The following is a 144,179-nucleotide window of genomic DNA, read 5'->3' as shown; positions in this document are numbered from 1 at the left end:
TGAATCCTCATCCTAAACAAAAACTTCCATGTGTGAGGAAGCCGGTCAGGCACCTGCCGCAGAGAGAGAACACAAATATTTACATCACATATTTCCTCTATAGGCAGGAATTAAAATGGCCTTGGGTAAACACTCGGAGATCGACATACATCGTACATTAAGCGCCTCCAGTCAGTTTTTCATGCCAAGAAAGCCTCAGAATGTAGTCACATTTTTACACTAAATAGTTCCTCAGAAATCTCCGGAGGCCCTGAGGGCTGTTAGAGGTCTCTGTTGTAGCGTAGTCTTCTAGTCAGTAATTACATAACCATTCCTATTGAGCAGTATTACCATATCAGCATAATGCCGAGTTCAAAGTAAAATTCATATGGTGATGCATACTGGTGCGTTGTGCTGGGAGCAGCTGGCACTGAAATGAATATACTGGCCACAAAGAGAGGGAGAGCAAAAAATTCTTACCCTGACCCTTTGGGGCCTCCGTAGAAATACCCACAATAGAACAAAAAAAATAAGTATATAAAGTAAGTAATTTTGACGCTTAAGTTTACAAAATCTCTATATATAGTGTGTCTATTATTATCAGAGAGTAGTGACTGACTGAACAAGGGAGTAACACAGCACCAATGTGTCATAAAGCCCCTGAAAACATGGTTTCAAAATAAAAGTCTCTCTCTTCAAAATACAATATTCTATTGAAGATGAAATATAAAACAAAGTTACACTTAGGAAAGAAAAATATTATATAAAGTTTTTTTTGAATTTTTGAGTTTAAAACCTGATGATGCAGATTAGCTGAGAGTCAGAGTTAGAGCTGAAAGATATCCAATTGCTATTATTTTAATTACATTGGAATTTCAATAAAATTTGTGATATTAAAGGGAATGACATCATTATTCTCATTTTAATTGAAAAACATATTATAATGATTATGCAATTTTTGCGGGGATCTGTACCAAACAAAAATATCTGATACTTACGTCTGTGTATGATGTGTAGGCCAGAACATCTCTGCAGCACAATATTTAAATTAAAATAGTATCTTAACACATTTCACCTTTAACAAATATTGCGCCTCCTGCGCTTTGAAAATTGCAGTCGGCCATATTGCAATTTTTGATAAAATTTAGATTAATTGTTCAGCCCTGGTCAGAGTTTATTGACAGTAGTTGCAACAGGAGCAAACAACCCGGAAATTCTCAGTTTCATACAGTTTCATTAAAAGTTTACTGAACTCTGATTGGTGCACGGTGATACATGACATTTTTAAGATTGCCTCCCACACAATAGAAGATAGAAGAAAACAGGACTTTAACTAAAACCCTGTTAGAAAATATTTTCAATGTCTTTAGACATCACATCCTTTTTGCCCGCTTTTTTCTGGTGTCAAGTTTGACCTTACTACGACACTGCAATGACACTAAACCCTACAGCTTGTCTGTGGTACTCACCGAACTGGTATAAGGACCTGGGTGATGAGGGATGCGTACTGTGTGGGCCACTCGGAGCCTGAGAGCTTAAACTTTTCCCGTGACTCGGGATGCGGGACCTCTGCACCGCCAATGCAACCGCCTGTGCAAACCCGGACGGGGCTGAGCTCCTGTTATCCTGAAGGTCCTCATTGGAGGGTTTCATTTGCCCATTTGATGGTAAAGAGGAAGATGTTCTCTCCTCGAAGACTTCTATGTCTTCATTGTAGAAAACAGGCGGAGGAGGAGGAGGGAAACAGTCGTCCTCTTCCTCCTCATCTTCCGTCTGTTCAGCGTTGGTAGCACAATGGTCCGTATCTGTTCTTACACACTCTCTACTGGGGCTTTGAAGTAGTTCATTCTGATCCTCGGGGGAAATCTGACCCTCACCGTGAAGTCCTTCTGCTGCTTGTTCCACCTCAGATGTAGCTTCAGGTTCCTCTTCTTCTGCTCTTTCAGGCTCCTCTTCTTCTGCTCTTTCAGGTTCTTCTTCTGCTCTTTCAGGCTCCTCTTCTTCTGCTCTTTCAGGCTCCTCTTCTTCTGCTCTTTCAGGTTCTTCTTCTGCTCTTTCAGGCGCCTCTTCTTCTGCTCTTTCAGGTTCCTCTTCTTCTGCTCTTTCAGGCTCCTCTTCCTCCATTTTAGGTTCCTCTTCTTCTTTTTCAGGCTCCTCTTCTTCTCTTTTAGGTTCCTCTTCAGTTTCAGGTTCCTCTTCTTCTCTTTCAGGTTCCTCTTCTTCTTCTCTTTCAACAGTGTCCCCAACCTCAGACGGAGATGAGCTTTGACCATCTGTATTTTTATCTAAATCAAGTGGAGGTAGAGGAGGATTCGGCAGATTAGAAGCCTCTTGAGAAGAGCCTTCTGGACTCAACGAAGGACAACATGGATCCTCCTCAGTGTCAGTTTGATCCCTCAAAAGCTCAGAAGAAGGTTCACTGTTTGAGTAATCTTCTATTGTTATCGTCTCTGGAACATTCAGGCTGATTTCAGCATCCGTTGACGTCTGTTTCTTAGCTGGAACCACTTTAAACGTGGTCATTAACCTCCTCTGTACCGGATCCTCCCACTCAGGCTCAGTGGGGAGATCGGTTGCTAGAACAGGTTCGAGTTTGCCGCAGTAGACCCCGTTTTCTGAACCCCTGTGCGACTTTGAAATCAAAGAGGAGCTGTTGTTTAATTTCGGGATGTTTGCAGAATTCCTCAAACGCTTCACGAGCGCTCCCCTGGAAATGGACGACGTCAGGACTTTCGCGAGGGCGCAGCGGGCGTCCGAGAGGTCTTTCCCTCGAAGCGAAGGCAGGTACTGATCGGCTGCTTCGTGGAGGTGAGAGAGCGATGGGCGTGAGAAGGATGAGGATGAGTGTGATCGGGATGGATGCGGGGATGAGGATGAGGAGAATGATATGGAGTCGTACTCGTCACTTTCTCTCAGCTCTTCCAGCCTATACAGGGAGTCAATTGTCCCTGGAGAGACAGCAGAGAGTTAACTGAAAGATTTATCATGTATATTTTACAAACAAAGAAGCAATACTTGGGTCACTTGTTTAGAGAAATAAGCACTTATTCTTAAGTGTTTAAGTTCAATTAATTATTCACAGCTTTATTATAATAAGAAAATACGTCATAAAAATGAAAACAAATGAAAAACAACACATTTAGTAAAATGTTTATTCTTTTGGAGTCTAAATGAATCAGCAGAAGAATAAAGATCAAAGAATCATAATCAAATATGCAAAACATTTATATATAAAAAGGTAGAACTATAAAGTAGAGACAGAAATAAGCATAAAATAAACAAAGATATTTTATAGTTTGAATCAAAGGCACAAGAATTAGCTTACAAAATCTAATTAATTAAAACGAAAGCACACAAAAAAAGAATAAAAAACAGAAAGTTACAGAATTTACAGCAAAAACAACAAACAGAACAAGCAGAAAAACAAATAAATAAGTATTCAAGTGCAGCAGGCGACAGGGACACACATCCATAAAAAAAAAGCCACTAAGACGGGAAGGAGGAAGAAGAGGCCAACGCAGGAGGAGGACGGAGAGGTGAGGAAGAGGGGTGGTGGAAGGAGGAGAGGAAAAGGAGACAGCAGCAGCAGCAGCAGCAGCCCTCAATCACCCCCTTCAGGTAACACAGAGTCTGTAAGCAGGGAGGAGAGAAAGCTCGGCTTTAGGGCGGCCATCTTTGGTGTAAAAGGTCTCAAACACAAACACAAGATGTTTGGCGTTAGAGGGGGTATTATGCTGTTTCACCTTTTAAGACATAATGTTACAATGTTGGATGAAGTTTCAAATCTGTAGGTAAATGTATGTTGGAGTAATCCCCAGGCTTCTCAGCTCACTCTGCAGGCTGCTGCTAACGCCAGGTTTCACACAGTTTTTTCTACACGGTGCACATTGTGATGTCATAGAGTGTTGGCCAATCAGAAGAAAGTGGGCTTGTAGGGGCAGGGTTTCTTAAAGGGACAGAGCCAGAGACTGCATAAAAAGATGGACGACATGACAGCTCCCTAAAAGTGAAGCCAAAACATTTCGCCCCCTGCTGACTGGCTGCAGTATAGCTCATAAAGCCCGCCTCCTCCATGTTAACAGATGGGACATGAGTCAAACTATAAAATCAAAATACACGCCAAATACATTTTTCTCAAACATGGTTTCTGTCATTATAGTTAGTTCTTATCATGCTGATGCTTGATGCTGTCCAAGTGTTCATTTTTCTGACACTTTTATTTTTAATCAGTTATTTGATGCTGTAAAAAGGATGATTGACAGCTCTGTTGACAAATACAGCTCCTGCAGCCGATCTGTTCCGGATTAGCAGAGTAGAGGAGGAATGGCGAGAGGAGACATTTTGGCATCAATACCGTACAATGAAAGCAGATGGAGACGCAACGTCCATCTATATATATGTGTACAGAGCTGACTGAGTCATTTCAGGCAGAGGCTGTTTGAGGGCCTGCACAGAGCACCAGTGTGAGAAACGTGAGGAGTTTTTTAAACTGTAAATTATGCTAAGCTACTCCACAGGTATCACAGAGTGAAATATGAACAATTTTAATTTAGCATAATACCCCCCCTTTAAGGCTAAATTTGAACTCGTAATGATGGTTATGTAAGTGTAGGAGGACAGGATAAAGAGGCCTGGGGGTTGTTTTTCCAGCCTAGCATGGATACAGTGTCAGCAGATTGTTGTACTATCACAGCTAAAAGAAAACAAAGGAGTCAACCAAGGAGGCAGATAATTACACTCAAAACTTAAAAGCACAGATCCCTAATAATGTCTAATCCAAGAGCAGTCATTGTCCGTTCAAGTCTGTGAAAGCAGATCAGTAAAAAGGAGCCGTGCACCAGGTGGTGAAAGCATATCAGACAGACTAATACGAGGAATGAAAGCTTGGACAATAGAGGGATTTATCTCCGAGCAGACTGAAGCCAATATGTTCCATGAACGAGCCTCTCCGGGGTCACTTTAATTGCCCTGAACAGGGTTAAATTGTTCTGACTGATAAAAGCGGAGTTTTGCGGCGGATTTAACTGCTAAATCGACCATTTGATGGTATTCGCTGTGACATTTTAATCTTGATTTAACTTCAATCTCTCTTGACCTCGTGCGGCGCGGACTGAAGCTGTAAGGATTTGGCAGACACAAGAATTCACCTTGCTTTAAAGCCTTTTGATTTTCTACTGAAATACTGTAAAAGGGCCAATTGGGATCATTGCAGAAGCATATTTCATATCTATAGCGTCTGCTGTTTCAGTGATGCTGCCTCAACAATCAACACTAGACGGCAAAATAAATAGAAAGCTTAAATTAATACCTATTTTATTCTAAGGGGCCTAGACAGTCTCATCATAAAGGTCAAAGTTCATCTATCAATAATGAAGATTTTACCTTTAACCTCTGAGTGTCCCCCGTGGTTGTTTGCACAGGGAGGAGGAGGGGCCCTCCTCTTGGTGCTCCTTAATGTAGAATCTGCAGACCGCTACAGAGAGATAATGACATCATGGGAGGAGGTTTTAATCTCATTACATCTTGTTTCTACATTATTTGAAAGACACTGACAGACAGAGACTAATAACTGAAATTAAATCAGTGCTACATCGACATTACGTTTCCTTCAGACGGTATTTAATTGATATCTGTTGGGTTGGAAGAAAAAGTAGGATGAAGCAGGAAGGAGAAAGAAGAAGGAGATAGAAGGGGGAAGGAGAGAAGAAGAAAGAAGAAGAGGGAGAACATACCAGGAAGGAGAGAAGAAGAAGAAGATGGAAGAGGAAGGAAGAAAAAAAAAGAAAGAAGTCGAAGAAAGAAGGGGAAGACAGAAGGAAGGAGAGAAGAAGAAGATAGAAGAAGGAAGGGGAGAAGAAGAAGATGGAAAAAAGAAGAAGTAGAAGGAGGAAGTAGAGACTTTTGAGACTTTAAAATAACTTTATTTAAAAAGACATTCTAAAAACAATCCTCTATCTATTTCAATCTAGAAACAATACAACTAAATTTACGCTCACACCCACACCCACACCCACACACCGAAAAAACTTTGTCATTCTAGAAATTCAACACCAGACAGCCATTCTCCCCCAGCGAACACAGCACCCGCCCAACAGCCCACACAGCCCTGAACCCCTCCAAGTTATTTGTCAATCTGAAAAAAGCATATTCTACTCTCAAGCGGGCTGCCACCAAACCCCTCAGACAGCGGACCGGGTCAGTCCAGCCCTCTCCAACAATCCTGTTCCTTCTACTTCTCCAAATTGCCAACTTGGCACTTGCAAAAATAAAATTCAGAAGAACAAGAGATTCCCTTTTCCTGACAGAATATTTGGGTCCAAAGACAAAGAGAGAAATAGAGAACATTTCTCCTAAACCCCCCACCCACTCCTGCAGTACCTTAAAAACACCAGCTAGTCTGGGACATGACACCACTACATGCTCTAAAGTCTCTGGAGGAAGGAGAGACGAAGAAGATGGAAGAAAGCAGAAGAAGGAGGAAGGAGTGGAAGAAAGAACGGGACGATAGAAGAAGAGAAGAAGAAGATAGGAGGAAGGAGATAACAAGAACAAGATAGAAGAAGGAAGGGGAGAAGAAGGAGAAAGAAGAAAAAAAAAGAAAGAAGGAAGAATAAGAAAAAAAACAAAAGAAAGACGAACCAAGAAGAAATAGATGATGAAAAAGAAAGAAAAAGAAGAAAAGGAAAAAAGACAGAAGATGAAGAAGAGTAAAGACGAAAGAGGAAGACTCAAGAAGGCTGAGCAAACAAAAGAAGAGCAATTAAAGGGAAGAGGAAAGAAAGAAGGAAAGGGGGAGAAGAAGCAGGAAGAAGAGGAAAGAGGGTAAAGAAGAAAAGACTTATTGCCAAACCCACCTGTGCTCCTCTGAGATGACAGGTGCTGAGGTTGTTGGGGACGCTCTGCGACACACCCATGGGCGGCTGAGGGGCTGGTCTCTTCTTGCGCATGTCTGCTGTCAGGGTGTTGGAAGACGAGGAAACACTCTGCACGTTCGTACTGACTCCCACTTTGAGGCCTGGAGAACCTGGAGCACTCCCTGTCCCTTCCTACAGAGAGGGAAACCTACATTTAGGTAAAGCAGTAACTCACATTAAATCCATCATAAGCTGATAACAAAATGTACCATGTCTGTTTTTTTCTTCCGTCTCCTGAATAAGCTGAGAAACCCCGTGTTCTCCTTCTGTTTCTTCTCCTTCTTTGGCAGCTCTACACCATGAAAAACATCTTGATTATTAAATGATGATGAAGCACAACAAAGGATAAAACTGACACTTTGCAATGACGTGTTTATGTGTTACCTTCTAGTGGAGGTGGTGAGATGACCTCTGTTGGCGTGACAGCTGTTTCAGATAGAAAACAAAGCAATTATCAGGTCAGCACAGAATGAACACGCACACACATATATAGGAACAGTCAGACAGTCAGACAGTAGAAGCTCAGTGTGTTCTTGCATAATTAGCTTTGTTAAACGATGTTTTAATGCTGGCCTGCTGTGTTCAAGGTTTGCAAATCGTCTAAATCACAGACTGTATAAAAAGATGGACGACATGACAGCTCCCTAAAAGTGAAGCCAAAACATTTTGCCCCCTGCTAACGCCGGGTTTCACACGGTTTTTTCTACACGGTGCACATTGTGACGTCATGGAGTGTTGGCCAATCAGAAGAAAGTGGGCTTGTAGGGGCGGGGTTTCTTAAAAGGACAGAGCCATAGACTGCATAAAAAGATGGATGACATGACAGCTCCCTAAAAGTGAAGCCAAAACATTTCGGGTGCTCCCTGCTGACTGGCTGCAGTATAGGTCATAAAGCCCGCCTCCTCCATGTTAACAGATGGGACATGAGTCAAACTATAAAATCAAAATACACGTCAAAAACAGAGTTTCTGTCATTATAGTTAGTTCTTATCATGCTGATTTACGTCCAAGTGTTGATTTTTCTGACACGTTTATTTCTAATTAGTTATTTGATGCTGTAAAAAGGATGATTGACAGCCCTGTTGACAAATACGGCTCCTGCAGCTGATCTGTTCTGGATTAGCAGAAGAGAGGACGAATGGCGAGAGGAGACGTAACTGAAGTTTCCATATATGTGAACGTCTGCTTCAGACCAACACAAGAAGCTGTTAAATACGCCGACGTGCGGGATCTTGGCTACAACGGCTCCACCCGCCGATCTCTCTAAATGACGTCACCATCGAGCCAAGCTAAAACTGCTTCTTTAAAAACACTTTACACAGCTAATTCAAAAGAGCTAACGTTAGCATTCAAAATATTACTAGCTTTGCTAGCTAATATAACCATTAGCAGGAATTAACCCCTTTTTTTGGTATCCATTACTGTTAAACTGTCATGTTGGCTAGGAAGTGGTTATACGCTAATGCTAGCTGCCGTCAACTGAAGCTAATGGGTCATTAAAGATGTCGTTTAACCTAAAAATAATGCCTGATATACCTTTGGATTTAAACTGTTAATTGTCTTTTCTGAGCTTCTTCCCCTGAGTGTGATGTCAGAGGAAAATGGCTGTCGGAAGAATGTGGGGATTGTGATCGATGGTGGCTAAATTCGGAATACATATTGAGTTAATTTCTTATCAAATGAAAGGTTTGAATTTTGCTAGCCAAAAGAGCTCAACTGCATCTTTTTACAACATGCGCAAATAGACAAAACAACGGAAGGAACAAAGAAGAAGAGGATGTGTTTATATGGCAGTTTGTTGACCTCTCAAGGCCACCGTAGTAAAGCTACAACCTCAGCTTCAAAAGTCTGCAACGTGTCCTCTAACATACCTTTTTCAGCCGTCTTGGGTTGGTGTTGATGCTCCACAGCTGTGTCTTTGGCGAACACTTCCCTCAGCCCGTGGTCGTTCAAGCTCTTGCTCAGATCCAGCGGCTCTGTGGACTGAGAGTCTCTCAGTAAGACGGTCGTTTCCACTTGAAACTCGCACTTTTCACACATCGCTGGCAGCAGCATCTCGAGGGGCACTTTGGGATTCACGCGCACCACGGCCTTGTGGGATTTATTGTAGTTGATCAACAGGCGCACAGATGGCTGCAAAGAGAAAGAGAAATATCGATTGTTATTAGTTATGGCTTAAATCTTTCTTACTCTGTATAACTAGGTGATATTATAGTAAAGTATAAATTGCCGATCTTTTTACCTCAGGCATGTACGGCCTCCTGATCTTTTCCTCCATCCCTTTAGGCTTCAGCACAATCTTCTCCGCTTCTAGTGAGCCAATAGGAGAGTTGGGTTTGAAGCGGATGTTGTTCTTGTTGGCCGAGAGAAACTCGACAGTGTAGTCTGATGGATTCAGGTGGTAACTTGCACAAAGGGTCACCAGCAAGTCCATCACTGGTTTACTATGAAGGGAAGAAAACAAATGACCATAAATGACCTGTATCTTATTATCTTGCAATGTTTTTAAGTCCCAAGGGTTGTTATATTATTCAGGTGCAGGTATAATATAAAACTAGAACTTTTCATGGAGGAAACAGGTCCATAATTTGCAGAAAAATAATTAAAATATCTCTTTGCATGTACCAAAAAAAGATCAAGGTCCAAAACACTGGATCCTACATTTCCCATAATGCTGTCCTGACTGACAAGGCACAAAAAAAGTGCCATTTACATCCATTTCGGTCACCATACCGACTATAACTTGCACAAGGACTGTGGCTTACCTTCCATGCACTGTAGCCGTCTTCTCCAGCCCCCCTGGCAGAACCACAGACAGACAGTGCTCTGTGTCCAACGGATTCACCTGCTCATCCATTTTTACAGGACCTCACGGGAAATCGAAAGACTCTCCAGATCTAATGTTGCTCCTGACGTCAGGTAAACTTCCTAAAGGATTAGAAATATTTTAGTATAGAAAATATTTGCATAACCTCATGCCCCCAGATGATGTCAAAGAGAGTTCAGGTTGTTGAAGCAGGAACTCCATACAGTGAATTGCTTGGAGCACCTCTGTATAATTTCAAGAATAATCTTGGAAAGCTTGACTCTCATTTGTATGCCTTATTCACTCCACAAGGGCTACAAGTAACAAATATTTTCTAAATTTTACTACATTTGATCAGTCTGATGTTCGTTTGCTCGATTAATTGGTCTATTACATGACATAATTGAGCAGAATCCCTGCATGCTTTTCCTGAGAGATACTCAACACAGTAAAACTGATTGTTTTGTCCAACCAACAAAACCTGTTTACAGTAATTGAAGATGAATAAATCCTGACAACATCCACATTTCTGAATGTAAAAATCGCTAATGTTTTGCTTTGAAAGTTGCTTTTAATGTGAACAACTATTAACGGTTATCGACTAACCGTTGAATAGCAGTATAACACTGTTAATCTACTCGACACCAATACTCTGTTAAAAAAGAACTCTTTACTGAAAGCAATAAAAGTAAACCCGAACTTAGATTTTGCTAAATCAGCCCTTTCATTCATCTTCAATGTTGTAAGTGAGCTTATGCAGTCGTCAACGGTCAAAGCTTTTAAAATGCCGCAGAAATATTGAATCAAATGTAAAGGGTTACCTGACAGGCCTCTTTCTCACAGTCCAAAAGAAAAAAAACGATATTCCCACATAAAAACAACGAAAAAATAGGCAGAGTGTTGTTAAAACTTCAGTTACAAGCAGTAACGTCAACGAGTCCAGAAAACAACGACGCAACTTGCAACGGTTATCGACGCTGTTCAGGTTTAATTAAAGACATTCTCCGCCTCCGTCCAGGAATGTAACCTCTCTCTGCCCCGAACTTTGACCCTGTGTGCTTCTTTTCCATCACATGAACAAACCTCTTTAAACAGTTTGATTCAAGTCAACGCCCTCGGTGTATTTTAAGCGAGGAGTTCACCGGAGCGTGCCAGCAAAACAGCTGTGTGTATCTGTTCATCAACACGTGCGTGCCACAGTTCCCTTCCGTCAGCGCGTGGACAATGACACGCGCGTGCACAGAGGTGACTGAGTACAGTCGACTAACAGCTATACAAATAATACATTGTAGTTTTTTTTACTATTAGTTAACATAACTTAAAACATCATTCATTTATTTTTACTGTATCATATCAATATATTTTACGTGCATTATTGCAACAGTAAGATCATAAGTGTCTTGGTGGTAGGCTATGTGCCAAATAATGCTATTTTTCTAATGCTATTTTTATGCTAAGAGGCTGAGTCAGCTGTAGGTCAATAATTTATATATATATAATGATATAATTCCACAATAAATAGTCATCAGACCATGTGTAATGTAACTTAGAAACATAATAAAGGTCCAGTCAGCCCCTGTCTGTCTTCAGCCATGTTGTTTAAGCAGTAATACTGAGTTCCAAATAAGCTTACACTGCTCCTCCTGTAAGAGGGATTAGTGCCTTCAAAAGGCCTCGTCTCGGCGTGTTCCTATATTCAAAAACACTTAATCCATAATACATGCATTCGTAGCATTTTACACTTACCTGAGTCCACAGGTTATTCCCATTCTCTTTCAGCTCTGTATTATTAGGTAGTAGGAGGAGAGAAATTGAGGAAGAGAGAGGAGAGTTCCTTTCCCTGTAATCCCTGTTTAGCAGACTAGCCTACCACACCTACAGGTCCTGCCCAGTCATGTGACATCACTTTGCATGTCTGTGTGCTATGTGTGTTAACAGTGTGTATGCTTTGTGGGAGGTGGTGGTTGTTGTGGTCAGGAGGGGGTATCTGCACGGGCATGCACATGGTAACTTGGTGAACCAGCTCTTGCCTAACCACATCAATGTTGAAAGAGTAACACTCGTGTTACTTGTATAAAGGGCTTTATAAGCTACTGATCCTCTCTAGTTCAATTAAAGAACTACAATTACAGAATTAAATAGAGCCACCATATTAGGCTTTCAGTTATGAACGAGACTGTTTTTGCTCTGCTGGAAACTCTTTCACACCTGCTCAACTGTCTTAATCTGTGACTCTCTCCGCCTCCTTGTACAAACCTGCCGAATTACACAAGTTCATGCCAGTTCTCTCAGGGCTGCTAAGGTCTTCTTGGACGCATACTAAACTGCTGACTTAGTAGAGGTAATTCAGACAAGCTGAGTAGGGTGCGTACCAAATATAACTGATAAACTCAATTTAAGTAGTGGTTCCCAATCTGGGGGTCGGGAGCCCATAAGAGGTCACAATATACATTAAAGGGGTCGCAAGAGGATTAGGTATTTTAGGTAAGGATTTTGCTTTATTCTTGTGAACCCTGAGATATATAGTGAATACTACTGACAACCTGTAAACATATGTAACATGTGCAAAGGGATATAAGAAGACAGCTTTTTTTAAGGATGTCACTAGCTAAAATAACTAGTCCTGTGTAGTTATTTTGTGTACATTCGATACAAAAAAAGAAGATAATACAAAATGTTAATATTTCACTGTTTGTTGAAATTAATAAATTACAATTACAAATAGAAGTTACTACTTGTTTTACACTGAAAATGTATGTTTTTTATATTCCAATTGATCCTATTTTTAGCCACGCTAAATAGCCTAGCAGCTAGCTTGTAAAAAGTGTATTAGAGTTAAAATTGTAATTGATACCGTTATGACCAAATACCTGCTAACAACATCTTGCTAAGCTAAATGTTGTTTTTGGTGCTAATAAGTGTTAGCATGTGTAGCATGCTAGCCCGCGTAGCTAAAAGGTGGTACATATTAACCTGCAAACTATCAACATGCTAGCTTTGTCGCCTTGAGCATGTAACATGCTAACATTAGCATTTATCGCCTTACAGTGCTAGCTTGTAGCTTTGCTCTGAGTCCTGTTCGATTATTTGATTACATAACTTTGGTTGAACTCTGTCTTCTCCCAAAATACTTTAGACACACTTTGTAGTTGTATTTTAAGAGTACTTTTCTTGTACTGCAGGTAGTGTAGGGTAGAGTACTTAAAGGGACAGGTATTTACATTTGGCTTTGATTCAGAGAGGGATTTCCTGGCTTTTATATTTCCAGGTAATGTTCTTACAGAGGTAATGTTGTGTAGCACTTATGATTAGTAGGACATGTTAGCTATGAGACAGAATGCTACATATCATACAAAGCTCTTGATTAATCTGCATACAGAAGGTGAGCGTTAGCATGCAGTTAAGTGGGAGTTGTAATCAACTTAAGCACAGGGAACACATGTCCCCACGGACTGTAATCTTGTAATCTCATTGTGAGGACTGTCAGCGGACTCTGAATGGGCCTCTGCAGTAAACAGATCACTGTGTGACTGTCCAGGCTAATGAACTTCTTTTGATGACTAATGGATGAACAGAAAGCCTGTTAGTCACACCATCCAGTCTGTTTTTCCTTATCATCACTTATCATGTTGTGAAATGGAAGCAGGCCCGGACATCACACTCTAAATACATCCGTTTGTTTCCATCTTACTGACTCATAAGAACTCTTTGTTTTCAAGATTTACTGTCACAAAGCCCTCAAACAGGAACAGAGGGCTAATTTTAAGTGGTGTACAAAGCAACAAAGCTAAATGTTGACATGCTACAACCTCATTCTCACATCCCACTCTTTGAACGTGGGCCCTCCAAATTCATCACATTGCTTCTAATGAAACACGCAGCAAAGTCTCAACGAGCTGCCAAGAAGGACAACTGTGAACTCACACCAGGAAAACACTATGAAAGGAAGCTCCATGTGTTTTTTTATGTTGATTTAGATTTGGCCTACTGTTAAAAGAAGAGGAGATGTCCTCAGATGTCTTTATACGAGAGTTGAGAGCATTGTGTTTACCTACCTACTACTACATTTGTTATACGTTTACTTAAAGGGCCAGTTCGCCGATTTCAACCTCAGTCCTGTGATGCTATTATAGGGAGCTAATGCCATTATAGTAGGAAAAAAAGGCAATAAGTCTGTGCCTTTGGAGGATGCTATCCGCTTCTCCAATGGGCCCTGGAAAACCTCCACCAGACTACGTAAAGCGCGTCATCTGGCGGAGGCCAGGGAGCTCGCTAAACTACACTTCCTTAATCTAGGACGCCCGCCTCCGATGTCATGTCTCGTTCAAAATCGTCAGCTTTGAAATGTAGACTGCAGACCTGAAGATATTTTAGACAATCCACCGGTATATTCTCAACGTGTTTGGGATTCTGTACTGCTCTGAGCCATTGCGTGCTGCGAAAACACTTGTGTTTCACTCCAGCGACTCTCGCTGGGCCGTTCCTTTCAGAGGGAGGGGCGCAATGCACACTGGGTGTTGTAGGAATGTAGAATGGGCGAAACCACGAGCTGTTTGTACAACTTTCTCCACAGCTATGTCGCTAATTTCAAATATTATTGATTCTATGGATTACAGAGAACACCAGCTTTGACTGACAGTGGCTTTTTCCCGGGGGCGAACTGCTCCTTTAGCCCTGAGTACTGTCTACAGGTCATAATGCCAACCTGCCTTCAACTGTGTTCTTGCAGAATTATCAAAAAGGTTTTGCCTCTTGAGCCTCATGCTCCCCCTAATCAGAGTATCAAACATTCAGATTTCATGAGATGAACCAAATCCCATTAAGGCCTGTTTGTAAATGTGTGTTTAAAGGAGGTGTCAGTTATTTTAACCATGAAGAAGTGAAACAGCGTTCACCCATGTGAGAGATGCACATGCTAAAAAGAGCTGAAGGGTGTGGCAAAACCTCAGCTGTGTGCGACTCGGTGAGGAATGTCAGACATTCTTATTATGGCCTTAGGAGGCGAGGCTCGGGGCGAAAAAGCCCACCGCTCTTAATATTGCTGTGAAGAAGGCAAGTCAGATGAAAGTGTCAGGATTTTGGCCGATCGACAGCTGGAGGACTTTGTTTGTTTGGTGTTTTAATGAGGAAATCAACTTAATTCTGTAAAATGAATAAATGAATAAATGAAAAAGATTCTTATAACAGTGAAAGGAGTTGGCAGATATTGCCACAAGGTGAAGTGAAACTCTCACGCTCCATGGAGCTGAAAGGTGTGTCTCCATCTGCTGACACTGACCCCGGAGGGATGGACTTTCCCAAACAGAGCTCATCTTCCTATTCAAACTTCACAACAATGCGCTTTAATTGAAGGTCATTGTTTGTTCACCTGCGTCCCATTGTGATTTCATTACCCAACTGCAGCAGAGAGCAAACTTTATCCCTCATTGAGAGCATTATGTAACCAAGTTTGGGTGTAATGTAGCTGATTGTTCAGCAGGTGGCGTGATTCCACAGGATAAATGCAAGGGGAGCAGTGTATTAGTCATCTGTACCCCAATGTGGTCACCACTAGCACGCGCATGCCAGACACTTGCCTGTCACTTCAATCTCCACCTCCATTTCAGCCAAACCGTTGGTAGGCAATACATTTCACCTTTAATGTTAAAAATACAATATAACTGCAGCTTTATTGAAGACTTTAAAGCTCCTGTGAGGAATTTTTCACTGGTCATTAAAGTGACTGAAATTAATTTTGTTTACTCTATGTGACCCACAAAAGCAAACCAGAGAATCAGCGACAAGATTGATTATTTCTATATGTTTATTTTGAATGCCTGAAACTGCTGGTGGGGGGGTAGGTGTCAGATGAAGCGATTAACTGCACGCTGCCTTTGTTTACATTTTCCAGGGCAAAAACTTTAAGTGAGTGATACATATGACTGTTTAAGAAAGCAGATTTTTGGTTGGACATTTTTTGTCCACAGGGGGGCGCCAAAATCAACTCAAACCAAAAGTTCCTCACGGGAGCTTTAATGTGAAATATATAATGTAGCTGTGGCCTGTAACCCTCTGGGACCTTCAGTATAATGGTATAGAGCAAGTAGGCTATATGGTTTATTAATAAACTCTATTAATCATAGATACAAAAAGACAAATTTAACTTGTAAATTATACAGTAGCCATATTGCCAGTGCATTTTTTTAAAAGAAATTAAGTACATAAATAAATTATGGTGTTTAACTGTAGTTTATTTCTCCATTATTTCACATATAACCAGTGCTGAAAGCCTGAAAAAAAAAGCTTGTTTTATCTGTACCAAAACAATATATGGGTCTATTAGAAATAATGTGACTTTTTTGGGGATGATGTCTGTACGTCAGTTGTAATATAAATAGTCTGTTTTGTACGTAAAATAATACGATTTGTTGTCTCTTCCGTTGTCTTCTTAAATCGTATGACAACAGGTTGCTTTTGCTCTCCTGATATTTTCTAGAAGTCTACTTTCAGGCCATCTTGCGACAGTCACAGCTTTAAGGACTTTCATTCCCAGCCCGCGATGCCTAACCAACCGGAAGCGCGGATTGATTTCTCCACGACAAGCAAAGGCGGCAGAAACATCAAAGGAGCGCTTATTAAATGATAATCCATCAACCTCGACAAGGATTTTACAAAAGAAGACAAGCGTTTTTTAAATCTCAAACTGACATGCTATCCGCTTAAATACAGGATTATTCTTTCGGAGATGGGATCTACCTTCAGGGTCCCCACCTGCTGGGCACCGTAATGGTGGTGAGTGTCTATAGCTTTGGGGAAGGGTCTTAGCCTTTTTGACGTGACATGTTGCTTTTGTTGATGGATAGTTCGCTTAAAAATTGCGCCGGAACAATACAGTGAATGCACCTTAATGTCTTATGTGTGTGAACGCAACATAAATAACGTATGAGGATTTTGAATGTAGTTTTTATTGTTATTATTATTTATTTGATATTCATCCGCTAATTTCGCGCGTGACTCAGTCACTGTAACCTATATTTTAAAGGGTTTCCCTTCTTTAACAGTGTTTGAACCACACATAAATTTAGTATTGACTTGAGGCTACCATTTCCCTGATGATGTCTTTAATTGGCGTGTCATAGCCCAGTTACGCGCTGTCTGAGCACAGGGTGCAAATTTACCCTCATTTTCACGCATATAAAATGGACGAAAATAACCTCCACGTCGTGACAAAAAAAGGCTTCAAATATAAGCAACCCCCCGACTCTCTGGGAGGAAAAGCCCCTGTAGCAACAGGCCCCTTTGGTGTGAAAATGTCTTCTAAGAGATGCAAGAAGGGCAAACATTAAAAGAGGTTTAGGTCATAGCCTATAAAAGCCACCGACCGAAGTGAAAAAAACAAAGGTCTATTTATATTTTTGGTTGCTTTCTGTGTAGGTGGATTAATAACAAGCAATGGACACATCTGGCAAGGACACGCCCAGACTCATTCAGATCCATTCATGCTAGACTATTGTAAACCTGTAACTTAATGACTTTGAATCAGTAAACTTAAGTTGTTTGTTCTGTATGGAAGCCTTTTTCAGCCACTTAGATAAACAAAATATATGTGAGATATATGTTGTATGTATGTTGCAAGTATGTTGAGATACTTGTTGAATATTTCGAGATACTAAGTCAAAATATTGAGATGAAATGTTGAGATACTAAGTCAAAATAATGAGATACTAAGTCATTATTTTGAGATACTAAGTCAAAATATTGAGATAAAAGTCATTATTTTGAGATACTAAGTCAAAATATTGAGATACTAAGTAATTATTTTGAGATAATATGTCAAAATATTGAGATAATAAGTCATTATTTTGAGATAATAAGTCAAAATATTGAGATAATAAGTCATTATTTTGAGATAATAAGTCAAAATAATGAGATACTAAGTCATTATTTTGAGATAATACGGCATTATTTTGAGATACTAAGTCAAAATATTAAGAAAGTATCTCAACATAATGACTTAATTTTTTTCATCCAAGTGGCGGAAACAGGCTTCCATAGTTCTGTATTTAATCGTGAGGTAGTATAGAGAACGTGAAAGTTATGATAAAACAAGTATAATGAGGGTAGAACATTTTGAAATTGGTTGAATGAAAGCACTGCTTGGAGACGTTTCAACGATACAGTTCACGGACTCCAGGTGGCCCCCGGACCCCAGTTTGGGCAACACTGGTTTCCAGGGGATGTTGATGGGTGGCTGCTGCCGCTGAAGCGACTGAAAGCGTCAACCTCGGTCGCTCTCTCACCGGTGCCTTCGCCTTTCTTGTTGATTTTTTGTTTTACTTGTTTGGGTGTCGTCTAACTGCTGGTGGCGTATCTTTAGGGGAGTGGAGAAGACATGATGGCTGCGGCTAATTTGACAAGCTTTCGTCCGTGTCAAATACGAAAAGTGTCGTTTTTCGGAGTCCGGGAGATAACGAGCAGACATCATCAACATGGCGACAGCTGCTGCGGTCCCCTCGGCTCGTTTTAAAACCGCGACAATTAAGGTATCGTCTGGCACGCGCCCTCTCTTTATTTCTGATTTGTAATTAGTCTTACAAGCTACTTCCTTTCACATACTTTCATTCTATCTGTTGGTCTGTGTTGTGAGGGAAATCAATACAGTGGTCGTAAAATAGAACATAGGGTACTGTAGAAATGTCTGCTACCTTTTGCGTGTAACAGGTATCACAGGGGATGAAAAACGCCCTCAAAGTGCTTAAAGGTCACGACAAATTCTCTGTAGAGACGGCTATGTCTATGTTTATTACTGGCATTGCTTACATGTGTAGCTAAACACATTCAAAATGTCTTAAAGGTATGAAACTGTTCGCTTTTCTGCTTCTTCGTCTTTCAGTACCATGGACAGCAGCGCCCTTTTGACACCACGTCAGCTGACATTTTCGTCATTCAGATAAAATGTGACTGGATTTAGCGAGCAGAGAGCAAATGTTTAGCTAAAGAACGTTCTAGAGATACTGTATTATGTTGTTTAACTACTCATACAATGAAGCAGGTTTCCACTTGTTGTTTGCTCTGGGAGACAGCTGCTCTCCCTCTTTAGCACCATGGACAGTGAAACATCTGTGCGTGGAAAAATAGAGCAAGTGTTTAACTCAAGGGCACTTAAAGGAGGCATTATTGCTGTGGAGATGTTGACAGGATAGGGGACTAATGCCTATTTAAAGCAATATTCACATTCATATTCTTACATGTACATTAAGACACATTGTTTGCAGTATTAGTTATAGTCATTTTGCTACAAATTCTTTCTTTCTGCTATCCCAGACTGTTTTTTGCTGAGCTTTGGTGGAGGGGCAGTGATAAAATGAGGGAATTCTGCTTTTAAATGACCCACAAAAAGGCTTAGGTAACTTATATTCCGTTTTTCAAAGGCTTTTGATCTCTAAGCATGAATGTCATTGTACAGATACAAGAGCTTGACTGATATTTGATTTTATATGCCAATACTGATGCTGATATTAGAGGTGATTATACACAGATATTAAGCAATATTGCAGCAGAGATTTTGAGCTGGAAGTAAAAAGTATCTTTTCTATGTGGATTGTGCACCCATTGTGTACCATTACTTTTACTACTAAATTTACTATATTAAAAAGGTCCCTTAAAGGCTGCTTTCATAAACAAATAACCTTATTAAAGTATATATACCATTAATAGATATTATAAAACCATTTCTTAATCACCGCAAAAGCGTTGTTTTTTTGGATAATATGCTCTCAAACAAAATTATTAATACCTGCGTATATCAGAAAACATATGCCAATATCTTAGACAGGTCGATATCGGTGAATGATATCCGCTGAATTATATATCGGTCGGGCTCCAACAGATACCTCCTGAAATATAAGGAGTTTTTAAAATGCTGTATCCTCGTTCAACACTGAAAGCTGTCCATGTGTGAACAAGATCGCTTCTGATTTCTTAGACATCACAATTCCTTTAGTGCCAGGATGGGGCAGAAATGTCTGCTGTCCCTACGTGTTTTCAGTCTGTCATGCTATATTTGACTGCAGGGATGACCACGCTGATAGCTGGGCTCAGAGGTGGGTGTGGATGTTGGGCCTACAGGGTCGATCAGGCCTCACAACACCCCCCCACCACAAGGCAGCTCATGCCAGACCAGCTGTCAGGCCACATGTCACAACACTGGGTCCCGGGGCAGTCTTTTGGACACAAGCAGATGCGTTGTATGAGATGCCCCAATGGGAGAAGCTGCAATTAATTCCCACTTTATGCCTGATGAATTCTTGGAAACACATTTATTGGCTACTGTTTACTGGCTTTCTAATGAGCCTCCACTCAAGTATTAATGGTTGCTCCGCTCGGCTGACCGAGCTTTATTAGCCACTTAACTTATCTCTTGTGTTTCCCCCCAATTTTACAAACCTATTGAGAAGTGGTTAAGAAATTGTTTGTTTTGTGCAAGGGGATACAAATGTCAGGCGCAGGCAAGCGTGACTAAAGATTTGTTGATTCTCTCAAAGACAAATTTAGACAGAACAATCTTGACTCAAGGTCTCCTTGCTTGCTACTTCATCAGCAGATTGATTGTGCTTACCTGTCATGGAACTGTTCCTGTGTTTAGCCTGGGTGTACACGCTAAACCAGGTAAGCTAGCAGGGCACCCCTGAGCAGCACTTCTTGTTTGTGCTAAAGTAGCAAGAAAGAACATTTTTTTTATGCAAATGCTTATAGTTTGACAGTTGGTATCGTGCACTCTCGTATATGTCTGTTTGAAATGAAGCTACAGCTAGGAGACAGCTAGCTTAGCTTAGCATTTACAACTGAAACGGTTGAACAGACGGGAGTGTAACAGGCATATTAGGAATTGATCTTTAAAGGTGTAGGACTTTTTTACATTCAGACCCAACAAGCTGTTTCCCCCTTATTCCAGTCTTAATGCTAAGCTAGGCTAATGGCAGCTGGCTTTAACTCGATATTCATCCTACAAACATGAGTGTGGAATCGACATTTCATCTCAGAGATAAAATAAGAGTTTTTGTCTCAGTTCAGGTATTGGGTGTACACGCTATACCATGTAAGCTAGCAGGGCACCCCTGAGCAGCACTTCTCGTTTATGTTAATGTAGAATCAAGGAACATTTTTAATGCAAATGCTATAGTAGTTTGACAGTTGGTATCATGCACTCCATTTGAAATTAAGCTACATTTAGGAGAGAGCTAGCTTAGCTTAGCATTAACAAAAGAAACAGTTGAACAGGCGGGAGTGTAACAGGCATGTTAGGAATTTATCTCAAGAGGTGTAGGACGTTTTTACATTCAGACCCAACAACATGTTTCCCCCTTATTCCAGTCTTAATGCTAAGCTAGGCTAACGGCAGCTGGTTTTAACTCGATATTCATCCTACTAACATGAGTGTGGAATCGACATTTAATCTCAGAGATAAAATAAGAGTTATGGTAACACATGAAGTCTAAAACTGGCCATATTTAGATCGCTAAGCATTTGTATGTTGGGAAAAGATACTGTTGGCTAGACTTTCCCTTGAGCTGCATCCCACTCAGACACAGGTTAAATGTGAAAATAGCTTAAACGTCTCTTGCGCTTAAAAAATGGAAAGAAAAATGTGTTTTCGCTGGCTGCAACTGTCTCTGTTCCTCCATTTCCATTTGGAAATAGGTAGAAATCTGATGACTCAAAGAGACATCACATTTGAGATTCTGCCAGCGGGGGAGTTCTCTTGTTATCAGGGCAAGTACAGAGTCCCGCGAGGAACAAAATTCACCCGTGGGGCTGCAAGGATGCGCTGATAATGGCTCACTAGGGTTTTTTGGGGTGGACGGTCTTGTTTGTCTTCCCTGTTATTTCCTGCGGGACCATGATGGCCTTGTGGGTGCGAGGGGTGGCAGATGGTTTACAAGGGGAATCTGGTGTTGGTGCTGATTCGTGCAGAAAGGAGAAATCAATAATTACTGTCAAATATGAAGAGCTAACGGTTTAATTTTTACTAATTTGAGACTTCATACTAATTAATTATGCAATAAATGGACAGTACTTCCTCTAACTCTCTGGAAACCACTTTCTCCGTGAGACAGCAGTAAAAGCTTTAGATGGAGCAACAAATGGGGAAGTTTGGCGAGATTATGTAGAGAGTCGTGAGAGTCTTTTTCTCATGGTGCCCACCTAAGTCGATGCTGGCTATTTCTGTGTCTCTGTGAATCAGCTGAATGCGCGTCACCAACCCCAAACCCCATTATTTATTGCCTCTTTAGAGCCCCACTCCCTACCTGCGACCTCTCGCTGCTTGTGATTGAAGCATTTAAGCCAGAGGACGGCGTGACACATAGAACAATCTTTATTCGATGCAATAATGTGCCTTTTAGCAGCGGTTGGTCTGCTTCAAAGTAGCTCACAGCCCAGCATATTAAAACACTAGGATTGTGATTTACCCACATAATGACGGATGTATGTTCTTGTCATCAGTCAGCGGTTATAAAACAGGTGCAAATTGGTTCAAGCCACTCGGTAGCCTCCTTCCCTCCTTGATAATCGCCTCTGTGATAAGGAAGAAATTCTATCAATACATAATAATAGGCCATTCACACATCTGAGATGTCTCTTGAGCCACTTTATGTAAATGCAATGGCAAATTAACATGTCTGAATAAGAGCCTGAGTCACGCTTACATAAAAGTCACAACGGCATTCTTACTGGGTCGGACCTCGTAACACTTTGATGACGTCACAAGTCTGGATTGATTGTCTTCAGATGAAAGTAAAGGCTACAGCAGTGCATCATATTTGCCTGATGCAGATAAATATATCTCCAAAGTATCATCTCCAATAGTCAAAGAAAACATTTTAAAATCCATCAGTGATGCAGTCCTTTCTTCTTCTGAGCATTGCAGCTCGTTCCATCACACATCAGACAGGAAATACATTCACTCCTGGCCCTGCCCTCGTTGGTGCTTCTCTTGTTAGACCTTTACATTCCATTAAAAGGGCCTAACATCTGTGATTGTTCAGAAGTGGATATGGAGATTTCCAGAATCCTCAAATGACATTCAGAACAATCAATCCATGTAGGGATTTCAGCTTACTTCCAGGATTATTCAGGAAACCTCCACAGTGACTGACTCCTGACCCGTTTCCCCCTCTCACTGCAGCTCCCTGCCCCAGCTGAGCCCCTCGCTGCCCTCTGAAGGAGCAGGATGACAAGATGGCACAGCTGCTTGTACCGCCCGGACCTGACAGCTTCCGCCCCTTCGTCCCCGAGTCGCTGGCCGCCATCGAGAGGCGCATCGCCGAGGAGGAGGCCCGGAGACCACGGGCGGAGCGCCGCAGCGACAGCGATGATGAAAATGGGCCCAAGCCCAACAGCGACCTGGAGGCGGGGAAATCTCTCCCCTTCATCTACGGGGACATCCCTCCCCGCCTGGTGTCCACCCCTCTGGAGGACATGGACACCTTCTACAGCAATCAGAAGGTACGTCTCAGTCAGTCTTTGTCCTGACTAGCAATAATGCATTATTACTGAGCCTTAGGTGTCTATGGACAGAGCCTGGCTAGCCCCCACCCTTTGCTATCCTTTATGCTAAGCTAAGCTAACAGCCAAGCTTATTTTTTGCAACTAACATGAGAGTGGTATTGATCTTCTTGTTTTCCTAGAGAACAACAATTTTATAAGTAAATGTTTTTTGTTTTTTTACTACATGCTAACCTAGCAAAATGGCCACGTTAGCATTTATCATCAACATTCCAGCAATGATCTTTCTGCCAAGTCAGTGCCTTTAAAACACGAGCCAACAGAGGTGTTAAATGCTGATCTGAGCTGATTTGCCAGGTGAACTGTGGTGCCAACTTGTCCTGCCTCAATTGGAACCTTACAGCTTGATTCCCCCTCCCCAATCACTATCCTTTATGCTAAGCTAACAGCTAAGATTATTTTTTTGTAACAAACATAAGAGTGGTATTGATCTTCTTGTTTTCCTAGAAAACAACAATTTTATACGTAAATGTTTGTTTGTTTTTTTACTACATTCTATCCAAACAAAATGGCCACGTTAGCATTTGGCATCAACATTCCAGCAATGATCTTTCAGCCAAGTCAGTGCCTTTAAAACACGAGCCAACAGAGGTGTTGAATGCTGATCTGAGCTGATTTGCCAGGTGAACTGTGGTGCCAACTTATCCCGCCTCAAGTGGAACCTTTCAGCTTCACCCCCTCCCCAATCACTATCCTTTATGCTAAGCTAACAGCTAAGCTTATTTTTTTGTAACAAACATAAGAGTCATATTGATCTTCTCGTTTTCCATGAAAGCATCAATTTTATAGGTAAATGTTTGGTTGTTTTTTTTTCACTACATTCTAATCAAACAAAATGGCCACGTTAGCATGTAGCATCAACATTCCAACACTGATCTTTCAGCTAAGTCAGTGCCTTGAAAACATGAGCCAACAGAGGTGTTAAATGCTGATCAGAGCTGGTTCGCCAGGTGAACTGTGGTGCCAACTTGTCCTGCCTCGAGTGGACCCTTTAAGCTTCATTATTGTAACCACAGAGGCTGGACAGAGACGCCAGATTAGCCTCTCTGCTGCTACACATGCACAAAGGCATATTCTCTGATGCGTACAGGTCTCCTTTGGGTGCTATGTCTCTCACCTATAACAAAGAGGGACAATAAAAGGCTCTGTATAAATCAGATATCAACTAACTCTCTTTCTTCTCTTTCAGACCTTCATAGTATTGAATCGCGGGAAGGCAATCTTCCGTTTCAACGCCACTCCTGCCTTGTACATCTTAAACCCCTTCAACCCTCTGAGGAGGGTAGCCATTAGAGTTTTGGTACACTCATATCCTTTCACAGTCCGCTTGATTTGGATTAAAGGGTTTATCAGACAAAAGGAGGATTTAGATGTGCCGATAACGAAGACTAAATGTCATGATTGATTTAGACTTTCTTTGTGGACATACATCAGGCTTTACTGCTGCTTAGCTTTGACGCATAGTTACATGATTCCAAGCATACATTTTCTATTTTCTTCCTTGACTTTCTCCGTACGATGTTCAGCATGTTGATCATGTTCACCATCCTGACCAACTGTGCTTTCATGACCCTCAGTAATCCCCCGGAATGGGCCAAGAATGTAGAGTAAGTACCAGATACTCCTCTTTCTTTATGGAGATGTTATCTGCACATCCATGCTTGAAGTGAAAAAAAACCCAACTGTTACAAGATAATGTCATTTAATTTAACATTATGTAAATTTGGTGAAATATAAAGAAATACAGGCTTTAAAAGCAGTGCTAACAGTTTGTTAGTTTATAGTAGCCTTTGGGTACTCGTTACGTTCATTGGTGACTCTTAATGTCCGAAGGTGAAAGCATGAAAGGTTGTCTTTGTGTGTCAGCCCTGTGATTGACTGGCGATCAGGCGAGGGTGTACCCCGCCTCTCGTCCAATGACAGCTAGGATAGGTTCCAACCCCCCAGTGACCCTGAACAGGATATGCGGTATTGACTACTGTCAAACAGAATTGACATCATATCAAGTAAATTAGGGTTCATTGAATTGAATGGCAGACTTTGGCTGCTGTGCGCTCTCCACGTCTGTTTGATTAATAAGCCCCAAGTCGGATACATCAAAGCTTTTAGTCGTATTTACAACTTGAGTGATTATTTAAAAGCTATTAACTCATTTTACATTTTTATAAAAGTATTTCCAAAATGGCATGACAAGGGCACCAGCCAATAGCTGCGTCCCAATCCAGGGGCTGCGTCCTGTGAAGGCCGTATTTGAAGGCTGATTGCGCCACAGCAGCTCGTCTAAGGCTGTCCTATTTTGAAGGAACCTTTAGATGAGTCCTCTGTTTCTTGGACCGCGAAGGATCCGTCGGTTGCCCAAACGTATCCCGAGTTGCATTGCGCGCCAGTTCAAACGAGATGGCCGCCTCTTATGCTGCCGAAAGAATCAACTTTTAAATGTAAACCTTTTTGGTTTCAAGTTATGCTAGCTAGTTAGCCTGCTAGCTACCTGTTGCTAGGCGACAGGAGCGGCGTTTGGTGACGTGAGGGTAAGGGCGGGAACAGCTGGTGATGCAAACCAAACGTAGACCAGACCGTCTCATTTCAGTTCGGCCTTAGTGGCCTACGCAGGCTATGAATGGAGGTTGCAGCCCCTGGATTGGGACACAGAATAATGACTCCAGTGCAATATAATTCTTCCTGCCTAAACCCCCAAAGCACGATGGGAACTGTAGTTGCAAAACTCAGCACATTATCCCATCCAATCGGGGCGCTGCTTTAGCTTCATTAGTAGAACTGCAATCGTCTTGCACCTACATGTGTTCATTAACATTCCCTCTAAAATTATTATAAGACAGTATCTATAAAACTTTAATTCCACAGAGGCTTAAACTTCCTGAAAAAACAGCATCCAATATAAAAAATCCAATAACGTCTGTCTGTCACCTTGCCTCTGAGCCATAAGCCAACACTAATATCTCCCTCTGCGTGTCTCTCACCCCTCGCCTCCTCTCCTACTCATCACCTCTGTGTTTTTATCAGGTACACATTCACAGGGATTTACACCTTCGAGTCCCTTATAAAGATCCTGGCCAGGGGCTTCTGCGTGGGGAAGTTCACTTTCCTGCGCGACCCGTGGAACTGGCTGGATTTCAGTGTTATCCTCATGGCGTAAGTATTCTGACAAGCAGAGTTAGGGTCGGCTTAACGTGATCTGGCGTAGATGAAGACGCCCGAACGCTTTTAATGCTAATCAGGCTGGCAGCTTATTACTGAATGTGAGAAGAGGAGCAGAGAGAATGGAGAGCGGCATGATAATGTGCAGCTTATGGCCAAAAAATCTCAACTCTAGTCTGTTTTAATGGATGTCAGCCCTGAGAGCATGAAGTTTGTTGGCCCATATTTGTTGCACGCTTCAATTACTTTAGCTACATGTCTTGGCGCTACAAGATATAGCCTTTAGCTTTAGGTTAGACAGTGAAATTAAGTTACTGTAGCATTTGTTGCAAAATGTAATTTCATCCCGTAACAATTGATGGTTTTATCTCCCATATGTGTCTATTTCTGCCTGTGTGGTAACTGTGCATTTGATCCTGCAGGTATATAACAGAGTTTGTAAACCTAGGCAATGTTTCAGCTCTGCGCACGTTCAGAGTATTGCGAGCTTTGAAAACTATCTCAGTAATACCAGGTAAGGCCGCCCGCGCCTGCCGCCAGCACTCCTGCCATTTGTCCTCTGTGCGTGACCGTTTGCCATTCCCTCCTCTCCCCCCTTCCCCTTCCCATCACCCTCCTTTTGTCTTGTCCCGACTTCTCCTGTGTGCCTGAATTGTGTGCGTGCGTGTATGCTCCTTCCAAAACTCCCTCCCCTCCCCTCCTCCTTCCCCCCTTCCCTCCCTTCCCTTACAGATATGTCACAGAGTTTGTGGACCTGGGCAATGTCTCAGCACTGCGAACCTTCAGGGTTCTGCGAGCCCTGAAAACTATATCAGTCATCCCAGGTGAGAGAGCCTGTAGGGTTAATGAAATGCTAACGGCTAACTGGCGTTTCGCGAACATCCAAGCACACCCCCCACCGCCCCCCCCTTTCAGCTCATCTCACTGTAGCTAAGCCTGATGACGCCCGTCGCCGTCCCTCATGCTGCCTTCGTCCCAAGGCCAGTAAAAGCTGGAATCTGGCTCCAATCTGCACAGATTGACACGATTCAAAGCTTTTAGATGCTTCCTTTAAGGCGGAATTCCTTTTGGTTGGAATCTATTCTTGCCTTGGGAGACTTACGAGTAGAATTTTTGCACTATTTGTTTTTTCCTTTTTGCATGAGACATTGCAAAGCCTATTTTTCTGGTGGCAAGCACTTGTGTGTGTAGGGTTCCTCCTTACCTTGTTTTTCCTGTGCATGTCTTGTTCAATGTTGTGTGTTTTTTGGAGAAATTGTGATCTGGTGAGTGGTGGTGGGGTGATGGCATTCTAAACACTAACACTATTCACATCACAAACTAACGAAAAGCTCATATGTAAACCATCCAGGACAACACGTCATTGGCTCTTTGTATGTAGCCATCACATCTACATTTGAACAGTTTAAACATTTTGGGCTCTATTTTTGTTGCAGTTCAAAGCAGCTGCTGTAAAATGTCCTTTAAACTTTTATATTTATGTATTAACCATAGTACAAAAGGTCTATGAGTCAAAATTGGGATGTCGAAAGTACATAAATAAAAAGAAACCAGGTCCAGTTCATCATATAGGAAAACGGGCTCGCTTGCTTTATTGTTGAGAGTAAGATGAGTAGATTGATACCACACATGCCTGTGTGCTAAATATGAAGAGCAACTAGAGTGATTAGCTTAGCATAGAAGAAGATAAGAGATGCTAGCTTGGCTCTGTCCAAAGCTTAAAATTATACCTTCCAGCACCAAAAGCTCACTAATTATCACCCTCATTTCAGTAGTGTGACAAGTTGTGGTTTACCAAGGGAGCTGTGTGCTAGTTTTGTTTTGGCTAAGCTAATTTTGGCTCTCCGGAAGGAAAGATTGAGCTATTAAAGTTTGTTCAGATAAAACAAACAAAACACAATGTGTAGTCTCATGAGCTTTAGATATGCAATCAGACAGATTTTTTAATTTTTGTAAGGCTAGCTTACCCTTTGCTTCCACTCTTAATGCTAAGCTAAGCTAGGCTAAGCTAAGAACCTGCTGGCTTGTACAGACATACGTGGTGTCAATCTTCTCATCTAAATCTCAGCAATTAATCAAAGAAGCCATTTCCCCTAAATTAATCATACATGTTAGCTTGTTTGTTATTTAGCATGAACTAAATACTTGATGAAAACATGCAGAATTTTAGCGTTACAACTGAAAATTTAAGTCATTGACATTTGAACCTTACAAAGAAATAATAATAATAGTAATTAGTGACCTTCATCTTTGGTCACACATTTTCCTCCACAGGCAGCTGCCTGAGAAGTGTATGACAGTAATTTGACAGCTAATCACCACAATCGCCCTCCAATCTATAAGCTACTTCACTTAACCCTCTTGATCATAGCATTGTGCCAATATGGATAAAAACAGCGCTTGACTGCGCCCTTGTTGACCCTGTGCACATGACTTAGAAGTGTATCTTTGGACTGCACTAAAAGAGCTCAAATTTTAAGCTAAAATTTGGTTTAAAAAAATAGAAAACATGAACACACACAAAGACATTATTGACTGATGATCATTTGCTCCATAACAGGCATGAGAAACAAAGTTTCTCTTGTCGTTTATGCACGATTAGCAGTGATCTGTGTTAGCGTGGTTCCTGTATGAAAGCTAACATACAGAAACCTCCACTGCAGATCCCTCTGGCTGCTTGCTACTGTAAGCTCTTATTAGCTGCTTCTTTATACACGCTTGTGGCTGTAATTAGCATGCAGTAATCATTCTGCAATCTCCCCCTCCCCGCCCCCCTTGCCCTTTCTGCCGTTTAGGCTTGAAGACCATCGTCGGCGCTCTGATCCAGTCAGTTAAAAAGCTATCGGACGTCATGATCCTCACCGTGTTCTGCCTCAGCGTCTTCGCCCTCATCGGCCTGCAGCTCTTCATGGGCAACCTGAGGCAGAAGTGCGTGCGCGTGCCGATCATCAACAACGCCACCAACAGCAGCAACATCACCGCCGATGACTGGGCGTTTTACAACAACAGCATGATGGATATCAACACCACGTTTGTGCAGAACTCGACGGAGAACCCCTTAAACTGGACGGAGTACATCAGCGATGAGAGTAAGAAGAGCGTGAAAGCGATGGGTATAACCGGGGTCAAGTTAGCGTCCAAACCAGACGGCATGAGTCAGATACTTGCTGCTTTATATGCAGAGATGGGTCAGGTTGGTTGTGGTGGTGGTGGTAGTGTGGGGAAGGTCAGACATGCTGGCCTGCTGCCGTGATAAGGAGTGACAGCGATGGCTGCGAGCACGGGCCGCGTTCTCTAACAAGGGCTGGTGGGGGAATGCGGTAAATGTGGCAGATAATCGCCACAACAGTGATACCCTCCACTTTCACCCCCTCGCTACTCTCCATCATTCTCCTATAGCCCATCTGTGTGGCATGAGCAGCCTTGAGTGCTGTCGGAGGGTGAGTCACTGACCGTCTGCGGGATATGGAGGAGACGTGCAGCAGCTACATGACAAGCCAGAGCAAGAACAAGAAGAGAAAGGACAGAGACAGTTATAAGTGCAGGGATGTTTAAATGTCGAGCATCTTAATTGAATTAAAGACTGGTTGTCTGGCAGGCTGCATAAAGAAGTGTTGCAATGTTGAGTCATCTATTGGTTCTTCGGCTACCTTTATGAAGTTCGGCCATCTTGGTTTTTTAGAGGAAGAAGTGACCATATTTGGACAATAGGGCGGATTACGTCGAGATAGAGTCAATCTTGGTAAACCACACCCACTTCAGGGGAATAAATGGTGCCCACAAACAAAACGCCTGTAGCTAGCTAAAAACACAAGATATCAGTATCAGCAGAATGATGAATTTTTTTATATGCATTTTTTATTCATCCGATATGGATGGGATTAAATAACGCTCGGCCTCTGTTGACCGTATTCACACAACGACCATTTTCCTCTGACACCACACTCAACGTGTCGTATGGCCAAAAAGATAATAGACAGTAAAATTTGGTTTACTAATTAGCAACCAACAACTTGATAGGTTACCTTTAATTCTTAGCTAACAATTTTCAGTACTGACAGCTAGCTAACATTATCGTTAGCTACAAATTTACACGTTTCGTTTTGTACTGTCGTGTAGTATTTAACTTATTAGTGGTTAAATGCTCACGTGAGTTGTTGTGTAATGGTAGCTAATGACTTCCAATTTGTCAAACTCCCTTTCTTTTCATAGGACTTTCAAACATTAGCGTGATGTCAGAGGAAAATGGCCGACATGGTCCGACAAAATGGTCTATAGCTACGTCAACACCTTGGTTGAGATGTCGTTGGGGTAGCAACTTGTGAATCACAGGTGGCCATGCCCGAAAGCAAACCCTGCTTTTTTTGTCCATCCTAAATGAAACCATATTTTATAAAATGGACGTCTTGCTGTTTAGAAGACTTCAATGTCTGAGACCTTAAACTCATAGGATAAATGTTGACTGGGGTCATAAATCAACTCAGAAGTAGGCGAACCAAAAACCAGGATAGCTACATAAAAATGAGTGCCCACCCTGTCGTCCAAATATGGTCACTTCCTGCTCCAAACAAAGAAGATAGCTATGTCCAATATGCCAAACTTGAGGCTTCAAAAGACAGGAAATCACAAACCAATGGGTGATGTCACAATGGCAGCATACACTCTTTTAATAGTCTATGTTTGATTGTGATTCAGTGACGCTTTGGTTGTAAATGACGACAGAGTGGCCGGGCCTGCTTCTAAAGTCAAATGTGCTTACGTCTCTGTGTCCCCTCTCCTCTAGGTAATTACTATTACCTCCCCGGCCGCAGGGATGCTCTGCTCTGCGGGAACGGCAGCGGCGCCGGGTAAGGCTTGACATGTTTTATTTATATGGCCAATTAGACGCACCACAAAGCTGAGCATGGACAATTAGTGTGGGCACTCGCCACCACGCTGAGGCATCACAGGAATCTAAACTGCTGGTTAACTATGGGTGCACTTCATTTATTCCTTCATTTTTGCTTGTGTTGCCGATGTTTTCTTATTGATTTAAGTTTAAGCCATCTTCAAACATAAACACAGATCTGATGTGCTAATTCAAAGGCAACAGGACTTGCTTTCGCCTCTATGGTACGGCTATATCCCAAACCCGTACTGGGCCATACCCCATCTAATTTGGGAGTCCCTTTGTTATTGGGAATCATGGGTTAGTGGTCATCTAACCCTCCAAACAAACCTTTAAATGGACTGTTTTCAGATGCAGACTCCATCTGGATTCGTTGGGGAGAATTCCCATAATGCTTTGCAAACTAAGGCTCTGTTTTGGAGCATGGTTGCCATCGCTGGGAAAGACGTTATCCCCATATATAACCATGAGAAATTGTTAAAATCTGGTAGTATATCTTGATTTTTGGTAGATCCAAAGGAATGTGAACTTAGATCACTATAAGGAGCATTTCAGAAAAACAAAACATTATTTCAGATGTCTATTGAACCTTCTGTAACAAAGACTTGGGAGCGACAGTACAGAGATTTTCATGGAGCGCGTTCCATTTCCAAGTGAAAGAATTCAACCCCAATTCTCAAGGGCGACTACAAAGACGCTCCAAAACTAGGACCAAGGAAAAGGGGGTAGACTTGGGCCTTGGTACTCTCCCAGCACTTGGACACAACTAGCATGTACAGTCTGCATTAGGAAGAAACACATTGGATGGTAAGAAGTTTTCTCGGTGTGGTAGAAGCTTGGTAAAAACCACATCAGGTAGCTGTAAACTGAGAGAGATTGGTCTATTCATTACACAATGTAAATTAAAGATGGCGGAAGGCTCTTGTAGCGATATAGCAGTTAAACTTGAAACTAAAACAGCTACTCTTATTGAGATTCTTGAGGACTTTGTGCAGAGAGGATTCATAACGCCTCTGTGTCCTGACAGGCACTGTCCGGAGGGCTTCATATGTATTAAAGCCGGCCGTAACCCAGACTACGGCTACACCAGCTTCGACACCTTCAGCTGGGCCTTCCTGTCCCTGTTCCGACTCATGACGCAGGACTACTGGGAAAACCTCTATCAGCAGGTTAGTAGAACTCGTATGATATGTTTGTCGTAGTGAAACGTCAAATTTAAGCTGCGTATTTCAAAATAAAAGCTTTCCGTGAGCAAACATATCCAGTTAGCCAGTTGTAAAGTCAACAAACAATGGAATGACTACGACTGTTTTGTGGTCTTCTGTTTTCTACTCTTATAGACCTTACGCGCGGCGGGAAAACCCTACATGGTCTTCTTCGTCCTCGTCATCTTCCTGGGCTCCTTCTACCTGGTCAACCTGATCCTGGCCGTGGTGGCCATGGCGTACGACGAGCAGAACCAGGCGACCATCGAGGAGGCCCAGCAGAAGGAGGAGGAGTTCCAAGCCATGCTGGAGCAGCTGAAGAGGCAGCAGGAGGAGGCACAGGCAAGGCATTTCAGAATTCAAGTTAGAATCAAGACGTAGGTTTGTTTAATTATCCGTGTAATTTCTGTAAATGGCCGATCAATAAGGAGAAGCATGCGTTGTGTTCCTGCACGGCCAACCAGCTATTTATAAGCTTGTGACGACAAAAGTAGACATCCTATTTCTGTCCTCTACACATGCGACGCGTAGCTGCAATAGGTTAAAGGTCACAGACACGTAAACTTTGTTATCCAAGATAGGAAATGTGAAATATTAGACTTACCAAGTTGGAAGCTAATGAGGAAAGATAGGGTGTTAAATAAGTCCTAGATGCAGTATAAGTATATAAGTACATAGATAAATCTAGCTATAACTCTATTATGATTATACAAATCCACATCTCACAGTGAAAGGTTCCAGCCTCGCTTTATGTCTCCTTTCACCTCTGCTTGATCCCTTAATAGCTCCCAGGCTCAACAGCGTGTTATCAGGCCTGTGCACATTCAGATTGTTTTGTTTTTGCTGCCGTTGCCATGGCAGACTCTTAAATCCATGTTCTATTATAGCGCTCCATGTTTTGTGGGAGCCTTTCCCAGCTTCCTGAAAGCATCTCATGAAGATAACACAACATATTCCTGTGGACGAAAGCCAAATATGAAGGTTTTACACAACAAAAAGGCTGTTAGCTGACCCAGCATACACAATATTTTACTGTGTAATTGATAAGTATTAAACATTGCAGATTTCAGTATTGTTTTGGTTTGCATGAAAACATTCAGGCGTCCATTTTTAGAAGGTGTCTGAGGCTTATTTGGCTGCCGCTGCTGCTCTCAGCTGCCAGCCTCCGCTCCAGTCCGCCGGAGCCTTTGAGACAGGCACTGGGTCGCCATGACAACTGTGCTTGCGCTCCCATTGGCTGGCAGGTTGCCGCGGCAGCAGCCACCGAGAGCGGAGAGTACAGCGGGAGAGGGGGCCCCACCTCGGAGTCCTCCTCGGGGACGTCGAAGCTCAGCTCCAAGAGCGCCAAGGAGCGGCGCAACAGGCGGAAGAAGAGGAAGCAGAGGGAGGAGGAGGAGGAGAGGGGGGCGCGGGACAAGTTCCACAAGTCTGAGTCCGAGGACAGCATCAAGAGGTCGAGCTTCCGCTTCTCTATTGACGCCAACAGGCTGTCTTATGAGAAAAGATGCTCCTCTCCAAACCAGGTACATACTTCCTGACAAGTAAGACCAGTCAGGGATTGAAGCCTGGAGGTCAAACTAGACTAATATCCGACATGTCACAATCATGCCAGTGATATAATTAAAGCTACTTAACAGAAAATATCACTTTATTTGAACCTATAGAAATATTTTTTTGTAGCTTCAAATTTAGCATACAGGAATTAGGGAATCCTAAAATGTCCAATCCAACTACTGTCTTTTCCTCTTCTTCTCCCTCTGTGTCAGTCTCTCCTCAGCATCCGTGGCTCCCTCTTCTCACCTCGCAGGAACAGCCGCGCCAGCCTGTTCAGCTTCCGGGGCCGCGCGCGCGACATGGGCTCCGAGAACGACTTCGCCGACGACGAGCACAGCACCTTCGAGGAGAGCGACAGCCGCCGCGGCTCCCTGTTCCTGCCTCGACGGCTCGAGCGCCGCTGCAGCGCCGTCAGCCAGACGAGCCTCGGGGCGCCGCGCATCGTGCTGCCCGCCAACGGCAAGATGCACTGCGCCGTGGACTGCAACGGCGTGGTGTCGCTGGTCGGCGGAACGTCTGTAACAACCTCCCCTGTAGGTCTCCTGCTGCCTGAGGTGACCGTTTGTTTCATGCTTTATTTTCCCATTTTTCCCATTGATCTTATGTTGCTTATTAATACACTTTCATCAATTAACGCCACATTTTTCCCATGTGAAGCAAATCCATGCTTGGTTGCATGCTTACACAGTTAATGTTGGGTCCTTTAAAGGTGCTGCACACACTCACAGTTCATCTCCCTGTGTGCTTAATACTCTCTATCTGCTTTTTGGTTTGGTTCCAGGGAACAACTACAGACACTGAGCTTAAGAAAAGACGGCCAGGTTTTCACCAGCCATCTATGGATTATTTAGACGAACCAGGAAGCAGGCCGAGAGCCATGAGTGTGGCCAGTATCCTCACCAACACCATGGAAGGTCAGAATCAGACCACACATTTTACATCACACATTAAACTGTGTTTTTACATTACAATTGAATGTGGATATTTCTTCCCCTTCCAGAGCTTGAAGAGTCGAGACAGAAGTGCCCTCCTTGCTGGTATCGATTCGCCAACACCTGCTTGATCTGGGATTGTTGCCCCCAATGGCTGAAAATCAAGGACGTCGTCTGCAAGGTGGTCATGGACCCATTTGTGGACCTTGCCATCACAATCTGCATCGTCCTCAACACCCTCTTCATGGCCATGGAGCATTACCCGATGACGAAAGAATTCGATAACGTCCTCTCAGTTGGAAACCTGGCAAGTATCGTGTCATACAAACTTTGGCTTTGACAAAATAAGCGTTGTATCGTACTATTTTGATGCTCAGGTGTTAAACAAGCTAACTAGCTAACAGTTAGCGCCCATTCTTCTCATTGTAACTGTCTTAGAACAAAATCAAGCACATTGAAAATACACTGCGGCAAAGCCAGTGCTAACAGCGTGCAACATAAATATCAGAGGATAACTGACTTACATATTCATGGCCGCACACACAATAAACAAATCCCGTCTGCAATCACAGTTGTGTCTGCACAGTATGTGAGGTAAACAACTCCAGGCAGGTCTCCCTCACTGCTGTATATTGGGGGTGCGCGCTGAGTCATGCTGCATTCAGGTGCGCTCAGAAGTGCTCAGACATGTGGCCTGTTTTTTTTCATGGATAAAAATGTAATATATTTAGAATGTGTCTCTTTTTGTCATTAGGTGTTCACAGGCATCTTCACAGCAGAGATGTGCTTCAAAATCATCGCCCTGGATCCATACTACTACTTCCAGGAGGGCTGGAACATCTTTGACGGCATCATCGTTAGCCTGAGTCTGATGGAGCTCGGCTTGGCCAACGTTGAAGGCCTGTCTGTGCTCAGGTCCTTCAGATTGGTAAGAACACTGGCTGTGCAAAAGTTAAAATGTACCTGTATCTCTAGGGAAGGGCACAGTGGTGATCTCAATAACATTCATGCGAATAATAAGGTGATGATGTAATTAGAGCTTTTGTGCCATACAAAGGCCCCACTGAGAGTTGTTGTGGCCTTTGGGGCATGTGTTTTTTTCTGCTCACCTGGTTAGCTTTCTATTGTTGTTGTGGAGTTAGACTCTTTGTCTGCTTCTGACGCAATAGTTTGTGAAATGTTCTTCATGGATTTTTCGTTATGTTAAAACAATTAGAATGAACATCGTCTTAGCTTAGCTTAGCTTAAAAAAGCAACAATTCTACAGACCACTTTTGTTTGCTTTTAATGCAATAGTTAAACAATTTTGTGAAATGTTTGTCATGGATTTTAGCCTTTGAGTCAATATCACTCTAATAAATGTATGTTAAAAAGGTGGAACTAGCAACATGTTAGCTTAGCTTAGCTTAGCTTACACAGCAACAATTCTAATGACCACCTTTGTTTGCTTTTAATGCAATAGTTTAACAATTTTGTGAAATGTTCGTCATGGATTTTAGCCTTCGAGTCAATATCAATCTAATAAATGTATGTTAAAAAGGTGGAACTAGCATCACGTTAGCTTAGCTTAGCTTAAAACAGCAACAATTCTACAGACCACTTTTGTTTGACCCCTTTGTTTGCTTTTAATGAAATAGTTTTTTTAGACAATTTTGTGAAATGTTCTTATTGGATTTTTTGTGGATGAGAGACTCTCATTTAATGTTAAAAAAAATGTAGAACTAGCATAGTGTTAGCTTAGGCTAGCTTAAAATCTGAGAACAGAGGGAAAGCTAGCCATGTCTAAAACTCAAAAACGCCCTTATAAATACCTTTTAGGCATTTTATTAAGCTTGGTTAATGCGCACACAAACAGAAATTATGAAAAGTTGTGATTTCATGTGAGTTAAGTGCTACAGCTAATCAGCTATATAGCTAGCTAATATAGCTAGAAAGCAACCCAAAAAGAGATTTAAGATTGACATTTCTTTGGTGTTTTGTTAGCTATTGTTTGTAACTTTTGGATGGAGCTAAGCTAACGTAACTCTCCCTGCTTTCAGGCTTTGTGCTAAGCTAAGCTAACGTATCATGGCTCTAGCTAAATTTTTTGCGTTAAAATATGATGATGCTAGCAATATTCCCTTGTTATTTACAGCAAAATAACCAATAAGAGTGTTTCCTAATTTATAAATTGTATGTCTTTCAATAGTTAAATGTAGCAATGTAAACCAAACATTTTTACCATCACATCCTAAAATACAGATTTACATTTACAATATCTTAATAGAGTATAATATTTATTAACCTAATTAATATTAATTTTCCAGTAAAAATACACGCTTTTAATTTTCTCTTAAAACAGCTGAGGGTCTTCAAGCTAGCCAAGTCCTGGCCCACTCTGAACATGCTAATCAAGATCATCGGTAACTCAGTGGGTGCTCTGGGGAACTTGACTCTGGTGCTGGCCATCATCGTCTTCATCTTCGCCGTGGTGGGCATGCAGCTGTTTGGCAAGAGCTACAAGGAGTGTGTGTGCAAGATTTCTGACGAGTGCACGCTGCCACGCTGGCACATGCACGACTTCTTCCACTCCTTCCTCATCGTGTTCCGGGTGCTGTGCGGAGAGTGGATCGAGACCATGTGGGACTGCATGGAGGTGGCTGGGCAGAGCATGTGCCTGATCGTCTTCATGATGGTCATGGTCATTGGAAACCTGGTGGTATGGGGTTCTTTCTTTTTATTTCCTTTGTAGGATTTGTAGAGATGTTCCCATACTGATAGCAGTTTCGTAATCGGCCTCTGGTACTGCCTTAAATGTGGTATTGGTATCTGCGAGTATGCTAGTCAGTGCACCAATCTGATACCATAACCAGTTAGCCCAAAAACCACCAGTGTGGTGCTAGCATATAAGGTACAATGAGTCAAAGCTAGCAAGATATCAGCAATCAGTGTTTTTCCACCAATATAATGTACATCCTATATAACCACTCTAGTATTGGAACGGTACTCGTTATTGGCGGGATCGATATTGGGAAGGAAAAAATGGTATTGGAACATCTCTAATGATTTGGCTAGAACTGTTGAGATTATGACCATTATTTGCTTTGTTGGTATGTCTGGTTACAAAGTCAAGTCCTTAAACATAAAAGGGTCAAGTGGGATTCACTATCCCTGCCTGATGTCCACTTTTTCCCAGGTTCTGAACCTGTTCCTGGCTCTTCTTCTGAGCTCATTCAGCGCCGACAACCTCGCAGCAACCGACGACGACAGCGAGATGAACAACCTGCAGATTGCTGTTGGCCGGATCCAGCGAGGGATCGCCTTTGTCAAATCCATGGTGCGACAGGGCCTCCGGAGCCTCTGCTTCGGCGGATCGGGTAAGGGCTCCGCTCTGGCTGAGGAGAGCAAACCTCTGGATGAACTACACAGCAACGGCAAGGGCAACTGCATCTCCAACCACACTTCAGTGGAGATCACCAAAGACCCCAGTGGGGTGTACGTGACGGAGGGCAATGGACGACCGGGAGGAGGGCTGGTGGTTGGGGTCGGGGTTGGTGGGGACACTCCAGGGAATTACCCAATGGAGGAATGCGACTACATGTCGTTTATTCATAACCCAAGCCTGACTGTCACAGTGCCCATCGCTGTGGGTGAGTCGGACTTTGAGAACTTGAACACAGAAGATTTCAGCAGCGACTCGTCGGACGTCGAGGGCAGCAAAGAGGTAAGATGAAAGACTGTGTCAGTTTGAAGGAAATCTTTAGACATTTAATAGTTAACACCCAACGTCAATAATTGCGTAGTTGTATGTTGCTGAGTCACTGTGTACCTAAATATTAGCAACAATTAGCACGTTATTAGCATGGATGTCAAACTTTAAAAAAGGAATCAGACCTTATTCTAACGGAGCAAATGCCAGGGTTGGCCAATAAGTGTTGCCAGGCTGACAGAGCATTGGGACTGTGCACCCTGGTGATGTCAACCTGCCACTGAGGGTGTGGTGCCAATTCCCTGTGATTCAAAACAACCCTGGAGACTATTTCTAGCTATGGCACCACATGCTCCGTATCTGGATCAGGCTGTGCTCTCTCGCGTCACTGCTGATCCTCACACCCTGCAGACAGGGGTTTGGTGAATCGTGATAAGTGAGCGTCAGATATTTGGGTATGTCTTACCCGCTGTGTCATGGCGTTTGATAAATTTAGAGACTTTAGGTATCAGTTAATGAATATGCTTTCATGGAATTTGAACTGTTTGTCTCCTTGGCTAATGTATTCCCCCCTCTGGCCTCGCGGCTGGCCAGTGAAAGCAAACTTGAGGTTGTATGATGGCTTGTGGTGTGTTTGACTTACTTTGTTTAACCCCCCGTTTGTTATTGCAGCTATGTCACAGACGCTCTCAAGGTTTTCAGTGAGAGGAGAATTGTAAGACCACTTTATTGTACCATAGCACTAACCATGAGGACTGCCTATGCCATTTACAGACAAACAACATATTCTTTCTCATAACTTCAATGGATTGCCCATTTTTCGTTCTTTGCCTGGTCTGCCCTCCGTCCCACACCCCACCTCCCCACCCCACCCTCTTTTGTTTGTACCCTCCCCCTACCAATACAGCAGCACACTCAATGCTGTAGTTTCCCCTTTACCCCCTCCCCCACCCTTTCATAACTTATCTCCAAGCATCAGGCTGTATTGCAGTTACAAACCATTAGGAATGAGCGACACCACCTCTTTCCATTGATAGTCAAACTCATCTAACATGATCTTTGCTTTTGATTTCATTGCTTGGTTTTGACTTGGTTTTGGGACTTGATTGGCATCCAACACTCCGAGCTTGAGAATGAAGGAAGAGAGGAGGTGGAGGAGAATAAGGAGAAAAAACAGAGATGGAATGGAGGAATGAATTTTGCTGTAGTTGGACAAAATTCATTTGTCTGGTTCATAGCCCATGCATACACACATGAAAGACTTGAATGTACTTGTTTTCTGTGATATTCATAATAGTGGAATGATGAAAGATTCTTTACAGAATTCTTTCCAAGGAGATAATTTTGTAAAACAAATTAATTAAGACCAATTTTTGCAGTTCGGCAAAAGGGATAACACATGGCAGGTCATGTTGAATCAGACTTATTGATGATGATTAAATAAATTAGGGTCTTCTTTTTTTATCCTTCTGAAACATTTTCTATTCCAAATTATGTTGAATTCTGCCAGATATTAGGGCTGCATGATTAATCGTTTATCCATCGCAATAGTCACATCGCCAGACGTGCAATTGTGAGGCAACACGTCAAGCTGCTACGTGTTGCTTAGAGCAAAAGGAGTACTTGCCATCTTCTCGTTTCCATCACTAATCGACAACAAAAGTCCGTCAGATATCACATTAGCGGAGCTCTTCATCAGAGCACAGAGTGAACTGACCGATGCAACGTCTGAAGCCCTTTTTACACTGTGGTTCCGCCTCAGCGCCAAAACGGAGCTCCGCCGTCATGCGGCCTTTGCCATTTTACATTGGACCAAGCAACGTCATTGGCGTTGCGGAACCAAAACGTGTGCACCTCTGTTACGACTGTTAACGACTTTGCCCCACCATTCCGCCTCCGTTTACATAGAAGACAGAGCGTAACAGAGGCGTTATAATCCCGCCTTGAACTGGCAGTGTATAAGGGGCTTGTGTGTCACCTGCCTGTGAGCTATAAACAAGCCTGTGACGGTGCTGCATTCCCGTTATCAGCGGCACCTCGTCCCAGTGCTTGTTAATGCTGTGGCTACATAAACGGACCGTTCACAGAGCGGATGTGCCGCCGAGTGTTTACTTTTTGTAAAGTGTACAGTTGTGTGCCATCAGGAAGTAGGAGACGGTGAGCTTTCGTTTCTAAAAGTTACCGTCACCGAGGTGGTCACGCTGATTAAACATACATTTGAACATCGTTAGAAATGGTAGATGATAGACCGTATGAGTAGCGTAACTGCAGCACATAAGTCTTTGTACTTATTTTATAAAGAAACGTGTCGCTCCACCCAAACGCTCTCTCCTTTTTCATGCGGGTGTCTGAGTTGTTTTTTCCAATATCGTGCAGCCCTATCAGATATGGTGAACAACTATCGGGGAATAAACCCCCAATCTTCTTTGTGCTTCTACGCCTGTGTTATCCACTTTTGTTCCAGTGCAAATGTCTTTTTACAAATATAGCAAACATGTCAACCAAATCTGCCAACTAAAAGGATGTTAGGTGAAAAGAAAAATGCCTCATATAATCCACGTCCTGAAGATGTAAAATGGTTTTACTTGCTGAAGGAGAGAAAGAGAAACCGGATGGAAACACTCCTCCAGAAAACGATGCACTTGCGAGCAGCATGCTTCCATCATTCCCATGCCGTATTAGCTGGGTCCCACGGCAATCAGAGCTGCTGCACTGTCTAGGATGACATGTTCCTACCTCACATGCCAGGCAGATCAGACATGAAGCCACATGACACCAAAAGAAAAAGAGACAGGAAACCCAACAGCACCAAAAAGTCACTCTATATGCAGACGATGTTGTAGTGTACATTGCTGTAAACACAAAGATCAGTGCTTTTTAGGGTTTCAGAGGAGTGTTGCCAGGAAAGAGTTAGCTAGAAAGACAGCGTGAAATGAAATTCACAACAGCAGCAACACTTGTCCTTACATGTGTTTTGCATATTGCTGAGAAGGACGAAACTCTATTAGTTAGTCCTGTATGTTTTCTGGGTATGCATGGGATCCAACATGTTTTAGTAATAGGACCAAAAAGAGACCGCCAGACCACATGCTGTCTTATAAACAGTGCACAGTACTGGTTTTTGCTGGTAAGCTAATGTGGTTATCCGTCTACTTCAACACAAACAGAAGAAGCTTGTACACTGCTTTCAAGGAATGGAAATAACGTGTTTTCATGCCACTGACGAAAATGTTCAGCGGTCCTCCTGTGGGTGGATTCTAGCTTCGAGGGTGGGGAAATTAGTATTCATAGAAGCAATTTTGATAATGGGATAAATTACATTTGAGGCATTGGGATCATTTTTCAGTGGACATGAAAATACTTCAGCACACGTTCTGCTTGGTACTATTTCAAGCTTGGATTGATAATGCACTGGAATACTGCATGCACTCTTCCTCGAACTGAGGTAACATCAAACGTACCCACAGTGCATTTTCCGTAACGCCAACCTCCCTGTGCCTTGTGTTGCCACGTAATCTGATTTGAGCCATCAGATAAAACTAATAACAAAGCCTGTAGGTACATTTGATTGATGCTGCATGTGATGATGATAATACAATGACTTTTAAGAGCCCAACTCTGTGAGCTATTCCAGTGCCTAGTCTCCACACTAAGGTATGCAGTTGTGGCACTGGATTACATGTGAATGTAGAATCACAATGATAACCAGCTCAGAAGGTTGGCTCCTATAACCACTGAATTTGTCACTCCAGGCTCCGCAGTGTAACTTTTTTCTTTCGTTTTCCTCCTCGCCCATGCAGAAGCTCGACGTAGAGCCCCAGCGTCTTAGCTCATCGGAGGGGAGCACGGTTGATATTCGCCCCCCAGGAGACGGGGTGGATTCGGTGGAGCTCGAGCCAGAGGAGTCGCTGGACCCAGAGGCCTGCTTCACAGAGGGTGAGGGGGATGTAAGGATGTAGGAAAGTGGGACAAAGCAAGAAAGGTGGGATTTGAAATGCTCCCACAGCACATTTCAAGAGGTAGATTAAATCGCATTAACTGCTTGTGCTTTGACCCCAGTTTGTTATATTCACCGCTGAGTGACGGTGAATTCAAATGCTCAGCAGAACAGAAAGGGAAGTAGTGTGCGGGATTGTGTTAGTTTGTAATGTGACCTGACATCTAGTCTGACACACCTCCAATACAATGAATCTGCAAGTACCTCTTCAGTCTCTCGTGGGTGTAGAAAAAAGATATTGTGAATGAAGATCAGAGACGGACCATTTACTCAAGATGGTTCATTACAATCTGTCCCTTAAATCTGTGCTCCATTTGAATGGAAACATGGCTGAAGTAAATCAAAACCATCAATATGGACCCCGTTCTTAGTCCTGCTGTCAATGTTTCTGCCTCGTTGCCTGTAGGCTGTGTGAGCAGGTTCCAGTGCTGCCAGATCAACGAAGAGGGGCTGCATTATAAGAATTGGTGGACACTCAGGAAAACCTGCTTTATCATAGTGGAGCACAACTGGTTTGAGTCCTTCATCATATTCATGATCCTGCTAAGCAGTGGAGCACTGGTAAGTGGGTGTTTTTATGCATTTACTCCAGTTGTGACCCGACATTCCTTGCATTACTAAAGGCATGTTGGGTAATTCCATTTACTCCATCCTGTTCAGGCGTTTGAGGACATTTACATCGAGCAGCGGAGGACAGTCAAAACAGTGCTGGAGTACGCAGACAAGGTCTTTACCTACATATTCATCCTGGAAATGCTGTTGAAGTGGGTGGCGTACGGCTTCGTCAAGTACTTCACCAACGCCTGGTGCTGGCTCGACTTCCTCATTGTAGACGTACGTATATTCAGTCCAGACATGATAAAAATAAAGCTTTCAATCTGGCATTATATGAGAGACAATTTAATTACCCTTAAAAGAAGTTTATTCTAATTGTAAAGACAGTGCCAGGATGCAATCAAGACTGGAAGCAGGAGGAGAAGCTAGCCAATCTTGCTACCACAATGGTTCCGTTTAATCCATCTGCAAAATCAGATTCAGAAGTGACACAATGTAGCTTCCTTGCTCGGTACCAGCAGGAATAAATCCATGCCATCATTTCCTTTTTTTCTCAAAACAATAAAGTTTTATTCCTATTTTGTGCATAGGTAAACAAATAAAATGCAAATATTCAGCGACGTTTAGATTTAATGGTGTTTTTTGGAGCTTTGGGTAGAACCAGGCTACTTGTTTCCGGTCTTTATGCTAAGCTAAGCTAACACTCTCCTAGCTGTAGCTTCGGACATGAAATTTAATCTAACTTGAGGCAAGAAAGGAAATAAGAATATTTCCTAAACTGTCAAACCCTTCCTTTAATAGTTTTCAAGCAGATAGTCAAGTCATTGTTCATTTTTGTCACATTAATGTATCTCTGCTATTCATTTTTAAACACTCTTAATTCTTTCTTATCTCATTAATTATGTGCAGACTCCTCATTAATGCCTAATTAACCATCTTGTTCAAACACTCAGGCGCTGTAGAGAGGGACCTCTCTTCCCCTCACCTTTCACCCTGCTTGTCTCTGTCATTATCTCCTCTCAGGTGTCCCTGGTCAGCCTTGTAGCCAATGCTCTGGGCTACTCGGAGCTTACCGCCATCAAATCTCTGAGGACACTGCGAGCCCTCCGACCCCTGAGGGCCCTGTCTCGGTTTGAGGGTATGAGGGTAAGGATATCTGGAATAACAGGGACACAGAACCCACGTGAAAATTATGACTGTCTGTGGGCTAGCTGAAAGCTAGCATACCTTTTTAATATCTTAGTTTTACTTTGTTCTTACTGATAACAAGCTTTGAGATATTAAATTCTAATATTGAAATATAAAATTAACCCTGTTTATTTCCTTACCAATAGTAAGAAGAGAAGAAAGATACCACTCTTATGCCTGTATGTCAAGTAGGGAGCTAACACCTAGCAGACAGTTAGCTTAGCTTAACCTAATATAACGTGAACATCGAGTATATTAGATGTTGGTGCCACGCTAGCTGTCTCCCCTTGCTTTAAGTATTATGCTAAACTAAGCTAAGCTAAGCTATGTTAAATTAATATTGTCTGCTTTCTTACCAGGAGTTAGATGAGAAGATAGTTACCTCTCTAATGCCTGAATGCTCTACATTATGGTGCTAACAGCTAGGAGACGGTTAGCTTAGCCTAGCCTAAAAACAAGGGGCAGGGGGGGAAATATAGCATGTTAAATAGAGAGTAAAAGAGATGCTGGATGGTGGGTTTAAAAGAAATTGAAAGAGCTACACAAGATACCACTATGACGCCTGTATGCAAACTAAAGTAGGTAGCTAACAGCTAGGAGAGGTTAGCTTAGCCTAAAAACAAGGGGCAGAGGGAAATATAACGTGAAATAGTGAGTAAAAGAGATCCTAGATAGGGGATATAAAAACAAATTAGCAGAGCCACGCTACCTGTCTCCACTTGCTTTGAGTATTAAGCTAAGCTAAGCTGGGTGAATCTAACTAACCCCTGGCTGTGGCTTCATATTTTACAGACACATAGAAGAGTGGTTTCAGTCCTTTAATCCAACTCTTAAAATTAAGGAACAATTATCAAGTTAAATTGTAAAATTAATCTTGTCTACTTCCTTACCAGGAGTTAGATGAGAAGATAAAAACCACTTCCTGTGTGCTGTACATTATGGAGCTAACAGCTAGGAGATGGTTAGTTTAGCCTAGCCTAAAAACAAGGGGCAGAGGGGGAAATATAGCATGTGAACATCAAGTATATGAGATGTTGCATGGTGGTTTGAATTTTTTTCTTTTTAAAGAGCTACGCTAGTAGCTTGTTTTGAGTATTATGCTAAACAAGGCTAAGCTAAACTAACTAAGCTCCATATTATAAGGGAGTGGTTTCGGTCCTTTAATCTAACTCTCAGAAATAAAGCGGAAAAAACACTCTCATGCCTGTGTGCCAAATAAAGTAGGGAGCTAACAGCTAGGAGACGGTTAGCTTAGCTTAGCCTCAAAACAAGGGGCAGAGGGGGAAATATAACATGTGAAATAGTGAGTAAAAGAGATACTGGATAGTGAATATAAAACTGACAGAGCCACGCTAGCTGTTTCCCCTTGCTTTGAGTATTATGCTAAACTAAGCTAAGCTAGGCTAAACCAACTAACCCCTGGCAGTAGCTTCATATTTAACAGACAGGTGCAAGAGTAGTATCAATCTTTTAATCCAGCTCTTAGAAATAAAGGAAATAAATTATTAAACAAAACTATTATTGTAAAAATAAAAATTTGCAAGGCTTTTTCCATATAATGAACCTGATTAAGCTAGGCTACTTTGAGCTAGCCCATGAGTGTTTTTAAAAAAAATTGTTTTTGGTCACATATTTTTATTTGACATGTCTGTAAATCTAAAAAGACACTTTGTGGTGTGTTTGCCCCTTTGAAGAAAAATGCTACATTATAATTTTTAATAGTTTTAGCTTCATATTTATTCAAGGCTAATATTTGATGTCAGTTAATGGTTTTTGAGTGTTTTTAGGCCGCCTGACTATAAGACCGCATGCTTATACAACTTCTGCAATAATCTTTTCCTTGCAATTCAACACTGTACTTCTTCTATCTGCATGACCTTGTTCACATTGTGTCAATAGATTATCGTAGCTCTTCTCAGGCATTGTTCTCTGACGTTGCTTGTGTGGTGCCTTTGACCTGTAATTTTTTTCTTTGTTGTGTGTCTTCTTTTCATTTACAGTCAAACAAAATGTTGTGACTTCATCCCGCCTCTCTAAGGTTTTTTTCTGTTTTGCTTTTTTACCTATCAAATGTTGACTTTTTCACCTGTCCACCTTCCTCTTTCCAACTGTCATGTTGTTAAATTCTCTTTGTAGATTTGTATGGTTTATATATGCAGACATTACATATTAAATACAGCTGTGAATAATGTAGGAACACTATGAATTTTTAAATCAGTCTTGGCTTTCGTTCGGGAAGCCGTAGCGTTAGCTTTGCAGCTCAATCTAATCAGGTTAAGTGATTAGATGATTGCCTCTTATCTGAAATCAAACAGCCTCTCTATTTTTGGCACAAGAAACCTCATTTTGCTCGGGAGGAGAGCGCTGAGTCGTGTTTATGCTTCGACTTCTCCAGGTTGTGGTGAACGCGCTGCTCGGGGCCATCCCGTCCATCATGAACGTTCTGTTGGTGTGCCTCATCTTCTGGCTCATCTTCAGCATCATGGGCGTCAACCTGTTCGCAGGGAAGTACTATTACTGCGTCAACACCACCACAGATGTGATCTTCCCCATTGAAGTTGTCAACAACAAGTCGGAGTGCCTGAACTTGGTTAACGACAGCGCCCGCTGGAAGAACGTCAAAATCAACTTTGACAACGTCGGGGCCGGATACCTGGCTCTGTTGCAAGTGGTGAGTTTTCTCTCTCTTAAAGCAACAGTACAAGATACACACTTCATATGGCTTATTATGTAATCTTAAGGTCAAATTTGTGAGGTACCAAAGTAACCACCCCCAGTCCTTTAAATGACAACCAAGCAGCAGAGTTTGACCGCCAGGAAAATCGGATTTTCAAGGTTGTTTGACCCCACCCACCCCCATCAACCAGACTGACACACTGACTCTTCTCTCATCTGCTCCTAGGCAACATTTAAGGGTTGGATGGACATCATGTACGCAGCTGTGGACTCTCGAAATGTAAGTGCCTAATTGTAAAATACGAAAATAACCTTTATTTAAGAACTGAAATAAACAAGTTATAAGAGGAATTTGCTTTCTTTATTCCAGTTGGAAGACCAGCCGAACTACGAAGTGAACTTGTACATGTACCTCTACTTTGTCATCTTCATCATCTTCGGCTCCTTCTTTACCCTCAACCTGTTCATCGGCGTCATCATCGACAACTTCAACCAGCAGAAGAAGAAGATAAGTTGCATTCAAGTATCAGTTAGATAATGCAAACGTAGGCACCAAAATGTTCTGTAGACTTCTTAGTAGAAATGAGTCACTTCCTGTATCTGCGTCAAGCCCCGCCCCTTTAGGAGACAAGCCACAGGTCCTGAGTCGATGCAATCAAATGGGTGAAAATGTGAGCAGTGATTATGACCAATGCCATCGCCCTATAGCCACCATAGTCAATATTGGACCCGTAATTCACAAGCAACATATCTTCCAAACATATTGACAATAAAATGGCGTTTTTCAGATAAACAAATCTGTACTTTGTTCGAGACTTGTCTGCATCTCATCAACACACTCACATGTTATCTGGCAACCAATATCTCTTCTCTCTGTTGGTGCTAAAACGCTGGTGCTGCCCACATCTCTCTCTCTCTCTCTTTTTTTTAAAGATTATTTTTTTGCCTTTATTTGACAGGACAGCTGAAGAGAGACAGGAAATGTGGGGAGGAGAGGGTGGGGGGTGACATGCACCAAATGATCACAAACAGGGAGATTACAATCAGTGCGTTAAGGTCTGTATGTCACGGTTTGTGGTAAAATAAAAGGGGAGGACCAGATGCAGACTCAGATATTCTATGATTTAATTAACAAAAGGCAAAAAATCTAAAATCCAACAAAAGACAAAAAAAGGAAAATCAAAAGGCAGAGCAAAAAACTAACAAACAAATCCAGGACACAGATAATCTAAGGGAACACGAGGAGCCACGAGAAAACTAGGAGCAGACGAGGTAGACAATGAACCAGCACAGAGACAAGCGAGCACAAAGACTAAATACACTTAGGAGGTGAGACTAATCAGACACAGGTGAGACAATCAAGGGGCAGGTGCAAACAATCAGGGCGGGGCACATAATCAAACAAGCGGGAAACACAAAGGCAGGAAGTGGACCAACACGAGAGACAAGGTGACAAAGTAAAACAGGAAACGATCTAACCAAAGCGACACAAGTGAAATACTAAAACTAAACAAGACTAAATCGTGACGAGAACATGGAATACACTAAACAGAAAACTAAACAATAAGAATACCTGACAATAAGAGACAAAGTGACCAAGTAAACAGGAAATAATATCTGAGCCCCAAAATACAAATCAAAACTATAACTAAACTAGAATAACTCATGACACTGTAACTGTAAAAAATGCTTTTACCTGTATGCGATTATTTGACTATTTTTGGAAGGGAAAAAAGAGACAACTTAGGAGACAGGAAGTGTACACCATTTTTTATCATTGTAGAATCTTTGGTTACATGTCAAGAAAAACATAATGTGCCAGCAAGAAGTGAAGAAGAAAACTACTAACCCTCGAGACCACTCTAAAATTTCTACAATGTTACTGCAGTTCACAGAGAACCCTTACTTAAAGGGCCAGTTCGCCTATTTTCAGCCGCAGTCCTATCATGCTATTATGGGGAGCTAATGCTGTTATGGAGGACGCTATCCGCTTCTCCAATGGGCCCTGGAAAACCTGGCTACGTAAAACGCATCGTCTGGCTTGCTAAACAACACTTCCTGAATCTAGGACGCCCGCTTCCAATGTCATGTCAAATTGTCAGGTAATGACATTTTTTAGATGGTATATTCTCGTCGTATTTCAGATTCTGAGCCGTTGCCTGCAGCAATACGGGAGTATTTCACTCCAGCGTCTCTCGCTGGGCCGTTCCTTCCAGAGGGAGGGGCGCAATGCATGCTGGGTGTTGTAGGAATGTAGAATGGGCGAAACCACGAGCTGTTTGTACAACTTTCTCCACAGCTGTGGCGCCAATTTCAAATATTATTGCTTCTATGGATTACAGAGAACACCAGCTTTGACTGACAGCGGCTTTTTCCAGGGGCGAACTGCACCTTTAAATGAGCATTTTCTTATTCGATTTAAAAAATAAACTCTTAAACTTAAAATACAGAAAGAAATGAATGTTAACTTGATACATAATAAGTGACCTTTGGAGGTTTTTAAACACAGTTTGATTCAAAATATAAAAAACACCAGACAGAAAATAGACATAATAGCTCTAAATCTGTTCCTTTAAATGAACACTAGTAGTGATGCCAAACTATCAAAATGTTACAAATATGTGACGTGTAGTCAACATTAAGTCCGACAACACAACAGATGCCTCACTGGATTTAGGATTTCAAAATAAAAGACAATATGTCTCTTACGTCAGCCTTTACAGTAACGATATAAGAACAAACCACAATAATGTGATAGTAGGTAGGTTCTAATTTATGAATTCATTGCCCAGTAATAACTGCAGCGCCAGCTTTTGTAGAGCAATAATATTTCAAAATAAAGGGCCAGTATGTTTCAGGTCCATCCTGCGCTGTTGCAATCCAACACACAACAGGTGCCAATCCTGTATGACACTGTGCCAACTACATGCAAAGCGTGGCTACAAAGCGACTGAAGCTCAGGTTCAGCCAAAGCACACCCACAGCTGTGTTAAAGGAGGAACAGAGCCACAAAATGATGGTTATCTGTAGGCCGATGCCAAAGATTACCGACGGTGCATGAGTCACCGAGAAACACCCTTCCTACACACACATATACACACATGCAGCGTCACAGTGAATGTCTGGAAATGTGCCCTCCATTCAACCAAGCGCTAAAGAGTAGGGTTGGCGACGCCCAAGAAAGGGGGGAGGGGGAGGAGGAAAGGGGGGTTGCACTGTGTTTCGCTGGCTCGGCTTACTTCACTGACTGAGCGAGACACCGTATCAGTATGTGTGGCTCGGCAGCCCCACAGCCACGGCGTCACACACAGATGGTTGTTCGGTGTTGACACCAGTCCTCCCTCCAGACACGCATCATACACTCAGTGAGCAGCACTGAGGGTGTGATGTGTGAGCCTGTTATAATACCGCGAGGGGGGAATCTTTGATTAATGAGAGCAAAGTGACGTGATTCTAACACTTTATACTCTTTAATTTAGATGAAACCTCAATATAGAGTTAAATATTTAAGAAATATCACACGAGAGGCAGTGCTGTTATACTGAATATCAGCACAGCTGTCATCCAAGTGTAAGACAGTCACAGCTGTGCTTATATTCAGTACAACAGCACGACCCACAGTGTGATACTGCTTTTAAACAGTACAGCGTACAGACTGCAACTACAGACTATTATTTTTTAGTTATTTAATAATCCATGTGGTTCCTCCAACACACAAGTATTTCCGCACCTTGACTTGAACTGGACTGTTGCGTCTTTGTACACATCTACATGTTACCGCAGATTTATCTGTATGATTCCATTTATCATGCAACCAGTGAAACAAGACTCTTGACAATTGCTTAGGCCTTTGTGAATCTGAGGCACCAGCTTGATCAATTTAGACTAAGACATTTAACATTAAGTAACACTTTTTTTTTTTTTAAAGATTATTTTTTTGGCCTTTCATGCCTTTAATGAGAGGACAGTGGATAGTGTTGGAAACAGGGGAAGAGAGTGGGGATGACATGTGGCAAAGGGCCGAGGGCGGGAGTTGAACCTGGGGCCGCCACATCGAGGACTATAGCCTCTGTATATGGCCGCCGATTTAATTGCTGAGCTAAACTGGCGCCATTAAGTAACACTTTAAAGAACAGTACCGGTGCTGTTGTACTCTGTATCAGCACTCATGGACCTCTTGTCCAATCAAATTACTTGGTTAGAACTAACTGTGGTTTAAATGAAATTAGAACATAAACACAAATCCACACCTGTTAATGACAATAAGGCAATGCCAGGAAGTAATGGTTTTAGAAAACCATCAACAAGGCATTACAAAAAAGAGGAGCTGAGGATCTGCCTCCTGGTTCAATTGTTTTCTGTTGATTGGAGCTTTTTTTTTTGCGTAGTGCCACCCTTTTCCGACTTTGTTTTTTGGATATGTAGAAGACCTAATGTACTTCAAAGGCATTTCTTCAAACTGACAGCTCTGTTTAGAGAGAGAGAAATATATTCTCTAAAGTTTACGGTATGTGGTTTTAACCAAATGTGTTGTTCTCTCTTTACTTTGGAGGTCAGGACATCTTCATGACAGAAGAACAAAAGAAATACTACAATGCCATGAAGAAGCTGGGTTCAAAGAAACCCCAAAAACCTATACCTCGGCCAGCAGTAAGACGCAGCCTTTACTCTGTTAATTCTTACTAATGGACCTCAAGCAGAGGTGTAAAATGACTAATGTTCTCTTGTTCCTCGTCCTGCTCCGCCCTCAGAATGCATTTCAAGGCTGCGTGTTCGACTGCATCACAAAGCAGGCCTTCGACATTGTGATCATGATCCTCATCTGCCTTAACATGGTGACCATGATGGTGGAGACAGACGACCAGACGCCGGACATGGACAAGATCCTTTACTGGATCAACCTGGTCTTCATCGTGCTCTTCACTGGGGAATGTGTGCTTAAGATGATCTCTCTGCGACACTATTACTTTACCATTGGTTGGAATATATTTGACTTTGTGGTGGTGATCTTGTCCATCGTAGGTAAGTAGATCTTCACGATTCCTAGAATTCCAGTAGATTTCATGTGAAGTCAAGTTCTGAATGATGTTTTTTCTTTCAGGTATGTTTTTATCTGAAGTTATCGAGAAGTACTTTGTGTCCCCGACCCTGTTTCGAGTGATCCGTCTGGCCAGGATCGGCAGAATCCTCCGCCTTATCAAAGGTGCCAAAGGCATCCGGACGCTTCTGTTCGCCTTGATGATGTCCCTCCCTGCCCTCTTCAACATTGGCCTCCTCCTCTTCCTGGTCATGTTCATCTACGCCATCTTCGGCATGTCGAACTTTGCCTACGTGAAGCGTGAGGCCGGAATTGACGACATGTTCAATTTCGAGACATTCGGGAACAGTATGATCTGTTTGTTCCAGATCACCACCTCAGCCGGTTGGGACGGCCTGTTGGCGCCCATTTTGAACAAAAGAGAACCTGACTGTGACAGCCAAATGGAGCACCCGGGGAACTTCTACAAAGGCAACTGCGGAAACCCGTCTGTGGGCATCTTCTTCTTCGTTAGCTACATCATCATCTGCTTTCTCATTGTGGTCAACATGTACATCGCCGTTATCTTGGAGAACTTCAGCGTGGCCACTGAGGAGAGCGCCGAGCCATTGAGCGAGGACGATTTTGAAATGTTCTACGAAGTGTGGGAGCGCTTCGATCCGGACGCCACTCAATTCATGGAGTACAGCAAGCTCTCGGACTTTGCAGATGCTCTAGATCCACCGCTTCGAATGCCCAAGCCGAATATGATCCAACTCATCTCAATGGACCTGCCAATGGTAAGTGGCGAGCGCATCCACTGCCTCGACATCCTGTTTGCCTTCACGAAAAGAGTCTTGGGCGAAGGTGGCGAGATGGACGTGCTACGCGGGCAAATGGAAGAGCGCTTCATGGCTTCTAACCCCTCTAAGGTGTCTTACGAACCAATAACCACCACCCTCCGCCGCAAACAGGAGGACATGTCAGCCGTAATCATCCAACGAGCCTTCCGCCGCTACATGATCCGCCTGGCCATGAAGAAAGCCTCCGCCCTCTACAAGGAGCAGCTGAAAAAGGGCATCCGTGACCCCGACAAGGACGTGATGGTCATTTGCAAGTTCACAGAGAACTCAACCTCGGACAAAACGGACATGACCCCCTCGACGGCCTCTCCACCCTCGTACAACAGCGTGACGAAATCGGACAAGGACAAATATGAAAAAGAAAACAGGGAAAAAGAAAATAAAGCGAAAGACTTAAAAGACCGAAAGAAATAGACTTTTAAGTACAGGAACAAAAAATGCATCAGAGACATGAGGGAAATTTGTTTACAGCTTCTAAAGGGGGTAGATAGATGTACGCTTGTGTGTTGATTGTGAAGAGATGAGGAATGCTATGCCAGGTAGGCCTAACTGGGCGTGCGGTAATGTCTTATGTGAATTCATGGGGTCTTCTCAAAGACGGAAAGAAACTATCCAGCAGACACTGCCAGAGATTGACTGGAACACAGAAAAGCCTCTCTGCAAAACGCTTGTGATTTTCCTATTGGTTGTTGTTACTATCTGACACACTTGAGTGTACTGTTAAGTTGTCTGTAGCTAGTGCTGCTGCTACTACTATAAATCCAGTGTCTTGAATTTAACAATCGCTGTATCACTAAACAAGTACTCTGCATTGTTTGGGTCTTTTTTTATTTACAAGGTTTCTTTTTTAAACGAGAAAGAATGTTTTCTACTTTTTTTGTGTCAAATTATTGTGAGAATGTGTCCACTGCTTTTACTGTTGTAAAATCACCAAGGGCAGAAAAAGTAAATGCTGGAAATTACAACAACCATCTGATACTCGTACAACGCAGGGTCAGTGCCAGAATACTCACGGTTCTCACAGTATACAAAGGTGAAACAAAAAGCATACTGTTAAAGTGCAATGAATAAATACACTGTATTCACTGGTGTGCCATCAGTGAATGTTTGCTTCTATTTGGACTGCCATCTCCCCATTTCACCAGAAAATACATATCTCTAAATAAAGAGAAGCTGAATGTATGCAAGGAATGAGACATGTTTAAAGAAGTGGTTTGACATTTTGGGAAATATTCGAAGTCGCTTTGTTGCCAAGTGTTAGATGAGAAGCTACCACTGCCATGTCTGTCCTTTTAGATATGAAGCTAGGGCCAGGGAACGTTAGCTTAACATTTAAAAAGCATTTAAAAATGCCTAGCCTAGCTCGCTCAAATGTGAGCCTGTCAGCACCTTTAAAGCTTACTGATAGGAACATGTGGACCTTGTTTCGTATGAGATCAATAAGTTGTCATTTTTCTACCACTAGCTTAAACAGATGTAGCTACAACTGATAAGATAAACCCCTTGTAACGTTGGTCATGCTAATGATCAGCACTGGCTATAAATGAGAAGCTTGCTAACGTTAGTTTTCAACATTATTTGCTGATGAAAATTGCAAGAGGAGATAAAATGTTTGATTAGAGATTTGTTAGCATATAAGGCTAACAAATTTGTGTATTTTTCAGACAACGGAATCCAAAATATAAATATTAAAATTAGAATATGATCTGAGGATATATTTAAGGTAACCTGAAGAGGACTTCTTAACAGTAAGTGGAGACATTCGGACACAGACATCGTGGGGCTTTTAATCATCTAGAAGATTCGTAAAACTACTTAAAGTCGGCATTTAGAGAGTATCTAGGTTCCGTATCGTGACGTATTTCCAAATGAAACAGGAAATTGTTTGGTGCTAACTTGCGTTAGCACACGTGAAATGTAGTTTTACCGGAAGAAAAAATGATCAGATTTTTTTGGCCTATATTGTCAGATAGATGCACAATATTACCGGGGATGTGATCTAAAAGGATTAAAATGACATTTTTCATTTCACCTCGACTTCGTAGCTCACACAATCTAGCTTCTTCTGTAGTCATTTAGTAAAGCTCTTTTTAACTCTAGTTGCTTAAAGGTTATAAACTTGATATAAAAAACATTAAACATGAAATCAAATTGTCCATGCATTCAAAAATGTCCTGCTGACAAACCATTCAAAAAACATGTGACTCTAATGTTAGCTAAGACACGCAGATTATATTCTTGCTAACGTTAGCTTACTGTGCAAGCTACTGCATTACGGAAAATAGGAGATAAAGAGTACATAACCTCTTATAAAACCAAATTTATCGTTTTTAACATCTTCATATTGAACTTGTTTATTGGTCAAACGAGTGCTTGCTGTTTTTTAACCCTGTTTCCCCCTGCCCTCAGTCTCAGGCTAAGCTAGGTTAAGCTAAATGATTCCCGGTTCGTACGCTCGTTGTTAGCTAACGCACCGAAATGATAATAGCGTCAATGTTTTCACCTATACCTCTTGGCAAGGAAGTGAAGAAGCTAATTTCCCCTAAAGTCAAACTATTCCTTTCAAAGTCACACATCTTATTCATCTGCTGTTATATTTGCAGTGTCTCCTCTAATACATGTTATCCTCGCCATTCCACCTCCTCGCCACATCGTCCAGAGCTCTACTAAGTAATGAATCATATTAAATAGAACATGTCCATCTTTCTAACTGCTTTCAATCTACGACATGACAATATATAACATTTAAAGGTTATAGTATCAAATGTTTGTATGACATTTCATGTTTTAATTGAGAAGCAAGTGGTTTTAATGTAGTGGTTTGTAAATAATATAGCTATTCGGGCCCACAGTATGCATCACACTTACATTTGATGTAAGAGCACTTTTTATCCCCACTGCTATGTAATACCACATGTGGCGGTCATACATGTACGTGAGGGGAAGTTAAAGTGTGTTAATATTTGTACGTCTTTGTGTACATTTGTAAGAAAGGGAGAGAATGTAAGCATCTGTCTCTTTGCGTGAGCGTGTGTGTGCCGTGTGCAACTGGGGTCTGCGGGTTGCTTTTGTTCCACTGATTATATAAAACATTTTTACTGTAGATACGAGTGCATTTTTCCAGTCTTTGGATTTGATTTACATTTTTTTCTAGGACTTTTTTTTCCCTGCACTGTAACACATAATGAAACACATGTATGGTCCACATATCTGTAGATACAAACCATGAAGCAATCAGTAGCCATCTCTCATCGCGCTTGTAGTGTTTTAGTGAACTGCATGCAAGAAGTGACTACTGTCCGCTCATATGGTAATATCATTTTAAAGCCAAAAGAATAAAGGACATATTTTTTGTAAATGCTTGTTTTTTTTTCCTACATTTCATTTCATTTCAGGCTTTTTTCTTTCTTCGATGATCTAGCGAGTATGATTGCTTTACATGACGGACTTTGGTTGAACAGGATCATTCATGTGGTTCAAGTACATGTTACACTTAACTATGTATCGATTTGCAAAATGTGACATGTGACATTTTTGTTATAACCAAAGATGTGGCAACAAAACACAAAATCTAGATTTTCCAAAATAAAACATATTTTGGGAAGCACATTCTGAATGCAGGGTGGATTCATTGTGAGGGGTGGGCTCGTGTTGGTGGAGACACGACGGAGGCTCGGCATATTTAATGAAGCTTGAATAAACACTTAGCTACTGAGATTATGTTTTCAGCCCGAGGATAATGCATTAAATATAGACAGCTAGGATTCCCGTGGGTTAACAGGGCTGGTAAACTCCAAACGCCAGAGGGTGACATGAACTCCTTAATTAAAATATATTTTTTAACGCAACTAGATAGGCCAACTAGAAATGGTTCAGGGCAAAACACCATAACCCAAATACGCTGAAAACAAAAGCAGTATGACTTTATTTTACCTCTTTATGGATGATTTATAACAGTTAGTTCCAGCAAAGTAATCTGTTTGGACGAGAGGCTTTTCACTCTGTGTATCACTCCGCCTCAGCCAGCTGTTAATTAACATTACAGCAGGCTGTGTATGTTTACATTAATCAAGCTGGTACCTCTGACTCACACAGCAGACTCTTATTTCACTGGTTGATGATAAATTAAAACATACAGATAAAAAACAGCTGACCTGTGGTAACCTCTAGACACAGAGCACGAGAATGTTTGGGTTGCTTGGCAACCTACTTGAGTTGGTAGAGCAAAAAAGAATCTGTTGTTGATTGTTACTTTTTACGACTATTTGCTGCTTGTATAACTGTTGTATAAAAGCAATATCACACCCGAGGCCGTGTCGTTACACATAATATCAGCACGGCTGTGATTATCTGATTATATTGCTTCAATATTATGGCTGTAATTTGTAATCATATACACTGTAATAACAAAGGTCCTATTCACATACTGGTTTAAAGCTCATAAACACAGATTGAACTTCAATACTTATTCTTGTCCACAGAAGAAGTAGGTTGATATACATAAGTCAAGATTCGCTTACATGATTTCTCTCAGAGCTTTTAGCTGCAAGTCAGGAAGTGTCGGTAAATATAATAAATAGATATTTTACATTTGTATTTCACATGAACACATTTCTATGATTATACTGTTATATACTGTGCCCAGTTAGTGAAGCGTTTACGCATTACGCCAGAGAGGGTAGGCGGAGCTAAGCGGCTGCTTTTCCAGTCTCTGCAAGTGTTGCGAGTAAACAGTAATCTACTCTGGCTGAACAAACAAAGAAAAGAGCGATGACTACAGATACAACTTCAACAATAAGTGAAAATCCAAAGAAGAAGAAACAAACTCGACGCTCAGATGAAGGCAAACAGTCTAAAAAGGAAAGCGACCATCAGCGAGGAAAATCAAGAGTTACGACTAGAGCCAACCGTGGACGTCACACATACAACACTGTCTGGATATCTGGGAAGTGTGCTCCCGCATTACCGTTCATCGCTGTAGGTGCCGCCAAAGAGATCGAAACTGAGATCTTTGAGATCACAACTTTAAGGTGCAATTAAGGTTTATATACTACTTACTAATCCTTAGTATGGTGGTTAAAATAAATAAGATAGACATAGCTGACACCACTTGAAAAATACAAAATCTGGTGTATAAGGACTGAGGGAATAAGGGAACATGGCGTAATTGGTGGTTGTAGAATAAACAAGTTGTCCTTTGAAGGTGCTATGTATTTAGCATAAAAAAACCCAACATAAAATATATTCAGCGACAGCATGGTCACACGTCACAGTCACTTACTGTGAAGTGTCAATCTTCTCTACATTATGCACAATACCAGACTTCATAAGAGCCAGCATGTATGTGGGGAAGAAGAGGGTGGTGCTTGGATGGAGGTGGAAAGCTGAGACTACCCCCACCCAGCAGCCCCCTCCAACCCCTTTCCTGCTTCTCCCTTCCTGTTGCCTGGAAACCTAGCGTTACAGCTCCCCTGCCTGTGATTGATCAGCAGCATCTCTGAGCTTTTCTTACCCACAATACCTTGCGGGCTTAAAGCAGGCAGGCATGCCCGGCTCCAACCCCCAACAGCGCGGACACACACCTTACCGGTCTGATTATATAAGGAGAAGGAAAGGTCGAGGGTTGACCTTGTGTTCCTGATGAAATACAACATACAGCGTTTACCTTCCATGTGTGCGTAATGGTTGGAGGATCATAAAGGACCACTGGATGTGTGTTTGGTCGCTATTGTGCCAAACACCTGCTGCAGAGTGTGTGTATGCAATGAGCCGTGATATTCTCTATACATGCAAAGGCCTGAAAATGAGCTGGGAATATAGAATGTGTTTTTACCTCAGCAGCGCCCTCTAGAGGCCGTAATGTGACACAGATTCCAACTGGGAGCAGTGGTTGAGATATGAATGGGTAATAAGAGGTTGGGCACATGATTTTTTTTAAATTTAAAGGTGTGATTTGACGTCAAAATGTCCCCAAACGCTGACTTTTGCGACAGAGAAAAACAGTTAAATTAAGTTTCTTCTGACAGAGGACAGATGTTCCAGCGTCACAGATTGTCCTGAGGCAGAAAACATGTAATAATTAAATATACTGACGTCAAGAAAATGATTTAACCCTCTCTTGTTGGAGGAAGTCAGCGGCAAGAAAGATGGAATTCAGTTGATAAGCAGATAACAGACGCCATCTGCTGGTAGAAAATTGGAGTACCCCTTTTAAGCTTCCTCAGCTCATATACAGTATGTGACCACCAACACAATAAATTATCACCTTGTTCAGAGACTGTCAAATGATACATGAAGACATTTTGTTCTCTAATATTACTAAATGCTTTGGAACACACGTGTTTCAGTGGGATTAACACCACAGAGTCTGTTATGATGTTGTTTCTGAGTGGAGAAAAAAAAAAGACAATAGGAATGAGAAATTACTGGCAAGAAACACTTACGTTTAAATTATTCAAACTGGAAAAAACAAAAGCGATGGCCATCTGTAGTTAGCCGTATTTATTGCTCAGCCTTATTTAAAGCTGTATTTATGGTGCAAAATCTGTGGCTTCATGAGTAGGCTACTATTTTTAACATTAAACAGGACTAAGAGTCTACAGCCATGCTAGCAGCACCGTTAAGGACAGTGGTGATTAGCTAAGCCTTACTAAGCTAACATGCTCTCAATGCAGCATGAAATATTTCAAGCTAATGGGGGTGTCAACTTTGGTATGTATTTATAAAATTTTGACTTGATGATGGCTCTTAATGTTAAACTTGTAGGCTAACAACTGATTTTTGTTACACTATTAAGCAGTGCTTAGCTAAGTGCAAGTAAGCTAACATGCTCTCAATTTAGCATGAAATGTTTCATACTAATGGGGATGCTGTTAGCTTTGGTATTAAGTATTTATTCCTAAAATGAAGTATTGGACAAAGTCAAACTTGTAGGCTAACAACTGATTTTTGTTAGTATCAAATAGTAGCTGTTAGCAAACAGCTGCTTACTTATGCAGTCAGGGGAGATTTAGCAACATTAGCATTTATATGGAGTTATGTTACTGTCAATGGATGACATTTAGTCCAATATTCACTCTGCTTTTATCTCTGATTTAGTCTCCACCAACTCCTGAGGAAAACATGTAGCTCTTTAGCTACTGAATGCTCCACTGTACCCACTAGCTAGCGCATTGTGGTTCAAGTAACATGCTTATTATGTTAATATTGAAACATCTGTAGGCCTACTACTTCTGTAACCTTGAACAGGACAAAGAGTCTACAGCCGTGCTAGCAGCACTATTAAGGACAGCAGTGTTTAGCTTAGTGCAACTAAGCTAACATGCTCTCAATTTAGTGTGAAATATTTCATACTAATGGGGATGCTGTTAGCTTTGGTATAGGTATTTATTCCTAAAATGAAGTACAGGACAAAGTCAAATTTTGACCCTAAGATGGTGCTTAATGTTAAACTTGTAGGCTAACAACTGAATTTTGTTAGTATCAAATAGTAGCTGTTAGCAAATAGCTGTTTACTTATGCAGTCAGGGGAGATTCAGCAACATTAGCATTCATATGGAGTTATGTTACTGTCCAACAGATGACATTTAGTCCAATATTCACTCTGCTATTATCTCTGATTTAGTCACCACCATCTCCTGAGAAGAACTAGCTCATTGTGGTTTAATTAACATGCTAATTATGTAAAGATTGAAACATCTGTACTACTTCTGTAACATTAAACAGGACTAAGAGTCTACAGTTGTGCTAGCAGCACTTTTAAGGACGGCTGTGATTAGCTAAGTCTTAGTTAGCTAACACGCTCCAAATTTAGCATAGATTTCTTCAAACTAATCTGGATGTCCTTAGCTTTGTTATTGGTATGTATTCCTAAAATAAAGTATTGCCAAAGTAAAATTTTGACCTGATGATGGCTGCTTACTTTATCAGTCAGGGTAGATTTAGCAACATTAGCATTCATTTGGAGTTATGTTAATGTCAAACGGCTGACGGTTAGTGTAATATTCACTCACACTGCTTTTAGCTTCAGTTTGGTCTCCACCAACTCCAGAGACACATGTAGCTCTTTAGCTGCTAAATGCACCACTTGGGTCACCAGTTAGCCGCCATCTTTGTCTGTTATTTTTTGAAGGATAGGTAGGGCAAAGTGGGTTTTTGAGAAGTTTTCATCTAATAAAAGCTACCTGCTTTTACAGCTATGAGAGCTGTACGAGTGAATCAAACATTAGCCAAACAATGTGGGCTAGAAAACCAAAACATTGAGCTAAAAAAAAAGCTAAAATGCTACAAAGAGCTGAAGAGAATTTTAAAGTCTTGTGATATTTTTTTACGAGATCAACACTAGTTACTCCTATCACATACCTGTAGTCATGTGATTCTTTGTTGATGTAAAAGTATTGATAATAGCTGCTTTAACGGAAATGTCCAGAAAGTTAGCTAATAGCTAACAAGTCCAAACTATCAATGTAGCCACAGCGCTAGCAAGGCTGAAATTTGAAACACAAAAAAGAAACCTTTATTATGAATTGGCTTTATGTCTTTTTATAATTTTACAGTTTGTGTTGAGCCTTGAAACATCTTAGGTAAACTGAACACATGCTATACAGACAGCCATTTAATAACAATTAGCAGCAATGTTGAGACACCAACCATTACAATGGAAAATAGTGAAACAAATACAAGCACCTCAAAATGTTGATTTGTCATAGATGCCAGTTACAACCACAAAACATGCTGAAATGATGAAATACTTTAAAACAGGGCGTAAATTATACAGGTATTGTACAGAAACACTGTTATTGAGCTTTATTTAGAAAGTCCGTCATCCAAACCAACAACCTTTGAGAGGTTTAGAGACAAATGGAGCTAAAATCCTCACATTTTTGAGCCTTCTGTGTCAAAATCTGTGAGTCATTCTCTCTTTGGAAGTGCACTTATCAAGAATAAATCAAACTGATGGTTGAACACAATTCTTGAATACAGATTTCCACGTATCAACGGAACCCCCTGAATGTCAAGACTTTGAATCATCAGGTACTTTGACCGACGTCTCCTTGCATTTGCAGCCCCGGTTGCGTCACCCTCTTTATTTCTTCGTCTGTCTGCTCCACAGACCCAGCGGAAGCCTCAGTCTGTGAGTCACGACTGGCTGGATTGTTCTGGAGGTCTGTGGAAAGCGGCAGTTCTTGTGTTTCGGCAGAGGGGGCAGTGTTGCTCTCACGGGTTTGCACATGTGAGGAAGTTTCGGGGAAATGGCTCTGCGGTTCTGTTTGGCTGCAGATTTCTGTCTTTATTTTACACTCTAGTGCAGTCTCGACTGTAGGGAGTGTTTGGGTGAGATTTTCATTCACAAAATTGTGGGTGTCATTTACAGAGCTGTCTGTTTGGTAATGCATGGAGGGAGAGTTGTTGAAAGGGCTACTGAGGCTCATGAGGGTGTTGTTAGAGTAGCTCAGAACAGAAGGAAGTGGAACCGAATAAGGCGGAGGACCCCAATCTTCCTCTTCATCCTCATCTTCCTCCCCGTCATCATCCTCTTCCTCATCCTCCTCGTCTTCTTCTTCTTCTTCCTCTTCCTCCTCCTCTGGGTCGATTGTTTCTAAGCTGTGCGTGCTGCAGTCTGACAGCCCGCTGCAAACGCTGCTACCGTCCTCGTCTTCCTCGTAAGCTTCATCATCCTCTTCATCATCGTCCTCGTCTTCGTCCTCCTCTTCTTCCTCTTCATCTAGATGCAATTCCGCGTCGCCTGTGTTCTGGAGGTGCATGATGGGAATGTGCGGCGTGCCACTCATCAGAGGAAACTGCAGGTTCGGCTGCTGCTGCTGCTGCTGCTGCTGATGCTGGACCAAGGAGGAGTCGCCATGGTAACCGTTGCCATTGGTTACAAGCTGCTGCTCCGGCTGCTGATGCTGATGCTCCTCGCGGCTCTTCTCCAGCTCCAGCTTCATGATGGTGTGCAGGAAGTGGGTGCGTACCCGGACCGGGTTGAACTCCAGGCGTCCAGTGGTGTTAGTGCAGCCCTCTTTGGTGCAGCCACAAGGGAAGGACATGCGGTCCACCTGAGGGACAAAAATACATTTATTTAACCAGTTATAACAGAAAAAGGAAGTTTGGCAGCCAATCAATGCTGGTAATGCTTGAAGAGAAATTACAGAAGCCATTGCAGGTGTTAAATGTATGTCTATACACCTTAATAGAGTAGAACTTCATTTACCAAACACCCTGAAAATGTTTGCTCAAATTCCATTGGTTTTCAAGTTCATTTAAAGGATAACTTTATCTTTAAGTAGTAAAAAAACAATCATCTTAATTTGTTTCCAAAAATCCTCCCAAACCTTGAAGAAAAAATCAATAATGCATAAACTCACGCACGTCATTTTCAGCTCTTAGCCAGGCACTTCAAGGCCTCAGCCGGGATCCTAACTTTGCTAGCTAGCGAAGCCTTGAAGCAGCACACCGCAGAGTCCTAAAGGAACGTGTTTTATATAGCGCCAAAACACTAAGAAAGTAATCTCATGACACTTTACTCTGTACTCTTTGTAACATTATATGAAGAGATCCAACATTAATCAACCATGAGACAGCACTTAGCAACAGTGGCAAGGATAAGACTTTTAAAATACCTCTGCAGAGACTAGATTTAAGTAAGGTGCCATTATTTCTCTTTGTCTTTGTGAGTACTAGAAAGTTTTGACTGTAACAAGAGAGGGAAGCAAACCTTGTTAGCTTGCAAGGTATCACCTTAGCAGTTACAGCGGCAGCGTAGGTGGCGAAGCCTGTTAACAACACTGAACAATTCAAGCTAAGAGGTAAACAACCAGCTAGCTGGCTAGCTAGCATCCTGAGCAGGCTTTAGACATGAGAGCTAGTAGGTAAGTGTGTTTTTACCCTTTTTCAGTGCAAACATTTAGCACTATATATATTTACTTTCAACGTTTTAACCAGTAAACATCTCTTTAACATTAAATAGAAGGAACTTTTGTTCTGTCAAGATTGTACTCCACTCAAAAAGTGGAAGCTAGCAAGCTAAGCTTCCACAGCTAACATTGCCCCGACCCGGGTTACTGCCTGTGCCTGTTTAGGGACTTTTTGAAGTACTTCAAATGCAGACATGTCAGTCAGTTCAAAAGAGTCTAACCCCTTTAAGAACAATAATGTAGGGGACTTTTGGTATTATACATCTAAATATATTAATTTCTGAGCGACAATGAACTTAAGTTTGACTTGTTCAGCACAGACAGACATAAACAATACTTGAGTATTATAGATGGGCCTCACCACTGTTCCATTTACCTGGCACTTAATGCCGGCCAGGCTGCAAGCACAGGTCTCTGGGTCACATATCCCCCGGCAGCGACACCCACACTCCTCTCTGGACATGCGGAGGGCACGTAACTCGTGCTTCTCCTCCACATCAATGCGTCGGACCCCGGAGGAACGGAGCAGAGCCCGCCGCCGTCTGGTAGTGAGAGGCTGGAGGAAGAAGTAATCGTCCACCTCCGTGTTGTCCACATCCAGGTCGTCTTCGGAGATGTCGTCAAGGGTCAGGGTATCCGCCTCCATGGATGATACAGTGCCGTTCTTAGTCAGCTGGAGGACAGAAAAAGTCAGTCAAAATGAGATTGAACCATAAATACACGCCTACACGTATATTTAGACCCATAGGATAATTATATGAGATGATTGGATACAAATCATGCAGAATATAAACAATATAATGCCCGCTGACTTTTAGTTTGATAGCATTGAGTTTCTCCTCTTTCAGATGATCCCTCAGCATGTTCCGGTGACTCTGTTTCTGCTCCATGGCAAACTCCCTCAGGGTGAAGCGCTTCACCCCGCTGTGACGTGGTGACATCCCGAGGGTGCTGCCACCCTGCGTGGGCACGCTGGTGAAGCCCTGTCGCCGGTTGAAGTAGTAGACTGTCACGCTCTCGAAGTGTACATTGCGGCCCCGCAATCGTTTTGACTGCTGCTGGAGAGTGGCTAAAATTGAGACAGTGAGAGTGGAGTAGAGAGTTCAAATGGACAATGGTCAAACAAGTCCCAGCTGATCCTGTAAACACCCAGGAAGTCCCCAACAGTTCTTAAGTTAGGACAGACATTAAAAGAAATTAGTTTCTTATGATGTGCAATACAGCAGTGCTTCATCAGCATAGAGCATGACGTTAATGTAAAAATCTCTGTGACATGAAATTCAGTGGCACTTTATGTATGTTGTATTTAGACAAGAAAAGTGGCCCTATAATAGAGCCTTGGGGGACACCATAAGTATCCCCATCACGACTACAGAGAAACTTTTACAGTTCAGATTAAGGGTTTTTGCACATATTGGATTGTAAACTGAGTGGTCGCACCTTTTCGGTTTATAGTTAAGATGTTTCTGACACATTTTCAAATGTGTCTCTGTCTCAATTTCCTCGTTAAAATGACACTAAAGAAATGTGTCTTCATGTGTCAGTGCTTGCCATGGTACAAAAACATGCTTAGCTTGAGCTGCTGACAGAAGCTGTTTGGTAATGTGTTCTTACAGTCCAGCAGTCCAGAGGGGACGGGATGGTTGAGACTATCGCTGCTGTTGCCGCTGTCGCTGCAGGAAACATCATCATCAGAGCCCTGAAGGGACAGGTAAGGGGACGGGCCCTCCTCAAGCTTTCGCTTCAGGATCCCACTCATCATGAGGCTCCTTCCACTGGTCGCACCTGCACAAAGGACAAAGGGAAAGTTTATAAGTGACTACACATGATCATAACAGATTTCCTCCTTAAAAATGATTGAGCAGAACTCTAATGCCTAATGGAAAAATGCATTATTCTGTCCTTCTGCTAATAGGCAGATAATTCCACAGTCAAAAACCCAGCCTACATCTTGCTAAATTTCCAGTCAAACTGTCTACTGTATGAATCCCCTTTAAAGATCGACTCTGTTTAGAGTCTGCAAAATTCTATTATTAAAGCCCCATATACATGTAGGATAGTTGAGTATAAAGAACATACAGTACATCCTATACATAGAATAGCCCAATTAACTAAGAAGGCAGGTTGATGTATAATATGGTTTTTAAAGTGTTCCTAAGTACTCTTTTTTTTTGCCTAGGAATAATTGATTTGTAATGGAATCAGAAACCACTTTAAAATGGTTGGAAATGAAACAGAACCTGTCATATGGAGGGCTGTTGGGACCGTTCTGAAGAGTGGATGGGGTAATAACCCATTTTATCCATTTATTCGTGTTTAGCTACTGAATTATGCAAGATTTGGTACAAACCGTTCCAACTTACAAAACATATACACAGAGCAAGCAGATACAAGTCGGAAAAATTAAGACGTACGTTTAGTTTTGGACTGTACTGTTAAAAAATATTACTGGATTAAGCTCAGTTAACAGTTGGGTTAATTAGGGGGCTTTAATGCTAAATTTGGCACCACACAATAACGTTTTGTTCGATGACCTTGCCAAACTTTGAGTTGCTTTAAAATTAGCGAATGACAAATGAAGATAAAATTTTGATTAACAAAAATTTTCTCATCCAATTTTTTTTGGTTTTGTGCGCTTTTAGCACAATTAGCACACATTGTCCGTTCTTTCTCCCACTTCAAAAGCGATTACAGAAGGCATGTCTAAAGCAAGACCGCTGCACTTTTTTGATATTGAATTTCAAATTTGTATTCAAAAAAAACTGTTGAGTTGACTGCTCGGACTGGTGGAGGATTACATCATATGCAGCAGAGCTGGATGCTGGGCCAAGCTTCTCCTCTCTCACGGGCTTTGTCTCCTTTCTCCTACTACCTACTGCAACTACTCATCTGTCATGTCCTTTGCATTTTTATCTTCATTTCCATTCCTCAATTTTAATTTCCTACCATCATTTTTATCCCTTTGTATTAATACCCCCCTTTTTATTTACTCTCCTCAACCCCCAGCCCCCCTTGTATCCTGTTACTCTGGCAAAAAGCTGCAAAACCAGTAAGATGTGTAGAAGAAGAGACACTGAACACATCATTACATGTCCCTATTTATGTGATGTCACAGAAGGTGTTGCAGTTTTTCTTGCATCCAGAAGGGCTTCCTGTGTTTCATCTTCACCTCCCCGGCAGAGCTCCTTTCACCGGCAGCGTTTAGAGCACCAAACCTGCACACACACACATGTTCAAGCCTGCTCACGTGTCTGCATGCATACGCAACCTCCCACTCCCCATGCATGTCCACATCCCGAGCCCTAACAGGGGGATTCTTATTGACAAATGTAAATCAGCATCCTGTGACGTGATTTAATCTCACATCGCCTCTGAAATCTTCCCTGCGAGTCCGTTTGAGCGTCACTGACCTGTTTCCTTGTCTCGCCTTTGGTTTCCAGGAAGTCCTCGACTCTCTCCTCTGCATCACCAGCAGCAGCCAAACATCCCCATGTGTCGTGATGATGCAGTGAGCGCTGCCATGATGCCTGCTTTCTCCCTCTCTCTCTTTCTCTCCTCTCAGCAGCCTCTGGCACTATTGTGCAGCACTAAAACACCTCTGCCTCTGTCACTATCTTATGTGCTCTCCCTCCGCACCCTCACACTGTCAACTCTCTCACTGTCTGATTCTCTGCTGCTCCGCACCCCCTCCTCCTTTCTCTCTCTCTCTCCCTCTCTCTCTCTCTCTACTCACAAAGACTTGTTAGCTCGATGCTGCTGCCGGCTGGAGCGCTGGAGCTTGACTGAGGTGAAGCAAGCCCTCGGAGATCACAGAGAAAAAAGGGGGGTAGTAGATGTGGTGGTGCGATTTGATGGGGTGGGGGTGGAAAGTGTAGATTCTGCAATGTGAAATATTTCTTTTACACAGTCTTCAGACACAAATGTGTGAACATTTTCCACAATTAGAGCAAAGATTAATGAGTAGAAACAGCAAGTTTATGCACCTTTTCTCACTTTGACCTCACAGCGTTCACCCTGTGCTTCCTGCAATGTTATATATCTCACATATTCACTTTGCAGCTCATCTTTAGTGCTTATCTTTTTGCTTTGTGATTGTCCTTCTTTTTGTTTGCATAAAGCTAATTTGAAATCTAAATTTTCAGAGACAATTAGATCCCATGAAACAACAGGACACAGAGACAATGACTGGGAAATCATTATTTACAATGTGCCTTTATACAGAGACAGTACTCTGAGTGTAATAAGGTCACTGAAATTCACTAAGGGTAGAAACATGTTGCCAGAAACATCAATTATTGCTCACTTTGACCACAGGAGTCGTTAAGTTGGGGGGAAAGGGTTTAAAGGTTTCTAGCTGGCCTGTAAAAAAGTCAATGCCATAGAACCTGCATAATGCTTTAAAAACACATCACTTTAGCTAGTTTGCTTATCTTGTTTAGCTAGTGGCCTTTTTTATCTGCCTTTAAAATACAATATATACTACTAAATCAATGTATACACATAAAATACATAGATTAAAAGTAGCCAACCTCCCAAATCTCTTAATTCTTAAAGTCAAAAGCAGGCATAGATGGCAGATACTGCTACTCTGTTAAGCTAATGCTTGCTAACGTTACTTTTAGCTACAGTTTAGCAGGATTTTTCATCTCCATTAAGACTGGAATAAAAATATTGGATCATTTAGTCATGTTAACGAACAAAAGTATTAACTAGGTGTCAGTTAATCAAGATGAATGTTTTATGATGACAGACTTCAGAGCAAAAGAATATTCAGAAAGTAAATTTACTTTAAGGTAAGCTAAGGCTAGCTTGCTAACTTTTGCTTGTTATATCTTTCTTGCTTTGGCAGTCTATCTTGACATTATTCAAAGAGGAACGGAAAATCAGTATTTATTCACTTCCTGTGACTCTTGGCAACTATATGACAACAATATGCTTTATCAGTTTTTAACCATGCTAGCGTCAAATCAGTTCTGCACAAGACCTTAGCCCAGACTGAAATAATTAACATCATAATGAATTAGTCAACAAATGTATGTGCATTAAATACATGATTTAAAAGTAGCCAGCCTCCCCAAATCCCTCAGTTCTAAAAGTCAAAGGCTGGCAGCGATGGCAGCTACTGCAACACTGCTAAGCTAATGTTACTTTCAGCTGCAGTTTAGCAGGATTTTTCGTCACCATTATGACTGGAATAAAACTACTGGATCATTTAGTCATGTTAACGAACAAAATTATTTACTACGATGTCAGTTAAACAACATGAATGTTTTATGTTGACAGACTTCAGAGCAAAATAATATTCAGTAAGCAAATTTACTTTAAGGTAAGCTAAGGCTAGCCAGCTAACTCATTATCGCTTTCTTGCTTTGGCAGTCTATCATTACTCAAAGAGGAACGGAAAATCAGTATTTATTCACTTCCTGTGACTCTATATGGCAACAATATGCCTTATCAGTTTTTAGCTATGCTAGCACCATATCAGTTGGTTTGCACACCACCTTAGTCCAGACTTACAAGTACATTATAATGGTACAGATATCCTCATGACTTTGGCAACCCCTTGAATGCTTTTGTAGCACGACAAGTTTTCACTTACTCAACATCTGCTGGATTTATCGCTACAAGACTACTTTGGTTTTTCCTCAACTTGTAGGACTATCAAGTGCCATCACTTGGTCAAACTAATGGCATTCCCACCAGTCTCAGTGGTTACACCCAGAGATGCTAACCTAAGATGGTTAATACAGTTTATATCATACCTGCTTAACATAGGGTTAGCTAGTTAGCTGCTAGCAAGGCTGCATGCACTTGAGTCTTGTTTGAGAAATAACAGTCAAATAGGTGTAACCCGATCATATAATGTGACAACTTGAATTGACAATGAAGTAAAAGCACAGATGTGATAAATTACATTAAGTGTTATGTAAAGATTTAACACTTAATATAAAATAGACAGTGCAAAATGACTTTATAAATGAAGAGAATTATGTTCAATATAAAAAACATTTCTTTCAAATATATGTGATCAACCACCCAACCCCCACTGACAGCCCCTTAACAGTACGCGTTGCTATAGCAATGCTAGTCCCTGAATGTTCCATCTTCCCATTATAGTACTGCTTGTTTGAAAAATATTAGAAATAAAGCTACACAGAGCCTTAGCCTTGAGTTTCTAATGTACTGTACAGAGCGAGCCAGAGAGAGAGAGAGAGAGATTCTGCTTCATCTGTTAGACAGACATTTTATTTTGTCCAATTCTTTACAGAGGCAGTGGAAAACAAGAAGCACCTTTTATTTTGAAATTTACTTTTATTTTTGGTACCATTAAGGGAATTATTGTTATGCGATATATTTTTTTAAAAAGCCAAGAGATGATTATTTTAAATGACAAATAGTGTTTTTATTGTGCTTCAATTTTCAGAATAAAGGTCATCTAAAAGTGTTGTTTTCGACAAAAAGGGCAAAATACACACATATATATAACGTGAGTCACGTGATTTCTATTCTTACATCAATGCAAAAAAAGTTGTTGATAATTAAACATTCAAGGATACAGCTTTATTCAGGAGGAAATAAGCAAAAAACATTATGATTAATCCGTCTTTTCACACATTATTATGAAAAACTAAGAGTTTTCCTCTACTTCCTGTTTTCGGAAAGGACATTTTTATGTTTCGTTTTGAGCTCTGAATCGCCCTGTTTTCTCCTGGCAGAGACGGAGTGAGCCTTCCAATCAGCTTCCATGGCAACGGGCCACGAGAGGGAGGGAGGGAGGGCGGGAGGGTAGGTGGTGGAGGGGAGGGGGGGAGTCGGAGGATGAGGAGGAGGCAGCTAGAGGGGTTGTGGGGAGGTGGGGGCTGGGATGTGGCAGCTCCTAACGCTGAAGCATGAGGGGAGAGCTGGGAGAGGTCTGCGTTTTCACAGCGAGAGGAAGAGAGCGGCGTGTGCGCAGAAAATATGAACAATGGGGAACGTCTGTGGAAAATTACACATTAAAATAACTGCATATCTAACATGCAATTATGTTATGACCATACCATTCTTTTTATATATGCTACATGAAATGATTCCCTGTACGAGATTGAATAATGAAGTTCAAATAACAAACTAATGGCTGTTCTCTCCTATATACATATAATGGGGACACTCCTGTATACGCCCTTTCAAAGTCTGTGCTGATGTGGCGTTTAAGGTCACTAGAGGACACGGCAACCATCTGTACACTCCACATCTCCACACACATTAGGCCTATCCTGTAATAAATACTGAACAAAACATGCTAAGATCCATTCCTATTGTTGTTATTGAGCTGCATGTCTGCAGTACAAAAGACATAAACAGTGGCAAACAGAATAATTACTGTAATTATCTTGTATTATTCCCAGCAGTGTATCATTTGTCGCTACAAATTGAGTGTATGCTGACCTGTCTGTGTGATGGCAAATACAGTTCAGTATTACAACATTAGAGAGTTTAAGTGGCATTATTTCAGGCTAGCTCTATTATTCTTTTTTAACCAGGAAGTGCAAAGAGCCTTAAAAAGTAAAAGTAGCAATTCCACATTGTAAAAATACTGCATTAAAACTTTTACATTACACTCAATATTTACAATATTTAAAATTCTTACAATCAATATTTAAAAACTAAGGAGATATTAAAAAAAAATCAGTTGCAAAGTGACAAACCTACAATCCACTGTTCGGCGCATGTTAGCATCGTTTAGCTCGTTGTTTTGGTTGTCTAGCTTCACTATTTTGGTTCACTTACACAAATGTTTCGCCGTCGCCACAGTCGGTGACTGTCTTTAGCAGAAACACCGTGTTAAACCCACTGCAAACAGACCATACAGCATCAAATGGTAGACAGAGAAAGTTGGCTACTAGCTAGCAAAAATAGCGAATTTAGCGGCTAAACAGCACGATATTATTGTCAGGAAATGTTGCGGACCAAAGCAGAACTGAAAGAAGAGTGAATTGTAGACTTATATTCAGTAACTCAACCCCACTACTTAACACTACTGGTAGCCCAAAGTTGCTACACGTAGCCTATAGACAAATGTTTGATCGTTAGCCTGACATTATGCTAACGTTGAATTTGAAGGGTGTAGCGCCACTGCACCAAAATAGCTGAAATTTTAAAATTGAGGGGTTTTTTTTGCTATTGTTTTTGAATATATTTTCTAGTGGAATACAGTATGTATTTTTTAGCTAGAGAGCTTAAACAAAGTGACTCTGGGGCTTCTAATGCAATTTACCATGGTGTTAGCGACTAGCGTGGGTGTGGGGTTTCTGGTCAGTGGCAGCATCCCTTCACTGTAAGTTTTTGCTTCAACTTGAGTCATAAGCTCATCATTAATTCCCATCCTCTGTCCGTCTCTGCTGCCTGGGCGGGTGTAATTGTTTCCCCAGGGACTCAGATAAATGGCTCAGCTGTCTAGCTGCTCCGTGACCCACAGACCCATGTGTGTGTGTGTGTGTATGATGTAGCGTGTGTGTAAGAGAAAGAGAAAGAGGATGGGTGAAGTTTCTCTGCCTCGGGGGAACAAATAATGGTCTGAATTACATCACTTCAATTTAGTCTGTATTTAAATCCGGACCAAAGCACAATTTTAAACCACTCATATAACAACCTTAAAATAAAGCACAGGAGCAAAAGCATATAAAAAAAGAGGTTTCTATGATCCCAAACATACAGTTTAATCCGTACAAGAATGATGGCATGGAGGGATATACGTAGCTGCCAAAGCTTTTCTTCTTTGGAGGCATAAATGTTCCTTTAATTGAACTAAAATCTGTAAAATCCATTCACGCTTCCAACTACATAAGGCGGATTACTTACTTGGCAAGTTTATTTTCCCACCTGTATCCCTCCCTGAGACTTGGTGCCATGCATATTTCCACTCATGTCTTCCCATTCGGCTGTAGGCTAATTAACACATCAATGATTCATTGTCCTCATGTTGGCATCACTTTGGGAACATTTTGACACAAAAACTGGATGTAAAACCGAGCAAAGCTGTACAAAACTGTCTGGAGGGATAATTGTGGGATTAAATGTAACATTTATTTGCTTGTTATTTTTAATTTAGTTTATTTTTAAGGCTGTGAACATTGAAATGTTATCTAAGCAGATATTTAAAGCACTCATTTAGTGATGATAACTCATGCAGGTTTACTTTTAAAATGTGACATATTTTTATACTCAAATAATAAGTAACTTTACGATGTTTGGAGTGATTACATTACTTTTGAGTCACTTTCACTGGAAATACTTCATATGTACAACAAGGCATGAAAAAATGGAAGAGGGAAATGTATCATAATGGGTAATTAAAGCACAGAAGCCCAAATATAATGCAATTCATTACAAATCCACTGGTAGGCAATATTGTATAGGCTGATAAATGATCTCTTCACATGCAGTGGTTACCACTTTTTAACGTTGTTTTTCTAATGTAGCTTAGCGTTAGCATGAACACACTCCAGGTGTTTCTTTGGGTTAATTGTTCCACAGATTGCACTTTTCTATTACGTTCTTATCTTTTTCTTTGATAAACCAAAAAATAATGGTTGTATACCCTTTATGATAATAAAGAGTTTGGCTTTAAAGCCTTCTCTACATTTGGCTTTGCCGGCCACCGTACTTCTCAGACATCAAATTTCATCAACAGGAAACTGTTTTCTTCCCCAGGGGCTATTTTTTCCGGTGCCCACAGCAGAAGTGCCATGTGAATGAATTTTCCCAAAAAACAAACATAAGAGTCTCATGCTTTTTTGACATATTTAAGGTGGTTAAATTACCCAAATCCTTCATAAAATGCGCTAAATTACCCCTTTACAGCTAATAAGTTTATGATTACCGTTAGCCAAACACTGCTATATAGCATTTAACTAAAGCGAAATAACCCACATTTGCAGTAAAACACCCACACAAATATTTACAGAGCTTGCACACCCACACAGGCGTTGCCACTTGGCTGCCTGATAAAGCCACAGCTCAGGTTAGCTGAACTTTTACTTGCTAGCATTTACATCAGGTCCCAACCTGGGTTTAATTTGACAAGGATGAAGTAAATCCTTACATTTTGTTGTGTCAAGCCCAACATAAGTGAAGTTTAAACACATTAATTTATGTACACCACTGACAAATTGCAAACTGTCTTCATTATTATGTTGTTTTAGGGAACGTTTAGCCGAAGAGTCAAAAACGAAGGAAGCTAATGTAGCTTATTAGCTTTTCGGGCAATTCCTTTTATCTAACCCTCTTTGCTGGTGGGAAACTGCTTAATGAGGTACAAATATATCTCGTGAGTCAAATATATTAAACTGTGTGAATATTTCTAGACTAAACTGTTAATTTTAGTCGGGAGTTATTTTAGCAACTATGCTAGGGAGCTAGCTTGGGTAGGTTGTAAGGCTAATGCACTATTCCTTTTATTTAACCCTCTTTGCTGGTGGTAAGCTGCTCTTACAGGGCACAAATATATCTCCTGAGTAATATATTTGAAACTGTGTGAATATTTCCGGAGTAAACTTTTAATTTTAGTCCTGAGTCATGTTAGCCACTATGCTAGGGAGCTAGCAAGGAGAGCTTGTAAAATGATTGTGTCTTACTAGCTTTAGGATGTTCCTAACTGATTTGTTCGTTAGCTTGGCTGCTACAGTATTTAAGCTACATATTTAACAACCAGGGCCTTTGTTAGAAGTAGGAGCTATTCATTTATTTTGGCTAATTTGATTTAACTTCAGTTTCAGTGTCCTAGTATCCTGCTTACTGTCACACTATCAAGGCTTACTGGGGATCTTAAATAGAACAGAGGTCTAATCAGGCTCTATTAAAGTGAGTGAAAACACCTGTGCGGTTGGACCAAGGGAGTTTATGGGCTTTAAAACAGCAGTTGTTTTCAATCCTGGCCCATTAGACCCAGAATGCAACTGGTTTTGTAGCGCAGCAGCTACTTAATTGGAGCAAATACATTCACCTGGTGTCGCAGGAGTAAATCAGACCCTCCTTAAATGTTGAAAGAGGGCAATTAACAGAACCTTGATTCATGGATTGAATAACAGTGGCGAACAATACAGGCACTAAGCTACAAATGTCCTATTTAATAGTGTAATACCAACAGTAATGACTTCCAATGCAAATCTCTAACAGCTTGATACAATTAAAAACACCTGTGATCCATGAACGTTCAAGATTACCAACCTGATATGCAAGTTCATGTTGTTTAGCTCGACACCGCAGACCTCTTAGACGCACTGCAATTCCCAAAATGCACTAAAACCTGCTGTTTTTGTTCTGAGCTTTCAGGGAACATTTTAAACATAAGCAGATATTTCTACAATTTGTAGCTTCGACAATTTCTGACATGAATTCAAAAGAAAGAATGACATCACCTTGGTTTAAAAACACACGCTGTGATTCCGGGTAATGAACACCAGAGGGCAGACTTGGCATAGAAAACAGATAACAGGCCTGTGATGGTAAAAGCAGGGGAACTCAAGAGCCCTTGAATTAAAAAGGTAAAGATAAATATGCACTTTATAGTAAATAGTATCAAAAGATTCACTTTATCAACCACCAGTAAATGTGGAATGGGGCAGTAAACCCTATAATAGAAGAGTTTACTTCCAAAAACACCCCCAAAGTTGCCCTGACCTTGCTTTGGAAACACCATAACAGCTTTCTCTGTATACTGAGCTGTCTTGTTACATCGACTTGGACATTTTCTCTATAAAACCAGAAGGTAAATTAGATTTTTTAAAAGACTGTCAGCCCAGTGGTTCATTGAAAGACCTGTGCAACCTTGCAGTTTCTCAACAGTGCATCCAACCTTCCTAACACACAGCAGCTCCACATTTCACCATGTTTTATAGCTCCCTTTAAACCAGGGAGTAATGTTGCAGCCAGCTGTGATGAATGTGAAAAAGGCGAGACAGTCATATTTTCCTTCTCCAAAGAGGAGGAGGTGGTTGAGAGCTGGTCAGGAGAGCAGATGGCATCCCCGTCTGTCTGGTCTGTTTAAAGAACACTGCAGGCGAAGCCCCAAGTCAAACAAGCCAACTACACGAGCCGGGATGATCTCAGAGCTTCCACTTTTGCTTTTCCATCCTGCAGACATCAAGATTTAATCCCTTCTGTGAAAGCGTCGCAGTGAAACCAAGTCGAGAGCCTTTTCCTGGAATCATCCCATTTGTTATTTTGATCTTTCTCACACTACACTACGTTTCCCAAAAGAAATAGCGTAACATTTTTGCCAGCTGCCTTCATGTATATTTCCAAAATTAGGGGATTACATGAAGCTATTAACTGTTTTTATTTCCATGTATTCACCTTAGTGTCACCTTAAAAGACTCCTCTGTGCTCTGTTACTATTACCTTCCTCTGGATCAGGTAACCTGTCGTGATATAATGAAGGCTAGGTAGGAAGTAAAACCTCAGTAACAGGAGTAGTGTAGCTGTCACCTGATCCTTACCGGCTGCTGTGTCTACTCATGTGCCTAGAAAGTGAGCAGGAAGTATCATAGTGTGTATAGAGGGAAGTGCACTTAAAATAAATCTAGATAGGAAATAGACAGGAATTCTGTCTAGAGGTGTACACAAGGAATAAGCACTGAGATGTGGTAGAGTTACGTTGTCTTGGAGTATTTGAGCATGATTTTGTCGTTGTAATACCATAATTAATCTGCACATTGTGAGATATGTTAATATTACTGTTTAGCTATGGCCTAACTGCTGAATTTATTTGCTTATCAACCCATTCTGATAGCAATAAGGTTTGATTTAGCACAATCAAACCCTCTTACAATAAGCAATGGGGTGCCACAGGGCTCTATTCTCGGTCCATTAGTTTTTACATTATACTTCATTATATTTATCTGCTGCTTATTTTCTTTGTTAATCATTTATTTAAGTTTGTATTCACATTTAAGTGGAGTATAAATCGATATTTTGCACTCTCAGGTCGAGGTTGTTCTCAATGACACTACCTGATTATATTAAGTTAAATACACTTCACGGCTGTTGGTCATTAAAACCATTTCATAACCGTAATCTTTATGCTTCAGTTGAGGTCATAAGTTTATTATTATCCTATAAACCCTGGTATGACTCGCTTGCTCTAATGGCATAAATATATCAGGAAACAAATAAACTCAACCAACTTCACACTTCTCTTAGAGCTGTTGAAAGGTACTCTGGTTAATGAAGTAAATACCGGCCTAAAGTTGAATCTAGAGGAGGTGAGCTGAGGATAGACGATTATGCCAAGAAGTAAATTGCACCTCCTCCTAACAAACATTGTTGTGTGTCCATGGGGAGATTTTTCATTTAAAGTGAGATAATAAAATGAACTTTATTGATCCTCACTGAGGAATTACATCACTGACGCATCAAACTAATGGAGAAAAGACATGACTAATAGAGTAACATAAAATCTTCACATAGAAAATCATTAACCACTAAAATACTGAAAGAGACAGTAAAATATAATGTTTACAATGACAGGGTGCTGTTGTCAATTGACTGAGTCATGCAGGATGAACTGGAGCCATTATAAAGATACGGGATGTACTGCAACTGTTCTGCTTTATATGCATTTTTAACATTTGTGTGGAATTCATACTGAAATCAGTAACAAACCTTCCTTTAGCCTTTTGCTATAGCACTACAATCAGCAGGGTGAGTGTACAATTCAGCTGTTTTACCTCTGTGATGAAACTACGGGAACATATCAGCTCAGTCATTATATACTATAGTGTACAGTAACACATGGAGAAATAAGGCAAACAAATCTACAATGCTTTTTAGTGCACAACAATATCTAATCAGAGTTAGCTAACATTGGCTAAATTTAGCAGCCATAAGTTAACCTTTCTGTTCATAGCATAACAAGCTAACTTGTAAAGTAAGTGTATTGTATCGTTTTGTGTACCTTGACAAAGCAGTTGCTAGTCATACAATTGAGACTGAGGCTAATGTGTTAGCAAAACTAGCATTGACTGTGATTCCTTCTCCTGGTCACTTGAAAATGTGCATCCAATATTCACCCTTTTCTTTTAAACTCTGTTTTCGTCTCAACCAACTTGTGAGAAATGTAACTGAGGAGTATAGCATGCTAAATGCTTCAATATGTTAGCTAGCTAGTTGCTAACTCTTTGTAATTTGCTGGGAAGGTGGTGCAGCAGCTTAAGGGCCCGATCAGACAGGACGCATTTTAGCAGCTGGCGGCGGCTTTTTTGTCATTGTTTTCAATGAGAGGCTTTTTGCGCGCTGCTTTTGCTTTGCAGAGCGCCGGCCTTTTTTCCGCTCTGTGCGCCTCGCGTTTTTGAGGAAACGCTCTGAGCGCTTCGAGTTGAAAAAACTTGAACTCAAAGCAGAAAAGCGCCCGACGTCATGGGCGTTGTTTCTCATTGTCCAATCGGATGAAAGGAGAGGCGAGCTTTCTGTCAGTTTACAATGTAACGGTTAGGTTAATGACAGCTAATGATTCGGTGGTTACCTTAACAACAGTAGGGAAAAAAAGCCACCCTCAGCTGCTAAAACGCGTTCTGTCTGATCGGGCCCTAATGTTAGCTAAAATAGCTGCCTGTTTTATGAAAGCAGTTTGACCAAACTAAAACAGTAAAGCTGAAAAAACAGGAATCAATTAGCTACATGCTACCTATCTTAAGGAAAGTGTTCGTCATTACAAGTAACTCTGTTCACATTACACATTTGGCTCTATATTTTTGAAAAATAGTGTGATGCAGTAGCAACTTTCTCAAGCGGATAATGATTTACTTATAGGAGCTTGGATTCTAAAGGCCTTAATGTTATTTTGGCTTAAAAGGAGTGGAATAAGAACATTGTGGCAGTCAATATAACATCAACAATCCAACAAGGATGACTTATCCGTGCGGGGAGCTGAGACAGATTTTCCTGGCAGAGTCTTGAACAGAATCTGTGATATGTTTTTTTTCTTAATTTCCAGACTTTTTCTTGGGAACCAAAACAACCTTTGGCTTTAGGAAGTAGATACCATGTCGAGCTATGTTAAGTGGGGCTATTTAGAGGCAGCTCTTTTAAAGTTTACTGGATCATTTGGCTTCTGTGTGCAGACAAAATAAAACAAGAGCTGTAACTTCCATCGTCTTATCTTCTCTGAGGGGGTTTTATTTCAGTCCGTCCTCCAAATAAAGTAGTCTGGAGCCCGTGGCAAGGAATTCAGCGCGGGAGCAAGCACAGAACCTGCTACATATTTTATTTAATAGAAGCAGACAGTGTTTTTACCCTGGTGGATCTTCACCAGATAGTCTCTCTGAAGCCCCACTAGGGCTGAAATATTGTCTTGTTGTATTAAAGAAAAGCTTTGGAGCTTTGAGTAAGGGGGCATTATGGTTGCACTCACACTGAATTCCACTCTACCCCGCAGTTAAAACTGTTCGTGAGTGTACTTTCACTATGCAACAAATCAAGATGCAAATCTTTGCTACTCCATTAAGCGTCCCCCGCGTCCTATTTTCTCTTAAAATTGACCTTTTGCAGTTGCTGAAATTAAATGGCATAATTTTTTTTGCATGTGGGTAACCGTTGTAAGCCGAGCGGTCTTAATGGACACAGGATCCAGCTGAAAGTGACACACATACCTTTGGCCCTCTCTGAATAATGTATCTGCTGCGAGGATAAATGGAGTGCTCCTGTGTCCTCCAAAGTACTATCAGATGCATATATCATGACCGTTCATTCATTAAGATTGGATTATCTGGATTGCTTATCAACTCCTTTCTCTCTCTCCCCTTGTATCCACGTGTGCTTTGTGGCTGTTTCAGGCTCGTCACTGTGCCCGTCATTGTTTCTACTCGCTCCTGTAACTAAGCTGTCAATCTCTCCCGGCTTCCTCTTTCTCTCCTCTCCATCATTTGACCCTCTGCTCCTCTTTCTCTGCACATGTCAGGGGTGAAATTTTGGCCTCCAGCTAACTCCACTTCCTCCAGAAAGCAACAGCACAATTTCGGGGGGGGAATCGCACTTTAAAAGAGAGGAAGAGCTGAAACGGGAGGAAGTTGCGTGCCACGTCCAAAAGCAGGAAAACACTCCCTGAAAAGTGTTGGTGTGGCTGGTGAAAAGTTAACAATATAGCCACCATGATGGCTGCTGTGAAGGCCAGCGGGGTTAGTTGTTGTTGACCTTCCTTGATTTGTTCAGGAATAATGCGCTTTCCTACCCACCCCAGACCTGGTGTTAAATGCAGGATGGGTGAGGCGAAAAGCTGTAAATCTGTTTCCTGAAAGCCTGCAAATGTTCCCCTGTGACCACTTGATGGAAAAGTAAAGCTGATTTGATTCTTGCCAGCTTTTAACCTTTGTGTTTTGGTGATGGCAGCAGCACTTACTCAGTGGTCGGGGTCTCACAGTCCTTGATGTATTTGCAGAAATCCTCTTTTTTTTCACTTTAAATATCTACACAACCCAAAACACAGTATTAATTAAGGTATTAAAAGTTTTAATCCTCACTTTCACACCAGACTAGCCTTTGATGTTCAATAACATTTCACAAATTCTGTATTAAATACATACAGAAATAACAACATTCCAGCTAACAGCTAGGAGGTATTTTCTTAACATTAACAACTAGCTTAACAGCACTTTAGAAGTTCCATCTTTACAGTGAAGCCCAAGGACTCACATAATGTGCAATGTACACTAGCTACTGGTGGTGGGTAACGTTAGCTAACATGTGGCTAACAGAGGTCTACCAAACCCCTCATTTAGCAGAGGCTAATTGCCTTTTGCGTCAAGCTAACGTGTCACAGACTTGGTGCATTTGAAACAGACAAGTGGGCAGGGGCAGAGGAAGTATCGAAAAAATTTACTTTTCTAAAAGTACTAATAAAATACATTCATGAACTTTGATGTTAGCTTATTTCTTGGCAAAAAATTTTAGCCTGTGAAAATATTAAAAGCACAGGTGCTGCTTATAACTAACAACAACAGTGTGACAGTGAGCCATCAGTGTGCATAATACAAAGACACTGAACTGTAGCAGGTGAATCTATTTCCATTATTTAGCATTTTGATTTATTTAAATATCTTTTATTAAGTGTCTCAGAGTAAAATTTCAACATCCACATGGAATATACAAAACTGAAGCTAAAGAGTGACTACTTGAAGGGCTAGTTGGAGAACTCCTATCTAGCTAGCTAACCACTAACCCAGTCATAGTAACACCAAAATACTGTCTATGGTTCAGTTTACTTTCCCCTGGCATTTTTTCGACCATTACACCATATTTTGTCCTAAAAGAAGTAGTTGAAAAGATACATTTTTAACAGCATACTAACAGTTAGGCAGCAAATGTAGCTCTTTCTGACTGAGTACAAACTTATTTAGGATGCTTGTAATATTTACAGCTTGACAGTGAGCCAGCATGTACAAATCTATTTAATCATTTATCATTTACGATGTGACAGTGACATTCTTATGTCCATATAAAATGTAAGCTGGATGCATAGTGACTACTGCCAAGAATAGTTTGTGAACTCCTAGCTTGGGAGCTAACTGTTAGCTCTCTTTCCTGCTATTAGAGCTAACTTGCTTGCTTATAATTCATTGGCAAGCTAGTTAGCGAACATGAAAGCAACAATTGAATGCGGTATATTTTCGTTGGGTGGTTTAACCTAAATTTTCTTTTAATATGTTAGAAATCAGTTACTTTAAAAATAGCTTAAAACAGAACAGGCTAAGTGAAGCTATTTCCCACCATTGGTGTGTGTACACACTTATTTGGGAATAATTAGCGGTTGTGGTGTAAAAAAAAGAGTGCTGTGAACACTTAATCGGAGATATAGAGCGTATGAAAAAGTATTTAGCCATATTTTACAGTCCGGAAACGCAAGATTTTCGACTTTGTTGTCAGTCTTTGGCCCGCTCTTTCATCTCATAACTCAATTTGCTTTTCTGAGCCCACATGCAAGTTTACATAGGCTTCTGTGTATGTATGAGTAATTACAGGGCAAGGGAGAGAGGAAACTTTCCCTGTGAACTTTTTCTTCCCTCCTCCTCTTTTTTTCCAGCCCCTCACTGTGCCGGCACAGCCCAGAGAGCCCTCCAGACTGAGAGAAACCCCAGCAACTCCTGCATCTCCATCTCTATTTCTCACCCCCCGTTTTTTTTTTTAACTCCCTCACTTCCTCCTTAACCCACCTCTTACAATAGACTTCCCCTCCAAGCACTATCCTGAAGGGGAAAGAGGGGGGAGAGATACGGTTTCTGTACAACAATGGAAATTCAATCAGGAAATGGAGAGGAGGTGGCGAGCGCAGTGTCGGCGACCTCGGGCTGTGTTTCCTGGAGTCCCTCTGGGTCGCAGGTAGAGGCATCCGACGATCCAGTGATCAGAGAGGACCTGCAGGCTGCTAAGAGGATTGAGAGGTTTGACATCCCACTTGATAGCCTAAAGAGGATGTTTGAGAAGCCTTCTGGGACAAACACAGTAAGTACCACCGCTGTGCGCATTTTTTTATCTTTCAGAGTGGAGTGTACTTTTTATGGCCAATGCAATTCCACTTTTCTCCAGGTAAATTGCGAGTTACATAACTGCCATGCTTTGCACTTTGTGCCGAATGTGTCAGCGAGATGGATGAGGTTGATGCGGCTCGCTTTCTAACAAATTGAAAAAGCTTTCGCAGCCTTCAAAGATACTTGAAAATGTAAAGTCAGTAGTGGTGATATGACTGCGAGGTCACGCGTAAGGCAAAGTAGATCCTGTTTCAAAGTGGTGAAACTGTACACTTTGTAGATTTCACTGTAGTTTTCTTTATGTAACGACTGCTGAGGGCGATATTATCTGACCCTTTAGTTGGCTTATTGTTGGATATAATTGGACAGACGGAAGACAAAACAGGAAGTTGCTTATCTCTCAATTTGCTTTGACTTTTGGTGAAGAAACGCTTACAGTACACGTACTCTTCCCAGAGACGAGGGTGGCCTTCTCTGTACCGCTCTGTTTTTCCATCTCAGCTGGCTTCTCTGAGAGGAAAATCTAAGTCTGTTGGAAGTGAGGCGGGTCATTATGAGAAAACCTCCCATTTACCAAATGGCTGGGACAAAAAGGCCCAAATGACCTACTTTTTTGTGCTTCTAATGTGGTTGTGACTCAAATCTAACCCCTTAAAATGCTCCAAGGACAGTGACCTCAATGGTGGTGGATGGAAACCTCGCCAAACTCCCAAAGCAAGCCAAAGTAGTATGGGAAATGTAGTCCTGCAGTGGTGGCTCGAATACACCAGCTGCATCAGTACAGTGCCACTCGGTTGCTGATATACAACACCCTGTCATTTAAGAGCTATTCTGAGGAGCGTCACGGTTGGGCAGGGTTTTAAAAATAACCCTGTAATTGTCACGTCGGCGGTCGCTGGAAGCAGCGCAAAGTTTCTCCATCGGACCAGACGGAGAAGAGACGGATCTCTAAGAATCACATCTGGCTCCTGAGAGGGAAACTGATTACTGTGGTTAATGATCCACGGCATCAAAGCAAGGAGTCAAAGATGGCGTCTTTTCTTTTTAACACAGCTGTTAAGGCTTATGTGTCCTTATTTTTGTCATCGAGCATGTGTGTTTGGGCTACTGTGGTATGAGCCGTAACAGCCTTGAGAGATAAGGGCTCCGCTTTGGTCTTATTATGGCTGTGTTCCTTTCAGGGTCTCATTGTCCAACAGGCATGTGTAAAACTCTCCTATTGTTGGCTTTCCATTGCAATTTGTGTTTGACTCATTAAAGCTGCTATGGTAACCATCCATCCATCCATTATCTATACCTGTCAATGACCTCAAAGGTGGTGGATGGAAACCTCTCATGGGATCCAAACTCTTAAAAATATCAGCAAGAACCAAAGTATTGTGGGGAATGTAGTCCTCAGTGCATGCCAGAGCCGACTGGTTGCTCAAATATCCTGTTCAGGGTCGTGTGGAAGCTGGAGCCGATCCAAGCTAGCATTGGGCGAGAGGCGGGGTACACCCTGGACTGATCGCCAGTCAGCCAGAGGGCTGACACACAGAGACAAACAACCTTTCACGCACACACTCACACATATTTTAGAGTCACTAATGAACTTAATGAACATGTCTTTGGACTGTGGGAAGAAGTACCTGGTGGGAACCCACACCTGCTCGGGGAGAACATGCAAACTCCACACAGAAAGGCCCACTTCGTCCGAACCGGGACTCGAACTAGGGACCTTCTAGCTGTGAGGCAACAGTGCTTACCACCACCATTGTTATATAAACAATGGCTCAAATGATATGAATGAAATGTGTTATGTAAAAGGAGTCAGACAACTATCCACAGAATCAACACCACATTGGCCATCCTAACTGTTTTGGTTGTGTCTCGCAGCTCTCGTCAGTAAAGCTGCAGCATTTTAAGTACTCCCGAGTGGCCTCTTTCAGCAGAATAATGCGCCCTGCCACACTGCAAACATGGTTCAGGAATAGTTTGAGGAACACGACGAGGTCAAGGTGTTGACTTGGCCTCCAAATTCCACAGATCTCAATCCAATCGAGCATCTGTGGGACGTGCTGGACAAACAAGTCTGACCCATGGAGGCCCCACCTCGCATCTGATAGGACTTAAAGGATCTGCTGCTAACGTCTTGGTTGCCAGATACCTCAGCACACCTTCAGAGGTCTGGTGGAGTCCATGCCTCGACGGGTCCGGGCTGTTTGGGCAGCAAAAACGGGACCTACCCAAAATTAGGCAGGTGGTCATAACCTATAGAACAACCAGATATGTGAAGACAGCAAAATATGTCTTTCAGAATTGCCTTCTAAATTGATACATACTTAAAGGGCCAGTTCATGAACTTTCAACCTCAGTCCTATCATGCTATTACGGGGAGCTAATGCCATTATGGTAGAAAAAAATGCAATTTGGCTCTGTGCCTTTGGAGGACGCTATTAGCTTCTCCAATGAGTCCTGGAAAACCTCCAGGGGCCAGGGAGCTCGCTTAACTACACTTCCTCATTTTAGGACGATGTCATGTCTTGTTCAAAATCGTCAGGTCAGAAATGTAGACTGCAGACCTGAAGATTTTTTAGATGATCCACCGGTATATTCTCATCGTATTTCAGATTCTGTCCCGCCCTGAGCCTGCAATGAAAACGGTAGTATTTCAGAAGGAGGGGCGCAATGCATGCTGGGTGTTGTAGGAATGTAAAATGGGCGAAACCACGAGCTGTTTGTGCAACTTTCTCCACAGCTATGGCGCCAATTCCAAATATTATTGCTTCTGTCGATTACAGAGAACACCAGCTTTGACTGACAGCGGCTTTTTCATTGTCAGGGCCTTCCAAAACCATTACAAACCATTTTCTAGAAGCTGACAGGACTAGAAGTGGGGAAAGGTAACGGCTTAGGTGAGGGATATAGAACAAATATTGATGATGATTATGGGTACTCTAATGGGACAAGAGATGAACTCCCACACTTACAGAGGGCTTTGACACTTGACTGTACATGCCTGTCATAACGAGGCCTTTTCTAAGGAGTACAGTCTCAATCTGCACCATCGAGCTGTTTGAGTCACATCTCATTTTTAAAGCTGGTTAGCTTATACTGTCCTCAGTTTACTTTACATGCAAGTTTGAGCTCCACTTAAGAGAGTTAGTCTCCTCATCTAGGAATAAAACCTTTTTCTTAAAGACTTATAACAGCTTTCTTTCACTTCTAAATCGAGCCCTCCTTATTTCCCCCCCCTCAGGGCGACAGGAAAATCCTTTATTTACACGCCTATTTAGGATAACATGTCGCACAGCTGCTCGATACGTCTGTGTGTACATGCTGGCACTGGAACACATGCTGTATCTTGGCTTTGTATCATGAGTGCTTATAGTCTGTTCCTATCTTTCCCTGTACAACGCAGCCTGTAGTCAGTGTTAATGGAGCGTGTGGGCAGTGTTCCCAGATTCCCAGAGAGAGGAGAGAGGACTCGAGCTCCGCTGCTTATAAAACATGACCTTGTCTCCAGCTCATCTGTAATGCTGAGCTTAATATTTGATGATGCACTGTATTTTTCTTCCCCTGCCCCATTTCATTTATTTAAACCCCCAAGCGCTGTCATTGGACGGACAGCCGTAACAGTGACTGATGGATTCCCAGGTGGTCGCTCAGCTGGGGCCGAAATCCTCGGCGGCGGGCCGAGGACACTCCGCACTTCCAACAACCTCGGATGTGAAGTGATGCAATGGATTATCTCGAGAGCAAAGACCGTGTTTTTCCGCCTTTGGCCGATCCTCGAGGGACACTGGCTTGTGTTTACAACATCTGTCTGACCTTCTGGTCATGACTGTGCACACGGGGGGGGACGAACATGCACACACTGATGCACATGCATGAGACAGATGATCTCAGACGCACTCGTGCACAAGCTGTTCAGTGTGCATCACAAAAAAGGACACTAATCAAGAATTGCACTCTAGAAATCTTTCGGCACTCATTAAAATGTTTGGATATAAATTAGTGGTTACATAACTGAAATGTTTCGAATACTCCTGACCTCACTTGGCAGTCATCCACGTTGTAATGGCGGCTGGCGGCCAGTGGGTGGCAGTGTAGCATCTGTGACACGAGACAGTCAGCTGGTGTTTAAAACAGCCACTATATAAAGCAAAGTTTGCGTGCAGGAGGGTGAATGATGTGCTCTTAATCAGGAGTTTATCACAGAGAGACAATTACTAATCACCTGGTGTTAATTGGAGTTAATTCCTAAAGCCTGGAGGTGTCTCAAAATGGCTTTTTCTCTTCTGTGCGAGCCAGTCAGCTTACTGGGATTTGCATAATTAGAGGAATATCTAATTCTGATGTGTTAGGTATATTTAACACAACATAAAAGAGTTTAAAAGGATTTCATAGTTTGGGATAAAGCTCGTCACGCCGGGTTAACAGGATAACATGGTTAAGTAGGAAGAGGGGAACTTTTTTAAATGCGCTCTGGGACTGAGGTGTCATCATAAATTCAGACTGTGCCACGGCAGGACTGGAATGTTGCCTTGGTTTATTTTCACGACTGTTTCGTCACTCTATTGTTTTTTATGTGTCTGGCTGAATGAGCTTTGTAGCATTCTTCCTGAAGTGATATTTTCTGTAAATAGCTTATAAAATGCGCTTTTTAAAAGGCAGAGTAAAATAAACTCTGGCTTTCTTATTCGTTTCTATGGCTACGCCTTTCTTTAGCTGTTAAAGGAGCAGTTCGCCCCTGGAAAAAGCCGCTGTCACTCAAAGCTGGTGTTCTCTGTAATCAATAGAAGCAATAATATTTGAAATTGGCGCCATAGATGTGGAGGAAGTCGTACAAACAGCTCGTGGTTTCGCCCGTTCTACATTCCTACAACACCCAGCGTGCATTGCACCCCTCCCTCTCAGGAGAGATGCTGGAGGGAAACCGCTTTCGCTGCAGGCAACGACTCATAGCAGTACAGAATCCGAACATGACGAGAATATACCGGTTGATTGTCAAAAATATCTTCAGGTCTGCAGTCTACATTTCAAACCTTACGATTGTGAACGAGACATGACATCGGAGGTAGGCGTCCTAGATTGAGGAAGTGTAGTTTAGTGAGCTCCCTGGCCTCTTTTCCAGGGCCCATTGGAGAAGCGGATAGCGTCCTCCAAAGGCACAGAGCCAAATTTTCCTACCATAATGGCGTTAGCTCCATAATAGCATGATAGTACTGAGGTTGAAAATCGGTGAACTGGCCCTTTAAGCAAAGAGAGTGATTTTTGTCACTCTGCCATGCTGATAGATCGCACTTTAAAGTGTCAAATGGCAAACTGATAGATGACAATGTTTCAGCCGTTTGGCTAATGTCGAACCATTTCCCCCCAATCAAGAAAAAAATCAATCAATATGCACCGCCGTCCCTAAACGCACTTAATTAAATGTTAAGTAAACTAAAAGCCACAATGTGTCTGCAAGAAAATTGATCCGGACTTGATGAGGACACCGGCGTCCTCGTCAAGTCCATTGAGCTCGTAAAAATTCCATTAACTTTTACCAGGCATCTCTTTCGTCTCAGTTTTCACAGATTCAAATCTTTTAATGGAGCTGGCAGGCGAGCCGTGTGTGTGTGTGTGTGACGCATTGCTAGTGTGTTGTGTGACGCCGACTTGTTGCTCGCAGCCTTGGCTCTGAGAATAGTTGCACTGTTACGGCGTCTGCCAAACACAGCTCTGAAACTCCCTGCTTCATCTTTCTCATTTAAATAACTCAGACTCATCTGCCTACCTGGTGTTTGTTTGGATGGATTTGGCGGATTGTAACATTCATAAAAAGTCCGCTCTGTATTCCCGTCTTCAGCCTTTTTCTCTCTCTTTCCCAGCCGGGTAATGAATGCATACCTCCAAGCCTTTTTCCATACAAATTGCTCTGTGACTCAGATTGTCTTTCCTCTAACGCAGTTTGACACCCACAGTGCCACAAGAGCATATGTGCTCAATAATTAGCCAAAGACCTCAAGGCTTATTTTCTCAATCATTTATTATGGCACGGTGTCATTGTGAGGGCAGCACCCAACCATCTCTCATCTCTGCCAGTCATGGTTGCCATAGCAAAAAAAAAAAAAAAAACAGGAAGTACTCTGCAGAAAAGATTTCCAATGCAAATTTTTTTTGGCTGTGTATCATAAATGAAAGCTCAGTCATTAAACTGTACGACTGGAGCAGAGAAATACAGAACAGAGAGACATGGGGAACAATGAGGCTACTGTTACTGTACGGCTCTGTGTGGCTGTACTGAAGCACACCAGCGTTCTGAGCTAAATTATAGCAACCTCTCAATGCTAAAACTCTGGTGTAAAGGAGATATCTAGCATAATAGTCGTATTTGTCCTAGCATGCTAATATGCTAAGCTACTAGTACTTTATACAGATTTATAGACGAAAAAGGCGAATCTAAATTTTGTATAACTTCCTCCATTCTTTTCCCTCTAGCAGCTCAAGCTAAATGCTAACAATGCTAATGCTAACACTCTGGTGTTTAGCAGGTTAAATGTCTATCATGTAAGTATTATACCGCTATCATTTGCTAATTAGCACTAGCCGCTAGTTTTGTCTCTTAGACTCAATATGCTAACAAGTCCAGATTAAATGCAAAGAGAATGCTAATTTATAGCCATGCTAGCAACTCTGTGAGGCTGCATTTTTTCACAGCAGGTGCTCCAAGCTAATAGCTAACATGTTCACAATGGCATTGCTAACACACTGGTTTAGCAAGTATAATGCCTACCATGTAAGTCTTATGTTTGCTATCATGCTAATGAAAAAGAGAAGGCCAATGCTAATTGACGGCCATGCTAGCAGCTTAGTAGCTCTGTCAGGCTTTGCATAGAGACAGCAGGTGTTATGAGCTACATGCTAACATTCTCAAGAGACAAGGCTGACACATTGATGCTTAGCAGGTATAATGCCTACCATGTTGGTCTTACGTGTGATATCATGCTAACATTTGCTAACAAGCACTAGGATTTTTGAAGTTTTTACTCTCAGACTCAAAATGTGATTGGTCCAAGTTTGATGCATTTTTACAGTTTTAATGAAACAGAATATGCCTATGCTAAGCTATGCTAACAGCTCTGTGAGGCTGCACAGGTGTCACAAGCTACATGCTGACATTTTCACAACACATTGGTGTTTAGCAGGTATAATGTCTACCATGTTGGTCTTATGTGTGCTAGCATGCTAACATATGCTAACTAACACTAGACACATGGTAGCCTACTTTCTATAGATTTATAGAAGAAAAGGCCATTTAATTCTGTAAGCATTTACTTATTTACTCATTCTCTATGCAAAACCAGCCCCCTTTGTCTTTCTAAATATTTTAGAAGCGGCTCTATTGAAAAGCTGTGTACCCCTTTTGACCTTCATCTGATGATTAACCACATTAAATAGGGATATTTTGGCTGTCAGTACTGGTTTGCTCTGCATTGTTGCAAGAAATTGGTCCCAGTTGTTTCATTACCTGTTGGAGGTGCTGGAATAATGGAGAAAAGTCAGGATGCCAAGTCGTGCTGCCATGTTAGCATTAAAATATGGATGAAAAACAAAACCCTAAGGATGCTAAACCCTTTTGGCGGGTTTCATGCACTGAATTGAAAATGATTTGAATTTTGGCGACTTCACAAAATGAGTCCAACTTTAGTACACTAGTTTTTACATCTACAACAGAACATGCTAGCTTACAGCAATGCTAGTGTAACGGGTGTGATCTTGCGTTGTGTCGTGTCGTTTAAAAGTATCACAGACGAGGATTCCCAGTTCGGCTGTTTATTCTGGTGATGGACAATTAAGGCAATCACTGGAATGTTCTCGAACATGCGTTCAGGATGAAGCTAAAGATATAGAAACACTCTTGTTAACACACATACACGCAGCTTAGCAAGCGGCTAACTTAGCTAGCAACACAGCATACATGCTAATGTTCGTTGAACAAATATAGTGAATATGCAAGTCTACAAATGCGTGTACGTCTTTGTCCATGCCTCAACTACTCCAGGTATACTTTATGCATTGATATGGTAACAGATTTGTGAACAAAATAAACTATTTCAAAATGATCTGCACAATGTTGTAGACATGACCTACCTCTTACATCGGTAAGTTAAACTGGGAAGAACGTAGGTACGTCCGTCCCTAGTGGACAACCACGCAAATATTTTTAAAGTGACAGAACACTGAACCAAAATATGTATGTATAAACACATAAACATAATATTTAGATCTGATGGCATGGCAAGTGGAAGCATAATTAACCATGTTACACTAGCATCTCTGTGAGGTTGTACTTGGGCAGAGCAGTGCCTTGAATGAAATGCTGAAATATGCCAACATGTTCGCGATGACAATGCTAACATGCTAATGTTTAGCATTTATAACGTTTAGCATGTTCTCCATCTTAGTTTAGTGTATAAACATAATAAAACATTAGCGTGTTAGCTTACAGTTTCAGTTCATGGAGGACCTGACTATCCATCATTTTGTGACCAATAGTTGTGCGGACATTTCAGCCAGGTACATTGTGATCTGTGACAGTCCAGGTCACATTTGCTTTTAATATACGAGGCAGTATGCCAAGGTGATGCGTAGCCCGGCCGCACGCATCAGCTTGTATTACACATTCACACAATTATAGACTTAAATCCAAGCAGGCATGCAGTGTGTCAGCCGATGTCAGTTCGAGGTTCTGAGTATATTTGGAGAGGCTGAAAAAAGAGCCGGATCCCGAGCCACTTTGGAGTCGTCATGTATAAATAGTAGTAGCCTGGTGATGTTGGCATTGCTCACTGAACATTAAGAGAGCACAGAGCCTGATGAAAGAGACTGAAATATGATTTACATTCAGCGAGCATAAGGCCGTATTGTGAGAGAGAGGACTGAAGGAGTAGATGGGAGGAGAAGATGAAGATTGATAGAGAATGATAGAGATTCAGAGCGAATCAGCAAGGGCATTAAGAGAGAGAAAATCAAAATGGAGAGCGAGTTCATATTTTAGCAGGTAAAGCAGGTCAGAGTCTGATTAACAAATTATATTCATGTTTCAATAATGATTAGCCTCATCGGGCCCCACTTCACGGCTGCTCGGTCTTTCACGCTGACGCTTTCTTTCACTCTTCTCTCAATTTTCTTCTTTCCCACAACTTTCTCTCCCTGGAGATGAGCACATGTCTGCCGGGCTTCAGCCCCGGTTAAAGCACTGATAATCAGGGGAGGACGGCCCAGAATACAGAATGAGGAGATCTGCCACAGGCCATAAGAAACAGATACTGAATGTATCACATTTGAAGCGATACACTACAGTAGTGCGTTAATATGTCAGTGTTTTTATATATTGCATCCCGCATTAATGGCCTGCTAATGTCCCTGTTAGTTTTCAGCAGTCAGCACACATGGGGAGCTTCTGGAAGCTTTGAAAATCATTGGACGTCGGTCAAGCTTTAATTTATCTGCCGCTCACTAGATCTGGGTCAAGTTTGTCATTTGCAAACAGAGCCAGTTTGGCTATCTAAATTGCTCTCCTCTCCTTTAACAGCTTCCACCCTGGAGTCCCCGAGCTAGGCACTTAACCCCTGCAGAGATGTGGCGCTAGTTTCAGATCTGTTGGGATTTTAGCAATAAATCAGTGGCACAGAAAACACCTTGGTTTGTATGGTTGGTAGCCATAGTTAGAAGATATTGTGAAGTAGCTTGGGATCATGGGAGTTGTTGTCTTCATTGGTAAACACATGACTCATGACTCGGACTTGCTAATGTATTAATGTTGAAATCCCATTACGTTGAGTCTTGGTCGTTCTCAAGATCATGTGAGCCCAACGACCCATCAACACCAAAGGGTGCTAACGACGCTTGTTTCCATTAGGCTAACGACTCACCCTTGATTACACATCTATTAGCGTACTTACAGAGGCTTATATTTCTAGCTCCGTCCACCAGCCAGTTTAGAACTGAAGAAGCCTTTCGGATGAGAGGTGAAACGTCTTCAAGAACTCGGCACGTTCACCTTCCTGTTTTGTCTTCCATCTACAAGAAATAGCCACAAGGAACGTTAGCTTACACAAAAAGTTAGCCAACTTACTTCCTTACTCGTTTTATCTGTTGTCTCTTCCCAGAAGACGAGCAACCAAATGAAACGCAACACTGCCTCAAAAGAAATTACTTAGAAACACGTGGGAAATGAGTTACACAACTCAACAATATATATCCAATTATTTTAAGACATTTAAATGCATATGGAAGATAACTACCCAGCTGGGACATACCAGCCAAAGTCACAATAGATCCCAGAGCTTCTTGAACATCATTTCATTAAATGGTTTTATTGAAGAGTGTTAAAAAAAGCTCTCCGAGGTAATGAGCTTTCTAACTGCTTGTTTGCTGTAAGCTTGGTTGCTTGGTTGCTAAAGACGTCTAACTATTTGAAAACCATTCCTCCTTTGTGGAGATGTAATTACTTCAGAGTAAGGTTAGGTAAACTTGGATAGTAAATATAGACTACAACAGCTGCTGCAAACCTAATCCTTAAATGCTATTTATTTTTTCTTTTACGGTTTTTGTTGGCAACAGAATCAATGAGAGTTTGAGAGCAGCAACAAAAGCCAATCCCATTTATAACCATTTACAATAAATGGCAAAGTCCTTGATGTGTCCCTCACTGAAATCCTCTTTATTGAAAAATGGAAATAAATATCCATGTGGCCACTATACTGGACTACCCCCTGGCTTTAGCAAAGCTCTCCCATGGGGAGTGCTTGTAATGCTAAAAATAGCAGCAGGTTTAGTCATAACCTCTAACTGCTCCAGTGAAGCTGCTCAGTGACCAGCAGTAGACAGCTGTGTTTGTAAGTCTGACTCTGCAGGCTCTGGTTTTAGAGGCCAGTTTTGGGAAGTGTCGCATGTAACCAACAAAGATATTTGAATGTCAAATTGTTGTAGCTGAAGACTTGGTCACACCAGCGTTTAAAACAGCACACTTTCACATCAAGTTCTAAACCTGCATATTTACATAGTAGGCCAGTAGCAAGCTTAAGCAAAGCTGGTGCCCTTTAACAGTAAAGGAAGCTATATTAGCATATTAGCTGTGTTGCCACATCATTGAATCACCTCTGTCTGAGCGTAAACTGCTCCACAAAAGAGAATTGGTTTGCAGCGTACTCTTTTTAGTAACTATGTGAATGTAGTCTCCCCTTTTTAACTGAGGTAATCTTGTTAGCTGGTTATGCTAACATATTTGCTTGTTAGAAGACAGTAAAGAAGCTGTGTTAGCATTTTAGCTGTGTTGTAGTGTTACTCTCCTTAAAAGAGAAATGATTTGTACATAGTTAAGAGACAGGAGCTGAGAGTATAAAATATGTCTTTTGACTGTTTCTCTCGTTAGCGACTGAGCTAAGTTAGCTGTTAGCTAATGTGTTTGTCGTTAGTTTGTGGGGTAGTAACCAGAACTGTAGGAAGATAATACAGAGAGTATTTTTGGGGCTTTTGCATCTGGCTAGCACTAGCTTTGGCAGCTAGTGAGTTAGCTAAGTCTGGTAGCTGGTTAAGCTAACATATTTGCTCGTAAGCTCATGGAGTTCACAGAGCAGTAAAAAGAAAATAGAGAAAATTCTGGGACCTTTTGTGACTGACTAGCTGAAGCCTTGTTCGTTAATGAGAAAAGCAGTAAGCTAACTAGCCCAAAAGTATAGTTACTACGCCACCAAGCTTTAATAACATTTATTTGGTAGTAGAAGTGTGAGCTCCATGCTAGGTGTGAAGTGTGTATACATTTTGCTGGTCCTCTTTTAAGTTTGACAAGGTCCTGTATTTTTTTACTAAGCTGTGTGAATGTATTCTTGTATTAGCTAAGCCTGGTAGCTGGCTAAGCTAACGTATTTGCTAGTTAGCTTATGGGGTAAACAGAACAGTAGAGAGATAATTAAAAGAATCTTCAGGAGCTATTGTGACTACTTGCAGTAGCTCTGCTGGCTAATGAGTTAGCCATTAGCTTGCTAGCTTCATTAGTTCACTAAGTATTTAGCAAAGATGCGTCAAATCATTTTGCTGTACCACTTTGTAGTTTGGCTGTCACATTCTGTCTGACTTTTCAGAGTCAAACTATTCATAAATATTCAAATTATTCATAAAATAATTATTTGGACCCGTGTTTTCATTTCGCTCCATGAAACAAAGGTTTAAAGGAATGAAAAATTTAAAGGAAAAACCACTGCACTGTTCATCAAGCAGGCACCGGAGGAGAGTTTAGACAGGACAGAACCACAAATACAGCAGAGGGAAAACTCTGACTAAATGTTGCATCATGTACCCAAAACAATCCTCTCTCACCCACACGGGATGAAAACACACGACCCGAAAATGGTATGTTTCAAAAACACTGCCAGAGAGGGGAAAACAAAGCAACAGCTATACGTGCCTTCAGCTCATACATCACGACAGGTTTCTGTGCTGCAGAGCCACAGTATGGAAATATCCCATCTGTTGCAGCTCTGCTTTACTGTCACCATAAATGTGAATCATATATCCTTGTGGGCTTTGTCCTGGCTCCCCATAAATCTGCTGTTCTGTTCTTGTTTTGTGTTTGTTCATTTCCTCTACCTGTCTTTCAAAGTCTCTCTCCGTTGCTGTTGTCCGCCTCCTGGCTTTTCACTGTGACTCTGCTTGGATGTTCGGCCTAAGTTAATCCTCTCCGTCCCAGCTGGCCTCGGTAGAATAACTCACATCCCTGTTACAAAGCAGACTCCACCTCCCTCTCCATCACTTTCTATCTATTTTTCCGCAGGTTTGTTTTCCTGTGTGACTTTTTTTTAAAACCCTATACATCCCCTCTCCCCCTCTGTTCTTCTGTATACTATATTTTACTTCCTTTCCGGCCTCTGGCTCGTCTCCTCTTCTCCTCCCTTTCCGTTTCTGGACCATGTCTCCTTTGTGCCCACGTTTGCCCACGAGTGCTTGAAATATTGATGCGTCTCTGTTTGTTCATAATGAGGGCAGTCGATTGAGGATTGAAACAAAAAGAAAGAAAAAATCTCTTACTTCTGCTGGATTGCAAAAAAAGAAAGAACGCTTGAGTCACGGCTGCCAAAGAGAAGACGGAGAAGGAAGAGTGATGACCTTCAATTGAGAAATGCACACAGTTGCATCACATCAAAAAGGAGGTGGCGACAGACGACGGCAACAGATTAGCCTTGAGTCGAAATTTATCGCTTTATTGTATGCAACTTTACAAAATAAGCTAGTTAGTCAACTGTACCTGCAGCTTGATGTCGGCTACAAACCTTAAAAGGCCTCTTTGTTTGTCCAACATGAGCCCGACCACAGGAAGTATTCCCCACGTGTGCTGCTGCAGATCAGATGGGTGTATTTATAGCCGCGCTTGCAGCGTGGCTCCAGGGATGGCGGTGCCGGTCTGCTGGTTTCGTCGGCCTTTGGTCCAGTCTGAAATACCTCAGCGTCTCCTTGATGCTTTGGCACTGACGTTAGGACAATCAATAATTGTTGTCAGAAGATGGGGCGTAGTGATTTTGGCTGTCCTCCTGTTACAATAACGATAATTTCCCCTCAGGATGAAATGCCTTTCGTCGAGGGCCATCATCAGGTTTAAATTGTAGCCTGTGCAGTACTTTGGTTTGACACAAATTACCCTCAAATCTAATGACGGCCCCATTTTTTTTAACCTCAGTCAGTTTGTGCTCTCTTTATGTTTTTGTTTATTTGTCCTAAGTGACTATCGACTGGTTAAATCTTTCAATTTCCACTGAACAATAGAGATTTAAGTCGGGGTAGCAGCAGCAGCTCTCTAAGGCAGAGGAATTACCGACCATTAACAGCAGACCGTGTATGTCTTCATTAATCAAGCTGTTGCCTAAATCACTCAGCAGACTCTTATTTCACTGGTTGATGATAAATTAAAACAGATAAATGTACGTGATACAAAACAGCTGATCTGTGGTCACCTGTAGACACACGCTGTGTCCCAATCCAGGGGCTGCAGCCTTCAAAGGAGGCGGTCCACGGAGGATGCTCCACTCATAGCCTGTGTAGACGTTAAAGCCAAACTGAAATGAGACAGTCTAGGCTACCCTTGTGTCACCAAACGCCGCTGCTGTCGCCTAGCAACAGGTAGCTAGCGGGCTAACTAGCTAGCATAAGTAATGTCGCATAAATTAACCAATTATTTAAAAGATTATGGTTTCAAGGGCCCTTTCATTTCTTAAACATGAGTAACACTTGCTATTCGATTGAGCTGAAACAAAAACCTTTGTATTCCTCAGTTGTTTAAAAGTCCGCCCTTTCCTTTGAATTGGGGCGCAATGCATCTTGGGATATGGCGGGCTGTGAAGGATCCATCTGGTGCATCCTTCGTGGCCCACCATACCCCAAGATGGGAATACGTTTGCACGGGGAAACAGATGAAGCATTTGAAGGAGCCTTCGATTTGGGACAGCCTTCGGCGAGCTTCAGTGGCACAATGGGCCTTCCAATACAACCTTCGAAGGCTGCAGCCCCTGGATTGATTTGCAGGAGGATGTTTGGCTGCTTGGCAACAAAAGTCCAATTTCAGTAAAGTTGTGGAACTAGTTGAGTTGGAGAGCAAAAAAAAATCTCTTTTTTATTGTTACTTTTTACTACTATTTCCCGCTCGTCAAACTGTTATACTGTCGATTACCTGTGACCTACGAGACACTGAATTGAATGAAACCAAACACGTATTGTAGCAGACTTTGTGATACCAGCAATTATCGTATTCCTGTCCACAGACTCAATACAATATTGTATGTAATGAAACTTGTGATTTACACAGGTAGGTTTCACTAATTCATGCACACTGTATGTACTGTGCTATCATATCCACCTATCACTTGGATAAGGCTATTACCTTAGCACCCTTTGCACTCATCACCGTCGCAGTATTGTCCTATTGTACATGAAAGCTAACTGTTAGCTTGTCTAGCTAAGTGTCCCTGTTTTAAGCTGCCTATCACTGTATGTGTGCACTGAGAGCAGCAAATTACTCGTACGCTAACATACTATAGCCCATTCTCATTCTGTAGAGCTAACAGTTGTAACTTTTAATTAGCGCTTATTAGCAAACATTAGCATGCATACTGCTGTACTAATTAGCAAATGCTAGCTGATGCACGAATATGAAAGTGCTAGCATGCTACGAAAACATTATGCCTGCTGAACACCAGAATGTTAGCTAGCTTGCCGACATTAGCATTTAGCTCATAGCCCCACTGAGCGTCAAAACAACCTTTTAGAGCTGCTAGCAAGCAGCTTTCGCTTGTTTAGCAAGATGTTAATGTGGCAAGTGTATAATGTCTGATAAGTATCTGATATTATTTCGGCAGTTGTTTCTTAAGGCAGCAGTCTGAAGTCACGGAGCCAATTTTCTCAAACAGAACTGTTTTGAGGACCGTGTGAGGATAATATTCACTCTGCCAGCCAGAGAAAAAATTATAGAGGAGGTTTTATTTGTGCATTTAGTGCCAAAAAGGCTGCAAATCAATCAAAGCTTTTCTCCCTGCTGAATCTTTCCTAGTTTGTCTGCACGGTATAATTTTACACACAAAGCTCCCATTTCCCCCAATTCACTCCTTTACAACATAATGCGACCCCTCCAGTGATAGGCAATCCATCACAATAAACAAAGCGCTTTTAAAGAGAACATTTTATGTCTAATTAAATTATCAATTCATTATACTTGAATTGAATATTCAATCCTGCTCTGCTTACTATTAATCAGCTCACACACAGCAGTACAAAATCACACGGGATATAATACTCGAGGGAGATGTTGCCTTAAAGAATGTATTCTTACGCTCCACACGGCAACATTAAAACACTGCTTAAAAAACTAATTGGCTGACGTGAAAACGGGTTTGGGTTAATGGGATTTACATTCAGATAAAAGTAAACGGGTCGCTCTCTCTCAGATTGTTGTGCAAATCACCGTGCGTTCCTCACAATAGCCGCCTCTTTCAGTCCCGACAGTTACCTCGTGTAATTAACACAGCCTCTCGCTCGGGCACCCGCGCATCCGTTCACACATCTATTTATTCACACAGCCTGAATTGAACGATGTAAGCCCTGAAGGTTGAGGCCATGTGTTGGCAGCCAGCTACAACAGCTTAATGTTGACACCACAGCAGGAGTGCCTTAAGATGTAGTTCGTCTAAAAGTTAAAACTGTTATAAATCGATGCAGCATGCAATTAGATTGGCCCAAGGACTTTTAGCCCAAAGTTTAAGTCTATTTTCTCTACTACATTTCCCATAATGCAACCAAAAGCAGACGTTTTCCAACTCAGTCTTGGAAAAGTTGTCCGGCATAACATGGACTGTATATAAGAAGTGGAAATAGCCTCTTGTTTTCAAAAGTGAAGCCAATGGAAAGTGCCTTAGACCTGCATTCTTTCTAGCAGCCAGCAGGGGGTGACTGCTATAGAAGCAGATGGGAAAATTCTTCAATACAGCATATTGTTTTTGGTCCCATTTAGAGTTAAATGAAAGATAAGGTAGGGTGATTGTCATCCGGGATAGAGACGTAACAATACGTATCCAACCTTTTGTCCTAATATCAGCTGCGTCCTAATTCAGGGGCTGCATCCTTCGAAGACCAATTGCGTCACAGCAGCGCGCCAAAGGCCGTCCCATTTTAAATGCTCCTTCAGACGTGGCTGACAAATGCGTCCTCCTTTTCCCAGGCCACAAAGGATCCATCGGGTGCAGCCTTCACGGCCCAACGTATCCAGAGAGTCATTGCGCGCCAATTCAAACAAGATGGCGGACTCTTAAACGGCCAAGTAACACACTTTTACGTTTTTGGTGTCAACTTAAATAGCTAGAGATACAAATGTTAAAAAAACGAATTGAAATAAATTATATTTACAATAATAAGTAAAGTAACATGACGTTCGTTATGATAGCTAGTTAGCCTGTTAGCTACCTGTTGCTAGGTGACAAGGAGGAGCAGCGTTTGGTGACCCAAGGTTAAGGGCAGGAACTGCCTGTGATGCAAACAGGAAATTCTCTGTAGGCCAGACCGTCTCATTTCAGTTCGGCCTTATACGCATCATAATAACGCATCCTCCATTGACCACGTCCTTCGAAGGACGCAGCCCCCGACAGCTATCATCCCTCGTAGCTCCAAAAAACAAACAAAAATGCAGTACTTGAGGCTTCAAAATAGTCGTCCACAAACCAATGGGTGAAGGTGGCTTTGTCCAATTTTTATATGGAGTCTATGAGAAAAAACAAACACAAAAGATGGATCCAAGAGCATGACATTTGATTGACAGCTTAGAAAAAGGCTGGACCTCAAGGCCAGATGTCTCTTTAAGTTCCCTACTTGGTAAATGCCCTTTCAAACCTCCCATGCCCAGTTTTTTTCCCCAAAAAACTGAAATAAAACAGGGAAAACAACATTACAGCAGATACAGCAACAATAATAATTAAAAACATTCCTGATGTTTTCATGAAAACCAACCAACCTGTACATTCTGTTTTGAATTTGAAATCTTGTAGCCAAAATAATCATTATGGCATCAGGGTTATGTTTTCCTTCACTGTCACAGAATACATGATTAGATTTGAACCTAAGAAGGAAAAAGCCATGACCTTAACCAAGCCTTATGTGCTGAATAATGTTCTTTCGTTCTCCACAGGATTCCTGGCAGTGTAGATGCCTTTGCGCCCTTTTTCCATGTCTGCAGTTTGGGATAACTTCAGCAACTTTTTGAATATTTAAGCTTCAAACTCAAAGAAAGAAATACTACACATTAAGTATACCAACTTAATTTTCTATTAGGAAAGAACTCAACACTATTGGTTAGATTTGTAAATGTATCGGTTCTTTTTTACTTTCTGTTTTGGCAAGCACAAACAGCCTGACCCACTTTGAACTGTCTTTGTGACCTTCTCCACTACAGGAACTTTACAACTCATAACTTGAGGCGAAAAAGAATCAAGCAGCAGAATGTGTTTTTGATAGTATGAAGCAGAAACAGAGAGCGGGGGGCTTCTGTTCTCCTCGTATGTCTTTGTGCTGCTTCTGTTAACCTCCTACTGCGGCTCTTCTGTTAATTTAACAATGTTGAGGTTAAAAAATAGTCAAAGGAAATCTATTTTGACGCCGCTCACAACTTACCTGCACACTTTCCAAATGTGGTTGTCTTGTCAATGAGGTGTATCCGAGGCGTTGCAGTTTATAGAAGACAATAAAAAGCATCAAAACAGGTTGAAGTTATGGGAAGCTCCAGGATGTGTGAGTTAAAAAGATCTGGGTTATACCTTCTTGAATAGCAAGCGTCCCCTTCTTGGTGTCATTTTTAATCACATTATTCAGTCATATTAAGTAGAGCCCGACAGATATAAGGGACTTCTGAGACTGATACCGATATAGATTTTCAAATGGAAAAAAAATCACTGAATACTGATACTGCAGCAATTTTAGATCTTTGCTACGTGAATAGTTCCCGATTTTGCATCGATATGCAGAGTTGCTCAGAAGCCCGCTTTTTTAAACACATACATTTATTAATGGATATAACGATATATCGTCTGGTCATGTTCTGCAGACAGTGCTGAGAGTCTTTTCAACTACTGAGTCAAAGTGCACTTTGCACAACAAGATGGCACCCTTTTCCCAATCAAAGCACTTTTCTGCATTAAATGTTCTGTCAAAAAAGATACTGATTATGTCTCATATGAGTCTTGGCAGGTGCTTTCAATCACTTGCCATACACCAGCCAGAAGCAATGAGCTACTGCAGAGAGACAGTCAAATGTTATAGGCCAATATCAGCAAAGAATATCGGCTAAAATATCGGCGGATTCACTCATGTACTTGCCATTTGCCAACGAAGGAATACTGTCATTCCAAATGAAGTACCTTAACAGTGAGTCATGTGTGGGTGACTTCTCTTCTTGGCAGGCGCTTTAAGCCCCTTGCTATACACCAGCCAGAAGCAAGGAGCTACTGCAGAGACACAGTCATATTTTATAGGCCAATATCAGTAAAAATATCGGCTAAAATATTGGCTAAAAATATCAGCAAACGGATATATATCGGTCAGGATCTAATATTAAGAACTCACTTTTCCTATGATTTTGTTTGAGTTTCAAAGCTTTACTAACTGTAATAGAGCAACAAACTTGGCAACAAACAAGAATCTAAGACTTTACCTTTAATCTGACAGATACCGATACAGATTTTAGAAGGGGAAAAAAATCACTGAATACCGATAATGCAGCAAATTTAGAGCTTTGCTATGCGGACTGTGTTGTATTTTTTTGTATCAATATGACTATGCAAAGTTACTCAAAAGCCTGCTTTCTTAAACACATACATTTATTAATGGATATATAAGGATATATCATCTATTCATGTTTTGCAGACAGTGCTGAGAGTGTTTTTAAACTATTGTATTATAGGCCAATATCAGCTAAAAATATCGGCCAAAATATCGGCTAAAATATCGGCAAACGGATATATATCAGTCGGGCTCTAGTATTAAGAACTTGCATTTCCTCTGATTTTGTTTGCGCTTCCCAGCTTTACTAAGTTAGAGCGACATACTTGGGAACAACCAAGAATCTTAGACTTTATCTTTAATCTGACTGATACCGATACAGATTTTAGAAGAGGAAAAAAATCACTGAATACCGATAATGCAGCAAATTTAGATCTTTGCTATGTGGACCGTGTTGTATTTTGTATCAATATGACTATGCAAATGCACACAGTCATATTTTTTAGGCCAATATCAGCAAAAAATATCGGCCAAAATATCACCTAAAATATCTGCAAACGGATATATATCAGTCGGGGTCTAGTATTAAGAACTCACATTTCCTCTGATTTTGTTTGCGCTTCCCAGCTTTACTAACTTAGAGCGACATACTTGGGAACAAACAAGAACATCACATTTTCTTATGCTTCTTCTAGCATAACAACAGCTTTAAAAGGACGACTGAGACCTTGGGCTCTCTGCTTTGATTGTAAGGAAGGTCAGGCGTGTTAAGACACAGACGCAACTGGTTGCCTTGGTCAGCCCAGTGACTTGTTTACTGTTCACTCTCATGAGTCATTTTTCGAGAGCAGCCACTTGCGCGTTGTGCCAGCAAACCAATAAGGCAGCTATCACAGCCAGAAGCACTCAGTCCAAGAGCTGTCACAGGGAGTGTGCATGTGGCTGAAGTGTAAGTGTAACTACAGAGTCTCTATCCACATGCGCGGATTCACTCATGTACGCGCCATTTGCCAACAAAGGAATACTGTCATTCCAAATGAAGTACCCAAACAGTGAGTCATGTGTGAGTGACTTCTCTTCTTGGCAGGCCCTTTCTGTCACTCGCTATACACCAGCCAGAAGCAAGGAGCTACTGCAGAGACACAGTGATATGCATTAAATTAACGGTTTTATTAGCAAAACGCCAAGAGGACATTCGGTATGCTAATCAGGGACGACTGAGCGGATTTGGTGTGAGGCGGTTCAAACACAGACAAGCAAAGAAAGGACCATAAGAAAACATTGATAAAGAGAGAGTCCCAATGCTGAATGAAAGTTTCATGCATCTCTTAAGCATTGGTCCCAGGTGCTTCCATCCTTGCTGACGGCACAGCCCAGCCCGAAATTCGCCTGCAAGACAATCAGCTGCAGACACACTCGAGCCAGCCAAGGAACTGTCTTAACGCAAGAAAAATTAAGAAAGGAAGTGAGAAAGGCATCCTGAAGCATTGAGGAAACAGAGTAGGAAAATGAAAGCGTAAAGAACAGAGAACCAAAAATAAGATCTTCTAAAAGTGTTTAAGGAGTACATCCCGTCGAAGCGGGCGCCCTCTCTCCACCGAAATGTCACATCTGATATTGAGCCAGCGGACCTTATCGATTCGAACTGCTACAGCAGCTTCGCCAGCTCCAGGAAAATCACTCCCAGCAATATCCGAGCTATTTGAGTCCAAAGCAGTCAGCTGCAAGAAAAGCAGATGGAAGTTTTGGTGAACTTGAATTTCGAGCTCATCACGAGTGCTTTCATTTAACCATTTTCAAATTCAAGGGTAAGGTCAGGGCAAATGGCAACATTCAAGAACATTAGATGGATTATCCACTATCAAAATGACCATACGATTAGCCGACACACTCAAAAGTCAGTGCATCCTTAACTCAAAAGATTATTCTGATCAGTCCTGACAAGGTAAATTGGAATACTAAGTCGTCTACGCGATGGTGGATCCAATCATCAGCACCTCAAAGACCTTTGAAGTTGCAGACTGGAGATTGGGATCAACTGGGAGTCCAGCCGTCTGAAATATCATCCAACATGGATGAATTACTAATGCAGTTCCTCACAGGGAAAGTTCTATTTTTGGGAAACCGCTTACAGATCTCGCAATCTCGCAATCCAGATGACTAATGCTTGGATACCTCACATTGACGCCAGAATTTCTTTGTAGAGATTAAACAAATTTGAGCTTAAGGCAGATGTCGTTGCTATTGGACAGAGCTAGCAGGTCGTTTCCAGCCGTGCTCGGCTAAGATAAGCTTACAGGCTGCTGGCTGTAGCTTTAAATATAAAGATGTGAGGATGGATTCAATCTTCTCATTACTATTCTCTAAGTGATGTGCTTGAACTTCATTATGACGTACAATGTGTCGTCCGACCGTACCTAAAGGCAAATGCGTTAATCCCGTTCCGAATAGCCGCACTTATCCCCATCATAAACTGGGGCAAGACGCATTATGCTTCCAATGGGGACATAGTGCAAACTTAACACCATCTTTCCCTTAAAGCATTTACATCGTTGCTTGAGAGATGTTAAACCCCGTCTGCTTTCTAAGCTCCATCAAATCTCACCAATCGCGTTGACGAAGTCACAGACAATGTCAGCTGCAGCCTCAACGTGTCGGGGATGTGGGAGGAACAATCCAACAAGCACTTTGTTTGAAGCATGTTTGAGGGCTTTGGTTTCATCCTTGGTTAACCCGCGCAAATTGATCCCCTGCCGATCTGTCGCTAAACTGAAAAGTGTGATTCAGGAAAAGTCCGGGATTGACTTTTCTTTCCCTCGTGAAAAAAACCCGACTTGATTCGGGTTAAAACAATGTCACCCCATGTACGAAACTTCTAAATCCTTCCAAATAACATTATCTCTCTGCTCTGGCACATTCTCTCACTTGAGTTCTGCAATATAAAACCTTTGAGCTCAATTCTTGACTAATTGACTTATTAAGACTGACATTTTTAAACAGAGGATGACCCAGGAGAGGAGAGGGGGAGGACAGATGGGGAACATTTGAGAGGAGAGAGGCGGACAGCTCTCTTCAGAGACCCTTCATGCACCACAGAATGTCATTAGAGTCCTTTTACAGTGGTAGGAGCTTCGCTTGTTAGAGGACGAAAATGTCAACAGCTGACATAAGACAATCAGCGTAAGATGGTGAAGTCCCTGCTCATGTGACAGGAGCTAACAGTTTCCTGGATCCGTCTACGCTGTCGTGATGTCTCCCTCTAATAGGGCACCAATACCAAGGTGGAGGGTGTCAAGGTGTCACCTCCACAGGCTAGCAGCGCGTGTATTACTATTTCCTGTTACCATGGTTTCACCATCTCAGGTCCGACTGGCCTCTTTGTCGGCGTCTGTCACATGTGAAACGGTCCCAGATGGCAAGAATTGATTTCATTAGCTGAGGATCCAGTGTTTTTTTTTTTATTACACAGGGATTATCTCTCACGACAGGCCGGCAACGTTTAGGCAGATTTCACGAAGCACTGTCCCTTATTAACTCTGTCAGTCTGTTGGAGATATGCAGAGACACCCCCCGCAACTACCCCCCTCTTTCTCTTTCCTCTGTGGCAGCCGGCGCCAAAGAGACCATATGGTGGGGACTCAAAGCTAGATAGCACTTGGTGATGCTTCCATGAGACACTGAGCTTCGGCCCTGATGCTGTTCATCCGGTTATTGTATTTCATAAAATGGATAACTGCAAATCCCCACTTAAAAATAAGTAAATATATCTTCTAGGAACAGTAGCAATCACAAATTGATATCTTTGAAGTCTATAGTAGGCTGATGTGATACTCATCATCCTTTTTTGTCAGCAGAATTACCAAAGATTATCAATCTCTCCTCGCAGGGAAGCAGTTTTCCTTGACAGTTGAAGATTACTTTTGTATAGCCTCATCAAAGAAAACAGATTCTTTATGCCAATAACCCAAAAAAGTTGTTTACTCTCAGCTCACAATTCACTGGTTTCAATACTGATTGCAGTTTTGCTTGAGTGCCAATTGTAGCACTGTGCAACTCTGCTCAAAATGAAAATTATATTTAAACGGACTTGGGTGGGGTTCATATTGTTCATAACAAGCAAACTGTTTTGTGGTGTACCCTAGGGTATCGTCCTGGGTCCTGTTCTTTTTTATTGTCTAATTTGCCTTTAAGCTAAGAAATGCTTGAAATGAACTATTTCAAAGGACTCGTAATTCAACCACATTGAAAAAATGTGTATAAGGCTTCACACTATATGTCAGAGCAGGTCCAGGTAAAAAAACAAAAACAAAAATCACGCAATTTTTCAGTCTAACCTGCAAAGGTTTCGCAGTGTTGCCCCTGCAACTGCGACGTCTGACAGGTGTGGGATTAGGTTTTTTTTTAAGCTTTTTAAATACCCAATAAGCATTTAATTTAAAGCATAATAATAACTTTATTAGTTATAAGAAAATTATAGTAAAAGACTGACTTTTTTGTAGTATATTACACTTCAGCATGGTATCTGGTTATCTTGTTATGCAGATGACACACCGCTCTACCGATTGATCTCACATCAATATTGCATTTTAGATAAATAATGTAAATTGTGATATTAATACTCACTTATTTCAGCTTTACACATGTCATCATTTACTGCTTAACTCTAATTTATACCATTGTGAATTTAATAAGTTTTGATTCTGGCCTTTGACATATTGTGCTGGAATGTCAAGTGTTCTATAGACCAGAAAATTAAACTATTAATAAGGAAATCATTGTCAGATTAATTGATAATTACAGTTTGGAGGGTGATGGTTCTTTAGTTGACACAACCATTCTTTTATTTCCGGCTATTAATTTCAAAATAATCGTGAACTGACGAAAGCTGAACCTGTTTGCAACATTCGTGTTTATAGTGTTTATGAATGCAGCCAATTCTTCAGTCGTCCCTCCATCTGCTGTGATGCAACTGAAAGAGATCTATTAATGTACAGAGAAAATCTCTCCAAATGCATTAACACCCACACGCCACATGTACTAGATGCATAATTTACTACCGACATTGGCTTTAAGTGAAGTGTAAACAGGCCCATCAGACAACCAAAGAGAGATAAATGTTTGAATCCCTTTAATGGCTCCCATTCAGTGACTTTCACATCTCTAGCCAGCTGTAATGAACCACCGCAAACTCATGCACACACACATTTTTCACACACTGAAACATCCTTACCGCTCGTGCACTTAATCATCCCTTGAGCGAAGTAAAACCCCCTTGTAGACAAAATACTCTGTTTAATATCAGCAGTGAAACACTAGAGCACTTGGGAGCTGTGGTTAGCAGCCGTTTTGGGCCGTGCATTTGCTCTTTGCAGCTCACTGATTTGAGCCTCATTCGATGTGAGTGCTGCTTCAGCAAGAGAGAGATAGAATGACAGTGATAGAAAAGGAGAGATTATGTTTGTATCCCCGTTTTGTGTGTGCGTGTGTGTGCGTGTGTGTGCGCGTGATACTGTAGGAAAGTATGCAAATTAGCAAGCATGTCTTTCCGGGGTTTGCTAAATGGGATTTTTGGGGACAGCGTTTTGTTCTTCGGTGCTTTTCTGAAATTACGGATGACACCTTCAGCAGGGAGAGGGAAACCAACCTAGACGGATACATGTTTGTTTGTGTGTACGTGCGTGTGCCACATGGTAATGCCTGTGTGCAGAGCTGTTGCGTGTTTGTTGTCACTCCATGTTGACGCCCGGCAAGACGCTGCCGGAAAAAAAAAACGCTATTGGGAATACATTTGATTTGCAAATGAAAACACACACACACACACACACACACACACAAACACACAGGTGTGTTTGTCCCCCCGCAGGGATGATTTGCAACTGAATAGGCGTGTTGCACTGGCTGACTTCTAAGTTTTGACAAAATGCTTCAAGGGGAAAAACAAGCCTGTATGCACCAAGGACACGCCATTTACTAATGTTGTACCTTTTATCAATAGCAGCCTGTGAAAACATCTTTAGTTACAGCTAGAGTGGCTCCATTAAAATTCAACCAAGTGCTGTTTGCACTTACTTTCCAGTCAATGCCTACTGTTAACATTGTGTTCAAGGTCGCCCCTCTTTACACTCACAGATGTGTGTGTGTGTGTGGGTTTGGTGTGTGCATGCGTTGTGTGTGCAGACCAGGCGACAGCAACCACGTTTCACTGGAATCTCGAGCTTGAATGTCACCAGACGCTTGACTGTATCATTTTTCACCCTTAAGGTATGTGTGGCAGCATGTGTATCCTCTGTTTTTCTGTGTGTGTGAGGGTGTGTGTACATGTGTGTGTATGTCTGTGGCCACAGGCAGCTGGTTTTGATGACCGGTAGCCTCACCTCGTGTATCTCCCTGCTAGAGAAGCACAGGTGTTTTCTCTGATAGCGCTCTCTCTTTCTCTCAACCAGGAAGTGACAGCCGTCCACACCTCCCCGTCCAAAAGATTGACGTCCAGTAGCCTCACACAGACTCACCCATCAACAGATCAGACAATGGCCTCACCAACAGACACTTCTCTTTGTGAGTATTTTCTTATTCATCAATTGTTCAGAGAGTTAAAAAGTTACTTTTTAAGCTGTGATGCAACACCCGATGAACACTTGACAGGAGGCCTAGCTCTCTGATTGCATCATCGTTACACTAGTTTGTCAAACAAACAAGCGAGGCTGCGGGTTTGGTTAATGCAATGCGGTGTTCCATTTGTTCTATAAGATAAACATTTGGCAGAAAGCAGGTTTTGAAAACTAGATTGTTCATTGCCAGATAAGGCCGCCTCCCTGGCAGCTTTTTTAATAGGAAGCGGCAGGCTTGCTAGATACCGTGCTTCCATTACTGTGATAGCAACGCTGTGTTGGCTACCCACAGTTTGTTTTCCACTGATCCTGATAGCGTTGTACACACAGATGGAGCTTACAGTGCAAGGTACAGTCCCTTTTTTTAAATGTTAAACTACAGGGAGAAAGTTCTAACACACTGGCCTCTGAAGTTTCGCAATACGTTGATCATGTTTACGTCCAACAAGATTAAGAGGCAAGAGTCGTGCTAGCAGATTAGCTAGGTCACTAGCTAACAATCTCATAGTTACAATGCTAACATGCTAGTTTTTAGCAGGCATAATGCTTACCATGTAGTTTAGCTTTTGAGCTGGAATAAAGTGCATTACAGTAGTCGAGTATGGTGGAAATAAATGCATGAATGAGCTTTTGTAAGTCGCCAGGGGCAAGGAAAGATCGGATTTTAGATAGTTGTCTGTCCACACGTACACAGGTATTTTTCAAAACGTAGCTTTTTCTCTGCGTTTTAGCCTTTCGTTCACACACAAACGCCATTTTAGGTCACTGAAAATGGAAACTCCGTTTCCGCGGAGACGTGTATACGGGGTAAACAAAGTTTTTGGCTCGTGACGTCAGGCTGTGTGTTGTTATCTCCTTTGTGAGGCGTCACAAGAAACACAACATTCCTTGCTAAATGACCAGACGTGACATAAACAGTGATTTTTAACAGGACTTTTTACATGTTTACACATATATGTACAGTTACTCGTCTACTACATTGAGGGACAGAGGTGTCGGGATAGATTTTTTCAGACATTTGATTGGCAGCGATTCTTCTTCTTCTTTGTATGACCAAGTTATATTGCCACCTGTTGGTGTGGCATTCTCATGACAGCGTTTCTGTTGTGTTTTTGCATTTTCGTTTGGACGGGGGGGTTTTTCTAAAATGAGGCAAAATTTTCAATAATACCCGTGTACGTGTAGACATGGCCTGAGTTGAGCAAAGCAGGACTACATAACTTTGGTCACCTGGGTGTCAAAAGATAGAGTTGAGTGTCATCTGCATAACAGTGAAAATCTAAGCTGTGAAGATGCCGTATTTGACGCAGGATTAGCAGTTAAACAGTGAATAAGAGGGGACCCAAAATAGACCCTTGTGGGACACCACAAGAAAGGGGAGGCGCCTCTAAGCATTACAGAAAAGGACCTTTTTGACTAGGTCTAGATAGGTCAGATAGGTTGGACAATGGCAATGCCTTCAGGAGTATTTTGGCGTTCATTGTCTTGCCCAAGGACTCTTCGACGTGTAGACTGATTGAACCGCCAACCTTCCGACCGGGAGATGACCGTCTCTTCCACTGAGCTACAGCCACCCACTGTCAGTGCCAAAATATCACAATAATTGTCAACACATTTCATTCTAACCCCAAATTTTTACAGCAGGATGTCAGAACTAAAGAAAGACAGAGCAATATCATTAAGATTGACCTTGAATGTTTTGCTAATATTGCATGGCTCTGGCTCTGGCTTTGAAAACAATGTCCAGACCTTCCTAATACAGACCATTGTCATCTATCAAAGCCTTAAAAACAAGTTGGCATACTCTAACATTTAGGTTATGGCAAACTTGTTCACAAACAGCTGCCAGTTTATGCCACCTAAGGAATCAGAGCAACATTAGCATTTATTTGGTAGCCTTTGTGAACAATTCAAGTAAAAATGTACCTTTTTTTAGATCTGTTTTTGGTCCTTACCAACTCAGGGAAAAAATATCTGGCTCTTTAGCTACGTAATTTCACACTACGTTCACCAGCAAGTTTTGTTTTTGATGTTTGGTTAAGGGCAGGTTGGAAACAGTGGGAATAATCCTAATCAGTATGATTGAAGGCAGTAAAACATCTAGCCACCTGTTTTGCACCACTTTTCTTGTACTAATAGTCATGAGATCTCTCATGTGATTTTCTTTACCCTCTATTTTTATTCAATGCTTCGGCAACACAAAATTCTTTGCACGTCATACCAATGGAAATTTGAAAAAATAAACAAACAAAAACAGAGGTGGTGAGTGCAAAGAGTGACGGCCTAAAGTGATGGAAGTGTTGACAGACCTCAAGGTGGGATCAAGGTGTTAAACACATTCACGTACACACACACACACACACACTCATGACTGTGTGCATGCACACAGTCACCTCACTCCTACACACAGCCGGAGAGCCTCTCCATCTCTACCTGAGATCAGAGTGTCGCCCTACATGTCTCTAAATCTCCGTGCCGGGTCTAAAACTGGAGCTTCTTGACAATCCTACGTTCCTGCTGTCCTGAGTGAACGATGGCTTTTGTCTTTGCTGACAAGCTGTCACGCAAACGCTGCATTGTCTGCCAGGTCAAGTGACTGACAGAGGGGGCTACACGAGCTGTTCCCTGCAAAGCCACGGCGTTTAAATAAAGCACGGTGACGGAGCGACTGCACTTTAAACAGATGCAAAGCTCACCTCTAAATCTCCATGCGGCTGCTCTTTCAAACAGGCATCCTTGTTTACTTCTTTGCTCTCGTATTACACCAGAATCACCACCATGCAACCGTATCTGGCTTTGTGGCACAAACAATAGTGGGCATGTTTTTATTATATTATTTAACACTGTGTGTATATTTCTATCAGTCTGGGGCTGATTAAACTTGCCAGACACTCTCAGCCCATGAGAATTTTTCAAAGAGTGCGAATGCTGCCAGTTGGAACTGGATTTGCCAAAAGACTGCTTTTGTTTTAATTAATCTCCTCCCAGATTTGCATTTGCCAAGTGCTGATGTCTTTATAATATTATCCTGAGGAAAAAACAAAGATTTGTCTTCCTGTCAGTCAAAGATGTGATCCCTTTACTGGCTGTTATGGGACACAAATGAGCTCTTAAGACATGATTGATGTTTGGAAATTGAAAATGGATGTTTGACCATATTTAGCATTGATGTGAGGCTGCTGTGTGGCTGCTACGGGTGAATCAATACCATTACTATACATCATATTCTGTAGTGTGAGTATGTATGGAGCCGGGTTTAAAATGGTTATGAAATCAATTGCTTGCCATTTAAACGTAACATTTCTGAACATATGCATTTTATCATTATTACATTATTAATATCTTTGGCTTCCCATCGACTAATATTGGATGTAGTGTATACATTATCCTGTTTTTGTGTCTGTTCTTTTGTGTTACCAACACAAATTTAAGACCTTGACTTACTCTAAAAAAACACACTATAAATAGACATAAGAAAACTTGCTAGCTTAGCATCATTGGGCTACATATACCCATAAAGAAACATTCTTCAATTAGGGTAACTTGGGGACTAGTACAAGCTCCATTTCAAGAGATTATCTGAAGAAAAAAATTGCTAGCTTAGCATCAGGGGCTACATATACCCATAAAGCAACATTCTTAACTTAATGTAACTTGGGGACTGGTATGAGCTCCATTTCAAGAGAATATCTGAAGAAAAAAATTGCTAGCTTAGCATCAGTGGGCTACATATACCCATAAAGCAACATTCTTAACTTAATGTAACTTGGGGACTGGTACGAGCTCCATTTCAAGAGAATATCTGAAGAAAAAAATTGCTAGCTTAGCATCAGTGGGCAACATATACCCATAAAGCAACATTCTTAACTTAACATTACTTGGGAACTGGTACGAGCTCCATTTCAAGAGAATATCTGAAGAAAAAAATTGCTAGCTTAGCATCAGTGGGCTACATATACCCATAAAGCAACATTCTTAACTTAATGTAACTTGGGGACTGGTATGAGCTACATTTCAAGAGAATATCTGAAGAAAAAAATTGCTAGCTTAGCATCAGTGGGCTACATATACCCATAAAGCAACAGTCTTAACTTAATGTAACTTGGGGACTGGTACGAGCTACATTTCAAGAGAATATCTGAAGAAAAAAATTGCTAGCTTAGCATCAGTGGGCTACATATACCCATAAAGCAACATTCTTAACTTAATGTAACTTGGGGACTGGTACGAGCTACATTTCAAGAGAATATCTGCTTTTGTAAATATGTATATGTGTATTTCTTGTTTAAATACAAACCACATTTTTAAATATAACAGAGAAAACAAGATTGTCTTTTATTTGGACCAGTTTGAGAAGTAGGTTTACTTTTGTAAAAGGGGAAAAGAAGCTGTTAAAATAAAGACATTAAGATATGAAGATCTAAAGACCCAAAATTACATCAAAGAGAAGATTGAGTTTATCATATTGAAAATGAATTGTTGTCATGCTTCTATTTTGGCCTAAGAAAAGGTATTAAAAATAACAGTTGAAACTCTCCTTGAGTCATGAGCATAGATTAGTCCAGCTTTATCCAACCCAGACTCGTTTTCATGTGAAATGAAACTTCAACTCTCTTTATTGGCAATTTAATTGAACAAATAAGACTTTAAATCACATTCAGAACTTTATTCTCTGAGAGTTATTTAAGTTTTTGACGATGGACCCATTTTGGACTGCAGTTGGGGGATATTCTCAGGCCCCTTCATTAGGTATTCTACCGGGGTATGTTTATTTTCTACTTTAGGAACAGGAAATCCATGTGCAATTTCAGCGGGATTATCAGCAGAGTGCAGCTCCTCCACAAGCCTGATAACCACGCTTTTGCTCCAGTCGATGTGCTGCCAACGGCACCTCATGGGGTGGGCTCCCTGAGAACACCTTGTGTTTCATATGTGAGGTCCAAACAGTTATGATCACAGCAAATCATATGGAGAGAGAATGTGAATCAATGATTTCCTGCAGGGTTGTACAAGCTAAATTCTCTCTTGTATTGTTGAAAAGGATGTAGGTTGAAAAAGAGTGAATGAAAGGCCCCAGGCTGATCAGACAAAAACATAAGGTCACTGGTTTCAAAGAGGACCTTTGCCATTGCTTCAGGGCAACATATGTCCGCAAGAAAAGAAAGAAAAGGAGACAGAAAGAAGGTCAAAAAGGAAGCAACAAGAAAGAAAGAATAACAGTATGGTTTCCTATCATCCAATGATTACCTGCTGGAGTGTGTCTCGATCGTTAAAGGGTTCTAGCTCAATTCTCTTGGGCCTCCGCACAGCAGGCACAAGTCTGATTTTTTTCTCACTTAGCGTTGGTTGAAGTGCCTCACTGTCCATCTGAGGAGCTGCCTTATAGGTTCAAAGGCATCTTGAAGGAAGGTATTAAGTGTACGAGATGGGTTTTTAAAGGGAGCAGAGGTTTTACCTAAAAAGGTACACTCAGCTTTAGTTGGGAAAACGTTTTAAATCATTTACTATTTTGCAGTTAGTGTAGCAGCTTTCACAGAAAATATTAAACTTGCAGACACGTATGCTAGACATTTACATGGAAGCATTGATCTAGAAGTAGCTGTGATGCTACCACATGAATCAATAATCAGGCAGCATTATGTATAGAAAGGGTATATTAGTATGACCTCTGCGAGTCAATTTCAATCCCAGCCATCTATTTTAGACTAATGGTTTGACATTTTGGGAAACATGCCTATTAATTTTCTTGCCGAGTGTTAGACGAGTAGATCGATACCAATCTCATGTCTGTGTGCTAAACACAGAGCTAGGAACAGCAGCAGATTAGCTTAGCTTAGCATTAAGACTGGGTCAGCCTGGGTCAATCGCTGGTTTTGAAATTAGTTTCTGGAACTTCTTCTTCTTTGGGAACAGCAGCGAGGACTTCCTGCATAGGCCAGTTACAGCGCACGAAACATTGGACAAAGCTAGCTCTGCTTTAAGCTAGGCTAATAGCCTTCAGGCTGTATTTATTTACTTAGCGTACATACATGAGTGTAGTATCAATTTTCTCATCTCACTCTTGGCAGATTACCCAAAATGTAGGGTTAGGTATGAAAAAATTCATTAAAGAATTTTTTTGCTGAATATCTTGTTTGTTTTGTTGTTAGCGTGTCATAAATGCTACAAGTCCTATAAAGTCTTTCCTACTGTTTGTTCGCAGTTGTAGATGTGTACGTTACCTATGGAGCAATTGGTATGAAATCCATCTCCACTCGTCCTGCTGAATCATGACATGCCATGATATTGACTAAGTACTGATTTCAAATGCCAAATGTCTGTTGACATGAGTGTCTGTTTCCCATCTCACAGTGTGAGACATCTGTGTCCATAAGACTGCTGTGACAAAAGGGCACGTTGGGTACATGATACTGAAAAAAGCCAACCCACATCCACTAACTCCCCCCTGTACTCTCCCCCTAGCGTTAGACGAGTTGATCGATGCCAATCTCATGTCTGTATGCTAAACATAGAGATAGGAACAGCAGCAGATTAGCTTAGCTTAGCTTAGCATTAAAAACAGCCAACCTGGGTCTATCACTGCTTTTGAAATTAGTTGCTGGGCCTATTTTTTGGGGAACAGCAACCAGGATGGCAGTACAGGTCGGTGACAACGAATTGAACATTGGACAATTGGTCTTTATGCTAAGCTAGGCTAATAGTGTCCAGGTTCTTTTTCTTTACTTAGCATACATACAAGAGTGTGGTATCAATCTTCTCATCTCACTCTTGGCAGATTACCCAAAATATAGAACTATTCATTCAAGAAATTTTTGTTCAAGTCTTTCCTACTGTTTGTTTGCAGTTGTAGATGTGTATGTTATCTATGAAGCACTTGGTATGAAATCCATCTCCACTCTGCTTGCTGAATCATGAAATGCCATGATATGACCACGTTAACAAGCACTGATTTCAAATGCCAAATGTCCCGAGTGTCTGTTTCCCATCCCACAGTGTAAGACGTCTGTGTCCATAAGACTGCTGTGACATAAGGTTAAGGGCATGTTGGGTACCTCGATACTCGATACTGAAAAAAGCCAACCCACATCCACTTACTCCCCCCTGCACTCTCCCCCCTAGTCACTCCTATTTTTTACGGAGGGGGACTTCTAAAATAAAATCAGCTGTCACTGGATGCCTGGGCCTCACTGAGCCGAGGAAGCACACTGCTGGAGCTGGTTCTCCAAGCCTCACTGTCCGACTGCCCAGGATTTCGCTCTCTGCATCGGGTGAAAGCTGAGCGACCAAGCCCTTTTTAATTCCGTGGAGAGCCAAGGCCCCTTTTTCTGCTTTGTTGGATTCTATTGTCGTTCAGAGCAGCCAACACAGTTGAAGAAGGTAAGGGATGCATAAAGATTGTCAGCATTTCAAGGCTGACTCTTGTGTCAGCACGGCTCTGTTGAAGTGATTTTCCTCTGAAGCACAAGTGGAAGGAGACAGATTGGAAATAGTAGATGACATTTTACCTGATAATGAATCGGTTTGATGTGCCCACGCGAGGCGTCTTCCATATAAAATTGGAATGAAGATAAAGTGAAGCTATATTGCGAAACATCAGGTGCCGGAGATTCATAAAGACTTGAGATATTACAGTTTATTTCAGTGATTCCACCCGGATTTGTGCATCGTCATAAAACATGCATGGGCCCTTCCTGCTTCCTTCCACCAGACATAGCCAGCAGCGATCTGATCCGGAATATTCTGAAAGCATAGCAAATCAGAGACAAAGTGCTTAGCCTAGCATCAGGAAGCCCCCGAGGGCAATCCCGTCTCCATGTAAAGAAGTTATGTTGATAGATTTGACAGCTCAATTATTGTGCCTGTTTTGCTTTGGTCGGTAAAGGAAGAAATCGCCCTCCGCGGCTGACATTTCAATTAGCGTTACTCGATTTGGCTCTCCTGTCAAACCTCGCCCGTCGAAAGCTTTGGTCAGTAAGTAATGAAGAGAAAATTGGGTTGCTTAAGGCTTCTGTTGTGAGGAGAGGGCAGAGAGGGGGGTGACACCTCTGTGATTAGCGGACAGCCCCGGCTTGACACAGATCTATGGGCTTGGATTTAGCTTTGAGCTACGGCGCCATGCTGCTTTCTCCCGCGCCCTTCAACTTCTGAAATTACTCTTGTTCTTTTTCCCTCTCTTTCAAGAACAAATTCCCCTCTGTCGTCTCTTGCCCTAACACCCCGCGCCCGCCCTTCCACCTCCTCACTTCTAGCTAGCTTGCGGCGCGCCTCCTCACCTCTCGTGGCTTTAGCGCAGGCAGCGAAAGAAGCTGGTGACACGCAGGTCAATGCCCCTTCGGCTCTGCTCGATATAGCTGCTGAGTCGTCCATACCGGCCTTCCCTGTTCACTTCTCCCGGCCTCTCAGAGTTCCATTACCCCCCTCCCGGTGCCACTTCTGCTGCCTCTGTGGCATCGAACAGATAAGAGGTTAATGCTCTCAGAGGAAGAAAAATAGAGTCAGTGTGAAGGTAAATAAGACTCTAAGCAGTCCAATACTCTCTCCATCAAAAGCAGATACAGGTTATAAGTGTAGGGGGAAAGTTTCTGGATATCTATACCAGGCTGTAAACAGAAACTTGGCCCTCATTATGTTTGGGCATTCTAAGCAATGAGACAGCGTTTGAACGCTATTATTAATGCTAATTAAACGCCCGGTGGTGCCACTTTTAATTAGTGGCAGCATAGGGAGATGGTGAACGACTTTTAAATCTTAGAAAACATCATCTCATTAGAAGTTCTAAGAATTTTCCTTTACTTTGTTTCCTTTTACTCCCTCGCTAACGCTCACTCAATCTCCCTGTCACTGGGGGAACATGACGCTGCAGACGGAGCCGGTTTATAAAAAGGCCGGGTTTATTTTTTTGGTTACCTCACCCTCGTGTTATGGCAGCTTTGCATACGGCATGCCAGAGATATCCAAAGCACTGTTGTCACCGCTCTCAGGCCTCATAACCCCCTCTGTGACAGCTTCAGACTATGACTTCAACATTTATCTCGGGTGATGAATGAGGGCATTATCCTTGCGTCTCTGTCATCGAGCGGGTATTAGGTTACGCCGCAGCCTCAGGTGTTGGATTTCTGACCCATATTTATAGGATGTTAAAAACCCCTGTTTATTTTCAGACGCTCAGGCAGTCTATTTCTCCTCATGACGGGTTATTGGTTACACTAACATGCCGGACGTAGCAGAAAGCTAAAACTGGTGGGATGAGCAGAGCAATGCTCTTGTCACATGGCGTCTGCGTTAAGGCCCACTCACACCACAAACATGCCTACACAAATCTCATTGTTTTCCTAAAAGAGCTTGAGCTAATCCCGCCTCTTGTGCTGTGATTGGCTGGCTCTTAAAATACTTTTTTATTGAGAAAACCCAGGAATACAGGAGATATGGGGTAAGTCCATGGGTACTTGTTTTAACCCAAATGACAAACTTTTCCTAAACCCAACAGAGTCGTGTTGGTTCCTAATTCTAACCAACTTGCGACCAACCTTAACCTCATATTTTACACAAGACTTACGTACAAAAACTACGTGTTTAGGATTTGGAAATTATCATAGTTTGGGTTGAAATATAACAATGATGTCAACAGCGCTGTACAGGTTCAAATTCCTTTACTTAACCTTATGGCTTTCCTAGACAGTCACAGCAAAGTGTTACTTACTAGCCAATCAAAACCAAGATGGCGGAATTTGGCTGAGCTGTATTTGGGGCAAAAAAATAAGGCATTATTAACGGGGATAGTTGGTAAAGAAGCGTAGCTGCGTAGCTAACTGCTAACACACTATCCACCTAGAAACAAGCTAGTGCTAGCCAGATAAAAGCTCTCTTAGCTCCATTTGTTGTCGTGCTTGTGCCTTTTTTAATTGCTTTCCTAGACAGCCACAGCAAAGTGTTACTTACAAAGCCAAGATGGTGGAATTAGGCTGAGCTTTTGGGGGAAAAATTTGCTGTTATTAACAGGGATAGTTGGTAAAGCTGTGCAGCTCTGGAGCTAACTGCTAACTAACTATCCATCTATAAACAAGCTAGTGCTAGTCGGTTATAAAAGTTCCCTTACGTCCTTTTTGTTGTCGCGCTTGTTCCTGTTACTGCCATAACCCGACATATTGTTTACTGGCTTCTTGCAACAGGGGATCATGGGTATTGTAGTGTTAAGAGCTGTCAACAAAGCCGAGCAAACAAAAAAACAACAGTGACAGCGCAGTATTACTTACTAGCCAATCAAAAACAAGATGTCGGAGTTTGCCTGAGCTGTATTTGGGGGAGAAAAAAAGCTAAACTCACAGGGATAGTTGGTAAAGAACAGTAGCTCCTGAGCTAATCGCTAACAAACTAGCCTCCTAGGAACATGCTAGTGCTAGCTTGTTATAAAGGTTCCCTTAGCGCCTTTTTTGTGCTTGTGCCTTTTACTGCAATAACTCCTTGTTACTGGGGGTTCATGGGTATTGTAGTATTTAGAGCTGTCAGCAATATCAATAGAGCTGTAATGCCCAAATTAATTGGGTAACACAGCAGTTTTACCATTCAGGTGCAGAGATCACACCAGTGGGTGTTTAATCTCTATATTCTGAATATAAGGAGAGCAGGAGTGGGCTTCATCGAGCCAATGCAGTCATATATATGTATACTATAAGTGGGCTGAGAAAAGCGTTAATATCTCCTGCTTTGCATAGCCAAACATGGACGGTATGTGCTATACCGCTGAGCACCGACTCTGCTCCTAATCTCCATACTACTATAGCACCAAGGGGACCTTCACTGGATCCATGTGCATTTCAGAAGCAGCTGCTTTAAGACTTTTCAAACAAACATCAGCCAGTTTTCAAGTAGAACTCACAGCGACCTCTACTTTGAGCCCAAAGTTATACAAGTAACCATACATGTGCAGAGAAATATGCAAGCGCACCAACAAGGAGGAGGATGTTCCGAAAGGTCAAAAGGTTGCAGCGCGAGCACATAATGAGAGCGAATCATTTCTATTTAGGGTCTCCTTTCATCCCACGGTGTTGTTGCCTGCAGAGAGAGCCAACATGCCAAGAGCTAAAAGGTCCAGTGTGGGAGTGCGGCGAGCTTTAATGGAGCCTTCTCTGTAGCCTAATGATGCTTTGTAGCGCTGAAAAGTCAAATGTAAAATCAGTGGTCTTCTCTAATTGGCTATCCGCAGGGATGTGCCGGGCAATGTGAGGTTGCGTAAAGTAGTGCCTCGTGATTGATGAGTATTCCGCTTTGGATTCATGTCAACATCTGTTACGGATTGTCTGCCTCGGGCCACTTTGAGATTAAAATATCTACAGTATCTGGAAATATGTGGATGTGTTTATTAATGTGACGGTGGGAAATGAAGCCGGAACAGCCCTTTTTTTCTCCAACGATTCTTGTTGAAAATCACCTCACAAATCTGTCCCTAGGTCCACTCTCTAACTACATGAAGTTAACTTTGTTTTGCGTGCATCATTGAAGGGCACCCGCATCATTAAGGTTAATTTATTTGTGTTTGTGTTCGTGCAGCTGCAGGCGACGCAGGCAGATCCAGGTCAGGACGTCCTGAGGACAGGCACCCGAGCGCCGAGGACAGGCACCCGAGCGCCGAGGACCCGGAGGCCGAGCCGGTGTCGGTGAAAGAGCGGCTGGCGATGTACCAGGCTGCCGTGTCAAAGAAGGAAACCAGCGGCTCCTCTGCTGCTGCGGTAAGACGATACTTCCACACGGGGTGTAAGGAGAGATGGCTGGGAGGATGTGCATACAGTCAGGGCGAAATGTTGATGAACGCCGCTGAGGTTTGAGAACAAATATATTTAACTTTTACCCACCAAAGTTATAAGTCTGCTGTCACTGAGAGCTGTCCTGCTTGTAGGCTTCTCTGTTGAACAGGGACCTCGGGGATGGGTGCCACAGGGCTCTGGTGGGACGCCAGCATTATTTGTCAAATTGTCACACAGCTCAGCGCTGGATGGGAGTCTCAAGAGAGTTAATGGGAGTCTGGAATCCAACAGCTCTGACATATCGGGGTGCCTATTCATATCTTCATGCTCCTCTGTACTGAGAACTGTTTTTATGTGTAAACTAGACTTTTAAAGAACAAAAGCAGCTTTTTTTCACGAGTGTAAAAGCAGAAATTGTTCTTTAAATGTGGATGAACCTACCACCGCAACCCATGCAGCATTGCCAACTTCCCAGGCTCCGTTCATGTGAACTCCAGGTATATGCTGATGCTACCTACCCTACCACATGGCTTCTACTGGCCCCCACATTTGAATTGAACACACAGGAGATAGATAAAGAGAGAAGAAGACAGAGAGGAGTTGTGTTAGAAAGAAGACGGGGACGGCAGAGCCTGGCTGAGGTGCCCTGTCGGCGGCTAGCGCTCAACCCCGGCCGTGTAGGCTGCTTTCTCTATATTAAAGAGTAACAGCACACTTAGGGCCCGATCAGACAGAACGCGTTACAGCAGCTGGGGTTTTTTGTAGTTGTTTTCAATGAGAGGGACGCTTTCTGCGCGCTGCTTTTGTGTTGCAGAGTGCCTCGCATTTTTCGGATCTGTGCACCTTGTGTTGAAGAAACTCATGGCCGTTTTTTCTCATTGTCCAATCGGTTGAAAGGAGAGGCCGGCCTTCTGTTAGTTTACAGTATAACGGTTAGGTTAATGACAGCTAATGATTTGGTGGTTGCCTTAAGAACAGTCAAAAAAACAAGGTGCAGCGAGCTGCTCTTTTTTTAACCGTAGGCTTCAACGGAAAAGGCGGTGCAGTGCGCCTCATGTTTTACAGCCCTCATGTTTCGTTATATTGCTGTACGGTGATGAAACACATCAATGCTGGTGTTAATATTGACAATTCTTGCCAAATGTATAAAAAAAATCTGCATTTCATGGGTTGGAAATGGCTCAAACACGCCATCTACTGTTTCAAATCAGCCCTGGACCTTGCCAGCCGATGGTGACAGAGTCGACCGTTTGGGACAAAACTACATCATGAAATTTATATTAAAAAAAAGAATGTTAACGGCTGTCAATCAGAGGTGGGCGGTACCTGATCTGGGGGTACACTTTAATAAGGGAAATATTTAACTTTTTACTGTACTTTTCAACCAGTCATCCAACCTACCGTTGGCCGTATAGCTCGTTTGTGCAAGCAGCTTATTACGACCCAGACACTGTATACTTTTATTGTAAGTGGTGACCTCTTGTGGCTGCTGTAATTATGACAGGATGTGAGGCAACAGATTTTTTAAATCTTAACAGATGCTGAAAATGTGAGGGACCTCCCACATGACGACAAATAATTTCACTAACAAGACCACGCCACTGTCAACGGTCGAAGTAAGGTGGGATGAAAGGGGTTGTATAGGGTCGAGTTAGTTGGAGCCGTCCGGAACCCAGGGGTCTCAATGCACTTTCTGATTCAGCATTCCCCAGTTGTTTCTGTGTTGAGATAGGAAAGAGGAGAGGAATGGGGTTTGGGGGGAGGATTTTAAGAACTGAGACAAACAGGAGAGAAGAGACGGACAGGCTTATATGTGTGCGTGCAGGTGATTGCATTAATGAGGCAAAGGTGTGAGAGCTAACGAGACACAGGTGATGGAGTTAAGGAGGGAGCGTGGTCCTGTTCCTGAACCTCTGTTATAATAACTCCACAGTTTTGTTCCTTAAGCATCCTACTAGAAAATTCCTTGGGAACGCCATTCAAAGTGGGAGTTCCTACTTGTGAAGTCGGGGCAAATTCATCCACCCCGACTTCACAGAGAATCAGATGTCTGACGTCACACAACAATGGCCGCACCCATGGAGTTTATGGATTTAATTGAAATAACAACTACTATCATACGTCGTGCACCTAGAGCGTTCAGAAGTCGGAAATTTTTACTTAGAAGTTCTCGAGTTCCCAGTTGTCTCGAACGCAGCATCACACATCCAATTCACCAACAACCAGAGTCCGACTCTCACAACTGGAAATCTCGCGGTCAAACACGACTTGAACACGAGAAATTGAGTTTTAGAAAAGCTGATTAAAAATAATTTTTGTGTCAAAGTCAGAGTAATAGCGTGAAATTGTTGACATTGTTCAGTCCAAACAGCCTTCTGTATCCACTGGCAACCAAAGCATGGATAACTACACGCACACACACATCTCGTTATAAAGTGCAGCACACAAAAACACCAATAACCATGTCGGAGAAATTTTAACAGCCTCTGCAGAGAGAAAAAACACCTTTTTTTTTTTGTGCAGCAAATTCAGATGAACCCACACAGACGGCACATTCACACATTATAAGTCCTTTGATTAAACACAAAACACATTTCTGAATCTCCTCCAGTCATTAGTCATTACCAAGGACCAAAAAGCTTCAGCGGCTTTGAAGAGCCTGCTTGCACTTTATAAACCTAATAATTCAGCTGTGTGCGCAGCGAGTCATCCAAGGCCATTACAGAGAGTCAGCTCAGTGTCTCAAATACAGCGAGAGGAAACTGTGTCTACAAATGCAGGACGGCATTCTATGGAAATGTCACTTAGAAGCATTTGTTATCTGTTTTATGGTGATAGAAGAGTTAAGAAAGGCCTGCAGCGACGTGCCTTAATAATATATCATATACAGGAAAAGTAGTAGGTTGTTTTTTTTGCTGGTTTTTCAAATTAAAAGTTGATTGCATCAACCTGATCCAGACTTTCTTACACTGAATGAATATATACGGGCAACACTCTTGTTTTTGCTCCCATTTTTTCGTGAGCTGAACTCAAAGAGCTAAGACTTTTTCTATGTACACAAAAGGCCTATTTCTCTCACATATTGTTCACAAATTTGTCTAAACATGTGTTAGTGAGCACTTCTCCTTTGCCGAGATAATCCATCCACCTCACAGGTGTGGCACATCAAGATGCTGATTAGTCAGCATGATTATTGCACAGGTGTGCCTTAGGCTGACCACAATAAAAGGCCACTCTAAAATGCACAGGCAACAGCTCTGGTGGACATTCCTGCAGTCAGCATGCCAATTGCACGCTCCCTCAAAACTTGCGACATCTGTGGCATTGTGCTGTGTGATAAAACACACTGATATTGTGGCCAGCCTAAGGCACACCTGTGCAATAATCATGCTGACTAATCAGCATCTTGATGTGCCACACCTGTGAGGTGGATGGATTACCTCGGCAAAGGAGAAGTGCTCACTAACACAGATTTAGACAAATTTGTGAACAACGTTTGAGAGAAATAGGCCTTTTGTGTACATAGAAAAAGTCTTAGATCTTTGAGTTCAGCTCATGAAAAATGGGACCGTAGGCTTCAACGGAAAAGGCGATGCTACCAGTGCTTTAAATGGGACTAAGTCATACAGTCTTTGTCCACGGCGCCTAAACTCCTCACAAATCAAAAGTTTGTCGCTTTAAAGAGGGGGTATTATGCTGTTTCACATGTTAAGACATATATATAATGTTACAATGTTGGATGTCCAGACTAAACGTGGGTGAAGTTTCAAATCTGTAGGTAAAAGTATGTTGGAGTAATCCCCCAGGCTTCTCAGCTCAGTCTGCAGGCTGCTGTGAACGCCAGGTTTCAGGCAGTTTTTTCTTGGGGCTTTTGGGGGGCGGGGTTTCTTAAAGGGATAGAGCTGACTGAGTCGTTTCAGGCCCTGCACAGAGCACCAGTGTGAGAAAAATTAGGAGTTTTTTTAAACTGTAAATTATGTTAAGCTACTCCTCAGGTATCACAGAGTGAAATATGAAGCTTGAAATTAGCATAATACCCCCCCTTTAAAGTAAATATTTTATGTTGGATATTGATGCTATTTGGTAGATAACCTGTATTTTTCTTTACAACCCTAATATCTACATTTTCTATTATGTCACTTTAGCAGTAAAGTAATTCAAGAGTAAACTGTCTACAGTATAATCTGCATTATAAAAAGTTTTACTACATGTATTCCTGAAATCCAGCCTAAATTCACCCCTCTGATTGGATCAGGATAATCCTAATATTTTGGATCCCAATCCTACTCAAAAGTTATGAACAACACATGCTGAAGGTTTTATCCAGATACAAACCAAAACTGGATTACTTGATCTAATTGAGTCTTTTGTTCCCCAGATTTGATCCAATTGTAATCCAGTCAGATTAAATTTAAACAACTCGGGGCCCAGGAGCTGGGCTTAAACAGCTAATGAATACCTGCAAGTTCAACAAGGACGTGTTTATCCCTCTTGTCTGAGGGGGATATTTACTCAGGCTTTTATAGGCCCATAACAGTTTGATGTCCTTATTAACTCCACACTATGTTTTTTTTGCAGGTAAACAAAATAAAAGCAGCACAGCTGAAAATATTGTCACATAATATTCATTTTAAGGAGCTTCTGCTCAGAGGTGTAAAATATAGGGAACGCAATAATATCTGGTAAATTAGTTTATAACATATTCATCCGCACAACAAGACTAAAAGTGCTGCGTAAGACCGTTTTACATCATTTATCGAAGTGAAACATTGCGCTCTTATTTTGAAATGTCCTGTTGAAACAGCTGCGACAAATTCATAGACGACTCATTAAAAAAGACAAACGGCAACATAAGGAAACACTGAAATAAATAACAATTTGAACAACAATTTGATTTCCATCTTAAAAGCTTAAAATCACCATGGAGATTGGTTAGTGTTACCTTTTATATCATTGTTAGTACTTAGCATAGACTGTATAAAAAGATGGACGACATGACAGCTCCCTAAAGGGGAGCTGAAACATATCAAGCGCCCCCTGCAGGGTTAAATGTAATCCAAGCTTCACATTCGTTAGCGTTGGTCCATTACTAAATCATGAATAATCAATCAGGATGTGCTCACAGAGGGTGACCTGCCTGACCAGCCTTACTGTGTGTAGAAAGCAGAAAAGGCTGCGTTTCACTCATCATAAAACATATATATCAAAACCCCAAAATAATTCATATTGATAATGGACATGACTGACTGCTGCCCTCTCATAATGGCCATTATAGACTGTAATTTTCAGTGAGTGCGCTACCTGTGAGCTGCACTCAGGTCTGCATGGTAACAGGCCACTTGAGGCCGAGCTTTACAGCCATGTGAGAACAGATGAGAGGTGTTGTTAACATATCAGAGTGCACCAACATCACAGTAAAGCGCTGCCTCGAGTAGCTTGTTGCTTTTATAAACAGCGTTAACATACAATTATCCCTTAAGTAACAAACAGTGTGCTAATTCAATAAATCTTTTATAGGCTTCCATCAATAGCTTGATAAAAGCAATTGCTTAGCATTAACAGGACTCCATTAATGATCCTCTTCACTTCACTTCATTCTCAGCGGCTAAAGCCTCATATGGTGGCTACTGACAGCTGAAAGGGGATGTATGTGTGTATGTGAGTGTGAGGGGTACAAAACAGGGGGAAGCTAGTTGCCAGAGGGATTCAGCATAGGAATCTTGTTTTCTTCTATACCTTTGCAGCTGTTGTCTGCATGTCCACCCACAAGTGACAAGGTGTTAAAGATAGAGCGCTTGATGGACACCGTTCAGTCCAGTCTGTCAACCAGCAACACAGTCTCCTACAAAACAGCAGAAATGTTTGAAACCAGATTTAATAACAGGATTATGTTTTCTATCAACAAAAGGAGGAAAGGTTGATGCTGCAATGTCACAAAATGTTGATTCACTGTGTTCGACAATATCAGAAATAGAGTATAATTTCAAACAAGAAGTGTTTAATCAAATCACAGTAGTCTTGAAAGAATTGAATTTTTGGAAATTCACTTTGCCCAGATTTAGACGAGTAGATTGATAACTCACACGCCTATATATGTGAAACTAATGTTAGGAAGGAGTTAGCTTAGCTTAGCATAAAGACTAAAAAAGGAACTCCTGGAGAGTTCTTACTGTAAACGAAATATTGAGAAAATGAGAGATAAAACATTGATTAGCAGAGCTGCCACTTAAAAGTTGACTCACGTTTTGGCTGGGGATCGAACCGCCAACCTTCCAATTGGAGGGTGACCCACTCTACCTCTGTGCCACAGCTGCAAGTCAGTGCTGCATTGATTGTAATTTTCCACAATCAGTTCTGCTGAACCAAAGGAGCATATTCTCCTGTACACAAATAAAAAAGGAGACACTCTGATGTATTAAACTGTCATAATTAATGCTCAAGCTGAGTCTGTGAAAGCCGCTTTAAATGAGAGATGTTGTTTTCATGTCGTATCACTGGAGCTGTTGTACCCTGAAGTAGTAAAATATTGATAACACGGTGTCGTGCTATAAAATGTCACTGGCCTAACCTCCCCTGCAATATCTTGCAAATTGCATTGTTCCCCTCATTTGCATTAAAAAGGAAGGTGACAGGTGCGTTTGTTCAACACACACACACACACACACACACATACACATAGCAGCCAGCTTCAAGACTCATATAAATTGAAGTTTCTGAGTAGCTTTATGCACAGTAGCCTACATATAAATGCTTTATAAGGAAAGTAATTGACAATCCCAAAAGGAATTTACTGTATCAAATAGTCGATGTGCATTCTTGCCCACAATTCATAGGCTGAAGACTGCATTATCCATACTAATAAGATTTAAAACCCTACCTCCCGCCTTCTCCTCCCCTCTGCGAAGAAACCAGGCCTTTGTATTTTCCAGTATCAAGGCATAATTCCTTCCGTAGCTCAATAAAAAAAGTATTGAAAAGCTTTTTTGTTCCATTAAACGGACTAATCTGAGAGACTAAAATGCCCATTGATGTCTCTCTCTCTCTCTCTCTCTCTGTTGCAGAATAGATGTGGAAGAAGTGAATCAATTTAAATTGGGCATCTGCCATCTTTGCTATTTGTATTTCTGCCAGACATAAACTCCAAAAATGACTCCGTTGCTTTCATTTAGTTTTCATTCCTTTACAACTAATTGTAATCGCAAAGATGCGACTTCTTACTGGTTGAATTCGACCGCAGGTGTGTTTAATCTCTACAGGTGTATTCTGTGTTTTTCTGCTGATAGGTGATGGATGAGTCGGAGGCGTGTTCGCTGCCGGGTGGTCTGGCCAGCGTGAAGAGACAGTTTGAGAACCAGGAGTTTGCCTCTTCATCCTCTCAGTCCAGCGTCACACAGTTTCACTTTGAGCAGAGATCTGTCCAGGTAAGAATGTCGTCATCATCATCATTATTTTCTAAAATCCTGGACACATTTTTGTTTTGTATTTAGAGAATAGAGTCGAAATTTCTTTCTCCTCCCAATTACTTGTGTAACTTTATTCCTGACAACTCGACCCTGTTGAACTTTTTCTCAATATTTAAAATTCATTGTCAGATTCAAAACTCCACTGAATTATTTGTTCTTATAACAAGCAAAAATACTGAAACATTTCACATTTCAACATTTCAACTTTACTCTTGCTTTGACCTTATTCTCAAATAGCAATTCTTTCTTATGCATTCTTATTTGTATCTGGCACTAATCCTAAAAGTTAGATTTTACTCCTAACATTCAACTTTATTGCCAACATTTTCGCTTCTGAAGTTTGCAAAATATAGATGACATGAGAGTGGTAGCAATCTTCTCATCTTTCACATAAGTGTTTTTCACACTTTTTTATAGAAATCTGCAAATACAGATACAAATTCTCATAAAGCCAGAGTATGGAAAAAACTGAGGCTTGAATGTTTTTGTGATAACATCATCCGGTATTTACGGAGCCCTTGAAGTCCCATAAGGTGATAATTTGGATCTTGTGTAAATTATTATCTTATGGACAAGATATTATCTAGTGGGAACAAAAAGGGCAGAAACATTTTAACTGAACACAATGTATCTTATAAACAATGAAAGAACTAAAAATCAGCTGTTCTTTCCTTATATTATCTCATGGGAACCACATAACTTGTTCCTACAAGACAACAAATTGTTCCCACATGATAACAAGATAATTATCTTGTGCGCACAAGATAACAACTCGTTCCCACAAGATAACAACTCATTCCCACAAGATAATAACTCATTCCCACAAGATAATTACTTTTTCCCTCAAGATAATAACTTGTTCCCAATAGATGACAAGAAAATTATCTTGTGCGCACAAGATAACAACTTGTTCCCACAAGGTAATTATCTCGTTCCTACAAGATAATAACTTGTTCCCAATAGATGACAAGATAATTATCTTGTGCGCACAAGATAACAACTTGTTCTCACAAGATAATTATCTCGTTCTTACAAGATAATACCTTGTTCCCACAAGATGACAAGATAATTATCTTGTGCACACAAGATAACAACTTGTTTCCACAAGATAAGAACTTGTTCGCACAAGATAATAACTTGTTCCCACTAGACAATTATCTTGTGCGCACAAGATAATAACTAGTTCCCAATTGAAAGTAACTTCTTCCCACAAGATAATAACTTGTTCCTACTAGATAATTAGATTACCACCTTATGAGACTTGAGGGGCTCCGTAGGTATTGAATATGCAACGTCTCCACAGACAATGAGTTCATAGAGACGATGAGGATACCAGATGGATGTAGCAATTTTTCTTCCTCCTTTCAGTGACTTGGAAAACAGAGTACTGCTGTCCTGTCTGTGCAAATTGAGTAACATATGAATACCACTGATAGATTTACATTCTACTGTAGCTCGTTATTGGAAGACTCTGCTGCTACGGCTGCAGCCGCGATGAATTCTTGTAGGTCAAATCAAAGAATGCGCCCTGAACTTTGCTCGCCAATGTGCCACTGTCATCCAGTGCGTGAGGGAAATGCCAGAACACGTTAGCAGCTTGGGACCGGGCCGAGTCTCAGAGAAGTAAGGTCAATTCAGCCCCTCCATGCATGCTCCCCATCTGCTTATTCAGGCGGGAAGCAGAGTGGATTCATCGAGCACACAAGGGCCTCGCTGAATGCTAAATTTTACATAGGGGTTCGTGAGGGGAAAGTGTCTGTTATTGCTTCTCCGCTGCAACAGCAAACCACGCTCCACTCAAGTTTCCTTCACAGGTGTAATATCCGAGCTCTGTTTTAAAAACCATTCCTACATCAGGAGAGATATCATTATTCTGACATAAATGGTTTCAAGAGTACAGAGCGCCCCCTCCTTCCATGTATCTTTTATGTTAACAGCGGAGGATACAAGCTCAAATATTACATTTCTCTTTCATCTCCTTCAAATTGCATGAATCTCAGTGGAGGAAATGGCTGATGTAGTTTTGCACAGATTTTGTAATCTATTGCTCTTTCTCTCTCCAACACTGAAATCCTCCTTTAGTGGAATTTAAACTCTGTAGTTCCCCAGGAAGCAGCTCCGTAATAGGCAAACATTTGTTACCAGGCACGGATGCCTTTTTATTAAGTTTCATGATGTCAAAATGACTTGCTCACCCGCTGGTTCTTACAGCTCACACACGAGGAGATAAAACTGTGGTCATGTGTGAGTCATGTGTGACGGAGATTTATGGTGTCCGTCTTCTCATTTGTCTGCGTTTGACAGGAGGTGTCAAGCTCCTCAGAGGTGACAGTGAGAAGCAGTGTCAGAGAGGTCGTCCCCTCTACAGCCATCTTTCACAATCAACAAGAGGTACCGGTTCTTTGGTTATTTCAGAACTTTTGGTTTCACTTTCCGTGCCCTGTATTCTCTCTGATTAGCCTATTATCTTCCATCCGATTGAGAACAGTTAAAGCTGCAGTGCTGTTTCCAGCAGACTAATGATTCACCGTCATCTTTTCACAGGTGATCCAAGATGAAAGAGTCCACCATAACAATGTGGCAGCCAGTTATGGGAGCCATTACAATGAAACAGGTTATTCCGCTCATGCCTTTTATATTGTAATTTGCACGTTTTTATCACAGCACTGCTTGTGTCCTGTATATTAATGATTGTTCCCACCACTGCTGAATAAGGGATGAGCTATGAAAAGGCCTGCAGATGATTTTTCTATTCAGTGCATAGCAGCAAATCTAATCAGGGCAGAGTCAGGAAGGTAAAATATTGGAAAGTGGAAATTGGGCAATCACCGCTGCATGGTTTCAGAAAATGAAAACTACTCAGGTTTTTTAATGAAATGATTTATTTCTCTTTCCAATCCCCCTGAGCTCCCTCACCACGAATGACTTAATGAGGCAGCCTTCTTCTCGTGTCTAATTCAGTTATGCTCGTCGGAGGAGAGGACCTACCGAAGGTTTCCACTCAGGCTTTGAAGCAGCAGTATGAAAAAACGATTGAGGAAGCTGCACCAGCCAAGGAAATTAAGGTAATGATGCTGTCTGTTTATCTAAATAGACGATATGAGGTATCAGTGTGAGGATGAGGCCACATCATGAAATCATCAGAAAGGAAATTGGGCCCGCTGTGAGTCGATGGAGGAATTTGGATTGGATAAAAGATCGGAAACTTTTCCCAAAGTGTTTAAAGGAAAACAAGACCTCACTTTACCGTCTCTTGTTTAAGTGATCTTCAATTAATATTTTTGAATCATATCAGTAATTAGGAATAACTGGAAATATCTTTGACAGACTTGAGTTGTGTGCTGGTATTTGGTGCTTTTCCTTCTAGCTTTGGAAAATAAATTAAACTTGAAAGTCGAAACATCATTTCCTAAATTACTTTTTTCTTCAAAGCTGTCCTTTTCTGTCCTTTCAATCTTCTAACTTCTACCCAACCCTCACTGTCCTTCTTTCCTTCACCAAAACCACTTAAAACCACAGGTTGATGTGGATTTCAACCAGTTTCAATGGGCACCTGTTCATCAGTCCTCCAAAGCTTCTGCCATGACAAGCTATGACAACTCCTCCACCTCAAAGACCGTCACTGCCTCATCAGCGGCATCCGTCTCGTCGGCGGCGGCTTACGAGATGACAGAACATTTCCCTCCCCCGCCCCCGAATCTGCTGCAGAAAATGCCTTCACAGCCTCAGGAGCCAGACTCCCAACACAAGCATATTGTTAATAAGGAGCAGTATTTCAAACACAAGAGTATGGCAGAGCTAAAGCGCCTCTACAAGCACATTCACCCAGAAGTCCGCAAGAACCTCGAAGCGGACTACTTGAGTCATCTCACGGAATCCGAAAGGAAGGACTTGGAAAGCGTGGAAGTGGCAGGAGACGTCCAGCAGGCGTGCTACATGTTTGAAAATGATGGCAACGCCTCAAGTAGGTGTTCAAGCCCTGACAGAGAGTCAGTGGAATGGGATGAGATCCTCAAAGGGGAAGTGCAGTCCATGCGCTGGATGTTCGAAAACAAGCCATTGGATACGATCAAAGATGAAACCCCGGACGAGAGCGAGGAGAGGAATATCGCCCAGCAGGAAATCATTGCTGGCAAAGATGTCCGATACACAGCCTGGATGTTTGAGACTCAACCCATGGATGCTCTGGGAACAGAGGCTCCTGATGCAGAGCAGTCGCAAAAATCGTCCGATCTGGCGAGAGGAGATGTCCGCACTGCCACGTGGCTTTTTGAGACGCAGCCGCTTGATTATCTGAATAAGATCTACCAAGAAGACGAGCAGGAGATGGAAGTCGTTGTCTCCAAAGACATCACAGGTGGAGATGTGAAAACAGCTAGGTATCTCTTTGAGACCCAGCATCTGGATTCCCTAGGTAAAACAGAAACCATTGAGGAGAGCCACTTCCTGAACCTGAAGTCAGAGCTGGAAGAGATTAAAGGGGATGTGAAGACGACCACTCGCATGTTTGAGACCCAGCCCATGTGCGTCATCAGGGGGGATTCAGGAGAGATGCTGGAGATCACCACCATCCGCAGGGAGGAGACTGCAAAAGGAGACGTCAAGACATCACGCTGGATGTTTGAAACTCAACCTCTGGACATGATAAACAAAGACCCTGCGCAGGTAAAGCTGATTTGTGGTATCTCCATGGAGGACAATGTTCAATGCGGCGTGAACAAAGGTAGATGGCTTTTTGAGACAAAGACTCTTGACTCCATCAAGGACGAGGAATGGGAGAGTTCCAGGAAGGAAAAGGAAGAGATAATTGGTGCTGATGTGAGGAGGCACTGTCTGGTTTTTGAGACTCAGCCAATGGATACTCTGAAGGACAACACCAATGCTCGACCTTTACCTTCAGAGGAGATCGTAGGAGGGGATGTTCGATCAGCAAAGCATCTGTTTGAAACAGTACCCATGGAAAATCTGAAAGAACTGCTGGAAGTCGGAAAACTTAAGAAAATGGTTGCATCCGAAGAAGAAAAGGGTGACGTGAGGCATCAAAAGTGGGTCTTTGAAAGCCAGCCACTGGAGAATATACGGGAGGAGAAGAAGGAGTTTACAAAAACTGTGAACGTTGAAGCTCTTGACAAAGGAGATGTAACAAACTACAAGGAAAGGTTTGAAAGTATGGATTTAAGTAAGTGTGAAGGAACACAGAAAATCCAAGTTGAAGGCGTCACGAGTGGATCTGTCAAATCCAACAGAGTTCTTTTTGAATCGACCCCCATGTACGCCATGCAAGACAGCTTCGGCCATTACCACGAGGTGAAGACCGTGAGGCGCGAGGAGGTTGTGAAGGGGGACGTGCGCAGCTGCAGATGGATGTTCGAGACACGTCCTATTGATGAGTTTGACGAAAGCATCAATAAGTTTCAGCTCATTAAAGGTATATCCAAGCAGGAGATCGAGTCAGGGGATGTCAAAACAGCCAAGTGGTTGTTTGAAACTCAGCAGCTTGATGCGATCAAATCAAATGTCGAGGATGAAGAGCAGATATCCAAGGAAGGTATTGAAATCGAAAAAGGGGACGTTAAGACTTGTAGGTGGCTATTTGAGACTCAGCCAATGGATGTTTTGTATGAAAAGGTGGAAAAGAGTGAGACTGAAGTCGAAGAAGTGCAAAAAGGCGACGTCAAAACGTGCACTTGGCTCTTTGAGACCCAGACCCTTGACAACATACGGGACCATACAGAGTCTGAATCCGAGACCATCCTGAAAACCTGCACAGTAAAACAAGAGGACATCCACGGGAAGGATGTGCGGCTGGCTCGCTTCCTCTTCGAAACGGAGAACCTTGAAAACCTCACGGGTGAGGACAACAGTTCTTTCAGGAGGGTTACGGAAATCAACATCCAATCGGGCGACGTTTCCAGGATGAAGTACATCTTTGAGAATCGCTCCTCAGACATTATGAGCTCTACCTCCGAGGAGACAATGCACAGGCTGAAGACGCAGCAGGCTGAGGACATCCAAAAGGGAAACGTGGTCAACTGTACCTGGATGTTTGAGAATCAGCCGATCGATGAGATCCGCGACGAGGCGAGGGAGACCCGCACGGTGACTGACGTCCAGGGGGGCGACGTTGACAAAAGCCGCTTCATTTTTGAGACGTACTCTCTGGATAAAATTAAAGAGGAGTCAAATGAAACCGATATTTCTCAACTCACCAGTATCTTTAGAGATCAAGTAGAGAGAGGAGATGTGAAAAACTACACCATGATGTTTGAAACTCAGCCGCTGTACGCCATCCGTGACAAGGAGGGCCACTACCATGAAGTAACTACAGTTACCAAAGAAGAAATTGTTAGGGGAGATGTGGTGGGGGCCCGATGGCTGTTCGAGACGAAGCCTTTGGATTCAATTAGAGATTCAGAGGAGGTCTATGTCATTAAAGCCGTAACCGAGGAGGGCGTCAATAAAGGAGACGTTAACTCTGCCAGGTGGAAGTTTGAAACGCAACCTCTGGATGAAATTACAGAGGAAATCAAAGTGAGGTCGAAGACAGTCGCAGATATCCAAGGCGGGGATGTGAAGACAAACAAGCAGCGATTTGAGACAGACGAAATGTCTCAAAAGTACATCAGGACTGTTAGCGTGAGCGAAATCCAAAAAGGCGACGTCAGATCTGCCACGTGGATGTTTGAAACGCGCACAATTGACGAGATCCACGGCGAAGGCGCCGAGTATGACGGCATGGAGAGAGTGACAAAAGAGGAAGTAATGAAAGGGGATGTCAAACAGTCTGTGTGGCTCTTTGAGAAGCAGCCCCTCGACTGTATCAAAGAGACGGACGGCTCAGAGCTTGTTGCCACAAAGGAGGAAATCCCACAGGCCGATGTGAAGACAACGACGTGGCTATTTGAAAGCACTCCATTCAATGAATTCAACGAGAGCAGAATGGAAAAGAAAGAAATAATTGGCAAAAGCATCAAAGAGACACTTGAGGAGCTATACTGTCAGAAAATGGTGGACTCGCAAGGTATTCTTATCGAGGCGGATGAGATCGGGGACGTCCGCATGGCCAAGTACAAACTCATGAGCCAGGATGCTCCACAAATCCAAAAGGAAGAGATCATCAGAGGGGATCTGAGCAACATAATGATGAACCTCCTCAATCGCAGGGAGATCACCGAGAGGGGGATAACCATCGATAAGGAAGAGCGGGGGAACATCAACACGACAGTGAAGCAGCTTTTCAACCAGGAAAGGGGAATCAACGTCGAAAAAGAGGAAATTATCCGCGGTGACATTCAAGAAGCCATAAATAATCTGCTTCAGAACGAGGGCTCCTCCAAGCGTGGCATTCTCATTCAAGAGGACGAGAAAGGAGACGTCAGAATGACTATCTATTCCCTCTTGAATAAGGGGGAGAGGGCTAGTTTGGAAAGAGAGGACATCGTTCAAGGTAACGTTAGCAAAACCCTTCATCGTCTTCTCTCAAACTCAGGGGAAGAAGGTTCTAAAAAGATAAAGATTGGAGACACGGAAAGGGGTAACGTCAGCTTTTACTCCACATGCATTGAGTCGGGAGCGTTGGATTACCTGAAGCAGCTTCAGTACGATGCAGATGAGGCCCAGGTGACGGTGGAAAAGGAGCGTATCATAGGTGGTGACGTTGAAGAGACCAAGATCATGCTGCGTAAGAAGCAGCAGTTTGGTCGCACAGTTGCCGAGGATGATATACTTCCTGGGGATGTACACCGCACTGTTGAAGTCTTTATGACGGAGCCTGCTGTTACCTACAGTAACCTAGAGAAACAGGACATTGTCAAAGGTGACCTCAGTGCAGCTATGGATTCGCTGACCCAAGCCATCAATCAGAAGGTCGTAATAGAGAAGGAGGAGGTAGTGAAGGGAGATATACCCACTACTCTGAGGTCTCTGGAGGAGGCCCAGCATCAAGCCAAAGAAATGGAAAAGCCTGAAATTGTCAGGGGAGACATCAGAGGTGCTCTCGAGTCACTGGAGAAATCTGCAACCACCAATACAGAAGCAACCGTCGAAGATTTAGTGCCAGGTGATATCAAAGGGACCCTGAAGTCCCTGGAGGAGGCGAAGCAAGCTGTGAAGGAAGTCGAAAAAGAAGAGATTGTCAAGGGAGACATCTTTACTGCCATGCAAAGTTTAAACGAGGCATCGAGCGAGAAAAAGATTTACCAGCATCAAGTTAGCGAACAGGGGGACGTACGAGCAACCATCCAGCTCTTGCTTGAGCCAACGACTTCTCCAAGAATGCAGCGTAGGGGAAGCACTGAAGGAGATGTGAAAACATCAATAAAAAGTCTCTATGAAGGACAGGAGGCAACGCAAATGGAGAAAGAGGAGGTGGTAAGAGGGGACGTTCAAGGGACAATAAAAAGTCTGATGCAACGAAAACAGTATTCAAATACCAAACGCATGTATCCATCAAAGAAGGCAAAAGCGCCCGTGAAGAATCCATTAACTGTAAAGCAAGCAGAGCATGAATGCGTACATGAAGCCAAGAGTGAGAGTGTAGCAGTCAGTCCAGCCCCCGCTGTGAAAAACCTCTCCAAGAGCAGTGAGTCACAGAAGCACACACAGAGGTACAATGAAAGCAAATCAGCGATAACACAGGTAATAACCCAAGAGGACCACTCTGTTACTGTAGCCAAAACAGACAATACTACCGGGGCCTCTCAACAGAAAAGCATAAAAGAACAGAAGCAGAAAGTGCTGCCCCCTCAGAAAATACAAACTCCAAAGCCTGTTATGATAAAGAATAAACAAATGACTAATACTGATCAAACAGAGACTAAATCGGCTGATGTGAATGTGATGAAAGAGGTGCAAAACACATCACAGACGAAAACTTCAAACAAGCAAACATGCGAAACAAAGACAATCAAACAGGTGCAGACTACGGTGATGGAGAAAACTGTCACGCAGAAGCAGAACGTGACTGTGTCGGAGCAAATGTCAACATCTCAAAAGCAGACGGAGAAAAAGGCCCTCGCGCAAAAGCAGCACGTCAAAAATATGAAGAGTGATTACCGGAGCCTCGACGTGAAAGGGAAAGGCGCGATCAAAAAAGTGAAGCCTGAGATTCACTTCCCCCCTCCCCCCTCCTCACCGCCTCCACCGTCAGAGTCGGAGCTCTCCCTCCCTCCGCCGCCATCGCCAGTGCTGGAAAACCCGGCATCCCCTACATCCCGGCCTTCCATCATGAGGCAGGACAGCGACCTCCCACCTCCGCCGCCGCCGCCTCCCATGGAATGCATGAAGTCTGAGCCGGAGTTTTTCCCTCCTCCTCCACCTCCCCCGCCTCCAGCCTCTGTGAGCGGACAAGATTTCCTCCCTCCACCTCCCTCACAGCTGGAGCTTAATGCGATGCCTCAGCCTCCCCCTGCAAAGCCTGTGAAACCGATCGGCAAGCCTTTATTCAAAATTCCCAAGCAACCAGAGGCGATGAAGCAGCCTATACAAGTTAAACCCAAATGGCAGAAAAAGCAGCCAACTCCTCCACCACCTCCACCTCCACAGCAGCTCCCTGCTGATCAAGAAACAACAGTATCAGCAGAGCGTAAGGAAGAAGTTAAGGTTCAAGAAGTGAAAAAGGAAACAATTCAACGGATTGAAACAAGCAAGCAGAGTCAGTCTGAATCAACAGCGATGTCAACCACAAAAATACCAAGCATCCCAACTGTGAAACCAGTGCAAAAGGAAAGTCCTCAACCACCTAAGAAAGCGTTTGTCCCTCCCATTAAACTCCCTCCACCACCTGAACCCTCTCCAGCGCCAAAGTCGCGACCTTACGCTCGTAAATTTAAAACCCCTCTCATGCTTGCTGAAGAGCGCTTTCGCCAACAAATGGTTGAGAAAGAGGAAACAGATCGGAGTAGAGTAACAACTCCCACTTCTCCGAGACCTTCCTCGGCTGCCAGTGCTGAGCTTTCTGCGGTGCAGAAAACCGAGAAAGAAGAGGCCACAGAAATAACGAAAGCAAAGACAGAAGAAACGAAGACCGCTTCCAAAGAAGTAACAATGACACAAGACTCTCAAACCAGGAAAATCCCTTCGCAGATTCCTTTGAGCAAGCCTTCGATCTCAGTGGTAAATAAGAAATCCACCCTTGGATCTAATGTGTCGTTGGATAAGAAGCATGTTGCCAGTGAGCAGTCCTCAGAAAAGATACTTGTCAAAACGGATGTCATAAAAAAGAGTCCGACCCCACCCAAGAATCTGAATGTTTCTGTTTCTCATTCTCACCGAGATGCCGTAAACGTTAACACCCAGTCAAGCTCGACTGTGGTCACCTCTTCCGTCACGGAGCAGCAGCAGTTTATTAAGAAATCCAGCACCAGGTCCGTCACTGCCACACAGAGTGCTGTCCAGGAAAGTGTAAATCTTCAAAGCCAGACTGCGGTCACATTGAAAGCTGAAGACGTAAAGAATATTAATGTGCCTCTGACACAGGAGGGAAAAATGAGTCCCTCTATGCCCACTAAAATTCCCAAAGTAACTCCGAGTTTCAAGGTGAAAACATTTAAGATGCCAACCGAGAAGAAAGAAGAGAGATGTGACATTGTGGGACAAAAGGAAGTAATGAAAAGTGAAGTGCATTTACAGCAAGAAAAAAGCAATGTGCCACAGAAAAATGAAACCAAAGTGGATCAGGAAAGCATCCAGTTGACATCAGCAAGAACTGAGATAAAAACTGAAATAAAAGCACAGGAAAGGAAAAGTCAGATGACCCTACCTTTAAAGGAAGTTGAAGTGGAGGTAAAGATGAAAAAAGGGAAACAGGTGCAAAAGAATGACACCGAAGTAAAGCCATCGCCATCAGTTACTGTTTTAATGCCTAAGGTGGCAAAGATAACATCTGCAGCAAGCCATCAAGGACAAGGCCATGTATCTGTCTCCCACAGCCAGCAGAGCGTGAAGGCGGAGCACATTCAAAGACACGAGGAGGTGGTTGTGACTGAGAATGTGGTGCAGCAGAGTCTTCACAAGCAGGAGGCTGTTCACTCGCAAAAGCAGCAAGTGAAGGTACAAGCGGCAGAGGCGAACAAAACGCAGATAAAGGCGGCCAAGTCAAAAGGCGAGCCTAAGAATGTACTTGTGAAAGGGACAGGGAAAACAGGCAATAAAGACGAGGCTAATTCAGAGGAGATGACAGATTCAGTGAAATGCAATGAAATGCAGAAGCTGCTCGCACATATAAAAGACCTTGAAGGCACGCCAAGCAAAATAGACTCCAACGCTGTCAGAACAATTATAGGCGAACTCCCCGACTGGATGATGGGCTCGGATGAGAAAAAGAATTTGGGTGAAATCGCGAAACAGCAGAGTAAGAAGAAGTTGAGAGAGATGATGATCTATGTGAGAAATATTGTTCAGGCAAAGCTCACATTTCTGGAGGTAAACGTGACAGCCGTGGTAAAGCAGGAAAAGGAAAAGGAGGAAGTGCCGGCACCACCACCAGTGCCTCCAAAGCCGGAGAAGACCGTTATCGGTGGAGCGACTGCAAAGATATCAAAGATTAGCATTGGGTCATGCAAAACTGAAAAGAAAGTGGTGGAAGAGAAAAAGAAAAAGACACTTCAGGAGAAAGTAGCTCAGGATTTCAGTGAGGTGGCTGATCATAGAGTGTCCTCCCCGTTAGCAAGCATCCGGACTCCATCGCCCACGTTTATCAGCATCGAGTCAAGGAGAATAGACTCGCCCCTCAGAGTGACCCCTTCTCCTCCTCCCTACAAATCAGTCGGGACACCTCCGCCTCCTCCTCGCAAGTCATTCACGCCAACATCTGCCTTCAGCCGGGCCACCCCGTCTCCAACCATGAGCCGCTCGGAGAAGCTCATGAAACTTCGCGATACCACCTCGAAGCTCTCTCGCGGAATGACCCCTCCACCTCCCATGCCGGTTCCTGAGTTCTTAGTTGCTGAAAGAGAGCAATCGTCCCCCTTTAGCGAGAGGGAGATTCCCATAGAGATACACGAGCAAGGATTGGTTGACGTCACGGATATGGGTGACTCTATGATGACGGTAAGAGACAAGAAGTCTTTCTTTGAGGATGCGCAAAAGGCCGAGGTGAACAGGGCGTACATTCGGAAGGATCCGATTGATATCCCCGAACGCTTGGGTGCTGAGGAGGAAGGCGCAGAGGCGGTGACTATAGACCTTCTGAAGGAGGATCTTCCAAGAGTTGACCTGTCCAAGCTGGTAAACCGATTTGAATCTCCGCAACCGAAGGTCTACGCTAGAAAAGACCCTATTGTCATTACAGAGAGACTTGGAAGTGATACGGAAGATGCAGAAGCTGAACCGCATACCCCAAGAACTGAGGAGATGCCGACATTCAACGTTAAGGCGATAAAGGATGTTTTTGAGACAGGAGAGCACAGTTCCCAGGCTGCCCGAGAGCTAAGAGAACAAATAGAAAGAAGGGAACCTGAATCAGTCCATTCTGAGCACATGGGTCACTCCGAAACGTCAGTCAGCGAGCAATTCTGCACCATTGACGACTTCGGGAACATGACAAGCGAGACAAGAAGCGAGATCCATTCTGGGGGCTCCCTGACCCGCGGTAACCCTCCATCATACGCCGACGTGGTGAGAGGCAGAGTTCCAACGGTCACCGTGCCCCCCGAGGCCTCCACCGAGGAACTGCTGAGAAACTTCCAGCAGTCGTGGGCGGAGAGTCAAGGAGTTTTCCAGAACCTTGGTTTCAGCGTCACGGAGCAGAGGACTTCCCAGATCGTTACGCACCAGCAGGAGACTGTCGTGACGGGTAAACCGAGCTGTGCAGCATGAGGATACTAAACAAGCGTGACGGTGTGTTTAACATGTTCGTGTGTGAAAAGAAAAGAAGCATAAACATTGCTCGGACTGTTATTTATGTAACATGATTTGCTTTGATGTTTTTTCTTCCCTTTTAAATTTTCATACTAAATCTTAAAGCAGCTTAAACTTCCGATGTTGTCAGTTTCACACATTTTAATATTCACAGTTTACACTTTGTCCTGTTTATTCATGCCTCTGATGTGTGAAGCTGGCAATGATTCTAACATATTGAACTAATATTTCTCCCACATAGGTGTGTGATGCATTTTTTCCCAGTAGAAAAATGCTTGCAAATGTCTCCAGCAAAGAAAAAACAACACAACTCATTCATTTTTATTGAAGCTAGTCGTCAGTTGACGATAAAATCACCTTTTAGTCTGTGTTTATATCGTAAATTCCAAAATGAGAGCACTTTTATTTTGAAAATAACTCATTGGGATCCTACTGCTGACACTGCAGTACATTCATCCGCGCTGAATTGAGACACAGTGTTACAGCAGTTTTGTTTTGTTTCCTTATGTTTGCAGTTTTTGACCATCTCTTAGAAAGTTTCCTGAAAAGAGCTCATTTTAAAGTAAAGCAGGGAAATGCTCTATTTTAACTAAAGTTATGATTAATTAACAAGTCATTCATTATTTAAATATTTTAATTATTTACATGTATGAACAAGTAAAAGAAGGTTCAGGCTTAAGGCACATTAATCACAAAGATGAATCAAAATCAACAATGACGACCATACTCACTGAGAGCTATATCACAGCCTCACTAAGTTATGACCAATGACTGTATATATAGATGGATGACATGTCTCCATCTGCTCTCATTGAAGCCAAAATAGCCCCCCCCGTTCCTTCTCTACTCTGCTAATCCGGAACAGATTGGCTGCAGGAGAGCTGTCAATCATCATTTTGACAGCATCAAATAACTAATTAAAACTAAACTTGTCAGAAAAATTGATGTAAAAGAAGAATGTATTTGGCGTGTATTTTTGAGTTTGACTCATGTCCCATCTGTTAACATGGAGGAGGCGGGCTTTATGGCCTATATTGCAGCCAGTCAGCAGGGGGCGATAGAGAGGGTTTGGCTTCACTTTAAGGGAGCTGTCATGTCAACCATCTTTTTATATAGTCTATGGGTGAGACCCCTAGCTCATGGTGGCTTATGTTAGCTAACCTGTAAAAGAGATGCTCTGTATCTTTTGATCCTGGGTAATGCTATATCCAAAGTAACAGTCTCCCTTGTAGCTAGTGTTCAATCTGCAGGCCACTTTTAAGTTACCAACAGAAATCTGAAGGGCTGTCAAGATAATTAACGCACGTCTTGTTTATTTTCCTTTTTTGTTTTATTATTATTTTTTGGTTCTTTATTTATAGAGAGGGCAGTGGATAGTGTTGGAAACCGGGGAAGAGAGAGTGGGGATGACAGGCGGCCAAGGGCCGAGGGTCGGGGTCGAGCCAGGGGCTGCCGCATCGAGGACTGTAGCCTTTTTTACAGGGGCCGCCGATTGAACCGCTGAGCTAAACCGAAGCCGAATTTCAAGACGCACTTTGGGGACAGATAGCAAAATTAAGTCTTGCGAATGTGTCAGAGTGAAGACTGTAGCTTCCAGCATCTTGCAGATTAATAAAATTACATAAGGGGGAAGCAAGTTGAAAATTCCCTTATAAATAAGGACATGCCAGTGATTTAGTCTACTGTTGGACAATGCAGGAAAACCAACCTTAAGACTTCAATGCTCTGTGGTATACAGTATCCAAAGAGTGAAGGCATTGAGTAGCTGCGTGCATATATATCACATCACCGTAGTCAATCAGGGCCATAAAAGCACCAGTGGCAAGTCAAAACATGATTTATTTCTGAAGTAGAAGCCCGGCTGCAACTTCAACTTCTTTACGAGCAGCTGAATATGAGGCGTAAAAGATAGCAAATCGCCAATTAAGAAATGCTGGACACTTCAATCTCTTTAGGGCCCTTAAAATGTTTCTAATATTACAAGTAAGATAAAGGGAAGCACACTTGTACGTCAACATTAAGGACACATTTGAAGGGGTCACAAGCCAAACACATTAAAGCTCCTGTGAGGAGTTTTTTGACAGTTATGAAACAGACTGAAATTAATTCTGATGACTCTATATGAGCTATAAAAGCAAACAAGAGCATCAGCGACAACATTGATTATTTCTCTATAGTTATTTTTAATGCCTGTAGGTGCTGGCGGGGGGGTAGGTGTCAGACGAAGCGATTAACTGCACGCTGCTTTTGTTTACATTTTCCAGGGCGAACATTTAAAGTGAGTGATGCATATGACTGTTAAAGAAAGCATGGTGAGATTTTTTGTATGAACAGGACAAAATCAGGAAAGAGGTACGGCTTTGTCCACAGGGGGCGCCAAAATCAACGCAAACCGAAAGTTCCTCACAGGAGCTTTAATTGGAATACGTAATTGGAAATGTACCACCGGAACAAATTATCTGCATGTAATTTGTCTCGGAAATCGAAAAGAAAATTACAAATTAAATTGTTGCTGTATTTTGTTCGCAGAAAATTCGAGTTCCAGAGTCCGAACTGTGCAGGGTGTGTCGGAAGAGGGTGTACCCCATGGAGTCGCTGATTGCAGACAAACAAAACTTCCATAAAAGCTGCTTTCGCTGTGAACACTGCAGAGGCAAACTAAGGTGAAGATACTTCACAGAACAACTTCAGCTTCCTGTTTTGTCTTTGCGCCACTTTAACCTTTCTGCTTGTCTTTTACAGTCTTGGCAACTACGCCTCTCTCCATGGACGGATGTACTGCAAGCCACACTACAAGCAACTGTTCAAGTCCAAAGGAAATTACGATGAGGGATTCGGAGAGAAACCACACAAAGAACTTTGGAGCAACAAGAGCCCGGAGAATACACCTGAAAAGACAAGAGTCAAATCGCCATCACCTGAGAAGAAAATCATGGATTCCACATGTTCCGCTGCTCAGAGCACGTTAGTAACGCAGGAGAACGAAACAAACAAATCAATGGATGAAACTAAAAAGGCCGCGAGTAAGATAGCTGTCGTGTGGCCTCCTCAATCAGACTCTCCGAAGAAATCCTTCACTATCGAGGAGGAGTTGAAGCTGGTGAAGCCATCATGGCCCCCGAAGGAGGGCTCGCCTCAGGAAAATGAACATCTAAATCAAGCTCTGGAGCCTTCATTAAAAGAGACTAATATTCCCGCGGCTGGAGTGCAAAACGGACCAGAGGACGCCAAGGTGCAAGAGAGCGACAATTTAACAGAGAGCGAGAGAAGGCCCGAAGAGACTCAGGCAGAGTCAGAGGTTCCAGCTGCTGAGTGTGTTACTCAGACCGGAGAAACGAGGGAGTCAAACAGCGGCTGTGAGGCGGCGGCGCAAGTGGGTGCTGAAATGGAGTCTGAAGTGCACCCTGGAGTGGACGGGAAAGAACAAAGCGAAGGGAAGGAGGAGAGTAGGAAAGTGTTGGAGGAAAGTGCGGAGGAAGTGAAAGTAAATGGACATGATGAAAGTGCAGCAGGTGAGAAGGAAAGGCAGGAGGAGATAGATAAAGGCAATAATGGCGGGGAGGCGGTAAAGGTCACGTTAATATATGAGGAGGCGGCAGGACAGGCGATGAATGTTAACTCCAACAATAATAACAGTAATAGCCAGTCGCTGTTTGACCGTGAAATCCTGTTTCAAGGGCTCACAGAGGAGGAGGAGGGGGAGAAGAATCAGTCACTCTTTTTGACAGATACAACCGCAGCAACAGATTTCTTCGCCGCTGATCTCCACGAGGAGTCAAACTGGATGCCAAGCGAAGTGCTGCAATTGGCACAGAGGGATGACGCCTTTGTGCCAGCGGGTGCCAAATGCGCTGA

General features: G+C 42.2%; 4 protein-coding genes across 16 annotated transcripts in view; 2 read left to right on the top strand and 2 right to left on the bottom strand.

Moving 5' to 3' along the window:
* LOC138603794 (uncharacterized) overlaps nucleotides 1-9,750 on the bottom strand; it is a 10,494-nt gene extending 744 nt beyond the window's left edge. The window contains exons 1-9 of the mRNA XM_069675704.1: nucleotides 9,659-9,750; nucleotides 9,136-9,337; nucleotides 8,765-9,026; nucleotides 7,278-7,319; nucleotides 7,103-7,185; nucleotides 6,834-7,025; nucleotides 5,362-5,452; nucleotides 1,449-2,927; nucleotides 1-53 (exon numbers count right to left, since the gene is read on the bottom strand). The exon at nucleotides 1-53 is cut by the window's left edge and continues 744 nt beyond it. Of these exons, the coding sequence (XP_069531805.1) occupies nucleotides 46-53; nucleotides 1,449-2,927; nucleotides 5,362-5,452; nucleotides 6,834-7,025; nucleotides 7,103-7,185; nucleotides 7,278-7,319; nucleotides 8,765-9,026; nucleotides 9,136-9,337; nucleotides 9,659-9,750 (2,451 nt within the window). The 3' untranslated portion in view covers nucleotides 1-45. The remainder of the gene's footprint in view (nucleotides 54-1,448; nucleotides 2,928-5,361; nucleotides 5,453-6,833; nucleotides 7,026-7,102; nucleotides 7,186-7,277; nucleotides 7,320-8,764; nucleotides 9,027-9,135; nucleotides 9,338-9,658) is intronic.
* A 13,167-nt stretch (nucleotides 9,751-22,917) lies between these two features.
* On the top strand, nucleotides 22,918-57,226 carry scn1lab (sodium channel, voltage-gated, type I like, alpha b). Of its 11 annotated transcripts, XM_069675110.1 has the most exons (27): nucleotides 22,918-23,184; nucleotides 24,434-24,552; nucleotides 24,762-24,851; nucleotides 26,266-26,394; nucleotides 27,133-27,224; nucleotides 29,196-29,348; nucleotides 29,418-29,489; nucleotides 31,184-31,247; nucleotides 32,316-32,457; nucleotides 32,629-32,829; nucleotides 33,738-34,016; nucleotides 34,260-34,607; nucleotides 34,829-34,961; nucleotides 35,048-35,286; nucleotides 35,734-35,907; nucleotides 37,321-37,677; nucleotides 38,155-38,682; nucleotides 42,483-42,603; nucleotides 43,071-43,225; nucleotides 43,325-43,498; nucleotides 44,243-44,365; nucleotides 46,803-47,078; nucleotides 47,310-47,363; nucleotides 47,454-47,591; nucleotides 51,629-51,733; nucleotides 51,835-52,105; nucleotides 52,185-57,226. In XM_069675110.1, exons 1-27 carry the CDS (start codon nucleotides 22,918-22,920, stop codon nucleotides 53,375-53,377), a joined length of 5,997 nt encoding a protein of 1,998 aa, XP_069531211.1. In that variant the 3' UTR covers nucleotides 53,378-57,226. The 11 variants fall into 11 exon arrangements, with proteins under 11 accessions (XP_069531211.1, XP_069531214.1, XP_069531213.1 ...); XM_069675113.1 differs by having other exon boundaries at nucleotides 29,196-29,489; nucleotides 32,629-32,835; nucleotides 33,738-33,866; nucleotides 34,257-34,607; nucleotides 42,471-42,603; XM_069675112.1 differs by having other exon boundaries at nucleotides 29,196-29,489; nucleotides 32,629-32,835; nucleotides 34,260-34,457; nucleotides 42,468-42,603.
* Nucleotides 57,227-61,450: 4,224 nt separating this feature from the next.
* On the bottom strand, nucleotides 61,451-67,577 carry LOC138603490 (cysteine/serine-rich nuclear protein 3-like). 3 transcript variants are annotated; one of them, XM_069675302.1, is made up of 6 exons: nucleotides 67,290-67,577; nucleotides 66,969-67,094; nucleotides 65,494-65,664; nucleotides 64,692-64,948; nucleotides 64,241-64,552; nucleotides 61,451-63,021 (listed from the first exon to the last, which is right to left on the bottom strand). In XM_069675302.1, the coding sequence occupies exons 3-6, from the start codon at nucleotides 65,639-65,641 to the stop codon at nucleotides 61,993-61,995; spliced, it is 1,746 nt and encodes a 581-aa protein (XP_069531403.1). In that variant the 5' UTR covers nucleotides 65,642-65,664; nucleotides 66,969-67,094; nucleotides 67,290-67,577; the 3' UTR covers nucleotides 61,451-61,992. The 3 variants fall into 3 exon arrangements, with proteins under 3 accessions (XP_069531403.1, XP_069531401.1, XP_069531404.1); XM_069675300.1 differs by lacking the exon at nucleotides 66,969-67,094; XM_069675303.1 differs by lacking the exon at nucleotides 66,969-67,094 and having other exon boundaries at nucleotides 64,256-64,552.
* Nucleotides 67,578-81,985: 14,408 nt separating this feature from the next.
* xirp2a (xin actin binding repeat containing 2a) lies at nucleotides 81,986-143,155 on the top strand. Its single transcript, XM_069675007.1, has 10 exons — nucleotides 81,986-82,353; nucleotides 108,098-108,209; nucleotides 119,810-119,988; nucleotides 127,287-127,424; nucleotides 129,771-129,857; nucleotides 130,011-130,080; nucleotides 130,428-130,531; nucleotides 130,986-140,259; nucleotides 142,854-142,987; nucleotides 143,067-143,155. Exons 1-9 carry the CDS (start codon nucleotides 82,141-82,143, stop codon nucleotides 142,946-142,948), a joined length of 10,272 nt encoding a protein of 3,423 aa, XP_069531108.1. The 5' UTR covers nucleotides 81,986-82,140; the 3' UTR covers nucleotides 142,949-142,987; nucleotides 143,067-143,155.
* Nucleotides 143,156-144,179: the final 1,024 nt, after the last annotated feature.

The sequence above is a fragment of the Semicossyphus pulcher genome, unplaced genomic scaffold (genome assembly GCF_022749685.1).
Source record: "Semicossyphus pulcher isolate SPU_LCO1_2020_fin unplaced genomic scaffold, fSemPul1.0.p SCAF_24, whole genome shotgun sequence".
Classification (NCBI taxonomy): Eukaryota; Metazoa; Chordata; class Actinopteri; order Labriformes; family Labridae; genus Semicossyphus; species Semicossyphus pulcher.
The sequence above is the reverse complement of the archived record's forward strand: the minus strand, read 5'-3'. Positions and strand labels throughout refer to the sequence as shown.

Bases quoted from the DNA above. Each gene is read 5' to 3' on its own strand.
- scn1lab (XM_069675105.1), top strand. From the start codon at position 22,918: ATGGCACAGCTGCTTGTACCGCCCGGACCTGACAGCTTCCGCCCCTTC. The intron at 44,366-46,802 runs GTAAGGATATCT...CGACTTCTCCAG, and splicing joins CTCGGTTTGAGGGTATGAGG to GTTGTGGTGAACGCGCTGCT. The intron at 47,364-47,453 runs GTAAGTGCCTAA...TCTTTATTCCAG, and splicing joins CAGCTGTGGACTCTCGAAAT to TTGGAAGACCAGCCGAACTA.
- LOC138603490 (XM_069675302.1), bottom strand. From the start codon at position 65,641: ATGATGAGTGGGATCCTGAAGCGAAAGCTTGAGGAGGGCCCGTCCCCT. The intron at 64,949-65,493 runs GTAAGAACACAT...TCTCAATTTTAG, and splicing joins CCCCTCTGGACTGCTGGACT to CCACTCTCCAGCAGCAGTCA. The intron at 64,553-64,691 runs GTCAGCGGGCAT...TCTGTCCTCCAG, and splicing joins TCAATGCTATCAAACTAAAA to CTGACTAAGAACGGCACTGT.
- xirp2a (XM_069675007.1), top strand. From the start codon at position 82,141: ATGGAAATTCAATCAGGAAATGGAGAGGAGGTGGCGAGCGCAGTGTCG. The intron at 119,989-127,286 runs GTAAGACGATAC...TTCTGCTGATAG, and splicing joins GCGGCTCCTCTGCTGCTGCG to GTGATGGATGAGTCGGAGGC. The intron at 129,858-130,010 runs GTACCGGTTCTT...ATCTTTTCACAG, and splicing joins TCTTTCACAATCAACAAGAG to GTGATCCAAGATGAAAGAGT.